The sequence below is a fragment of the Panthera tigris genome, chromosome X (genome assembly GCF_018350195.1).
Source record: "Panthera tigris isolate Pti1 chromosome X, P.tigris_Pti1_mat1.1, whole genome shotgun sequence".
Lineage (NCBI taxonomy): Eukaryota > Metazoa > Chordata > Mammalia > Carnivora > Felidae > Panthera > Panthera tigris.
In genome coordinates this window covers 14825482-14947323 of record NC_056677.1, presented here as the reverse complement: position 1 = coordinate 14947323, position 121842 = coordinate 14825482, and the positions used below count along the sequence as shown (strand labels likewise).

At 41.9% G+C, this 121842-nt stretch overlaps 1 protein-coding gene across 3 annotated transcripts; it reads right to left on the bottom strand.

Annotated features, from left to right (window-relative positions):
- Nucleotides 1–3867: 3867 nt before the first annotated feature.
- On the bottom strand, nt 3868–112755 carry PPEF1 (protein phosphatase with EF-hand domain 1). Of its 3 annotated transcripts, none has more exons than XM_042975071.1 (20): nt 112598–112755; nt 111815–112056; nt 107992–108102; nt 106017–106103; nt 96339–96500; nt 76182–76309; nt 75406–75466; nt 67642–67805; nt 58414–58528; nt 54688–54734; nt 40692–40858; nt 37824–37860; nt 36782–36931; nt 32547–32696; nt 26527–26712; nt 25006–25148; nt 15329–15435; nt 6791–6954; nt 5623–5707; nt 3868–4480 (listed from the first exon to the last, which is right to left on the bottom strand). In XM_042975071.1, the coding sequence occupies exons 5-20, from the start codon at nt 96406–96408 to the stop codon at nt 4272–4274; spliced, it is 1983 nt and encodes a 660-aa protein (XP_042831005.1). In that variant the 5' UTR covers nt 96409–96500; nt 106017–106103; nt 107992–108102; nt 111815–112056; nt 112598–112755; the 3' UTR covers nt 3868–4271. The 3 variants fall into 3 exon arrangements, with proteins under 3 accessions (XP_042831005.1, XP_042831004.1, XP_042831003.1); XM_042975070.1 differs by lacking the exon at nt 107992–108102 and adding an exon at nt 103790–103891; XM_042975069.1 differs by lacking the exon at nt 107992–108102.
- Between the last annotated feature and the right edge of the window lie 9087 nt (nt 112756–121842).

Sequence of the window (121842 nt, the reverse complement as noted above, 5' to 3'; positions counted from 1 at the left end):
TAAAAAGTAACAGAATTATTCCTCAAGCAGTGATACTACCACGGCCCCTAGGCGGAAGCAAACAAAAAACTTCTCTGAAGAATTGTGCCCACATCCCAAATATCATGGAATTTTACACACACACACACACACACACACACACACACACACACACAAACCAAAAACAAAACGCAAACCCTGCTAACGAGATGTCTACGATAAAAAATGGCCGAGCCCAGGAGAGAACAATCCAACCGGATCAAGAGTCTGCACACACAATTATACCCCCATAAACTCGAAATACAGGGAGATAGCCAGAAAGGGATTATAAAAGAAATGCACATAAAATGACTGAGGACTAGAAAGGAAGATAACAAATCCAAATAGAACTAAACCCTATGGAAAAAAAAAAAAAAAAAAAACAAGAGCCAGCAGAATTGAAAGAAATAGGTGAGACCCCTTAATGTATCTTGGAATAAATCTTTTAAAAAAGATTGTAAGAGGGGCGCCTGGGTGGCTCCTTCACAGAAGTCCTACAATGTATACAGAGGACTAAAGGACCCGAGACATTTTGACGAAGAATAAAGATGGGGGAGGGGTCGGGGCTCCTAATGGCAGCTACAAGGACTACTCGAAGCTGGAGCGTTAAAATACGTGAGGTATTTGTGAGCAGACAGACCAGAGACCAACGGATCCTCAGCTTAGAAACGGAGCTTGCTATACGACACAGGTGCATTTCAAACGAGTGGGAAACAATGAACTATTCAAGGGGCGCCCGAGTGACTCAGTTGGTTAAGTGCCAACTCTTGATTTTGGCTCAGGTCATGATCTCGGTTAGGTTGGCCAGGTGGAGCCCCGTGTAGGGCTCTGTGCTGACAGCACGGACCCTGCTTGGGATTTTCTCTCTCTCTCTCTCTCTCTCTCTCTCTCTCTCTCTCTCTCTCTGCCTTCCCCCACCCCGCTCACACACACACTCTCCCTCTAAATAAATCTTAAAAATTATTTTTTTTAAAAAAAGGACGAACTATTCGATAAACGGTGCCTCCACATCACACCCCAAAATCATTTCCAGCGGATGAAAGAGCTTAACGGTCTGGAAAACCACTTTTTTTTTTTTTTTTTGAGAATACAGTCCATTCTGGTTATTTGTAGTATTTGCGTTCTATACAATCGCGGCAACCACTGGCTTCGTGAACACTGAAGCAGCGCTCCCGGGGAAATACAGGGCTCGGTCCCTGCGAGACTTCGGTCACAAGATTTTCGTCAAATGATCAGTAACATAACCTCATTGTACGTGTGTTTCTGTTCACAGACGCCCCATTTCATACACATAGATGATTCATCAACACGGATGAAGGAAGCTTATCTAACGCACCTGTTTTCTCTGAAACACCTGTCTCTCCCCCCCCCCCCCCCCCCCCGCCCCGCCCCGCCAAGGCCTCCTTGCACTTTAGGAGCAACACGAGCAAGAACTTCAGCACTATGTTTGAGGGCCGCTTTCAACGGTGAAATCACCAACACAAAGCACAAAACTACAAAACCGTGGCACTAAATTAGACATTAGTTACCAATCTTGAGGAAAATCAAAGTATATTCTTTCGGTGAAAATTCCAACAAAGGCAAATAATTCGCGACTGGAAGTCCAGGAGAGAAAATGAGAGTTCCAGAAAGAACGCCAAGAAGAAATAACCAAGTGCTATTCAGGAAGCAACAAAAAGAAAGACTCATGCCGGACTGCCTTAAAACCGCTATCCTGGGATCATCCGCGGATTTTCATAGGAGACAACGGGGCAGGGGCTCCAGATACATCAGGTTGCACACATTCGGAGCACTCATTAAGATTCTGTTCTTTTGGAACCACTCTCGGCGCGAAACTTTGTATCAGTCGGAGTTCAACCCGAGGCCGAGCCAGGACGATCCATGTGTGCATGCGTATACATACGACACCACTAGAAGGGGCTTATGCAAATGCGGGAGGTGGTGAAGCGGGCTCCGGAAGCCGCCGTACCTGGTGTCGGAGCTCCGAGTCCACGGGGCGGGCGGGCAGAAGGGGAAGCAGGCTGGAACACACGAGCACAAGCTGGCACTCCACAAGAGCGGACTGAAGACTGAGCCCACGCTTAGTCTCCGCTGTTGGTGATTGATTGGTGATTGGTGACGAGGTCATCCTGCAGAAGCCAGGGCCCTTCGGCCCCGGAGCTAAGACACGCCCGGGCCAGGAATCAAAGAAGCTGACAGAGGATCCAGGGCAACTCAGAGCAAGTGCAGGCCTAGCAGCCCCTCCACACCAACAAAGTGACTCGCGGGTCAGCAACAGCGTGTGGGAGCCACGCCACGACCGCCACTTTCCTTTGCCTTCCCGACCACTCAAGAATCTCCCTGGCCGCCCATCTGAAGCAGAAACACGTGAGACAGGGGAATTCTGAGAAATGTAGTTCAGCCGGCCAAAAGGACACGTGGCAACACCATCCCACTCTTTAACGGTTATGTCTCCTCAGACCCTCTTTTTGTTCTCCGGTTAGCTTTAGTAAATCATAGTTTTCCCTAGAAAACAGCCCATTCACCTATTTTTGAAAAGAGTTATTTGCCGTAGTCCTGTGAAGCATTTTTAGCAATTTCTGGGCGAGCTCCAGTTACATCACTTGGCACTCATTAATCTGGTTACCTTCTTATGTCGTCTTCTAATTTAATTGCATTATCATCGGAGAATGTAGTATCTTGGGTTTTGGTTGCTTGGTATTTGAGAGATGTTTTGTGGTCTAATACATGATCAATTTTTATACATGTCCCATGTGTGCTTGAAAACAATGTGTATTCTCTAAAACTGATTCCAGAGTACACATGCCCATAGTTAGGTGAATTAGGTTGCCCAAAACTCTACACACTACTTTTTTATTTAGATGGTCAATTCCTGGCACAGGCATATTAAAAATCTCTATCAATTTCTCCTACCGGTTATGTCAATTTTCGCATTATAAATGTTAGAGTTCTGTTATTGGATGCATATATGTTTATAATTCTTCTGTCTTCCTGGCGAGCATTCCTCTCAGCATTCAGTAATGACCTTTTTTTACCTCTGATATTTTTTGCCTCAAAGTCTATCCTGTCCAACGTTAGTATAGCTCTGGTTTTAATTATGCCTTTTGTTCCCTTGCCCAGTAGGGATTTCTTTTACTTTCTCGTCAGCTCAGCTATGCATTTAAAAAATATATATATATATATATTTGTTGTATTTTATCCATTATTTCTGGTGCGTCTATCAAGCAAGGTTGCGGGAGATCTAACTTGGCATGTTGACAGATCTTGAAGTTCTCAAAATTAGAAAACAATGAAACACATACTGGCCTTTAAAGGGAAACCTATTATGTTTGATATGCAATCAGAATACCAGAATAAATTGCAAAATGTATGCATAACCAAGGCCCCATCTCACCAATGGGGTCAAACCTTATTAATTGTAGGGCTCAACGTGAATTGTATTCACTTTGTATCTCCAACAGACAAGAAAAAAAAAAAAGTTTTTTCAAACAATCCACTCCCACAGCTTCCCCGAAGAATCTGATATGACCCCCATCCCTCAAGGGTGGTTCCCCCACCATTGAGAATCACCAGTTTATGGTCTCCAAAGAAGACTCAGCTCAAAGGGGTGCCTGGGTGGCTCAGTCAGTTAAGCATCCGACTTAGCTCAGGTCATGATCTCAGGGTTCATGAGTTCAAGCCCCGCATCAGGCTCTGTGCTGACGGCTCAGAACCTGGAGCCTGCTTTAGATTCTGTGTCTCCCTCTCTCTCTCTGCCCTGACCTCACTCACACGCTGTCTCTCTCTCTCAAAAATAAATAAATTTAAAAAAAATTTTTTTTAAATAAAAAAAAGAAGATTCAGTTTAAAGATGGAAATATTTTATTCCATTACTAGTTTGGTATTCCTCCTCCCATCCCTCAGTCATTCACAGATGTTGCACTTTTCTTTGCGGTTCTGTGGGTTCCTTTCAACGTGTTTCCAAACTCCTCTGGTATCTTGGTCAAGGAGGCCAACACTAGGCTCAAACCCAGTTTCTACCTGGCAATGCATGAGTCCTAACACTGGAGCCAAATCCTATCAGCTGACATTTAACCTAGTCTTACCAATTACAGCTTACTGGAGACTCAAATACCCACACTATACATCTGCTCATGGCACGAATGGGGGGCTACTTTTCTCTACAACTGATTATGAATTACAAGGGTTCTGGAAAAGATGGTGTCGGTGATTTGGGCCCCAGGGTTTACAAGCAGAGAAAGCCCTAGCTCTTGTTAAGCAAGGCCGCTACCTGATTTGTTCAACTTATCCAATTTATGCACTACATGGAAAGCCTTTAGGAACTCATTAAAGTCAATGCTTCCATCTTTGTTTAAGTCCATTCTTTCAGCGAGCTCATCAATTTGAAAATCATCAATATGAATGTTGTAGTGACTATTGAAGAGTTTCCACATGGAACGAAATTCTTCCACGGAAATCAGGCCTAAAAGAATATAGAAGAAGGTGTGAGTGTTCGTTTTAAGACCCACTTAATGGTGGAGTGGGGAAGCTATACTGATTGAATGGTCCCAATGAGAAGAAGCTCACTGCCATGCCCGACCATCAGACACTGAAGGAGATGGAAAAGTCAGATTGTAAATATAAGAAACAATGTGTCACTTTCAACTACCAAGTGGTCCTGACATTATTCCAAACCTGGAATGAGTATACACTCAAGGGATGGGGGTACATTATGGACCGTGGGACCCTATGTGGTATAGAAATTACAAGATCTAAAATCTAAGGGAAAAGGACATCAGGGCAGAGGGAGAAGTTACCCTGGCACTCAACAAGAGGACTGCAAACAATGGCTCTGCCATATTTTCTAGGCAATCATTTGCTTTCATATTTTGATTATTGACCTTTTGGTATTCTGTGATCTCTGTGGTTGAGGATTATCTGGTGATTGTTTTAAAGTTTCATAATAAGTATGGGGTGCCTGGGTGGCTCAGTTAAGCACCCGACTTTGGCTCAGGTCATGATCTCGCTGTTCATGAGTTTGAGCCCTGCATCCGGCTCTGTGCTGACAGCTCAGAGCCTGAAGCCTGCTTTGGATTCTGTGTCTCCCTCTCTCTGCCCCTCCCCGCTCACATTCTCTCTCTCTCTCTCTCTCTCTCTCTCTGTCTCTCAAAAATAAATAAAAACATTAAAAAGTAATAATAATAAAGCTTGAAAATAAGTGATCATGCATCAAAGCCAAGCAGAAATGAATTTTCATACCCCTGAGTCCCAAACATAGGATCAGAACTCCAGGAATGATTTTTATTGCCAGGAGTAACTACTATGTTTAAATGGACAGTGAATTATCTTTTCATCTGTGCTGATGATTTCTAAAAGGAGCTATTCTTGTCTAACAGATACAGAGGCCTATATAGGGGCCATATGGTCTTGAATACAGTTGGTGGACAAACTAAAATAGTAATAATCCTAATCATGAGTTTATCATCGCCTCCCCCCCCCACCCCCAGCCCTGAGTTAAATCAACTTTGGATGAAGAATGCAATAGATGAAAATAGAGTTCTGGTTTCTGAGAAACAGATTAGCCCTTGCTTTCTACTGCTACCGAACTAATCAAAGTTCATTTACCTGAGTGGTCAGAATCAATGACATTAAAGATGATTTGCAGGTCAGATCGGTATCTGTACAGAGTTTCAATTAGAGTAGATTGAGCCTGAAATAAAGACGTTCTAAGTGTTAAAACACATAGAATTAATAACGGTCAATTTTAGTACATGTTGCAAATACAAAACGTTCCCACCAATTCAAAGCATGTGATTCAGATAGAAATTCGAGAAGGCAGGCCTTCCTTGGAGTCCCAACCTTCTTTAATCAGAGAAAAGACCATGCTGTTGCGTGCGGAAGCGTGTGCAGTCTGCAGGGCCCTGGCTGATCAAGAAGCAGTGAACAACAGCCAACACGTACTGAGAACACGTGCGCGCGGGCTCCGCCCTGAGACTTTTCTGTGGGCTCTTTCATTCAGTCCTCAACAACGGCCCCAAAGAAAAGAACTATTATTATGTCCATTTTACAGATTAGAAAACAGAGAGGTAAGGTAAGTTTTGCAAGGTTCACGTAGCTAGGGAATGGGATCTGGTCTCAGCTGCCCGAAGCCAAGGCCCATGAGTCTGGTGACCGTGGTAAGCTGCCTCTTGCGTGAAGCCGAAGCCTCTCTTGTGGGGGTATCTTAGTTTCCCACCTGCCTTACTTCTCTCTGCTCTGACCTTCTCATCTCCCCTGCAAACAATCGCCCAGTCTTCCTTCCCATCGGCTCACGTTCAGCCCAGCGTGGTAACTAACTGGCAAAGAGTTGTTAATAAGTACGGGGCGGGGGCGGGCCTTACAACTCTCCCCGGGGTATTCCCATTTTAATAAGAGATTTTTAATTTTACAAACACTTAAGGCATAAGATGTCATGTCAGCAGGTCTATACTCTCGCAGTGTAACAGGGACTCTGTTGAGGAGCTGAAGGGGTGAGTTGTATGAAAGAGTGGGTGTCGTATCTGCCCTGATCTGACATGGATTTTCTCGCAGAAGCTTTTCCTTCTTTTTCCATTTTGCCTATCCTTAGAAAGCACAAATTTCCCGAACAGATCACTAGGTACTTGGGGGAGCCCCCGTGGGCCTTCCCCAAGCCTGCCATGCCCATCCATTAGATGATTCCACACCCAACTTTTCAAGACTGAGTCCCTCTCACGGGTCATCTGAAGGGTGTTGCGCTCCAGCCAGGTTTCAGCTGGGGCTATGTTTCACTTGCCTCTTTCACGGGTTTCTGAATGTGGATATCCTGGAAGCTGGACATGTAGTCAATATCTCCATTTGTGTCTGTGGTGACCAGACGTGAACTCAGGGATCTCCATGGTAAGTTCAGCCCCAAAATGTTCTCCATGGAAAAAGCCCACTGGCTCATAGAAAGTTTTCCTAACAACAACAACAACAACAACAACAACAACAACAAAGCCCATATAATTGGTTGATGATTTGATAAAGAAATGCAACCTACGTGGCAAATTCAGTGAGCAGCCTGGGGTTTTGAGGCCTGGGTGCCTCCTTCTCCCCTTTGTGATTTGTCCCACCAGGCCCCACAGCTCTAAGGGACAAATAAACTAAAGAAAGTCTTGGGTGTTCCACAGATCTTGCCCGTAATGTTATGTGTAAGCAATCAGACATTGGGTGTTCGATCTTTTGTTCCTTTTTCTGATTAGCAAAGGAAGGTGTATTTACAATAGAAGATTTTAAAACACGAAAGGATATAAAGGATAAAAGATTACTTTCATTTTTCATATTTTGGCATGTAATTCACTTCTCATTTTCCAAGGTCCTATCCCTTCATCCCCTGATATTATATGTAGTCTTTCAAAATATAAATATCTTTATTTTTTCTGATTATTAAAGATACGCTCGTTCGAAATGATTTTGAACGAATAGAAAAAATGTTATTACTTCTAGTGCACACAAACACGGATATATACAAATATATCTACATTTTTCCTTTCTCAGAGCCAAATACGCCTTGTAGTCTAGCAAATGTTTTATACACATGTGTCTATGGCAACACACATAGCATATTTATTCTTTTTTTTTTTAATGTTTATTTATTTTTGGGACAGAGAGAGACAGAGCACGAACGGGGGAGGGCCAGAGAAAGAGGGAGACACAGAATCCGAAGCAGGCTCCGGGCTCTGAGCCGTCAGCACAGAGCCCGATGCGGGGCTTGAACTCACGGACCGCGAGATCGTGACCTGAGCCGAAGTCGGACGCTTAACCGACTGAGCCACCCAGGCGCCCCATAGCATATTTATTCTAATCTGAGTTTTTACTTACAATAAATCATGGACATCCATCTATGTTAAGAAACGTAGATCTACATCATTATTTTAATGGCTATTCAACTATTTCATTATCTCCTTAGGATCACTCCTATAAGTGGAATTTACTGGATCAAAGAGGATGCACATTTTTAAGCCTTTTGACATACAATACCAAACTGTTTTCAAGAAAAAAAAATATCCATTTACACTCCCAGAAAACCATTCCCCACATACTTACCTGCCAAAGACACAATTCCTTTTACCTTTTTGGGGGGTGAATTCCTTTGTTTCATCATTTTGAAGGGAGAAAAGGAATTAATGAGGTAGAAAAAATTAAAATTAAAATTAAAAAAATTAAAATTAAAAAATTAAAAACACACACAAAAATTGAAGAAATGATGCTAGATCCTAGGTGTGTTTTGATAGTAGAGAAAAATTAAAGAAAAATATTTTTAACAAAAATTGAAAATAAAATGAGTTTTTTCTCTTCCTGCTGAGTGCCTTGGTTCAGGTTGTGCAGTTGTTGTGTTATCCTCAGATCAGTTTTCTAGGTGTGCAGGATGCTTTAATGTCGGTCTGGCTGTATTTCATGGACGCGAGACCCACAAAAAACCTCCACGCTGTTCCCTCTTTGAACCTTTTTTAAAAGTTATTTTAATTCCAGTTGCCAGACAGTGTAATATTAGTTTCAGGTGTACCTATAGTGACTCAACACTTCTGTACATCCCCCTGTGCTCACCCCAAGTGCACGCCTCATTCCCCATCACCTACTTCACCCATCCCCCAGCCACCTCCCCTCTGGTCACCATCAGCTTGTTCTTTGTAATTAAGAGTCTGTTCTCAATTTGTCTCTTATTTTTTCCCTTCACCTGTTTTGTTTCTTAAATTTCACATATGAGTGAAATCATATGGCATTTCTCTTTCTCTGACCAACTTATTTCGTTTAGCCTAATACTCTAGCTCCATCCATGTCATTGCAAATGGCATGATTTCCTTCTTTTTTCTGGCTGAATAATATTCCATTGTATATATATACACACCACATCTTATGTATCCATTCATTAACTGAGGGACACTTGCATTGCTTCCATAGCTTGGCTATTATAAATAATACTCCCATAGACATAGGGGTGCGTGTATCCCTTTGAATTAGTGTTCTTGTATTCTTTGAGTAAATACCCAGCAGTGTGATTGCTGGAACTTAAGGTATTTCTATTTTTGACTTTTTGAAGAACCTCCATACTGTCTTCCCCATCGGCTGCACCGATTGGCATTCCCACCAACAGTGCAAGAGGGTTCCCCTTTCTCCACATCCTCACCAATACCTGTTGTTACTTGTGTTGTCGATTATAGCCATACTGACAGGTGTGAGGTGATATCTCACTGTGGTTTTGATTTGCATTTCCCTCACGATAAGTGATGATGAACATCTTTTCATGTGTCTGTTGGTCATAATTCTTTTTTCTAAATTAAAGTTCAACACATACGGAAAAACTCACAAAACAAATACAGGGCTCGGTGAATTATCACAAAGAGAATTCCTATGTAACCACCACCAAGGACAAGAAATAAAACATTGCCAAATCCACATGATTTCACTCGTATTTGGAATTTAAAAAACAAAAGAAACAAAAGGGGAAAAAAAGAGAGAAGCAAACCAAGAAACAGACTCTTAACTGTAGAGAACGAACTGATAGTTACCAGAGGGGAGGGGGGCAGGTGGACGGGTGAGACAGGTGATGGGGATTAAGGAGTGATGTATGGACTGTTGCATCACCATATTATACACCTGAAGCTAATATTACACTTTTAACTAACTGGAATTTAAATAAAACCCCAAAGTTAAAAAAAAAAGATTGCCAATATTCCAAAGGCCCCCTTGGGGCCCCTCACAATTACTACCACTTCCCACTTTCCTAAAGAGAGCCACTATCTTGATCTCTAATACTATAATTTGCTTTTTGCCTTTTTTGACCTATATGTAAATGGAATCGTGAAGTATATATTTGGGGGGACATCTGGCTTCTTTTGCTCAACGCGAAGTTCATGAGATTCAGCCATGTTGTTCCATTTAGTTGTAGGTCTTCATTTTCATCAGTGTATAGTATTCCATGGTGTGAATATACACAATTTATATATCCATTCTACTGTTGGTGGATGTTAGGTTATCTCCAGTTTGGGGCTATTACAAACAGTGCTGCTAAGAACATTTCTGTAGGGGCGCCTGGGTGGCTCAGTCGGTTAAGCGGCCGACTTCGGCTCAGGTCATGATCTCGCGGTCCGTGGGTTCGAGCCCCGCGTCGGGCTCTGTGCTGTCAGCACAGAGCCTGGTGCCTGTTTCAGATTCTGTGTCTCCCTCTCTCTGACCTTCCCCTGTTCATGCTCTGTCTCTCCCTGTCTCAAAAATAAATAAAACGTTTAAAAAATTAAAAAAAAAAATTTCTGTAGATGCCCTTTCCGTGCATTGAACCTATAGCTCAATTTGAAGAGAATTCATATCCTGACAACTTCGGCCCTTGCACACAGCAATACCTACCCATTTATTTTCATCCTTTTTAATTTCTCTTAATCATTTAGAAATCTCATACATCAATCGTTCGGTTCCTTTCTCGTCCTGGATTATCTACCCTAAATGGGATCTTTGAAGATTTTCATTACCTAAAAGTTCATTGTTAGCTCTACCAGCCATCAGTTTACTCCTACTCAGCTCAAAGCTACCCTTCTTTGCCCTGTTTTATGACACTGGAACTGAACCCTGTAAATAATTCTCGTTGGGCGCCTGGTATAAGGTCAGTAGAGAGTACAGGAAGGATACTCTAAGACACAGCAGAAGAACCACTTCTGGTATGCTTTCCTTCTTGCTTTTCCAGTAGAGCATGGTTACCAGAGTGTGGGAAATGCATTGGCACCCACTCTCCAGTCAATTTCACTGACACCACAGTGAATGGCTTCCTTGCCAGGAGTGTGTGGGAGGCACAGCGGTACACAGCCCAAAAAGGGTTTTGTTGGTACTCCCGTGGGTGGCCCCATCCACTTCAGTCCGGGCTCAACAGCTTCCAACCAGCTTTGACGTGAGACACTTCAGTGAACTTCCACTGTATCTAGCGGGCCACGGTCATTCCCTCTCCAATTAGGTCTGAATATTAGCCTTGCTTGAGAGCAGGGGATTCTTCCAAGTCTTTTCCTTCCTTGGGTTCACTTTCTTAGCCTTAGAGATAGTAGCTGCACCCTACAATTTCTATTCCTGTATTCTTTAGCATTCTCTTTCAGCCATTTTAGTAATTAAATAGCCTTTTACTAGTTAATAATTCTTTACATTAAATTTCCCAGTTCAAATTATTGCCGTGGTTTCTATCTCCTGAATAGACTCTGACTGATAACCTGATATATGAAAACACAATAAATTTCTCTGTGTTGACCTTGTGTTCTACAACTTGTTAAATTCAATTATTAATTATAATAGTTTTTCTGTGTATTTGGGTTTTTGATATACTCAATCATGTTGTCTATACGTAGTAACATTTTATTTCTTCCTTTGTAATTCTTATCATCTTATTTAACTTGCCTTATTGTAGTAGCTAGCATCCCTAGCACAATGTTGAACAATTTTGAGAACAGACATCTCTATTAGTCTCCTATTGCTGCTGTAACACATTACCACAGACTTAGTGGCTTTAAAGAACGCAAATTTATTCTCTTATAGTTCTGGGGGCTAGGAGTCCAAAATCACTTTTGCTGGTACAAGCGAAAGTGTCAGTGGGGCTGGTTCCTTTGAGAAACTCTGATGGGGGGATTTGTTTTTTACCCCTTTTCAGCTGCTAAAGGCTGCCTATATTCCTTGGCTTGTGGCACCTTCCTGAGTTTTCAAGGAGTATCATTTCAATATCTTCTTCCATTATCACATCACCTTCTCCTCGGACTCTGACTCCTACATCCCTCTCATAAGGACCATTGTGATTATATCAATTCCACTTAGATACTGCATGACAGTCTCCCTAGGTCAAGATCATTATTTTTTTTAAGATTTTATTTGTAAGAATTTCTACACCCAACATGGGGCTCGAACCCACAACTCTGAGATCAACAGTTGTGTGTTCCACTGACTGAGCCAGCCACATGCCCCTCAAGATCAGTATTTTAATCACATCTGCAAAATTCCTTTTGGGATCTAAGGTAACATTGAGAGATTCTGGGGATTAGGATGCAGACACATTGGGGATGGGGAATTATTCAGTATCTTTCTCTTATTCCCAATCTTAGAAGAAAAGGTTTCAACATTACCCCATCAATTATGCTGTTTTCTATAGGCTATGATAGATATCCTTTATAAGATTAAGGAAATTTGCTTCATTTTTAGTTTTCTAAAACCATGAAACCAAGGTAAAATACATCCAATAAATTTTTCTTATTTTGAGAGAACTAAGACTTCTTTAATTTGGTTAAATTGGTGAATTACACTGATTGATTTTTCATTATCAAATCAACCCAGAATTCCTAGTGTTTCTAGAATAAACCAACTTGTTCGTTTTACATTAACCTTTTTCCAATATTTCATTTAGGACTTTTTTCATCTAAATTTATGTCTGAGATTAGCCTTTAATTTTCCTTTTCCATAATGTTTTTACTAGGTTTTGGTATCAAGGTTATGCTGACCTCCTAAAATAATCTTGGAAGTGTTCCTTATGTTTTTATTCTCTGGAAGAGTTTGTGTAAGACTGATTTTATTCTTTTTTTTTTTTTTTTTTAAGTAGGCTTCATGCCCAGCATGGAGCCCGATGCAGGGCTTGAACTCTACAACCCTGAGATCAAGAGTCAGATGCTTAACTAACTGAGTCACTCAGGTGCCTCTAGACTGGTTTTATTCTTTAAAAAATGTTTTTGTAATGTTTATTTGTTTTTGAGAGAGACAGAGTTTGAGCGGGGGAGGGACAGAGAGAGGGAGACACAGAATCTGAAACAGGCTCCAGGCTCTGAGCTGTCAGCACAGAGCCTGACGTTGGGTTCAAACCCACAGACCACGAGATCATGACCTGAGCCAGAGTCGTATGCTTAACCAACTGAGCCACCCAGAAGACCCTAGACTGGTTTCATTCTTAAATGTATATTTTAATGGCTAATGAAGCTATCTGAACCCAGGGCCTTCCTTGTGGAAAGTTTCAAAATTTCAGATCCAGTTTCTTCAACAGTTATAGAATTGTTCAGGCTTTCTATTTCTTTTTGTGTCAGTTTTGGTAAGTGTGTGTGTGTGTGTGTGTGTGTGTGTGTGTGTGTGTGTACATATATATTTTAGGAATTTGTCCATTTAATCTAAAGTATCAATTCACTAGCATAAGAGTTTTCATAATACACCTTATGAGCTTTTTAATATCTGTAAAGTCTGTATATACTAAAATCTCCCCTTTCAGTTCTGGCATTGGTTATTTATGCTTTCTCTATCTCCTTACCAGGGTTTTATCAAATTTTCCAGTTTCTTCAAATAACCTTTTTTTTTTTACTTTGTTGATCATAGTTTCATCTTTCAAAATATATGCATTTTCAATTCTTCTCTAACTTGCATCTTATATGTTGCATTTTCCTTATCATTGAGTTGCAGATTTCTAATTTCCACTGTGATTTCTCCTTTGATCCAAGGGTTATTTAGAAGTGTATTTCTCATTTCCAAGCCCAAGGGGGATTTTCTGGCTACCTTCTGTCATTGAGTTATAGCTCAATTCACTATGACAGAAAATTTATTCTGTATGTTTCCAATACAAAATTTGTTGATATTTGCTTTATGTTCCAGGATATAGTCAGGATATGTTTCATGTGTGCTTGACAAGAATGTGTATTCTGCATTGTTGAGCAGAGTTCTATGTTTGTCTTTTAGGGAAACTCTGCTAATCTTTTTGTCAGTTAATTCTTTCAGTTAAAGGAGTATTATAATCATCCACTATGATGGTAGATTTTTCTACTTCTACTTGTTCTGTCCATTTTTGTTTTACATATTTTTGAGGCTATATTAGTAGGTACATATGCATTTATAATGGATTCAATTGGCAAACAGAATACTTTATCATTATAAAGTGTCCCTTGTTATTTCTAGTAATGTAGATTTCCTTGAAGTCTACTTTGTCTAATATTAATAGAGCTGTTTCAACCTCGGTTTTGTTAGTGTTTTCATGTTATATTTTTTTCTAAATTTTACTTTCAATGTTTTGTATATATTATTCCACTGTCTACTGGCTTCTATTGTGACTGTTGAGAAGTCTGATATCAGTCAAATTGTTTTCCCTTTGTAGCAATGTGTATTTCTCTCTGCTTGCTTTTAGGATATTTTTCTTTGCTGTTGGTATTCTGTGGTTTCTCCACAAGGGTATATAGGTGTGGATTTAATTTTTTTTATCCTATTTGAGAAACACTGTATCTCTCTACCTGTGAATTTGAGTTGCTCATCAATTCTGGAAAAGTCTAGGCCATTATCATGTCAAATACATCCTCTCTTACATTGTTTCCTCCTGGGACCCTGAGTAGATGTATGTTAAACTTTATTTTACTGTCCATTAGTCTTAACCTTTCTAATTCTGTCTTAAGTAGTGTCTAATCTTCTGTTTAACCCATCCAATATGGTTTTTTTAAACAAGTATATTTTTACATCTATTTGGTTCTTCTTCAAATCATTCTTTAAATGCATGTCAGTGATCCACCTTTTATTTCTTTAAACATTTCTTAGTTATTTTTATTTGTATTTGATAATTCCAATATCTGATATCTTTAGAGAATGAAATCTGTCATTGTTTCTGTTGACACTTACTCACGGTAGCTTGTCTCCTTTGTTTCATGATCTTTGGTTATGAACTCATGGTTGATCTTAATCTCTGCATATATTAGTGGCCAAAATTAGGGATGCATCCCTTGAACATGGATTTGCATTTGCTTGCCAAGAGTCAAGGGGCACTACAAAAATAGCCGACCTTAGCCACTTTGAGGGTCCAGGCTTAATGTGGAAGTCTCAGATTCAGCTTATCCATCTTTCTATTATCCTTTGGTCTAGTCTCAGGATTGAGCACAACACCAAAATTAGCATTTGCCCTCAGGACAATCTAGCACTTTGTGCTTGTTTGCTGCTCCAAGCTGGTTTCAAAAAACGTTTCATGAGAGAAAAATGTTTGCTAGATATTTATCTTACTGTGAGGCTGGTAGATGCATTAAAATTCTGTATCCTCTAGAATCTCGCTGTCTCTTAACAGGAGGGCCTTCCAGAGTGTCTAGTCTGAGCCACTACCAGAATAGAAGGGTTGCTGTTGTTTTAAGTTGAAAGAAACGTACTGCAAAGGAGGGATATGGCTTTTTTCAAGCACATAATGGATTATGTTTTATTTTTATCTCTATCTTTCCTTGCTAGTAAAAATAGAGAACTGAAATCTTAAGGAAGCAAAAAAAATGAAAACTGATTTGTACGTAAGCTGGTATGTTAAGAAACGGTAAGCATTACATAATTTTATTACCTGATTTACTGCGGTCTTGAAGTTGGAAAGCATGAATGAGGTCAGTTTTTTGTGCAATTATTCTCTCTCTTAATATCCTGATGGCACTACTTTCAATAGCATTCACCCTATGTTAACAAAACAATTATTAGGCAAAAGATACAGAAATCATCCTGTTCTGTCTTGTTTTAATGTGCTATGTTACCACTTACCAGTTTCTACTTCAAATGAATTGCCTAATTTCACACATGCCATGTTCCTAGGTGGTCAGTGTTGGTATATGTATGCCTGTGTGTGCACGTATTGTGAAATTTTAAAAGGACTACCACTGGTGTTTTCTTTTTGAATTCAAAGATTTACATGAGCAATTAATGTCTGAGCATATCCAAGATACTTTTGAAATACAAGAAAATTAAGAGGGACTTGCTAGAGCAAACTTTAATATTTCCTGTGAAGTTGCTGAAACCTAACAGCAGGTATGGACACAGGAGAAGACAGATACATGAGCAGAACATAATAGAAATTGCATAAACATAGTCAACTATATATGGGAACAATATATATGACAAAGGAGGTATTACAATTCAGTAGAGAAGAGCAATTTTTTTTTAACATGGTGCTAGCATAGTTATCCGTCTGGATGCTAAACCACCTCAGACCATTTACAAAAATAAATTCTAAATAAAGGAGGAACAGAGGAACAAAGTAGCTATGAGTCATATACCCCTCTCCCCAAAAAAGCAAAATGGCAGAGGTAAATCAAACCATATCAATAATAGCATCATATGTGAATAGATTTTTAGATATCAAAAAGCAGAGGCTATGAGACCGGGTTTTTTTTTTTAAAGACCCAACTATGTTTTCTACAGGAGATACTCTTCAGTTTCAAAGATACAAAAGAGCTTGAGAGAACAACAGAAAAGATGTATTATGCAAACATCAACCATAAGAGAGTTAGAATGGCTATACTAACAGAAGACAGAATAGACTTGAAGACAAATCTGTTACTAGAGACACAGAGGAATATTTTATAATGATAAAAGAGTCAATCAGTCAGGAAGATAAAACAATTACAAACATCTATAAACCTAACAACAGAGCCCAAACCTATATGAAGCAAAACCAGACAGAACTGAAGGGAGAAACAGACAATTTAATAATAACAGTTGGAGACTTCAATATTCTACTTTCAATAATAGATAGAACAATGAGGCAGAAAATAAAAAAGGATATAAAAGACTTGAACAGAGGGGCACATGGGTGGCTCAGTTGGCTAAGCATCCGACTCTTGATTTCAGCTCAGGTCATGAGCTCACAGTTTGTGGGATCCAGCCCCATGTGGGGCTCTGTGCTAACAGCATGGAGCCTGCTTGGGATTCTCTCTCTCTCTCTCTCTCTCTCTCTCTCTCTCTCTGCCCCTCCCCTGCTTATACTCTCTCTCTCTCTATCAAAATAAATAAATAAACTTCAAAAAATTAAAAAAAATTTAAAGACTTGAACGGCACTATAAACCAACTAAATTTAACAGATATGTATAAAACACTGCACCCAACAACAGCAGAATATACATCTTTCTAAAGCATATATGGAACATTCTCCATGATAGATCCTCTGCTAGGCCATAATATGTCTCAATACATTTAACATGATCAAAATCAGACAAAGTAGCTTTTCTGACTACAAAAGGAATAAATTAGAGATCAATAACAGAAAGAAATTTGGAGGAATCACAAATATGAGGAAATTAAACAACACCATCCTAAACAACCAATATGTCAAAGAAGAAATCACAAGAGAAATTAGGAAATACTTTAAGATAAAGGAAGATTAAAACACAACATGCCAATGTTGTGACAATGTGAGACACAACTAAACCAGGGCTTAGAGGAAAATTTGTAGCTATAAATGCTGATATTAAAAAAAAAGATCTCAAATCAATAACCTAATCTCCACCTTCAAAAACTAGAAAAAAGAAGAGTAAAAGTAAACCCAAAGCAAGCAGAAGGACGGAAAGAATGAAGAGGAGAGGAAAACTACAGGCATCCGTGTTTTCCTGTGCTTCGCTTGATTGCATTTCACAGGTATTTTTTACATGTGGAAGGTGTGTGGCAGCCCTGTATCGACCAAGTCCATTAGTGACATTTTTCAAATAACATTCACTCACTTCGTGTCTCTGTGTCACAGTTTTCAAACTTTCAAGATTTCAATTTTTTCAAATATTTCAAACTTTCTCATTATTATTGTATTTGTTATGGTGATCTGTGATCAGTGATCTTTGATGTTAGTATTGTAATTTTGCCTTGCGGGGGGTGCCACAAACCATGCTCATATAAGACTTAATTGATAAATATAGTGTGCGTTCTGACTTCTCCACTGACCAGCCATTCTCACATCTCTCTCCCTCTCCTTGACCTTCCCTATTCCCTGAGACACACTGAAATTAGGCCAGTTGAGAACCCTACAATGCCAAGTGTGCAAGTGAAAGGAAGAGTCACGTCTCTCACTTTATTTCTAAAAGTTTATTTATTTATTGTTTTTTTAGTAATCTCCACACCCGTGTGGGGCTCAAACTCACAATCCTGAGATCAAGAGTCGCATGCTCTTACAATTGAGTCAGCCAGGCACCCCTCTTACATTAAACCAAAATCTAGAAATGATTAAGCTTAGTGAGGAAGTCATGGTGAAAGCCAAGACAGGTTGAAAACTAAGCCTTTTGTGCCAAACAGTAAGCCAAGAGGTGAATGCAAAGAAAAATTTTTTGAAAAGAAATTAAAAGTGCTACTCCAATAAACACAAAAGATAAGAAAGCGAAGCATTCTTATTGCTGATATGGAGAAAGTCTGAGTGGTCTGGATAGAAGATCAAACCAGCCAAGGTGCACCTGGGTGCCTCAGTCGGTTAAGTGTCTGACTCTTAAACTAAAAAAACATTTTTTTAACGCCTATTCATCTTTGAGAGACAGAGCATGAGCGGGGAAGGGGCAGAGAGAGGGAGACACAGAATCAGAAGCAGGCTCCAGTCTCTGAGCTGTCAGCACAGAGCCCAACGTGGGGCTCGAACTCACGAACTGCAAGATCATGACCTGAGCCGAAGTCGGACACTCAACTGACTGAGCCACCCAGGCGCCCCTAAAAAAATTTTTTTTAAGTTTACATATTTATTTAGAGAGAGACAGAGATAGCGTGAATGGGCGAGGAGCAGAGAGAGGAGTAGAGAGAGAGGGAGAAGAGAGAAAATCCCAAGCAGGCTCTGCATGGTCAGCACAGAGCCTGAAACAGGGCTTGAAGTCATGAAACCATGAGATCATGACCTGAGCTGAAACCAAGAGTCAGATGCTTAACTGACTGAGCCACCCAGGCACCCCAAGTGTCCAACTCTTGGTCTCAGCTCAGGTCTTGATCTCAGGGTTGTGAGTTCAAACCCTGCATTGGGCTCCACACTGGACATGAAGCCTACTTAAAACAAAAACAAAACAAAACAAAACAAAAAGATAAAACCAGCCACAATATTGTTTTAGTCCAAAGCCTAATCCAGAGCAAAGCCCTAAACCTCTTCAATTCTATGAAGGCTGAGAAAGCTAAAGGAAGCTGTGGAAGAAAAGTTTGAAGCTAGCAGAGGTTGGCTCATGAGGCTTAAGGAAAGAATCTAACTCTATAACATCAAAGTACAAGGTGAAGCAGCAAGTGCTGATGTAGAAGCTATAGCAAGTTATCCAGAAAATCTAGCTAAAATAATCAACGAAGGTGGCTACACTAAACAACAGATTCTCAATGCAGATGAAACAGCCTTCTACTGGAATATGATGTCATCTAGGACTTCCATAGCTGGAGAGGAGAAGTCAATACCTGGCTTCAAAGCTTCTAAAGCCAGGCTGACTCTCTTGGAAGGGGCTAATGCAGCTAGAGACTAAGTTGAAGGCAATGTTTATTTACCATTCTGAAAATCCTAGGGCCCAGAAGAATGATGCTTAATCCACTCTGCCTGTGCTCTATAAATGGAACAACAAAGCCCGGATGACAGCACACCTGTTTAAAACATGGTTTACTGAATATATTAAGCCCATCGTTGAGAACTACTGCTCAGAAAAAAGGATTGCTTTCAAAATACGACCGCTCAGTGACAATGTACCTGGTCACCCAAGAGCTCTGATGGAGATGTACAATGTTGTTTTTGTGGCTGCTAACACAACATTCATTCTGCAGTCCATGGATCAAGGAGAAATTTAGACTTTCAAGTCTTATTATTTAAGAAACACATTTTATAAGGATATAGCTGCCATAGATAGTGATTCCTCTGACTGATCTGGGAAAAGTAAATTGAAAACCTGAAAAGGATTTGCCATTTTGGATGCCAGTAAGAACACCCATGATTCACGGGAAGAGGTCAAATAGCAACATTAACAGGAATCTGGAAGAAGTTGATTCCAAACCTTATGGATGACTTTGAGGGGTTCAAGACTTCAGTGAAGGAAGTAATTGCAGATGTGGTAGAAATAGCAGGAGAACTAGAATTACAAATGGAGACTGAAGATGTGACTGAACTGGTACAATCTCATGATGGCGAGAAACTCCAATTTTGAAAGAAGTTACTATGGATAAAATGCTGTCAAACAGCATCACATGCTAGAGAAACCTTTCATAAAAGGAAGAGCCAATCAATTCAGCAAATTGCATTGTTGTCTTATTTTAAGAAATTCCCACAGCCACCCCAGTCTTCAGCAACCACTACTCTGATCAGTCAGCAGCCATTAACATTGAGACAAGACCCTCCACCAGCAAAAACATCACAACTTGCTGAAAGTTCAAAAGATGGCTAGCAATTTTTTTAGCGGTAGCATATTTTTAAGGTATATACATTGTTTTTCAGACATGCTATTGCACGCATACCAGACTACAGTGTAATGTAGACATAACCTTTATATGCACTGGGAAACCAAAAAAATTCTCCTGACTTGCTTTATTGTTAACATTTGCTTTCTTACGGTGGTCTGAAACTGAACCTGCAATTATTTCTGAGATACGCCTGCAAATGAAAGAGAAAATAGAAAAACAATAGAGAAAATTCACGAAGCCAAAAATTGGTTCTTTGAAAAGATCAACAAAACTGACAAAACTTTGTCTAGACTGGCCAAGAAAAAAAAAGAAGACTCAAATTTCTAAAATCAGGAATGAAAGACGGCTCATCACAACTGACCTCACAGAAATAACAGATTATAAAGGGATATTATAAACAATTGTACACCAGCAAATTAGATAACCCAGATGAAATGGACAGATTCCTACAAGGATACAAACTACCAAAACTAAGAAGAAATAGAAAAATTGAACATACCTGGAACAAATAAAATTGAATAAGTAATCAAACATCTGCCCACAAAGAAAAGCTCAGGGCCAGATGGCTTCACTGGTGAATTCTACCAAACATCTAAAGAAGAATTAATACCAATCGTTCGCAAACCCTTCCAAAAAAATAGAAGAGGTGGGAATACTACCCACCTTTTTATATGAAGCTAGTATTAGCCTGATACCAAAACCAGGCAAAGATCGCAAGAAAACTACATATCACTACAACATCTCTTAAGAATATACATCGAGGGGCATCTGGCTGGCTCAACTGGTAGAGCATGTGACTCTTGATCTCTGGGTTGTGAGTTTGAGCTCCATGTTGGGCATAGAGATTACTTTTAGACTTTTTTTAATTAAAAAAAATGAATATAGATGGAAAATCCTTAACAAAATAATAGCAAACTGCATTCAGCAATATAGAAAAAAGACTATATACCATGAACAAGTGGGATTTATCCCAGGAATGCAAGGTTTGTTTGACATCTGAAATGAATAAATGTAACACACTATATTAATAAAATAAAAAACAAAAACCACATGACCATCTCAATAGATACCAAGTATTTGACAAACTCCAACACTCTTTCATGATAAAAACACTCAACAAATTAGGCATAGAAGAGAACTTCCTCAACCAGATGAGGGACATCTACATAAAACACAGAGCTGATATACTTAGGGTGAAAGACTGAATGTGTCCCTCTTAAGATCAGGAACAAAGCAAGGATATCTGCCCTCACCACTTTTAGTCAACATTAGTTGTCAGCTAAAGCAACCTTGAAAAAGCAAAGCCAAGCTGGAGGCATCACAATTCGAGACCTCAAGTTATAGTACAAAGCTGTAGTAATCAAAACAGTATGGCACTGGCACACAGATCAATAGAACAGAATAGAAAACCCAGAAATAAACCCGCAATTATATGGTCAATTAATCTTTGACAAAGCAGGAAAGAATATGCAATGGGAAAAAAGACAGTCTCTTCAACATATGGTGTTGAGAAAACTGGACAAACTACATGCAGAAGAATGACACTGGACCATTTTCTTACACCATACACAAAATAAATTCAAAATGGATTAAAGACCTAAATGTGAGACCCGAAACCATAAAAATCCTAGAAGAGGGCACAGGCAATAACCTCTCTAGCGTCGGCCACAGTAACTATTTTCTAGACAGGTCCCCTTAGGCAAGGGACACAAAAGCAAAAATAAACTATTGGAACTACATCAAAATAAAAAGCTTCTGCACAGCAAAGGAAACAATCAACAAAACTAAAATGCAACTTACAGAATGGGAGAAGGTATTTGCAAGTGACATATCCAATAAAGGGTCAGTGTCCAAATTATATAAAGAACTTACAAAATGCAATACCCAGGAAACAAATAATCCAATTTAAAAATAGGCTGAAGACATGAGCAGAAATTTTTCCAAAGAAGACATACAGATGGCCAACAGATACAGGAAAAGATGATCATCATCACTTACCATCAGGGAAATGCAAATCAAAACCACAATGAGATACCACCTCACAACTGTCAGAATGGCTAAAATTAATAACACAAGAGACAACAGGTGTTGGTGAGGATGTGGAGAAAGGGGAACCCTCTTGCCCTATTGGTGGGAATGCAAGCTGGTGCAGCCACTCTGGAGAACAGTATGCAGCTTCTTCAAAATGTGAAAAATAGAACTACCCTACGACCCAGCAATTGCACTACTAGGTATTTACCCAAAGAATAAAAAAATACTAATTCAAAGGGATACATCCTAGGTTTATAGCAGCATTATTTACAATAGCCAAGAAATGGAAGCAACCCAAATGTCCATTGACTGATAAATGGATAAAGAAGATGTGGTGTGTGTGCGTGCGTGTGTGTGTGTGTGTGTGTGTGTATTATGTATATATACATATGTATATGTTATATATGTTATGTATGTATATATACATATATGTATGTGTATATATATGAATATTATTCAACCATAAAAAATGAAATTTTGCCATTTTCAATGACATGGATGGAGCTAGAGAGTATAATGCTAAGCAAAATAAGTAAGTCAGAGAAAGACAGATACATGATTTCACTCACATGTGAAATTTAAGAAACAAAACAAACCAGCAAAGAAAAAAAAGAGAGATAAACCAAGAAGCAGACTGTTTACTATAGAGAACAAACTGATAGTTACCAGAGGGGAGGAGGGTTGGGGGGTCATGGGGGAAACAGGTGATAGGGATTAAGGAGTGCACTTGTCCTGATGAGCACAGGGTGCCGTATGGAAGTGTTGAATCACTATATTGTACACCTGAAGCTAATGTAACACTGTATGTTCACTATACTAGAATTAAAAACATAAAAAAAAATTTTTAATAAAGAAAATGTGGTCCATCCACCTAATGGAATATTATTCAGCCATAAAAAGGAATGAAATACTCATGCATGTTACAGCATGAATGAACCTCAAAAACATTGTGTTGAGCAAAAGAAGCCAGTCACAAAAGACCACATACTGTGTGATTCCATTTACATGCAATGTCCAGAATAGGTAAATGCATAGAGACAGAAAGCAGATTACTGGTTGCCTAGAGTTGTTGATGGGGGAGGTGACCGGTGAGTGACTGCTAATGGGTACAAGTGGTCTTTTTAGGCTGGCAAAAATGTTTAAAAACTAGATTATGGTGCTGGTTGCACAACTCTAAAAATACTATCGGTGAGTTGTGTATTTTAAATCGGTCAACTTCATCATATGTGAATTATGTCTCAACAAAGCTGTTAAAATAAATTAGCTTGAGATTAACTTACTAATATAACAATATAATGAAAACTTGCTGTAGAGACATTTTTCTAACAGAGATGAAAATCCAAAAGATATGATGAAATTATATATATAAATGTGATTTCATAGAACTAAAGCAAAACGAAGACACCAACAAAATATATGCAACGTAACCGTAAAAATCCTCTATCCGTCATATGCAAAGAACTCCTAAATATTGATCAGAAAGTGACAAGCAACCCGAGATCAAATGCAGGAACTATATAAATAGGAAATTCAAAGAAGAGAAAAATGCAGTGTCCAAAAACCTAAGATGGGTGAACTCAGCTGTCTAAAAAGTTGCCAATTAAAAGAATGAGATTCACCATTTTGATCCATCGGCTTGGCAAAAAATATCTAAGCCTAATGAGCATGTGGAAAAATTGGTTTGTTGTTTTCATATTGTTGTTACAATTCTTTCGGAGTACCTAGTAAAATTGTAAGCACATAAATCCATAAATATCCCATTGTGAAATGTTATGTAAAAAAAGCCCACTAAAACTTGTGGCCGTACGTATGCATGTATATGTACACACAGAGGAGTGTTATAGCATTGCCTGGAATTGCAAAACCCTGGAAGCAATCTGGATGGCCATCCGTTAAATAAGATTCGGTCACTCCGTAATTATTATGGCACATCTACTAAAAAGAATGAGTTAGGTCTATGTGTACCAACTTGGAGTGATGTTCATGATATCATGATATCATCTTTAGAGAAAAACTCAGTTGTAGAATGTGCAGCGTGATTCTATCTTTGTCAAAAAAAAAAAAAAAGTATGTATGTTGCCGACTGCCTTTCTCCTTCCCCTGGGATCCGTATTTGATGAGGAAAAGGGTTTTTGCTTCTTCTGTTCACTGCTGTATCACTTGTGCCTACAACAGGGTGGGACGTATAGTAGGTGCTCCAAAAACATTTTTTTATTCGATGAATATAAAGGTCTGTTTTTGTGGGAGCAAGAAGAGGCTGTCCATTTCAGTTGCATCTGCAGAAAAGGGTTATCGAGAACGAGCGGGAGAGAGGATTGGCATTCTCTGTATACATCTTTGGCCTCACTCGTTAACAATAAACATACTCGTTTTGTGATGACAGCTTCTTAAAAAGGTATTGTTAAGTGGAGAAAAGGAAGATAAACTATGGATGCCATCACATGGAGAGACACTCAACTCCTGTCATACACACTCTGAGTAGAGAAGAGACCAAGAGGCAAGAGCACACGGGGCTGTTTGGGGACAGAGAAGACTGCAGGGTGCGGGACTGGGTGGATGTGGGGACCGTCTTTTCTTTACATTCGGTTAGAGGCTGTTCGTGCACACTGACTGCTTTACCCATTTACAGAGACATATGGACTGGAAAGGTCTTCTCTTGGTTTCAAATACGAATGCGTTCACCACCGGGTGTCTGGAACGAATTCTATTTTGTTTATGCCCACGAGTAACCAGTAAGTAGTTGCCTTCACTCCCACGGGTGCTCTTAGTCACTCTGGACTGGTCCCACTTGGTCACCAGCACCAGCGCTCAGAGTTCTCCTTAGGGCATACACACCTTTGGTAAAGAGGCCTCAAGCACGTTGTCCTAGTTACTTGGTACTGGAAGAATCGAGGGGCCATACCAAAAGACAGTTTGATGTAAGCGCCTCGATTGCTGCCTTCTTCATAATAATTAGAAGCAGAAAATATAGTAATGACCTGATAAAAGAAACAGAAGACCAGGATCACAGGGAGGTGGTTCTCAAAAGGTCTCTCAATAAAGTCAGAAATAGCTCAATTCCTAAAAAGGCAAACATCAAAGTTCCGGACGCATACAAATGATCCAAGTCTGACAGGATTTTCTGTGCTTCCACTGGAGAGGCAACAGGCTCTTAAACGGGTGTCCCCAGGAATACCGACTTCTAGCCACTCGTCCCCGCAGTGCCTGGCCTTGCAATCCTGTGTACGATTTCAGTTCCGTGTCTGACGATCCCCCTTATCGCTAGGTTTTGGAAATTCTAATGTTCCAAGCGGGGGAAGACTTTGTTTTCCTTCCCTGTGGTATTTGAGCGTTCAAAATAAAACTTGTCTAGTATGAGTCTTTTTCCTTTGCCTAAAGCTGCCTGATTTAGAGCGTTTAGGGGCCCCACAAAACGAGGCATGTAAGGGCAGGGAGAATAGTGGCCAGAATAAGGGTCCAGGACCACCGTGTTGGGAGGGAACGGCCTCCGGGCCCTGGTGGAGGATGGCAGGGTAATACTTGTTGTAGCCGGTCCTGCCCTAACCGGCCTGCTACTTCAGACAGGCCGTTTTCTGTTTTCTTGGCACAAGAAGCCTCACATAATACTTGCCTCAACTATCCCACGGCATTAGTAGGAGCCCGAAAGGAACTAACAGAGGTAAGCAAAGCAAAAGTTTTGAAATAGAAAGGAATGCCACACAAGCTGGTATTCCATTTGATTCACGGCTGTTCTCTACTAGGAAAGGGACATCCCGGGACAACTTGGGACAAGAAACCAGTTCATCAGCCCTCGCCTCTCCCAGCCTCACCACACCCGCACTGAAGGAGCACAACACGCTCCGCTCGAGCGGCTGCAGCTGAACCGGGACCAGGCGAGTGCCTTGCTGGGGCTGGCCCGCTCCGTGAGGAGAAGGGAGGCGACTCTGTGGCTCTGCCCCGCACAGGGAAGGTACAAAAGGCGAAAGGGAGCAAACTGGATTCACTGCGGCCTTTGAGGCGCTCGGTGAGGACAAGCAGACTCTTAACCCCACTGTACTGGAAAGCTGCCTTTCGGTTAGTCAAGAACGAAGCCTTTCTGTGAGGGTCCTTAGAGCTACGGGTCAGGATTTCGATCTCTGGGATTAGGGAAGATGAGGGAAATGAGCCACTATCTCTTAGGGTGAGGCACGGCGAGGCCCCTTCACGCAACCTGTGTGAACCCTATAGTCTCCTGCTTCCGTCTACCAAAGCGTGGCCTTCTGTTTTCGTCCCGGGGAAGACACCTTCCCGGAGGCTTCGAGGTCAGACGCATCCTGGGAAGAAAGACTGCTCGGGGCAAGGATGTCTGTGATGACATCACCAACAGTGTTAGCTCACCTTCCCATCGTGGCAGATTTCATACCCTTCGGGCTTACATTCGTGAGACCTGATGAGCATCTTCAGCTGGTATCTATTAAGAACCTTGGAGGTGATATCTGGTCCAAAATAGCAGCCCCCTCCTCGACTTGTGTTCGGGTAACAGCCTCTTTTGCCTCTGGGATCACTCCACAGAATATCGATGACCTTTGAACAACAAAGCAGGTTAGGCTGCTATTTACAAGTGAGACTCTGTCGTTCTAGACTTCGACTTCTTTGCCAGAAATATTAACCCGAGTTATCCCAAAGTCTAAGTGTTCCTCATTCCTCCTTCAAACTTGTTTTGTACTCCTCTCCTCCATGGATCTTTTCCACGACAACTGCAAGGCCCACAGCCACCGCAATCCCTTTCTGCTTGCTCGTCCCCAACAACCAATGTACCAAGAACAAGAACCAACGCAGCAATACTTAGTAGCCATGGAGAATCGGCCCTTGCCTTTGTCTGTCTGTCTTTAAAAATCTCATCACGATTGTTTCACAAGTGCCGAATCTACCAATTCACGATTCTTACATGAGATGCAAGTTCTCTTAAAAGAACTTCGTTGTCCTACTCCAAAGAGAAAGCAGCTCTCCACAGCAAACACACGCTAGATGGTCTTTTTTGTTTTAATGTTTATTTATTTTTGAGAGAGGAGGGGAGAGAGAGAATCCCAAGCAGGCTCCGTGCTGTCAGTGCAGGGCCCGACTCTGGGCTCAGATCCACAAACCGTGAGAAGGCGACCTGAGCCCAAATCAAGATTCGGACACTTAACCGACTGAGCTACCCAGGTGCCCCCACATTAGATATTCTTAATACGTTCAAAGAGATAATTGGGTCTCCCAGCTGTGGCTCTGGCCCTGGCTTTTGTCCTGTTGAGCAGATAGCATGAGGAAGCCTTCTTCCCCACCACAGATACAGATAAAGAGTTCATCCAAGAATACTTCCCTAAATCATCTCCTTCACTTTTTGGCCCATTCATAAGAACACTCTCAGTTTTAGCAATAAATTCAGCCACCGACTGGTTTCCCCAACGTGTCCTAAATCCGCAGGTATTTTATTAGCATCACATTTCCTTCTGGGGCTGAAAGAGGTAAATGCAGGCTACATGATGCCCAAGACTGAAGATCCAAGTTTCTAAGAATATTTTTCATGGCTCTGATCTACATATAATGTTTCTTTATTTAAACTCCTATAGGAGCTTAAGCAGCAGTGAGAAAAAAAAATAGCTGTGTCACTAAAGCTGTGCAGCCTTGGGAAAACTCTCTGGGTCTCAGTTTCTAGATCTTTTAAAATCAGCAGTTTGGGGGGCGCCTGGGTGGCTCAGTCGGTTAAGCGGCCGACTTCGGCTCAGGTTATGATCTCGCGGTCCGTGAGTTCGAGCCCCACGTCGGGCTCTGTGCTGACAGCTCAGAGCCTGGAGCCTGCTTCGGATTCTGTGTCTCCCTCTCTCTCTGCCCCTCTCCCGTTCATGCTCTGTCTCTCTCTGTCTCAAAAATAAATAAACGTTAAAAAAAAAAAATTAAAATCAGCAGTTTGGGCCAGATGACTTGTAAAGTATCTCCAAGTTCTAACACACTATGATTCTACGAGTCCATGTTTTGTGGGCATGAAGAAACCATGCATCTTAAGTTCTGCAGTTATCCAAGCAGGTCCAAGTGAGGTCTTGACGAGAGGACCAGAAATGGTTGTCCCGGTAAACTTGACTGTACACCCATTCGTAGGTTTGGTATTGAAGGGGGGCTATAGATCAGTGAGGAAAAAGACAGCGAGCTGGAGCGAAGAACGGAACCGGTAGGAGAACTCTGGAATGACGAGCACCTGGTCGGAACTCGTCGAAACCCTCCATCAGGCCAAACCAGACATTTGTGCCAAGTTTTTGAGGACTGATTGAAGTGAGACTTAAAACCACCCGAAGAAGATTCAGACCAAGATTCTCCTCTCTCCCCCTGAATGCCAACGCTGAATGCCAACACTGGCACAATCCTGCCCTTACAAATTAATACACCGGAGCCCCTTTCCTTGGCTGGTGTTTATGTCAAAACCAACACTTGCGTTGTCACATCTGGCTCTTACACCATGAATTCCTGTTTGGGGGTCCCGATTTGGCCTTTAGTGTAATGAAGGCGGAAAAATGGAACACAAGGAACTGTGCTTGTATGAGGAAGGGATTAAGTTGTAAATTCCTACATGAGATGCAAGCCATTTATAGCTAAAATTACCCCTGGGAAACCTCTGAAATTACCCTTAAAGCACACTATACGTGATTTTATATATACAATCCTACACAATAATATGGATGTGTGAACATTTTATAGATGTAATAATATATAATGTGATAAATAACATTTGTGAAAATAAAATTACATATACTTTTCTCCTTTCTGCCATATACATATAGTTAAAATGCACAGAAGTTAAACGTATGCATAACGAACTCTGTTGAACTCAGAGAAACACTGGCCAAGGACTTAGGTCTTCGGCTGGCACCTGTGTCACCTGAGGCAAATCATTTAACCTAGCTGAACTTTAGTTGGTTCATCAATGAAACGAGAAAGACATATCAAGAATTCATTTTTCTTTGACTCAACGTCAAAGGGGGGTATGAGCTTTATAGAACTAAAGTTCTTCAGAATCATCCCTTACCAGGCGTGGGCATTTCTTTTTTCGGTCTAGAATCCATTCACTTGACGAGGTTTACCCAGACTGTGGCTGTAACATAGGCTTGATTCTAAAACTCACGAACAGAAAAAGGACCCTTTGTGGGTGAAGCAGATTCCTCAGAAGAGACCCTCGCTTTCCTTCCAGCAACATCCTCCCCTCTGAAATGCAAGGGCCTTGTGAGTGGTAAGCGCATGAAACAATAGTTATTCGCAATATCCCTTCCTGAAAATGTTCAAACCGAAAATTGGAAAAGCTTTACAGAATGACAGCTCGTATATGATCTGGCCAACAAAAATCTCTTTGTGCCTCGGCCTTCAAACCTCCTAAATCCAAAATGAATCCAGCAAGAAATGTCCTGCGCTTGTCTGCAGCTCTCAGTTATCCAGTTCCCAAAAGCACGCTTTGGGGGAGAGTTAATAGCTGTGGAAGGTATATCTAAATGCCTCTCTTCTAAGACACGAATGCTATAGATTCACCATTCTTTTGCATTTTCCCCTTAGTGACGTATCTTCCTTCCAGCTTGTGAACATCTTTTAAAGGCTGCGCTCAGCCCAAACCCTCCGGCAGCACCTAAATCACTTAAGATGCCTACTCCCTGTGTACCCATTAGCCACACTGGATGAGAAACCGGAGAAGTTCGTCTCCTTCTTGAGACCTGCCCCCATCATTCCGAAGCCATCTTTCCCTTCGGAAAAAGAGCTTGGGCCTTAAAGGCAGACCTGAGATCACATCCTGCTCTATCACTCAGTGACTAGCCAAGTGACAAGCCATCTCACTCTTGGGAGCCTGCACAATGAAGCTGACTACTCCCACCACAACTCTGTCCCCCGCCTCCGGTTCTCCGGATACCCCTAAACTTGTTCTGGTTTTCTTTTTTTTCCATAGAACTTTTCACTTAACATCTTATATAATTTACTTGCTTTACTTACTTAACTCCTCTCCCTAGAATGTAAGCTTCACAAGGTAATACATCTTTGGTCACCGACATTCCCAAAAGCCTACGACAGTGCCTGATACATAGCGGGTGTTCAGTAAATTCTTGTTGAATGAATGAATGAAGACTCACGCAGGAAATAAATAATTGCAACTATTTTTTAAACCTCTCTGGTCTTCTTGTTGCAAGTCTGTCTTAAAGGAAGAGTGCCACGTTTGTCTCTATAGAAGGACTTAGCTATGAGTACGTATCTCTCCCACATCTCAGTGAACATAAAACCCAAATCATAGCACTCTGCCAAGAATTATGCACTTCTGTGAGTATGGCACAAATAAAGAGCCTATGACCTTTATCATAACACGGCTCATAGATATTAAGAAATAAAGTGCGAAATCTGGTTTTATCCGGAAATTTCAACTCTAGCTAACTGAAGTATGCACACCCACTTTGTACCAGCAACTGAAGGAAGAAAATTAAGAGTACAACCGAAATTGTTAAAATATCGGGAATGAGATTCTGGCCAATTTCCCCTGTGTCAACTCTAGTCATGTACATGGAGTCTGTAAGATGCCTCATTCCTAGAGATGGGGTGGTGGGAGGTTCAATTACAGAATAATGACCCCCCACACACACTTCTTAAAGCTCCATCCCTCTATAATTCTAACTCATCTAGGCTTCCAGAAGCCACACTTTTCCTTTTGTGCAACTCCAATCTCTTTGGCATCATCCTTTTTATTTACCACAATCCTAAGAGTGCTTGTAATAATCTTTGGTCTCTGGAATTTGGATTTCAGAATCTAAGGAGGCATCCTTTCCTACCTGCCATAGGTTGCCTCTTGTACTTAACTTGATTTTTTTTTTAATACTTTGAATGCACAAGCCATTAATGAATTCTATTTCTCTCGTACTACCCCTTCTTCCACCCCCTCTCTATCCTCCCACCTCTCTCTTCTCCTCATCATTAGAGGATATTTTACATCAGAAATCACATTTTAGTCTACATTTTGGGAATCAAAGTATACGAGTACAGAGTCAATCAGGGAAAGGGGTAGATGAGAAGAGCCCTCTTAGGGCCTCAAAGATTGTCGTACCCCGCCTCTGCAAAAGCGACCAAGTTTCATGGGATCAGATTGTGGATCTGTTTGTGAGCCCTGGGACATTGTTAAAAACAATAGCACAATCAGCTCAGGGCCTGGAGCCTGCTTCCGATTCTGTGTCTCCCTCCCTCTCTGCTCCTCCCCTGCTCACACTCTGTCTCTCTCTGTCTCTCAAAAATAAGTTAACATTTAAAAAAATTAATTTTTTAAAAATGTTTATTTATTTTTAATAAACGTGGGGCTTGAACCCACGAACCGCGAGGTCATGACCTGAACTGAAGTCGGACGCTCAACTGACTGAGCCACCCCGGCGCCCCTAAACAACTCAATTTTTTAAATGAGCAAAGGATCTGAATGGATATTTCTCTAAAGAAGACATAAAGGTGGCCAATTAGCACATGAAAAGATGCTCAACATCATTAATCACTAGAAAACTGCCAAAAAACCACAACAAATCAAAGCCACAATGAGATTCCACCTCATACCCACTAGGATGGCCACAATCAAAAAGGATAGACAATTTGTTAAGTGAGGATATGAAGAAACTGGAACCTTCATCCATTGGTGATGGAGATGTAAAATGGTGTAGCCACTTGGGAACAGTTTGAAGTTTCTTAAAATGTTCGACTTAGAATTATCTTACGACCATACAATTCCACTCCTAGGTATATACCAAAGAGAAAGGAAAACGTATGTCCACACCAAAACATGTCTGTAATGTTTATAGCAGCATTATTCATAATAGCCAATAAGTGGAAACAACTCAAATGTCTACCCACCGAGGAATGAATAAACAAAATGTTTATTATAGAGTATTATTTAGCAATAGAATATTATTTAGGATATTGCTTAGCAATAAAAAGCAACAAAGTACCGATACATCTTACAACATGGATGAACTTCAAAACACTGGGCTGAGTAAAAAAAAAAAAAAAAAAAAAAAAAATCCAGACACAAAAGATCACCTGTTGTATCGATCTATTTCTAGAACATGTCCAGAACAGATAAATCTATAAAGACCAAAAGTAGATTAGTATGGGATTTCTTTTTCAGGGGATGAAAATGTTCTAAAATTAAATTGTGGTGACAGGTGCACAACACTGTGACTGCATCAAAACCATTGAATTAATATACTTTAAATGAGTGAATTACATCTCAATGAAACTATTAAAAGTATAGTGGCGAATTCCGAAAGAAGAGTATGACCTGCTTATGAAGGTCAGTCACTTTCCTGTGTACATATTGTAAGAGACAACATCATCTATGCCGCATCTTCGTTGCTACTTTGGTGAATACTCTGATTACCTACCTGTTCCCATTCATGCTTTGTTAACTGTTCAGAAAGGGATGTACTCGTTTTGACTTCCCGAGGTAAAACAGTGGCGTTGAATTTCTTTTTCTTCAAGTTGGTGTCAGGGTCTCCATCTAAGGGGGTTGGTGGCATCAGCACAGATTTCATCTGCAAAGCAAATTCCCTCTTTAGTCGAACCCCAGGTTTCGTGTGCTGCACGCAGAAACTTCAATGCGAGCCGCCACTCTGTCTATATCGTTGTGCCTCGACCCAATGAGAGGCACATGATCACCTTTTCCATCTCACCTACCACTTTCATCTCGTGGAGCCACTGATCTCTGTAAAGTGGGCCTGTTACATTCTGTTGGTACATGTTTTAACCAGAGACATGGCCCTTCAGGGAAGGTTTCCCATTCGAGTTTCTAAAAGCCCCCAGAAGCACAGATGTCAGTGCTAGACGTGTCCTGAGGTCTGATCACAGGAAATGCAGGTTGCGAAGGGAAAACTCGTCTCCCTCTGAGCCTTCACCTACACATGGGGCTAAGAGAGAATCAATAGGCTTTAAATTCAGAAATGCCTCTCGAGAGGGTGGCTGCCTTTCACGTTGTTGTTTTTTTCCAGGAGATATGGGAGAAAATACATCTGTGTTCACAAAAGTTCTCCAAAGGGATGGAGAAAGCCATTCAACTTCAATGCCATGTAATTCACAGTCTGACCCTGCCAGCAACTGGTTATGTTCTCTAATCCTAGCAACAAAGGTGATGCATCCTTCGGAAAATAAAATGTCTTTCTGATAGTAAAATGACTATTACAATCCCTTCTGTGTTCCCTTACTTAAACTAAGACTATAATTTTGTACTTGTTTCTTTGTAACACCATACGTTTGTATAAAACAATTGGAAACAACACTTCTGTTAATGGTAGGCACTTTGTCTCTTCTATAAACTAGGGTGTATATGAAATCTTACCTTCAGTTTTTAAAAATAAAATTGAATCTTATTCTAAGATCTTGTCATATTGAGATGGTTGGAAATTCAATCTCAGCTATTATCAGTGAGTCCACAGCCTCCCCTCCCATCTCTCCCCAGAAAATATCCCCAGGTCCTGAGCAGGGCAGAATATTCTGGGAGGCCGCTCTCGACTTGGGTCCATACAACTTCTGATAAGCTCACTGGGCAAGGCCACATGGTCTCTTGTACATGTGGCTTTGATGTTTTCAAGGCTACTTGGGATCAAGATACTTTGCCCCAGCTCCCCGCTAAGGTAGCACACCATCATCTTCTCCTGGGAACCCTACTAGCCATCCCTTCCTACACCCCCTGCCAGGGAGTTTAAAGAATACTAAACCAGAGTTTTATAAAGTCTTCCTTCTCTGTCCCTCTGATCGACACCCTCCAACCCACCCACCTTACAAAATGCCTTTAATGAACCTAGAAGGAGGTTGTCATCAGGTTCCCCCATCCTACCCCACTCTGTTAAAATTATACCACCGCAACAGGTATAAACAAGGAAACAGTGTCATCCCTACACTTAAAGGGTACTAAGGGATGGGAAAGTGGAGGCTGTAAACTAGACTTGAAAATCTACTTTTATATTTCATCTAGTAGAGTTCCAAAGGCTTGCACCTACTACTTTCATCACGGTTCAATTATATTTAATACAAGTATGTGCTTCCAGTTCAACCTCACTCTAGCAGGGGTAGAAGATACATGAAGTACACAAGTCAAATGTCTATGTTTAAAACCAGGCTTATGAGTAGATGGAACGATGATTCTCAAAAAAGGTGAAGTTTGAGGTTTCCTGAGAAAATTCCTGGCCCCAAAACTTCTCCCCAGCATATGTTTTGGTGACTAAAATGCAAACCTCAGGGGCGCCTGGGTGGCTCAGTCAGTTAAACATCCAATTTTTGATTTCAGTTCAAGTCATGATCTCATGGCTGTGGGATCGAGGCCTGCATTGGGCTCTGCGCTAAGAGCCTGCTTGGGATTCTCTTTCTCCCTCTTTCTTTCTCTGCATCGCCCCCCAACACCCCACTAGCATGTGCGCTCTCGCTCTCTCTCTCTCTCTCTCTCTCTCTCTCAAGTGAATAAACTAAAAAAAAGGAAAAGAAAAAGAAAATTCAAACCTCAGTTCCAAGTATCAGGAAAGAGAGGAGAGCGTTGAAGGAGAGAGCTTTGTGTTCAGAGCTTACTCTATGCTGTTTTCTTCATCTGGGTAATTATATTTAATCCTCCTAACAATTCAATATAGTAGGTATTTTTAACTTCCACACACGGGTGCGGAAACTGAGGCTTAGAAAACTTTGGTGCCTTGCCCGGTCACCCAGCCAGGAAGTGATGGAAGCAGGAAATAGAGCTGGCTATGTCTGTGTGATGTCAGAGCCTCACGGAGTTTACTAGGTCAAGGTGGCTCTCACCTTAGGGTCTCCACAGACATAGGAATAGGCATTTCCGGGCCATGCTCTTAATATCTCAGAAAACTCTAGAGAGGGCTGACGGCTCAGACTAACTTCAGGAAAGGCAAAGTTTTCAATCTGATCGATTGGTGGTGGCTGCTTAGCTGCTTAGCGCTGTCGTCCCAGGGCGGGTGACGGTAGAATGTTGCCTTCCTGCCATGTGCTTGCCAATATTTGACTGACAGAAACATCATGTACCCTTGCTCTTGGCTAAAAATCACATCCAGTCGTTATGTTAACACTGACTGTCTCGTGTGGATCAAAATATTTTATTGGGTCGATTATGTGCTGATATCATGAGAAAGATGCCTTAAACGTAGGGTGAAAAACTTATCGCAATTCAAGTAATTCTGAGAGTAAAGGGGGGCACTACTAATAATCACACGAGGACAATAGGGTCAAGGCTGGGTCAGATTCGGGAGGAGGTATGTAAAATCACAACAGAATCAGGAAAGAGGTTATAAAGAAGTTTCTATACGGTTTCGTATGAGGTCTGCTCTGCTTTCGTCTTAAATCTCTTAGGAGATATCTAACAGTGATTGAGTATTTACTACAGCTTAGGGGCTGGAGCTATGTCAGTGAATTAGAGAAGCAGGGGAGGACAGTAAACAAACAGTACCCCAGTTCTTTATTCAATTCTGGTAACTGTTATGAAGGATATGTACAAGGGGCTTGAGAGCATAGACAAGGGGACCCGACCTAGTCTGGACGTCATGGAAGGCTTTCCAGAGGAGGGGTGTGTTTAAGCTGAAATTGAAAGGATGAGAATTAGCAATAATATTATCTTTCATATGTATGTAAAGGTGTGAGGGCTCCAGGAACCCGAGGTGAATTTCTGTCTGTATCAAACTAAACTCCAGCTCTAGACTCCACTTGCCTAGATGGGTGAGAAGTTGACTATCAGTCTTGAGGGGTAAGGGTTCAGGTTTCTCACTAAGACCATAGGATCATCTGGTTCCAGAGCTGCTTCCGGTCCTCATGCTCACGTGGCACCTCCAGTGCCCCTGGTCTGGGGGCTTCGGCCAGGCTCTGGTACAGGAGGAAGATAATTCCAGGCACTCTGTGAGGCCCAGCCAACGGGGCCCTTCACTCAGTGTGGGAGCTTGACAGGCCACACATAGCCTCTTGAAGGTTCCAGACATGTTCTTGCTCTGCTTCTGTTGTACTTAATATGATTACTCAGGTTTAAAATATTCCCCTCGCCAAATACCCTGAGCCATTTGAAAGTACAAGAGAAATCATATCAATTCAGAAATAAATTGCTGTACGATTCCATTTATATGAGGCACCCAGAATAGTCAAAATCAGAGACAGAAATAGAACGGTGGTCACCAGGGGCTGGGGAGAGGGGAGAACGGGGAGCTGTTGTTTAATGGGTATAGAGTTTCGGTTTGGGAAGTTGGAAAGTTCTGGAGATGGATGGTGGGGGTGTCTGCACGACAATGTGAATGTACATTATTAATGTGACTGAATTGTACACTGAAAAATGGTTATGTATATTTTACCACAACATTAATTAGAAATTTTAACTTCTAAAAATCAGGATTTGTCACTTTTAGAAACTATATAAAATGTCAACATTTCTTCATTTTCCACTTTCATCGTGAAGTTAAAATACATATTTTTTCCGGATTTAGAAGTTACCCGTTTGGTTATTTCTCTTGCAATCACAGATTTTCTCAAAATTTGTACTGATCTCTGCAGAGTTACAACTACCAAAACACAAATGAATACAAAACAATAAGTAGAAAGAGGTATAAAACTCTGAGACAAGATTTATGTAAACACTGCTTCTTACTTTGTGTCTTTCTACGTGGTGGAGTAAATTCAAGTCTGTGGACTCTGATATCCCACCATGTATGACCAGGATTTCATTGTCAATGATGGTACCAATTGGGAGCCAGGTATAGACGTCCTCTAAGATTTGTAAGATTTGTTTCCCATGGATCTGTAAGTAAGAGCTTGAGTAAGTTTTGTTTGTCTGATAAGTTCAAGTTTATCACAAAATCAACAGTTATCATGCCATGCAAAGGGAGTCAACATGGAATAACTAACCCATCAGCATGCATTAATCCTGATACTTTTAGGTACTTTGATGGCTTGCTGACTCTGGAGAAGAGACCACCCCTCCCAGGGCTAGCTAATTCCTAGAAATCGGAGATGAACTGTCTTTCATATGCAGGTAGAGTGCCTTTCAACCAAATCAACCAATCCAGACCCCATGCCCCCAACCACCTCCGTTAGAGGGCTTTGGCACTCTAGGCCACTATTCCCGTGCCTTAGTCACCCCACAGCCAGGTATCAGACAACTAAACACGGCCCCTATGCCCCAGAGCCCGCTGAAACTGTTCAAAGCAGCCAATCCTAAACCCTGATCCCTTCCCACAGAAACCAAAATAAAGGCTCTTGCCCACATTTTCCCCTCATTCCTTCTGCCTCCGGACCAACCCTGGTGCTTCCCCACACGGCCCCCCTGGCGCTGGGCCTGCGTTCTAGGGAACTGTGAGTAAAAATCTTCCTTTATGACAGTCATTTCTGTATCTGCATGTTTTCCCACATGGAGGAAAACAAATCCTGGGTACCTTTAAGACAACAGAATATGTTCGTATCTATGCTAAAATTTACACAAAAGTCACAGTGAAAAAGCTCGGTTTAGTCCAGGAAGAAAATTAGTCCTCTACCATGGCCAGCTCTTGCTGCTGTGCTTTTACTGTATTGGCACGGAGCCTGACTAGTTTACTCACCACTCTTCCTAAAGGCACTTTTTTTTTTTAGTTCTATGTATAAAAAGCAGAGAGGATGCAAAAAAAAAAAAAAAAAAAAAAGCATAGGAGTCTTACCTTATATTTACACAAAATTTCTTTTGTGAAGCCATACCTGAAAAAAACAATGGTATTTAAACAAATTAAATGTTGACAACTCCTACTTACGGGAGTCACGCCAAAAAGGGAGCCACTGACATCTCACCATCAGAAGTATCAAGAACTCCAGAAACTAGAGTGTAGTTGAAACTATTACTTACCCAAGTCTTTGCTAGGCACGATGGGAAAGAACAAAAGCAGCCGTCCCTACTCCAAAGGAGCTTATAGTATAGTTGGAGAAAGAAGATAAATTCTCATGAAACAATTACAAGGCAACTTAAGAGATATGTTGTAGGTATAGGATGTGTAGACGCAAGTTCTCAGAGACGTGTGCTATGGCAGCTGGGGAAACTGTGTGGGAGAATGCTTTTCATTGAGATAGAATTTCTCACAGGAAGGGGGGATGAGGGAAGGGACTGAACAGAGACAAAGAAAAGCCTAGAAGATAGTAAGTTGGCTCTTTGTACTCTCTCTGATAGAGTTCAGGTAATGGTATTCAAGATTTTCAAGAAACTGTCAGGAATTTTCATGCCTGAACAGCAGTCACTATGGGAGCTTTAATGATGGAAATCTTTTTTTTATTGCTTTCGTTGCCTCAGGATTATAACATATATTCTTAAGGCCCAACACAGGGAAGTCAGCACACAGCATACTCATTCCAGGTTTCCATGCAAATCCTGTCACGTCAGGCTTCTACAGTGTCATGCTATGTTTTCCGAGAGGAAGTCAGTCCTCACCAAAGACGGCTGTGTTGTGAAATGCAATGGATACCTTGCAATCTTCATTTTTCTTGCCCTCTCTGGAATACCAAATACGGTTGACTACACCATCCTTCTGGGAAGCTTTTCTTCTCTTGGATTCTGTGACAATAAACCCTCTTGCTTTTCCTCGTGCCTTTCTGGGTATTCTAAGTCCTTGGCAAGATTTTCTCTGCCTAGCCTCGAATGCTGGAGTCCCCTCCAATTCTGTCCTAGGTCCTCTTCTCCCCTCACTTTCTCCTGTGGCAATTTCATCCTTGCCTAGAGCTTCGGGTACTATCTATGAGCCACTATTGCAGGACAATGCTGTAGGCCACACTTCATTTCTGAGCCCTGGACACATACACTCAACTGCCTACTCAAAAGCACTTCTAATAACCTTAACCCAGACTGAATTGACCATTCCCTCTCATGCCAACCTTTTCCTCTTATCACGTTCCCAACATCTGTGAACAATGCCACTGTACTTCCCAATTCAAGCCTGGAACCTGGAGGTTACCCTTTATTCTCTCCTCTTTCAAGTCCTCCATATGACGTTACCAAACTTGAAATCATCCTTGTCTAAACTCCTCTTGAATCTGTCTACTTCTTTGCATCTCTATCCCTACAGCCCTAGCCTATGTGAGAGAATCCATCATCTATCTCTTCAACTACTTCCTAAGTGGCCTCCCACGTGCAAATATTTCTTCCTGCTGCATTTTAAAACACAAATTTTAGGATACTCTTCTATGATTTTTTTGCTGTCCTTAGAAAAAAGTCCAAATTCCTTTGCACGATCCAACCATCTCTTATGTCTCCAGTCCTATTAGGGACCGTCCTGTCTCTCAGTCGGTGCTCCTGCCCTCTGAAGTGCTTTCATATCTAAAAAGTCTTGTCTCAAGCTCTGCATAAATTGTCCCCTCGCTGTGGAATACCATTTCTCGTCTACCACCATGGCCCTTTCTGAATTGCTTAATTTATCCTTCAGGTCTCAAGCTAATGCCATACTTCTATGAGAGAACCCTCTGTCACCCCTCAGACAAGTTAGGTCCCCCACTTTACAAACTCATCACATTGGAAAAACCTGTTTAACATAAGCCTTCCCCACTAGGTGGAAACTCTGTGAGGGCAGAGGCCCTGTCTCTTTCATTAACCATTATAGACACTAGATAAATATGATTGGCTAACTGAATAAATGAAGGGCTATGTGGCATGCCCAAATAAAAGTATCGAGCTACATTATATATAATGGACCTCTGATGACAGTCTTGGATTATTTTTCATCATAGTCTCAGCATCTGCTTCCATAAACTGAGAGTCAGAATTGAAACTCTATACTCAAGCCAGGTGCCGGAACTGCCCCAGAGACAAAACTAATCAGTTGCTGAGCTTTCATCAAGGCATCCAAAAGCCTAGGATCAAAAGCATAAGGCATATCACATGTCATGCCTTCTACCGCCCTAGATAGAGCCAACTGGTAAAGGAGGGGTGGAGGAGGAAGAAAGAAGGGAAAGGGGAACATTTATCACCTACGGTGCCTTTCAGCAAAATTTGGGAAACCATTTAACCAATCTTTATTCCTCAAATCTCCAGTGATTCAGAGAGCTGAAATGCTATGTTACAGCTGTTCTCAAATATGTTTGTGAACAACTATGCCAGAAGCAATCACCGTGTCATAAAATATACACATCAGTGAAAAACACAGTACTGGTTTCTGAGACAACATCTGAGGCAAGCCAAAAGAGCAGCAACAGAATGATTTCATCTAAGCCTGCTCAGGGAAACTACCACACTGCCAAAGCTGGCCTAGCACATCCACCCAGGAAACCATTTGGCCTGTGATGGTAGTCATAGGAGGAAGAGAAAGAACATAGCAGAAGGGAGAAGCGGGGACAGAACTGGAAGCAAAGATGGGAAGAGGACTTCAGAGTAATTTATACTCACTCAGTAGAAGACAGAGGTGGTAAATAGAGGTAAGAACTGAGGTCTCCCTTGAGACTCCCCTCATCCCTACTTCTCTACACTCACCTCTAACTCTCTGCAAGGAACTAAACATGGCACGATTTTTCAGAATGGGAAACAACAGAGGAAATCTAAAGGCCTAAGTTACCTCAGATTCATCATAAAATCTTCATGGTTCCCTCTGTTCAAGTGCAGGTCATTGGGGTAGACAAGAAAACTCACAAACAGGATCATTAGGATCTCTATGGAATTTCTTCCTCGATCTACAAAATCCCCATTAAAAATATATGAGTTGCTCCCTGAGGGGAGACCATTCTGTGGAAGGAGGAGAGGGGGAAAAACAAGCAGTTAAAAGAATGTACTTTTAAAGTAAGGCTTTGTACCTAACGTCCCTGTGAATATGGAGAAAAGAGGCTGAGTTAGTTCCTCCACTGGGGAAAATCTGCTACCTTGAGCTAGTTTCACTCTTCCAGGGCAGGCATCTCCTACAAGGGACCTTGGAAGTGACGCATTAGCTTGAGACAGGAAGATTCCAGGCGTGGGGGTGGGGGATGGTGATTGCTCTTTCTACGCACTACCTACTATGAGTTTTCTCTGAAAGGAGCTGATTTTTGTCCTATCGAAAATGGCTACTCCCATCTCTTCCTTCTCCCTTGAAAAGAGAGAAACTTCCACCCAAGGAAGAGCACCGAACCGAGAGCCCAGTCTTTCACTGTAAGAGGCCCTATGTTTCACTTCTTATGGCCTTGAATCCCTCAGTTTGCAAAAAGGGGATGACACTATACCCACCCCCTTCCCCAGATCGAATGAGACAATGGATATGAAAATACTCGGTATGGATATGAAATGGATATGAAAATACTCTTGCTCATGAGCAAGGCTGATAGATCACCAGAACACTCTGATATAATCACGCCGGGTGTTGAGAGCTGGCAGATACTGTGACCGCTCCCCGACCAGGCTTTAATTATTTTGATTATCACTCCTGGACATGAGATAATACTTTTAAACACAGCGTTGGTACAAAAAAGAATGGGGATCAGGACAAAGGTCTGGTCTTTATAATAGTTCAAATGTTCAAAAAATACATGACAAAGAGAAAAATGTAAGTACTTATCTACCCAAATGTACGTCCCCCTTCAGAAAAGTCACCTTCAGGAAATAATGTACATATTCTAGTTACATTAATCTTTTTCCAACTATTTTCAGAGTCCCCTTTTTTAGATTTCAAACTACAAAAGAAATCTTATTACTTTATAGTCACCGTCCGAGGATTTATATACATTTCAAGTTGTTCATATCAATATAATAGAAGTAGTTGAAAAAAATACAAGACAGGTTACAATATATGACTTACAATATAGGATTCCAAAAACCATCATGCAATGTCACATGTTCCGAAGAGAAATGGAAACAAACAAGCAAGCAAGCAATAGTATAGTACCCTGGGCCAGAAATAAGAAGACTTATTTGCTAGTCCAACTTCATTATTTAATCTTTGAGCTACAGTTTCCTCATCTGTAAAATGGGGACGATAACTTCCATGCCTAACCATACAGGGCTACTTTGGAACTCAAATGAGGCTGTGTGTGTACAACTGCAGGAAAACCACAGAGTACCGTACAAATGAAAAGATTCATTTTATTCTGACCTCCACGTTATTTCTAATTTTAAGGTCCCGTTATTTTACATTTTCTAATATACTAATTCACATAACTTTATCACGGTAGGCTTAAACAGTATGAGCCAGCTGCAAAAATATAGGTTCCTGCTTTTCAAAACTCAAAGAAAAATGGAAGGATTCTGCAGCTCTGATACTCTTCCTTCCCCAGCCTTCACCTGGTGGGGATGAGTAAGCCAGAGGAATCTGAGGGCTGTTAGAGGCTATAGGCTCTCTTGGGATTCCAGGCCTGGAGGAGGCTAGAGGAGCAGCAGAGAGCCCTGGCATGGAGGAACTGGGCCTGAGGGGACCTGTGCACCCCTTGATTAAGGGGAGGCCCTGACTCAGAGCATGGGAGGGGGAGCTGGATCTTACTAGAAGAAAGTATAGGGAAGTTCTTCCCTATTTCTGAAGCTAAAAGAAAACTAACACTTGCATTTAGGGATACCTAGGAACATATAGACTTCCTCTCACACTCTTGATGCAGGAGTAGCAACTATTGTGCCTACAACTACAGAGAGGCCTTCTATTCTAAGCAGAGAATAGAAAATGAAAATAACCTAGGGGCGCCTGGGTGGCTCAGTCTGTTGAGCCTCCAGCTTCCGCTCAGGTCATGATCTCACGGTTTGTGAGTTCGAGCCCCACATGGGGCTCTGTGCTGACAGCTCAGAGCCTGGAGCCTGTTTCGGATTCTGTGTCTCCCTCTTTCTCTGCTCCTCCCCCGCTCATGCTCGCTCGCTCTCTCTCTCTCTCTCTCAAAAATAAATAAACATTAAAAAAAATTTTTTAAAGAAAATGAAAATAACCTAGTACTTAAGGGGATCTAGTAACCGGAGAAAAGCAGACCAATCAGATCTGCTAAAGTTCTATCCCCTAATAAGCTAGAATTGTTGAAGGAGACAGAGGACAGTTTTATTTAAAAAAAAAAAAAATAAGAGGACCACAAAATAAAGAACAAAAAGGTTCTCTTAGCATTTAAAATGTGCCATTCAGATTTAAAATATCAATATATTAGAGCTAATTAAAAGAAATAATGATTGGAAAATACATTATTGACCTGAAAGAACAGATGAAAAATCTCTTACACAGATTAAAAAGCAAAATGATGGAAACTGTAAGGAATGAGTAAGAAATTAGAGTTCAGAGCCAAGAGAACTAATATGCCAGTAATAATTCCAGAATCAAGAAAGAGGAACAGATGGAGAAGAGGCAAAAATTACATAAATAAGAGAGGGAGACTTCTATGGTTAAAAAGAGACTTCATCTTGAAGTTTGAAAGAGCTCATGAATCCTATGCACAATTGATGAGGGAAAAATATCCCTATTACCTGGTAAAAATCTTAGAAGCTGCTAGACAAAAAGAGCAAGTTACAAAGGGAAAAGAATCATCCTGGCATTAGACTTCTCACATGCAGCAGTGGGAGGCAGAAGATGATGGAACAAATCTACAAACTAAAGAGAGAAAAGGACTATGAAGCAAGAATTCTATATTGGCCAAGACATCATTAATTTCCTAGGGTGATAGAAAATATTTGCAGATGTGTAAAGGGTCAAATATCAGCAGCAACATCATCGGGGTGGAAGAAAGACATATGTGAGTATGTAGTGATCTAATACCACAAAAACAATGAACATGTATTGATTGTGTGTTATGTGCCATACATAATTTTAGATGCTAGAAACACAGAGGTAAATAATACAAAGTCCCTGCATTCCATGAGCTTGCATTCAGAGAATATAGCACCCACATGCCCCACAGAGGAAAACACTCAAGAAAATATCCTAACCAAATAACAGCACAGTACAAAAAAAAAAAAAAAAGTTCTTAAGCCAGGGAAAGACCCAAGAAGAAAGAATATAGATGTGAACAACAAACCTTTCAATATAAATCAACAGTGATAATGTGGAACTTGCATTTAAGTACTAAGCAAGGATTCTGGAAATAAAAGAGACATACTATGAAGAAAAGCCTAATAATGGTCAAGAACTAAAAATATGGCATGAGCAGTAACCAGAATTTGCAGGGGAGCTCCACAAATCTCATCCCAATGGGGGACATACATGGAAAGTGTGACAATAAATACATTTATCTTGCTGGAGGAGAGGGAGTATAATGGTGAAAGAAGAAAGTTATAGCTATTTGAGAAATATATACACATACATTATTTATCAGAAATGTCAAGAATGGGAAAATAACTACTAATGAATGAAAAGCACAGTAAAAATGTCAAAGAAAACAATAATAAAGAAAACTTTACCAGAACAGCAAAAAGAAAAGGGAGAGGATGAAGCAAAGTGAAGTAAATAGTAAACAAAGAAGAAAATTTTTCAAAAACATCTGCTGTTATACTAAATGTGAATGGGTTAAATTCTTCCATTAAAATATCAAGATTACCAGACTATATTAAAATACAAAACTCTGATATATACAGTTTGAGAGAAAAACACATCAAAAATAGATAAAGGAAGGTTGAAAACAAGGTAAATACAACAAATAGAAAACAAAAATGTAAATATTGATACTAGACAAAGTGAAATTTACGATTAACAGTGCTAATAAACACGGTCACAAAGCAACAATATATAATAGAAGGCACTTATAAAGAAGGTACAATTCATGAACTTGTATTCAATAAACAAAAGAACACATTTTTCCTTCATATATTTAACTATTATAGATGCAAGAAGAAACTGTTTAAAAATACAAACACAGTAAATTATTCAGATTGAATTATTGGTTTAAAATAACGTCTACAGGGGCGCCTGGGTGGCTCAGTCGGTTGGGCGGCCGACTTCGGCTCAGGTCATGATCTCGCGGTCCATGAGTTCAAGCCTTGCGTCGGGCTCTGTGCTGACAGCTCAGAGCCTGGAGCCTGTTTCAGATTCTGTGTCTCCCTCTCTCTGACCCTCCCCCGTTCATGCTCTGTCTTTCTCTGTCTCAAAAAAATAAATAAACGTTAAAAAAAATTTTTAAAAAAATAAAATAAAATAAAATAACGTCTACAAAGTCTTGACACACCCTTTAAAAGATGAAGCCTAACTTCCCTCTTCTTGAATGTGGGTTGGATTTAGTGATTTGCTTCTATGAATTGAAAAAAAGAAAAGAAGCAGGATTGATGGTGTGCAGCTTTGGAGACTAGGCCATAAAAGACACTACAGCTTCCTTCCTGCTGTCTCTTTTGCATCACTCACTCTAGGAAAAGTCAGATGCTATGCCATGAGAACACTCAGATACCCTGTGGAAAGGCACATGTGGCTCTTTTGCCCATAGCCAGTGAGGAGCTGAAAGGCTGTGCCTGCAGCCATGTGAGTTAGCAATCTTGGAAATGGGTCCTTGAGCCCCAGTCAACCTTTCAGATGACTTCAGCTCTAACCAATAGCTTGCCACCGCATGAGAGACCCTAAGCCAGAACCATTCAGCTAAGCTGCACTCAAATTTCTGACCCACAGAAACTGTGCAATACTAAATGTTTATAGTTTTAATGAACTAAGTATTGGGGTAGCTTGCTACACAGCAATACATAACATACACATTTAGACAGATACAGTAGAAACTGAATATGTGGGGAAATTAAATATTTAGGGGTACCTGGGTAGCTCAGTTGGTTAAGCATCAGACTTCGGCTCACATCATGATCTCATGGTTCGTGAGTTCAAGCCCCACGTGGGGCTCTCTGCTGTCAGCTCGGAGCCTGCTTTGGATCCTCTGTCCCCCTTCTCCTTGCCCCTCCCCCCACTCACAGGCGCACTTTCTCTCTCTCAATAAACATTTTTAAAAATTGAATATTTGATCAATGAACTTAATTTAATAAATGGATATATGAAGAACTTTACATCCTACAAATAGAGAGTATAATTAATTCTTCATATGTCTAAGGACACTTTATGACAATTAATCATGTACATGATTTCAAAGAAATCCTGAATAAGTTCAAAATAATAAACATGTCATAGGATATATTCTCATGTCATAATCCAATAAAATTTGAAATAAATAATAAAAATATGATTCCAAGAATTCTAGCTCCTTTAATTAAGACGCTTGGAAATTAAAAAGTGTAGTGTTAATAAGCATTAGATTAAAGAGAAAATTAAAAGCAAACTTACAAGTTCAATCGAAGACTCAATTAAAACTAACATTAGAAAAGATGTGTAACCTTAAATGCCTTCATTATTAAAGACGATGCACATGAAAGACTATTCATCTCAGGAAATTAGAAAAGGAACAATAAAATCAATCAAATAAAGATAAAAGCTAAAATTAATGAAATAGAAAACAAACAAAAAAGAAAAAAATACATAAAGCCAAAGGATGATTCTTTGAAAGACCAATAATATTGATACTCATCATGAGCCTGACAGAGGATGAGTGAAAAAAGAGAGAATTACAAAATATGAAAGATGAAAGAGTAGAAAAAAGACATAAAGACAGAGAAGTAGATAAAAGAAGTACATATATGTAAACAATATGATGCCGACATCTCTGATGTACTTTTACAGTCTAGAGAAATGGAAGATTTCTCTGAAAATAAGAAACTATCAGAAATGATTCAAAAGAAGTAAAAAACTTGAACAGTGCATCTCCTTGTGGCTTTCTAGCAGAGCTGTATCTCCATTTTCTGTTCTTTTTTCTTTTTAATGTTTATTTTTGAAGGACAGAGCAGGAGTGGGGGGGGGGGGGCAGAGAGAGAGGGAGACACAGAATCCGAAGCAGGCTCCAGGCTCTGAGCTGTCAGCACAGAGCCCGACGCGGGGCTCGAACCCATGGACTGGGAGATCATGACCTGAGCCAAAGTGGGACACCCAACTGACTGAGCACCCCAGGCGCCCCAGCTCTATCTCCATTTTCAAGAGCAAATGGTTTTAATGTTATTTAGACCGATGATTCATTCCCATCCTTGAGTGCACACTGAATTCACTTGAGGGATTTTTAAAAGTCCCCGGGTGGGGGCGCCCAGCTGGCTCAGTCAGAGGAGTGTGGGACTCTTGATCTTGGGTTGTGGGTTGGAGCACCATGTTGGGTATAGAGATCAGAGATTACTTAAATAAATAAGACTTTTAAAAAAAGATTTTTTTTTAAGTCCCCAAGTGTCTATCAGAGTCTGAGAGTAGGACTCACGTTCAGTACTTTTTTTTCCAATTCCCTTCGGTGACTACAATGTCAAGTTTGAGAACCAGGGCCTTTAATTATTCCAAACCACAGAAAAAGATGAAAATCTTTTCAATTCACTTCATGAAACCAGCATAACCTTAATACCAAAATATGAGAAAAGCATTTAGTGGTCTAAAATTATATTTATTTATATTTTTAATTTTTTAGTTTTGTTTAGAGAGACCACAAGCACATGTGCACATGCACATGCATGAGTGGGGGAGGGGCAGAGAGAGCGGGAGAGAGAGAATCTTAAGTTCCACGCTCAGTGCAGAGCTCGACGCAGGGCTCGATCCCACGACCCTGGGATCATGACCTGAGCTGAAATCAAGAGTCAGATGCTCACCTGACTGAGCCACCCAGGTGCCCCTAAAATCACATTGATTGTATCTGGATAATAAACATGTTTTCCACTAGGATGACAAACTTTCTTGCATTAGAAACTTCTCATCTCCAGTTAGGCCAAACTTTGTAGGTATTTCACCTCTACTATGAGCAAAGAATAATGAATTCCTTTAGCCAAACCTAATTGTAAGCCCCAAATAGTAATGGTCACCTAGGTCATCCACCTTATACAGCACCGTTGACACCCAGTGAGTTTTAACCTTCTCAAAAAATTACACATGTTGTCAAAAGGCTAAGATTTGTGATAATGAAGTTCCTTCAATAGAATATGTCAGAGTCTCTGAAAGTGACTCTAAAAGGCGTCTTCAATGTATACTGAACTCCTGTACATGTTAAGCCCCTCAGAACAGACACTTCAAAAACGGCAAGGTTTATTTGAAGGTATAAGATCTGTCCTACTGGACAGTATTAGTCCTTCAGTATTAGTCATATTACTTTATACATATGAGTTCAAATACATTTTTGTCTTAGAACAGCAAGGAAATTAGAAAACCGATGCGAAGATGAGGAGCTAAGTGTCCCTGTACGTAAACTCTCTAGGACGTCTGGGCTTCCGACTACTGAGATTTGTCCGGTTTTCCTTCAAAGAAGCAAAAACTGCTGCTGTAACCCATCCTTCACTCAGTTCCAGTAAACCAAACTCTCTGGCTTATTCTGTAGCTAATATACAACAAATCGTCTATGGCATGGAAACGAAGTCGACAAATACAGAAAACCCAGGGCAACTACAAACCCTGAACAGCATTCAGATGACCCGGAGGGGAAACACTAGCAGACCACAGGTAATTAACTGGAATGGAGACAAAGACAAGATGTTTCCCTATATTCTCACCCATTTCCTCCTGAAGCATTTTATAATCAACATCTAGAAGTTGTGCCTTTTTTTTTTTTTTTTTGCTCAAACAATAACCTCTGGACCTCAACTCCACATTATTTTAATTGTTATTTCTTTTGCCAACCCTGTTTTAGAGATCTGTTCTTCTGATTGCAACACACTGCCTTCATCTCAAAAGAAAAGGAATTGACTACTGTGTAGTATGAAGCGTATCAGTGAGAGAGAAAAAAGAAAATATTTAATGACCTTCTCGAGTGGAAAATCATGGGCACGGGGAGTGGAGAATGGTAGGGAAGAGAGAACGAAAAGGAAAACAAGGTGGCATGGACAGCATCAGTGTGACATCCACAGGGTTAAGAGTTAATTCGCTTCTCTCTGTCCATGAACGTCTCTTTTTCAGCTTCAGGAGGTCTCCACTCATAGCATCAATTTAGCAAACTAATTTGCCAATACTTGATCTAAAATTCCGAGCTTTCCATTCAGTGAGGAAAAGTCTTGTAATTTTAGCAAGGCTAATTAAGGCTCTGAATGAAGTATTTCAAATCGGTCACTCTAATTAAGCAAAAGTGGCTGATTAAAATTAACCTTTTCAGAAAATAAAATCTAAAAATAAACCTAACTAATGCTATGTAAATTGCTTCACTTGGTGATATTTGAAGCCATATAATGTTGAGATGCCCTTTTAGCAAAGGTCTGTTACAATGTGGTATCCAGAGGAAAGAATTCTTTTCAAACCCGGATAGGATTGCAGCTGAAAATGTCTAGCTTAGTCTTAAGGTGCTCCATGGCAAAATTTTTAAGGACAACCGAATATGAAAGAAACCCAAATCTCAAAACCAATAATCGAAAGCAATCACTGTATGAATCCCACCGGAGGAGGTGACATTCAAGACAGTCCGTTCAAGGAACTTCAGTAATTTAGTAAGTGCCTAAATCCCAGTCACTAATACATCCCACCCTGAACTGTCCTGTCTTTTCATTAGTTGACCTTCACCACTAAACTGTAAGGTCTCTGGGGCTAAAAACTGCACCGTAATCAGACTACACTGCCAACCCTTAGCAGAGTACTTCATTCATACCCGGTGTTTAATAAATACACGTGAAAGGAATAGACTGCATATTTGTCTTTGTGTCTTCTCAGTTTTTATACAGTGCCTTGAACACTGCAAGGATCAGACAAGAGTTTATTAAATGAATAAATTAGCGGATAGGCTCGCTTTCGTGTAGGATTGGTTATAACGATACAAGTCTTGAACCAAACCAACCACTTGGATGAAAAGAGTGACATAGCAAGGCACCTCAGGGATCCCACACTGTATGGTATGCCTTTGGTTGGCCTTGGGCCAGCCCTGGCCTGCAGCCTACTCACCCTAAACCACATGAAAGAGCCGACAAGGAAGAAATTGCCTAGCAAGACGTCAACTGAAAGATGAATAACAATTTTGCCTTCATTCAAAGCCTGGGGGTTTCCCGGTTTCTCTTTGGGGCTGACTGAGAGGAATCGGAGCATAATATAAACTGTAGTGATTTATAGCTCCAAAAATCTCCAACGGGAGTATTTTGCCAAACTATCCTCTGCGATTCAAGTTCAATCAAAATCTGAACAAAATACATTTGGATAAATCAAATAATCCATAAGTTGCTAATTTTAATAAATTAATTAAACCATAAATTAAACAGGGATCAGTTAAAGCACGGTCACTAGCTGCTTCTAAATAGAAGAGAGAGCGAGCCCGTGGCTTACACTGAGGTGACTCAGTCCTGCGCGCTCCTATGAATGAACCGGAGGAAAGCATCACGCGCAGGGCATTACATGTAACCAGGAATCAAAACCACATTGTTGATGCTGTGAATATTGCAGTGAGCATCGGCCACCATCACCGAAACTCTACCATTGCCTGAAGCAATCGAGAGATTGCTCAGGTCAGAGTTAACACCAGCTGTAATCCCTGCGCAGCCACCCTTGTATCTGAGGCCACCAGGGAAACCCACCCCCCACCTCCCCTTCTCTCGCCTTACTTGTAAGATGTTCTTTCTTGCCTCCTCATCTCTTTCCTGGCGCATTATGCTTCTCTCAACTAATCTTCCTTTATTTTGTTTTCACGTTCTTTCATCCTCCGATACCTAAGACCCCATAGTGATACTCACTCATACCGTAAGCATTGCTGAGATGAATTTTCCAGATCACTGAAGCTTACTCCTTTAAAAACTAAAATGCGTTTTTAAATTACTTTAACCATTTTAACTGAGGGTTTGGAAAGTGTGCCGTCTGTTCTCTTTACTTCTTTTTTTTTTTAATTTTTTTTTAATGTTTATTTATTTTTTTTGAGACAGAGAGAGACAGAGCATGAATGGGGGAGGGTCAGAGAGAGCGGGAGACACAGAATCCGAAACAGGCTCCAGGCTCTGAGCCGTCAGCACAGAGCCCGACGCGGGGCTCGAACTCACGGACCGCGAGATCATGACCTGAGCTGAAGTCGGACGCTTAACCGACTGAGCCACCCAGGCGCCCCTGTTCTCTGTACTTCTTAACAGAGCACACGCCGGAGCCCCTCGACACTTTCTTGACCATGCAGGCTTGTCGATCTAAGCATCCCCTCAGGTCCTGCTGAAAAGGATGGAACTCTCTTCCCTGCATATATTTCCGACCTTGTGCTAACAGTTCTAGATCTCCTGTGCCATTTAAGAGCTCTGCTTTTCATTGTTGTCCTTGTTTCTCACTTCTGCCTTTCCCCTCCCCCTCCCTAATTGGCCGTGGGGTGGGAAGCCACACAGGCCAACTTGGACCAAGAAGGTGTCAGGATGTGAGTGATACATATTCATAGGTCTTTGAGTGAGGGCCCGGGGCCCGTCCGCTCAGGAAAGTTCACTGGCTTTGTGACAGCGACTTCAACAGCTCAGAGACCCTTTTTCCTTCATTGTGGGGCCGGGACCATAGGAGTGTTAAGTAAAGGTAAGTCAAGGACACGGGAGCTCGTCCTCCGGATAGGCCGGGCGGCACCGTCATCTGCATTCGGGTAGAAACACCGTTTCCCCGTAGTAGTCTGTGTGCCTGGTTGCAGACCGTACTCCACCCCTGCGAGCCTACCCTCAGTCCTCATTTAAACTTCGGACAAAAAATGAGACAGAAACAGGGAAAATGCTGACTTTCGCGAGTGACAGCACCCTGTGAAGGAGCTTCCTCAGACACCTCTGTGCGGCTGCCCTTTCATCTCCAAGCCTGCAACTCGGGACGCCCACCAGGCCCTTCTCGACACCGTTAACCACGGCACCTTTTCAAGCGTCTTAGAGTGGAACCTTGCTGTCCTCAGTGGCCCTTCCCTCAGTTTTCCCTCTCAAACCAGGCAATTTCCAGATCCTCGTGTGCATGGTTTATCCCACATTCAAGATGCATTGTGGCTGCTTCTCGCTCACGCTTAATGAGATTCAAATTCATGGCTCCTGCAGGCTTCTGTTTTCCAAACATCCCTCTCACCTCCCTCTACCCAAATCCCTCTCAAGTTAGACCGCCCTACTCTTTTCACTGCTGGGCTCTCAGTCTGCACTTCTGGAACGCTCTCATTGGTTAACTCTCAAAATACTTCTTGCTTTCATGTGAACGCTGTATTTTCACCTTCGGTTCTTTTTATGGTACTTCTTGCCTCCCACCTCCTCCTGTTCAGTCTTTACGTTAGCACTTTCCAGTTTCCTATGTTCCATACCGCTCTGCTGAGAGAATTAAAGAAACCCGTGGCAATTCTCTCCTTTCTCATCTGTCTACGCCAGAGTCCGTGCCCTGATCACACCTTAACATCTTCAACTACCTCTCAAGAAATTTGCCTTTCTAACTGTCTCAGAAGTCCTTTTTCTCTTTTACTTTACTCAACTGTTCTCCCTTTTATATATCTCCCCAAACCTCTAAAAACACGATCGCTAGATTTTCTCTTGTGGTTGTGTCCCATATCCTCCCGCCCCCTCTTCCTTCCTTCGACCGTCACTGTCAGCAATAGCAGGACTGAACCTCCGAACATTTAATATGGTGCCGCGTATGGAGTTAAACGGACCTCATTCCCCAAACTGTGCAACTCCTTGGGGTCCTCTCACGAGTCCACTCTCCCTCCGCTGCCGCGGCGTTCCAATATGGCCCATAGAATCCCCGTTTCATGGCAGATAAACTCTCCTCGGCCTTCAACTCATTCGGGAAGACCGCCCTCTGGAAATCTGGGCCTCCCTTAAGGACGCCGCTGGACTCCTGACTCATGCGGCCCTCTGGAAGGAAAGGACTCATTCCTCCACAGGATGGATACCTCAGGGTCAGGAGCTGGGGAGGGTTCACGTGCTCCTCAGAGGCGCTACAAGACCAACACTTTGCCAGCCTCAGGTAAAAGCCTCTCCTCCTTTCTAGCCCGTGACCTCTGACTGGCCTTCCTTGCCCACTCCTCACCTCACAGTCCTGTGGTCAGCTCATTTAACCCACCTGCTTTCCGTTTCCACATCCTCGACCCCCTCATCTCCAATATTCTCTTTCTCGCACTTCGGCCGGCCGCATTCGGGACTCCACCTTGAACGTGCTCATCCCCTAGGGCTATTCCTCATGTAACTTGCCACCCTTCCTGCTTCCCAAGGCCCTTGCCCCCATCACTCTGCTCCCTCAGAAAGCATGCCAATCCTGTAGTCCACCCATCTGTCCCGGTTGGCTGGCCCATCCTGACTCCTCTTCCTTCCCTGCCCAGCTTGGGTTCTGTCACTGATCTCGGGAATTGCTCTTTAACCGGCACCCTCACCTCCCTACCAGAAAAACTTCGGGTGGACTTCCTGACGCCAACCTAAGTTCCTGGGCAGCTTCCTACTTCCTCTGCTCCCACCGTCCAGCTATCAGGCTCTAGATCCTTGCTTAGGCCTCCTGCAGTCTCAGCTGAATCTTCTCCTAAGAGCAGCTCCATTCATCCACTCCTGGTTTGGCCCTCTCCGTTCCCTTCTAAGCCTCCACTCCAAATGAATGAAATATATATAAAAAAAACAAAACCCTTGCATCTCTATCATAATTCATTACTTTAAAACATGCTTTTGAATATCTGTTATTCTATCCACAAGACAACTTTTGTGGGGTGGCAGCTCAAGGATATTACAGCCCCCCCCCCAAAAAAAAATTGAGTTTCACAGAGGCTACGTGGCTTACTTAAGCTCTCACAGTATCCAAAGAGTAGAAATGATTGGCCTTCATAATAATCAAAATATATTTTCTTTCAACCATCTGAGACACCTATGCTGTGCCCAGTTATTCCACACACTAGTTGTGGGGACTGACACATTGATCAAAAAGAGAGATAAAGGGGAGCGCCTGGGTGGCTCCGTGAGTCAGGCATCCGACTTTTGATTTCAGCTCAGGTCATGACCTCACAGTTCATGAGTTCGAGCCCCATGTCAGGCTCTGTGCTGGTGGTGCGGACTCTGCTTGGGATTCTCTCTCTCCGCCCCCCCCCCCAAATAAATGAACAAACAAAAAGAGAGATAAAGAGATGACGGCGGAGGTCACCTCAAGATCACTTTTCTTCACGCAGCTGTCCCAGAAGCAAATATTCAGGTTTGTTATTGCTGGCTCAGAGAGAGAAATGAATCCGATCGAAGAGATGCAGAGAAATTCCATGCCAGCCAAGCTGCTCTCTGCCCTCTGTGTAGGCCCCACAACCCAACCCCAACAAATGAACAGTAGTCACAGCGCTGGAAAAGCAACTGAGCTCAGCAATGGTGAATCAGTGCGCAAAACGGATTGCTCCTCTCCGCATCCTCTGCCATCTAGACATTTCTGATGTCATAAAGACCACAAACACAATCAGGTGCAAATCGTAATGGATATACACATAATAGTACTATTGAACAAAGACCCAGGTTAATTTTTTTAATGACATTTGTATGAAATACGCGTTAAAAAGCCAAAAGATATCCCTCTACAAATATTTCGGCTTCTTCAATGAAAAAAAAAACAAACAAAAAAAAAAAACGTTACATACATCTGAATCTATCCATATCCCTAATAAAACTAACACTGTTATCTGCCCTGGGACTCTCCTCCCCCAGCAAAAATGCAACCATTTAGCCAAATAATTATTTACCTTATAGAAGATCAAAAGAAGGTCATCCAGTTTCCCATGCAAATCACCTGCAGTGCAAATGAAAAATCACTCTTCAGTAGGAAACAAGAAAACGCCCATTTTGTTACAGAATTTTTAAACAGAAATACTGCTGATATACTCCAAGCATTCTCAGGGCACTGGGGTTTTCCCCATGATGGTATGAATGCAACAATTTGTTTTTATAGCTCTCTTTTTGTCCCCTTTCCTCTGGGAGACAGCATCTGATATTACAATTACCTGTTCACTCCTACCATTTATGCGGCGCTTAGCTCACTCTGTGCCAAGCACTGCATTAAGGGTTTACGTGAATTATCCTGTTCAATCCCCACAACCACTCTATGAGATGGGTATTATTTTCACCATTCCTAGGTTATAAAGGAGGCTCAGAGTAGTTACCCAGTGCAAAATTACCCAGCTACCAAAGATCAGAGCTGGAATTCAAACCCAACTTTACTCAAAACTCAAGCTCTTCGCGATTCTTCTGTATTGTTCATACTGTAATCTCTAGGAGAGCAGCGATAGTATATATCAGTCAGCATTAAATCCCCAATGCCTCTCATAGTATCTGGTGTATAATAGGCACTCAATAAACACATTTCATTGGTAAATGTACAGTTTTTTAAAGCCATGTATTAAAGAATATGCTCGAGCAATAGCATCTAATATTTAAAACTTGTGACTTATGGGGCGCCTGGGGGGCTCAGTTGGTTGAGCGTCCGAGTCTTGATCTTGGCTCAGGTCGTGATCCCAGGGTCATTAGATCGAGCCCCACATCAGGCTCTGTACTGAGCATGGAGCCTAAGATTCTCTCTCTCCCTGTGCCACTCTCTCCCACTTGTGCTCTCTCTCTCTCTCTCTCTCTCAAATTAAAAAAAAAATTGTGAGTTGACATCCTTTTGATGAGACAGTTACAGGAAATAGAAATGAAAGCATGGCTTTATAAAACTCAGCTAACTAAAGGACACCACATGAATATATGCAGATATTAATTAAAAATTAAGAGTGAATACGTGAATATTCAAAAGCCCTATTTGGATAATTACTTCTAGGTAAAAGATCTGTCTTTCATAAGCTCTGATCGTAAATTTTTATTCTTTGCATCCAACTTGATTACCAAATAGAATCTAATATAGAAATACCTTTCCTCAGGTTGCTTAAAATCCTACAACCAAAATTAGCCAAATATATGCAATGGAAGACTCCAATTATGAGAATAATTAAAATCCTGTGTCACCAGCACTTATTTATAAAATGACTATAATATTGAGAGCATATTAATGCTACTGCATACTTAAATCTCACTGCTTTCATATGATCTTATTCCAATTCCAAGGAAATAAAAGTGGAAGGACTTTTTACTTATCAATTAAATATATTTTAAAAATCATTTTATTTTCCTAATTTTCTTTACGGGGACTTGCCCTTCAAAGATTTGAGCAGACAGAATTATCACAGCTGGCATGATAAAAAAATGAACTGGTTTCAGCATATTAGGAATTGAGGCTACAAAAATATTTTTAACTTCTAGTTGGACAGCAATAAATAAAATATGAGGTATCACGGAAAGACAGCCACAGAGAGCAACTTCCACCGCAAAGAAAAACATGAGTGCAGAATTGGTTATCTATATAGCATGACTATAGACTAAAACACCTTCTATATTGCACGTGTATTGAGAACAATGAAGCGTGTTGAGATGTTCGTGTAAATAAATGCATCTGGACACTAAAATAATGGTAAAATTTCATCACACTTTCTCTCCCTTTCCTAGTACCGTCTTCAACAGAAGTTTTTGAAAAGACAGCCCCAGTTTTGAGTTTTGAATGATGACCAAATTTATCTAAGTTCAATAGGGCTCTAAGGACCGAAAATAATAAATCCTATGCTAAGGTGCTCCCTCCAGCAGTGGTGCTACATGGAAAAACGTCTGGAAACAAATGCCCAAGACGTGGAGATCTTTAAGTGAATAAACTGTCCAATCAATCCATTCCCTAGTCTTTGTCTCCTGATGGAAAATGAACCATCAGAGAGATGTGTGATAGGAGATATGGGGCTGCCTCTAACCTGGGATGCAGAGGACCTGATTTTTTATTCTGACTCTGCCACTAACTAGCTGAGTGAGCTTGCGGGTGGTGGGGGAGAGTCCCCACATAGAAATTCAGGGAAGGAGGGGCGCCTGGCTGGCTTGGTCCGTGTAGCATGGGACTCTTGATCTCGGGGTTGTAAGTTTGAGCCCCATGCTGGGTGTAAAGATTCCTTAAAAATAAAATCTTTACAAGAGAAGAAGAAAGAAAGAAAGGAAGAAAGGAAGAAAGAAAGAAGAAGAAAGAAAGAAAGAAAGAAGAAAGAAAGAAGAAAGAAAGAAAGAAAGAAAGAAAGAAGAAAGAAGAAAAAGAAAGAAAGAAAGAAAGAAAGAAAGAAAGAAAGAAAGAAAGAAAGAAAAAGAAATGCAAAGGAAGGCGATACACTTTCCTCTCTGCACCTCAATTTCATCCATAAGAACAAGTGATAGACTAGTCTCAGTAAGAACCATTCAGTTCTTACACTGTGGGATTCCAGGACTCCCTTGCCCTCTAATTAATTTATGTCTTCTAGATCCTTTTACCCAAAGATAAATTTGCAGTGGCAACTGGGGGTATACTGGAAACACGTGGGAGCAGATCTCGTATTCTGTTAAGCTTATTCCATACACTCTGGTAGCATATACAGCCCTGGCCCCACAAGCTTCATGGGTCGGCACGGCTTCCTGAGCTGCGTGGCCTCAGATTCTTAATCTCTGTGAAAAATCAGAGCCGGTGAGGCTTTGAATAAAAGGCGCCCACTGCTGAGACGCATCATCTGTTAGGCAGAGGTGCGTTGGCCTCATCAGGTTCGAACTGCGTCATTAAAGATGCTTCAGAAGCCCGAGTCAGGTCGCTCTCACCACTGTCAGATGCTAGAAATGGAAATGGTTTCCCTCGATTATCAAATCCGCTTCTACCTGACACGGTAAAAGAAACACAGGCTACACTTTGATTTGGAAAATAACAATCACTGCTTTGTAACCTAAAGGCCTAATTAGAAGTTAAGGGAACTGCTGTTCCTTCCACGCACCCCATTCTCAAACAGTTGCAAGCCTGCTGAGCACCAACTGTGTTGAATTTCAATGTGTACTGTTTCTTGAAGCAATATCCTGCCAGGCTGGCCTATATGATAACAAAATCTCCAGCCTTGTTATTTAGAAGAACAAGGAACAGATTTCTAGGACATTCCCACTCTTCTGAAAGCTGCAGAGACCAGTTGGAAAAATCTAAAACAGCAGCCAAGGGCAGAGAAGAGTCGCACCTCCACCCTGCCTGGGGCTTTTCGCCTCCCAGCCTAAGCGGCACATAGTGGCCCACCTAGGAAAAGTAATATGGAACAAAGATAATGAGAGCTAGACGGAGGGCAAGGAAGGCTTATTCCACCCATGGGTGGTTTTCCGTATTAAAATGCTGCCTGCCTTTATAAAGAGCCCTGAGTTCTTTAATTTCTCACATAATTAATTCCTGCCAGCTGGTATGCAAAACAAAGACAAGACGGGGAACAGTATTATCATGATAGATCACTCTATATTAACACTTTTCCCTTAATACAGTCCAATTTACACGGTTTTCGAGTTAAGCAAATGATGTAGAACCAAGGCGCTCCTAAATATTAATTTGGCAGCTCTGCCCTGAAACTTACCACAGATTGTTATCTCTTTGGAAGGAGAGGTTTTTACATGAGTGAAGTTCGGCATTTGCTTCAGGACTTTCTTGGTTTCAAATAGCACCTCTAAGACGTAACGAGCATGAAGTATCTGTGAGGGTGAGGCAGAGGAAAAATATATAATGAACTAGCAAGAAAAGCATGACTACGTAGAAAGCTATAAAGGTGGAGCATATGAGCACATTTTTGGAAGCTATATTGCAGGATAATCTCTAAATTATTCTCAAAAAGGGGCGCCTGGGTGGCTCAGTCGGTTAAGCGTCCGACTTCGGCTCAAGTCATGACCTCGCGGTTCATGAGTTCGAGCCCCGAATCGGGCTCGGCGCTGACAGCTCGGAGCCTGGAGCCTGCTTCAGATTCTGTCTCCCTCCCTCTCTGCCCCTTCCCTGCTCATGCTCTGTCTCTCTCTGTCTCAAAAATAAACATTAAAAAAATTAAAAAAAAATTATTCTCAAAAAGATTATTCTAGCACTGTGTCTGGCATATAATAAGCCCTCACTAGATATCTGCAAATTGAATGAATGAATGGCTCCTAGGACATTTATACTTTCATGGGTTTTTTTAAATGTTTTTATTTATTTTTGAGAGAGAGAGAGAGCGAGAACACGTGCAAGCAGGAGAGGGACAGAGAGAGAGGGGAACAGAGGATCCAAAGAGGGCTCTGAGCTGACACCAGTGAGCCTGATGCGGGGTTTCAAGCCACGAACCACGAGATCATGACCCGAGCTGAAGTCTGATGCTCAACTGACGGAGCCACCCGGACGCCCCTACTTTCATGTTCTTAACTGACATCACCCATTCACAGAACATCTGTGATTATTCTTGGTCCTTAGGGCCCAAGAGAAGTGAAAGGGAAGAAGAAAGAGTCCCTTGCCCCGGGGAAACATGCAGACAAAAATGAATAAATAACAGAGAAGGAGGGAAAGGAGAGAGAAAGGGAGAGAGTGTGTGCAAGATGGGCCGCTTTGCATTTGTTTGGGACATCCTGCCACCTGGGATGGCAACCTGGTGGTGGCGCTGGGTTCCCAGATCTCACAAGGCAGCCAGAGCAGCCCCAAGAAACCCCTGAGCCAAGAATCCCAGGTGTGGCCCAATGTTGGGTACACAGACGTGAGAGTTTACAGAACGGCAAGTGCATTTATATACTAGTCTAAATACAAAACATATTCCAAACCCAAATAAACCATTTGGATTATCTCCTATTATGACTGTTCATCCAATTGCTCTCCTCCAATTACAGTGCTGATGACATCATTGTTTTGGACAGATTTACTCCGCTTTCTCCACTGGGCTTTTTTTTTTTTTTTTTCATATGAAATTTATTGTCAAAGTGGTTTCCATACAACATCCACTGGGCTTTTTTTTGTTTGTTTGTTTTAAATCGAGTATGTTATACTCTCTCTTTTTTTTTAATTATAAAATATTCCAAATACATAATCCCCAAAGTAATATAGCCGATACAAACTGAACAGATGCTAACACCACTTCATGGGAAAGGACTGTTCGTACCGCTTGACATGGGGCTAGCTGAAATTGACATGCGCTGTGAGTACAAAATACACACTGGATTTCAAAGACTTATAAGAAAAAAAAAAAGTAAAATGTCTCCTTAACAACTTTTAACATGAGTACATATTAAAATGATAATAATTCCATATGTTGGATTAAATAAATTTTAAAAATTTTTTTCACTTATTTTACATTTTTAAGTTTATTTTGTAATTTTTTTATTAAAATCTTTTAAAAGCTTTTTTATTTTTGAGAGAGAGAGAGAGAGAGAGAGAGAGCGAGCGCAAGCGTGAGTGAGGCAGGGGCAGACAGAGAGGGAGACACAGAATCCGAAGCAGGCTCCAGGCTCTGAGCTGTCAGCACAGAGCCCGACGTGGAGCTCGAACCCACAAGCTGTGAGATCATGACCTGAGCCGAACTCAGACGCTTAACCGACCGAACCACCCGGGCACCCCTATGAAGTTCATTTTTAAAAATAATCTCTACACCCAGTATGTTTTTACTTTTTTAATGTGACTACTGGAACATTTTAAATTATGTATGTGGCTCACATTATATTTCTCCTGGACAGCACTGGTTTAGATTATTAAAGGCTGAGAGAGGGGTCATATCTACGTATTGTTCGGATACTGCTTTGGATATGGGATTCAGAACAGATGGAATCCTTTATTCCCTTGGAACAATCTGGCTCAGTGTCTTAAAATTTCTATTTGCAGAGCTATTAAAATACTAAAACTATTTTCTAACCCAGATCCCCAAAACATGACTTAACTCTGGACAATTTTGATGATCAAATATATTTTTTAAGGACAGGGATCAGGATTTTAGGCAATGTGAGAATCAGGAGGAAAGAGAAATTCGTCCTGGATGGAGATTAGTGGAGAGACCTATATTTCCTGGCTCTCCAAGACCTAATGAACTGCTATAGATCTTCTCCACAAAAGCATTCGAAATCCATTCAATCCACAACTTGAGTCAAATCTTGAATGTCAACTTTCCTTTAGCCACATTTTAAGGAAATTTTGAGGAACAGGCAAAACACCTTAAACCAATGACTTATTTCAGTTTGCACATTTAGTCTATTGATTCCCAACGTTGCACGTAACTTGCCACTGCAGATTTTCTGGTCTATTTGCAGCGTTAATCAGAGTAAGCGCTGTCTGAAAAGGCAGTTTTGTTTTGTTTTGTTTTGTTTAGTGAAAAAACATTGAGAATATGCTACGACAGAAAGATTCTAATATTAAAATAGTTTTTCTGGGGCCTTTGAAAAAAAAAACACTTTTTTTTTTTTTTTTTTACCTTTTTTATGAGTAGTTTTTTTGTTGTTGTTTGTTTGTTTTAAGTAATCTCAACACCCAACCTGGAACTCAAATTCACAACCCCGAGATCAAGAGTCACACACTCTATGGACTGAGCCAGCCAGGGGCCTCTGGGTCCATTTTCAACTGGCTAACATCACTTGTCTAATATCAGTACTTGCTTACAATGCTGTCTTTCAGTAACATTATGATTGTGTTTACAATTATATACATTGTAAACACAATCATAATGTTACAATATTAAATACTCAAAAGAGTTAACTTACATGTTGGTTTCCACATTTACAAAGATAGAGTAAACAGCAACTTAAAATATTCATATTCTTTTAGAGATATTGAAGTAGGAAAATATTACTTTTAAAGGATATTTATTTTTATGAAATAGTAAGTTTTCAAATGAAAAAAGTTCAATTTTTTAGTTGAAATAAAAAGTTAAATAGTAAAAAGGAGTATAACTGAAAAGCAATTTTCCTTCTTCCATGGGCCAGTCCCTAAAAACAGCCTATGTTAAGAGTGTCTTGAATATCTTTCCAGAACATAGTCTACGTGTTTGCAGGCACATAAAAATTAATATAACCAGATATGAGTAGGCAATATGAATATATGTTATGATATATTCTTTTCTATAAATATATAATCCCTCAAATAAAACGTGGGGTATATTCACACAAAGGAATGTTATTCAACTGAAAATAGGAATAAGAAACTGACGCATGCTAAAACATGGATGTACCTTGAAACCATTTTGCCAAGCGGAAGCCATATACAAAAGGCCACATGTTATATGATTCCATTTGTATGAGATGTCCAGATTAGGCAAATTTGTAGAGACAGAAGGTAAATTAGTGGTTACCAGGGGCTAGGGAGAAGAGGGAATGGGAAGTGACTGCTTGATGGGTACAGGGTTTTGTTTTGGGGTGATGAAATGTTCTGGAACTAGGTGGTGGTAATGGCTGCACAACATGTTGAATAAAAAACTGCTAAATTGCACACTTAAAAATAGTTAAAATGATCTATCTTATGTTATGTGAATTTTATCTTAATTTTTAAAAGTATATATATATTTACAAATGGGAGCACACTGTACTTTACCTTGAAACTTTGATTCTTCCCTTAACAACATAATTTTTTCATTTTTATAAAGTCAGAATTATTGATCTTTTCTGTTATAGATCCTTGGATTTTTGTCACATCTTTTATCTCCTTGAACATATTAAGCATATTTATTTTCAACTCTGAGTCCAATAATGCCATTATCAAAATATTGGTCCTTTTCCATCGTTTGTTGTTTGCCTCCGTTTTCTGTCATGAATCTTGTATCCCCCTATGCCTTGTGGGCATATTTGTATAAAGTTAATATTTGTATAAAGTTCTGGACATTGTACATGAAAACTTGAAGAAATAATTTGAGGCCAACTTTCTTCTAGAGAGGATTTACTTTTTCTTTTGGCAGGTGGCTAGGAACACCAGCTATCTAGGATAATCTCAATTCAACTTGAGGAATTAGATGATTCAAAGTTTTGCTTCAATCCCTATACAATCAGTCTACTTCTAGTTCACCCTTACTCCTGGGGTATGACCGCAGGGTCCTAACCTAAGAAATGAGGGCTTGGGGGTAATGTGAGAGAAACTAATGGAATAGGTAGCTCCCAGGTCCTATCCCTCCATAGAAACACTGAAAACTCAAGCCAAAAAACTGTCAGAATCAACCTTCACAGAACTTTGGTTAACAAAGTGTACAGCAGCCCGACAAATAAAAACGTATCAAAAAGAAGGCAACTTAAAAAAGGCAGTGCAAGCAGGAAGTAAAGGCTAAAACAGGTTTGTAAACAGTTTAGCTAAGGAGTGAAGGAGTGTACCAACACAGAGGCCATCTTGCCTCTCTCTCTCTTTCTCTCTCTCTCTCTCGTTCTATCTCTGGTGCCTGGTGTTCAAGGAAATCTCTGTCAACACAAGCTGAAAACAAAATAAAAGAACACCCCACTCAACAAGAGCAGGCTACACATTTTTTAACAAGAGCACATGGAACATTCTCTAGGATAGACCAGATGTTAGGCCGCAAAACAAGTCTCGATAAATTTAAAAAGATTGGGATCATGTAAAATATCTTCTCTGAACACAATGGAATAAAACTTGAAATCGGTAACAGAAGGAAAACTGAAAAATTCACAAATACGTAGAAATTAAACAACATACTCCTTTTTTAATGTTTATTTATTTCTTTTCGAGAGAGAGAGGGCAGGGGAGGGGCAGAGAGAGAGAATCCCAAGTAGGGCCCATGCTGTCAGCGCAGAGCCTGATACAGGGCTCGGTCTCACAAACCATGAAACTATGACCTGAGCTGAAATCAAGAGTTGGACGCTTAACCAACTGAGCCAGCCAGGTGCCCCTAAACAACATACTCAAACAGTCGATGGGTCAAAGAAGAAATCATAAAGGATATGAGAAACCACTTTGAGATGAACAGAAATGAAAACGCAACACATCAAAATGTATGGGATGGCAGCAAAAGCAATGCTCAGAGAGAAATTTACATTAAAAAAAAGAAAGTTCTCAAATGAAAAGCCTAACTTGACACTAAGGAACTAGAAAAAGAAGAATAAACTAAACCAAAAGCTAGCAGACAAAGAAAATAAGGATTAGAGTTCAGATAAATGAAATAAATAACAGGGAAACAATAGAGAGAATCAACAAAACTCAAAGTTGGTTCTTTGAAAATATCAACAAAATTGACAAACCTTCAGCTGGAACGACAAAGAAAAACAAAGAGAGGAAATGCAAATAACTATAATCAGACATGAAAGTGAGGACGTTACCACCAACCTTAAAGAAACAAAAAGAACGATAGAATATTATGAATAGTTATACACTACCAAATTAGATAAATTAGATGAAATGGACAACTTCCTGGAAACACACAAATTCCCAAAACTGATTCATGAAGAAATAGAAAATCTGAACAGATCTAGGACAAGTAGAGATTGAATCAGTGATCAAACATCCTAGCAAAGAAAAGTCCAAGGGCAGCTTCTCTGGTAAACTCTACTGAACATTTAAAGCTTTAACACCAATCCTTCTTAAACTCTTCCAAAACACTGAGGGAGAAGACACAATTCCTAACTCATTCTAGAAGGCCAATACTATCCTGATATCAAAGCCAGATAAAGACACCACAAGAAACTACATACCAATATCCCTTATGAACAAAATGCAAAAAACCTCAACAAAATAGCAGCAAACAAACCCCAACAAAATTTTAAAAAGAATCATTGACCTTGACCCAGTGGGATTTATTTCAGGAATACAAGGCGGTTCAACACAGACACAAAATTAATCAGTGTAATAACACACATTAATAGAGTGAAGGAAAAAACACATGATCCTTTCAATTGATGCAGACAAGGTATGTGACAACATCTAACAGCTTTTTACGATAAAGCCACTCAGAAAACCAGGAATAGAAGAAAACTTCAACGTGATGAAAGGCATCTATGAAAAACCCACAACTAGCATCAAACTCAATGGTAAAAGACCAAAAGCTTTCCCCCTAAGATCAAGAATAAGACAAGCATGCCTGCCCTCACCACTGCTATTCAACATTGTACTGAAAGTTCTAGCCAGAGCAATTAGGAAAAAAAGAGAGAGAGAGAGAGAGAGAGAGAGAGAAATGGCATCTAAATCAAAAAGGAACAACTAAAGCTATCTCTACTCTCAAATGACACGACCCCGTAGATGGATTATTTCAAAATACACACACACACAAACTACTAGAGCTAATAAATGAATTCAGCAAAGCAAAGTGGCCGAGTAAAAGCTCAACCCACAAAACCAGTTCTCTTTCTATATACCAACAATGAGCAATCCAAAAGGGAATTAAGAAAGCAATACCTTTTCACAACAGTAATCAAAAGAATAAAATACCAAGGAATACATTTAAGGTAGTGAAACACTTGTGCGCTGAAAACTAGAAAACATGGCTGAAAGCAATCAAAGATAACCTAAATAAATGGAAACACATCCTGTGTTTATGAGGTGGAAGACTTAATATTGTCATGATGGTAATACTAACCAACGTGATTCACAGATTCAATGCAGCCCCTACCAAAATCCCAATGAGCTTTCTTTGCAGAAATGGAAACGCCAATCCTCAAGTTCACTGCAAGGGAACCCAAATGCCAAAATCATATTGAAAAAGAACTAAATTGAAAGATTCATAGTTCCTGATTTCAAAACTGACTACAAAGTTACAGAAATCAAGACAATGTGGTAGTGGCATAAGGATAGACACATACACAAATGGAGTCGAATTGGGAGTCCAGACATAAAACAACACATCTAAGGTCTATTAGTTCTCAACGAGGGTATCAAGACCACTCAGTGTGGGGAAGGAACAGACTCTTCAAAAAAAGGTGCTGGGACAAGTGCATGTGCACATGCAGAAAATGAGGTGGGCCCCCTACCTCGTGCCATATACAGAAAGTAACTGAAAATGTTTCATGGACTAAATGTAGAGCTAAAACTATAAAATTCTTAAAAGGAAAGAGAAGGGGTAAATCTTCATGACCTTGGATCTGGCCATGGCTTCTTAGATATAATACCAAAAGCACAAACAACCAAAGAAAAAAATAGATAAATTGGACTTCATCAAATTAGAAACTTTCGTGAATCAAAGGACATTATCAAGAAAGAGAAAAGACAACCTACAGAATGAAACAAAATTTTCAAACCATATATCAGATAAGGGATTTGTATCCAGAATATATAAAGAACTCTAATAACTCCATAATAAAAAGACAAATAACATGATTTTAAAATGGGCAAAAGATATGAACAGACATTCCTCCAAAGAATGTGTGCAAATGTCCAGTAAACAAGAAAAAATGCTAAACATCTTCGGTCATTGGGGAAATGCAAATCAAAACCACAATGAGATACCACTTAACACACAACTAGGATGGCCATAATAGAAATAAAATTAAAAAGAATAAACAAAAGCAAATAACAAGTGTTGGCAAAAAATGTGAAAAAATTGGAACCCTCCCGCGTCACTGGTGGGAAGGTAAAATGGCACAGCCACTGTGGAAAAGAGCGTAGCGATTCCTCAGAAAGTTAAACAGAGTTACCATATGACCAAGCAGTTCTACTCCTAGGCACATATACTCAACAGAACTGAAAACATGTTTATACAAAAACTTGTAAGTGAATACTTATTTTTAATTTTTTCACGTTTATTTTTGAGAGAGAGAGATAGAGACAGGGTGTAAGTGGAGGAGAGGCAGAGAGAGAGGGAGACACAGAATCTGAAGCAGGCTCCAGGCTCCGAGCTGTCAGCACAGAGCCCAACGCGGGGCTCGAACTCACAAACAGTGAGATCGTGACCTGAGCCAAAGTCGGGGCTTAGCCAACTGAGCCACCCAGGCGCCCTGTGAGTGAATGTTACTTCACGAGAGCCAAAAGGTAGAAAAAAATCCCGATGTCCATCAGTGACAAATGAATAAATGAAAGGTGGTATATCCATATAACCGAATATATATATCCACATAATACGCATAGCAATAAAGGAGCAGTTAAACATGCTATGACATGAATGGACATGAATGTACCTTAAAAACATGCTAAGTGAAAAAGCCAGACCCAAGAGGCTACATATTACGCAATTCCATTTGTATGACATGTCTGAGAGAGACAAATCCCCAGAGACAGAAACTAGACTAGCGATTGCCAGGGGTGAAGGAGAAGGGAACGGGAATGGGTATGGCATTTCTTTGTGAGGTGACGAAAATGTTCTGGAATCAGGTATTGGTGAGGGTTGTGCAATTTTGTGAATATACTAACAATCACTGAATTGTACACTTTATTTTTAATCGAAGAATTGTTGACACACAATGTTACATTAGTTTGAGGTGTAGGACCGTGATTCAACAAGTCTACACGTTACCCTGTGCTCACAGTGTAGTTACCATCTGTCACCATACAACACCATTACAACACCATTGACTATATTCCCTAGGCTGTAGCTTTTATCCTCACGACTTACTCCATAACTGAAAGCCTGGATCTCCCAGTCCCTTTCGCCCATTTTGCCCATCCCCTCACCCTTAAACCACTCACCTTAAAATGATGCATTTTATGACATATGAATTACAGCTCAGAAAAAGAAAAAAAGGGAATGCAGTGAGCCTATAGATAGGAGATTTCTGTACATCCGAGGAGACTTCGGTTTAATAGGTGAAGCAAAGCAGAGGATAACTCTCAGTATGAAGCTTTTCCCCAAGAGAACGCATTTCTGCTGCAGTATTTTCATCCGTTCATTCAACGGATGGTCACTGAGCACATGTTATGTACAAGAATCAGGGAGGTATCTGCTTCCACTTGCCTGTTGTTGCTTGAAGGCGTCAACGAGTAAGTCAATATCGGTAAAGGTGAGAGGAAACTGCAGTCGAGGACCGTTATAGGAGTTTGGGACGTCTACAAATGCGACATAGTCCTGTCTATCCTTGTAGTCCTGGATGGTGCTACCAAAAAGTCGAGCAACTATTTCTGGAAAAGGAAAGACATTACCATACTTAAATTCAATCAATACCTTCTTGAATATCGAGCCTGTGTAAGGCACTGTGCTACATGTTATGAATACCAAGATATCTCACATATAACCATGAGGAAGGATCTGTTCTCAGATCATTAGGTATATTCACATGAATCACCCTCCTCCCTTCCTGAGTGGATACTGTATCAAAGCAGTGAGTTGATTGGTGGAGAGGAAAAGGAGAAACACAGGGAAAACTGGTCAGTCGAGGTACTCTGATGCTCTGAAACTACCTCTACCTTTTTTGCCCACTCTTACATCTTGGATTTTTACAAATAGGGCTGAAAACATAACAGTGCGTTGTATTTGATTCAAACATCTGTGCTATTCATGATCTACAGAAAATTAAACTGCAATATTCAGTTTTTCCCGTGAAACACTTCAAACTTTACCTGGCTGTAATCGATTTGTTTCTCTCTTCAGATAGAAACAGATTTTTTTGGTGTGACTTTTTTTCTTCTTGTTAACAAAGCAAATAGAGTTAGATGACGAACCACAGGCAGAAATACCCAAAGGGCCTCTCTTTCAGAGACGCCTTTCTACGTTAACAGATTGTCTGCGCTGCCCCTATCAGTAGGGGCTGAGACTCAGAGTCCCTTTCTTGCTAGACTGCCTGTGAAATAGCCAGCCCAAGTACAGAAATCTGGCCAATTCAGGTGGAGAAAGATGAAAGGGGATACGGTATAGACGGATTGCAAAAGTGACTCCAATTGTCCATCCCAACTCCTAGACTTGCTCTTTTGCACGTGATTTGCAGTTACTCTCACCAAAGTCTATAAGCCTTGCATGCTTCCATGTTCTCTCTTTTGAACCCATGCGACTACCAAAAAGCCCAAGCTAGTCTAATGAAAGCTCCAAGACTATGGGGAGCAAAACGGAGTCACCCCAGTCAAGGCCATCCCAGATCAGTCATTAGCCAGCTGATCTCCGAATACATGAGTGAATTCTAGCCAAGACCTGAGAAAAACCACCAAATCAAGCCTGCCAAGATCAGGAGAAGCACTCAGATAACCTGTAGATTTGTGGGCAAAAAGAAATGTCTCTTAACCTGCCACCGAGCTATTGTGGTTGTTTAACACACAGTATTATTTCCTTAATAGATAACCGCTATAGAAGATGACGATGTACACTTCAACTCATTAGCATTGAATTGCTACCAAGCCCATCAACCAGAAGTTCTGTGCAAGAAGTTTCTATATTTTTGAATAGAGTGGACATGTTTGGAAGGTGTGACGTTAGCTGATGTGAATAGAATACGTTTTTTTTTCCCACGATCCATTTATGCTGAGAGATTACAGTTAAGAACTAAAGTTGAAAACATTTTTCTAAAATAAGTCATATTTGGTAACTTAAACACGCTTACTAAGTTATTGTATACTCCAATACTTCTTTGTTGGTGGTTGATGATGTTTTATAAGAAGTTAAATTTAGGAATAATAATGTCTGTCTTCAGTGTGGCCCAGCACAGGGTATTTTTCTCATTTGGATTTGATTTGAGATTTGAGAATAAATTATTCCATTTTACGTTTGAAAATTAGAAACGCAGAGGAGCTTGGTAAATTCTATCTCAGATTCCACTCTGCAAGCAGTAAAGCCTAAAAACTCCAGTTAACCGTCTTAACGATCGTACCGCTCCATTCTTAGAGAGAAATCTTCCTAACTCTATACACGGAAATATCGGGCTCCTCTTGGGCAAACAACAACAACAAGGAAAAATAAAAAGAGCCCCACCAGCCTCACTAGATTATCTTATAACTGACTTATTGAGTAAACCCAACTGTGTGAAGTACAAGCATGAAACGATTTTCTTTTCCCAATCACTGCCTTCACCTATGCTCTGTCCACTCCCCCTTTCTCATCAGCTGGCACATCAAGCCAATTGCATCAGTTCCAGTCATTAAAATGCAGTCTTGTTTTTTAGGAACAAAATTAAAATATTGCTTTTCTTCTTTAAAATGCACAAAAAAAGCTTGGTCTGGCCCTTCTTTCCATACATTCGTTGACCTCCAATCCTTACAAGTTCCATTTCCCTATGCCAATTCTTAGAAAAAGCTACCCAAAATGAAATATCAGTAAACATCAAATCGTGGCCCTTTTTTTAAAAATCATAATCCTTTTGCTGATTTTTAGCCACATTAAAAAAAATAACATAGATTCTCTTCCTAATATGGTAGCTAAGGAGGATCATAATACGAACACAATCAAAAGCTTCAACAGTTCAAAGGCACGTACTGTGGGCTGTAACTATTATAACTAATAAGAGTAATTTAATGAATGCCAACAATACATGAAGATTTGTGCAACATATAATTTGAATGAATCCTTACCTATTTGATTCACAATTCTGTCAACATGAATCTAAACTAATTAAATATAATGAAATCTTGAATTATAACCAAATGATACCTTTACAAGTTGTTCTAAAGAAAATGCCTCAAAAATACCCCACCACGTATAATCATTTCTTTTTCCCAGTAAAACTCAAAATCTGGACAGGGAAAATTTTAAAGCCCACAATTAAACACACACACACACACACACACACACACACACACACACACACAATTTCTGCCTCTGCCACCCACGTGTCACTTTGAAAACAAGCTCCAAATATGGCTAGGGGGGAAAAAGCACCAATTGAACTGCATTTATAATTATTTCATTCCTCAAATATGAATCCTGATTAAGAGCAGTGACTACTGGATAGAAAGATGCAAAAATAATGTTACTTGTGACCAGTGTGATTAAATATCCATACTCACGAAAGTCAATTGAGAAACTCCCAGAACTGACAGGATCGATACTACAGAGGTTTAAGCCCAGTGGTTTGAACCACAGCTTTACCACTGCTGAGACGCATAACCTCGGGAGGTTACTTCCTAAGCCTCAACATTCCCATCTGACAAAAGGGAACAACAACACTAGCAGTCTCGGTGGTTTGTCATGCAGACTAAATGAAATATTTAAAGCGCTTAAAAGACATGGCACATGGCAAACATTTAACAAATGCCAGCAATAATAATTTCATAAACGTTGTTATTCGATAGGAGCACAGTACAAACAGGTATGAATCAAAGGCTTGTTAAAGACTACCAAGAACCACCGGGGAGACAGAATGGGGAAAATAACCTATTGACCATAACAACAAAAAGTATAAAATAGCTGGGTATGATAGGACGTTTTGGCCGAGCGGGGAAGCAGAAAGAATAGTCAAAACAATACTTGCGCACACTTCATCACACTCCCCGCTTCCATCAAGCTCTAGTTTAAACCTACTGTTACGTACAGCGGCTGCCGCTCTCTACCTGTGCGGTGGACGTGTGAAGTCTCCCCATCAAGTCCTAGGAACTGGTTTGAGCAACTAAGTAGTAGGACGCAGGAATGAATTGCTTCCAGGTCACCTCCCACCCGCGGAACGCCCAGAATGTCTCCGCTAACCCTGTGCCTCAGAGTTCAAACCATTATTCCGGAAATGTGAAGTGATCTTCTGGTCCCTAAATATACCCCACTTAGGGTCACAGCCCTTCTGCCAAACAGGCCTTGGGGGACGTTGTGTGGAGCCATCCCACCAAAGAGGGCCATCAGAAAGCAAGCTACAGTAATGCACAGCACGGTGACCCTAGTCAACAATCCTCTTTTGGGTGCTTGAAAGTTGCTAAGAGTACATTTTTAAAGTTCTTGCCATACACAAAAGAATTGTAACTGTGAGATGAGGGGAGTGTTAACTAACCTTATTGTGGTAATCATTTCATAATATATACATATGTGAAATCACCGCATTGTATACCTTAAATTTATACATTGTTATGTGCCAATTATATTTCAATAAAGCTGGAACATTTTTTAAAGGAAATCAACCTACAGAACTAATCTGTACATCAATTTTTCTGTTATGTCAATAATCAGATCAGTAAGATTCAAGGACTCTATAATAGAGAGATGTATAAGAGAAACGACAGCCTAGAAATATGCCCTATTACACATTTTTTAATGAATACATGATGAAGGAGGTACTATAAACCACGGTGAAAAGGTACATTACCAGAAATATTGTGGGAAAAATTGGTTAACTGCTTGGACATTGTCTTTTTAGCTGTGTTTTTAAATTGTTTTCAACCACTAGGCATCCAAATTTCCTTTTTTAGTTTAATATAAAAAATCCAAAATGTATGAAGTGTTAAAATTTTTAAAAGCCAAACCATAAAAAAATCTAGAAATACAGGCATAGCGATCCACATTTTAAATATTTCAAGGCCCTCTAAGTTTAAAAGTAGGGATGCACAAAGAAAAAGATATTTAGACTTGAAAGGTATTTTAAATAATTAATGGGTAAAAATTTCCTAAACCTGATGGAAAATACCAACCTAGATATCACAGAAGCTCGGCAAACCCCACACAGCGAAAATATAAATGAACCCTCATCAAGACACATTATACTTAAAGCCCTATTCTCCAATGTAACTTAGGTTAGTCTGTTTCTTCACCACCTCCATGAGGTGATTTTGTTACTCGTTTGTAATACGGTGAAATTCATTTGTCACTGTGTGTGTTCTATTTTGGTGCGTTCAAAGGAATGTTACTCCTCCCTCAGTCCTCTACCCAACTCTCCCATTCTTTTTCCCCTATTCCCACCCATCCACTCATCCCCTGTAGGTAAACAATGTCATTAGTTTCTGATTCATCCTATAGGTTTCTCCTGTATTTACTTTTGCACAAACACACACACACACACACACACACACACACACACACACATTGATATCAGGCGAAGACTTCTCAAATACGATGCAGAGAGCACTAACCATAAGGAGGAAAAAAAATTGTACTACATTAAAATCAAGAATGTCTGTTATCATCGAAAGACAGCATTTAAAGATTGGGGAGACAAAAGGCAAAGACTAGGAGAAGATATTTGCAATATGTTTCTCTAACAAAGGTTCATATTCTCGTATTTAGAATCCTTGGATACTCTTCAAAACTGGTAAGAAAAAAAGTGGCTAACCCAATAGAAAGATGGAAGGAGACCTGAACAGGCACTTCACCAAGCAGGATGTTCCTATGGCCAATAAATACACAAAAAGGCACACAATTTCGACGCTCACCAAGGAAACACAAAGCAGAAATGTGATACTACTACATACCTGGCAGAATGGCCAAAATGAAAAGGACAGACAACTCCAAGTGTTGAAGAGAACGGAGAGCAACTGGAACTCTCATCCACTGGTGGCAATATAACTTGGTACAATAATTTTATAAGACGGTTTGTCAGTATCTATTAAAGCTGGACATACGCATGCCCTGTAACCCAAAACTTCCATTCCTGGGTGGCAGTCCATCTTTATCCTGGCCCCCAGTGCATCACCCCTCTTTGTGTGTGCATCCCTTTACTGTAGAATGCCACCGCTTCCCCTGGCAAGAGCCGAAGCTCTCCTAACCCTGTGAATCTGTGGCTGCCCTTGTGACCTGCTGTGACCGATAGAATATGGCAGAACTGATTGTGTGTGAGTTCCAAAGAACAGGCCTTAAAGGCGTCGTAGCCTCTGCCTTTGTCCTCTTGGGATCCAGCTACTGGGTAAAGAATTCCAGGATATCCCACTAGACAGAAAGAATTGAGGTACCTAAGTTCAGAGCCAACACCAAAGTCCCGGCCATGCGAGTAAGCCCACCTAGACCTCCCTACACAGCCCAGCTAGGCTGAGTGAGGCTGAGTGACACCACATGGAACAAAGACATGCCATCCCCACTGAGCCCTGTTCAACTGCGTGATCCATAGAATCACAAGGAGTTAAATGGTTGCTGTTTTTAAGCCACTAAATTTCGGGGTGCTTTGTTATGCAGCAATAGACAACTGAAAATGAGTATACAGCAAGAGAAAATGGTCTGTATGTTCACCAAAAAGGACATGCACAAGAATGTGCATAGCAGTACCATTTAAATTACCCAAACTGCAAGCAACCCAAATGTCCATAAACAACGGAACGGATCAGTGTTGGCATATTCATAAAATGAAGTATTATTCAGCAATGAGAATGACCAAATTGCAACAGCGTGGATGACACTCGCAAATACAATGGTGAGTAAAAGACAGACTCGACACTGTATGCTTCCATTTATGGAGTGAAGTTCAAAACCAGCCAAACCAATCTAGGATATAGAAGACAGGAAAGTCATGAAGGAGGAATTGGGAAGTGACTGGACAGGAGAGAGGCTTCTGTGGCTCTGAAAATGTTTTCTTTCTTCTGGGCGCAGGTTACAAGGGCCTGTTTACTTTGAAAAAATGTACTGAGCCATATACCTGTGATTTGGGTACTTATTTTAACATAGGTTAGACTTCAAGAAAAGTCTACATCAGAAGATTAAAACACTGTCCCCTTCTTTGATAAAAATTTTTAAATATTTTTGAATCACCTGCAGATTTTTTTTTTTTTTACATGCAGATTTTTTAAAAATACAGAGCCCGAGTAAATATCTCCGGGCTGGAACCCAGCCATCTGTGTCTGTGAATCTCGATAAGTGATTCCAGTACACAGACCAGATCCAAAGAGCAGGTCATTAGCAAAAAGAGTGCTGTTTCATTTCACCATCATTATATTTCCTCTCAGAAATATTTTGCCAAAGAACATGAAGCACAAACAACTGTCTCCAAGTTGCAATTATCTGAAAGAAAGAAAATGGCAAAATACCCACTTCCGCCCACTCCCCACTCCTCAGGTTTGGCTATTCTACCATTTAGAAAGCTCCTACGGATCATTAAAGGCTTTAATTAGTTTCATACATATGCGCTCAGCTCAAGGCATGCCATTAAAACACTATTCTTTTGCCGCTTTGAAGGGTGCTCGCTAGATGATTTAAAAGAAGCTCTTCGATGACATATACTTTTAATTAGAACCAAAAAATGACCCAAATTAAAGAAAAGTGAGTCTGTGAGTCTAGCATCTACCTTGAAGAGAACAACAGGCATCTTGATTTGCAGAACAAATGCATGCCCCGGGAATAACCATCATTTTGAAACCATTTTGAACCCATTCTACATTGTCTGTCCCTGAAATGATTTCCTTAGTCATTTCAGAAGGACTAAATAAATGATAAAGAGACAGAGAGACAGACAGCTGGCTGTGCGGCAAAACAGACAACCGTGTTCAAGCCACCATTTCCCCCCAGATTCATTTCACGAGATCCTCAAGAGTGTGTGATCTCTCGGCACAAAAGTTTTTGTGGATAAAAAATAAGATCCTCTTTACTAAGCTACTTTCTGTATATCAAGAGATTGTGGTTCAGAGAAGGTGTTCAGCAAATTAACATTGAGTGAAATCGAATTCAGCTTTTTCAAAGTGAAAAAAAGTAAGTGACCAATTTAGTCAAGTCAACAACAATCAGCGAAAAAAGCCACTTGACCTGATTTCACCAGTTTTGGGGGGGGGGGGTCGCAAAGGTAAGACAGGTGAGCATTGTTTTAATTTCTTAGCGTTCTCCCATCTTCGGAGTTTACATCCCTTGAAGAGGGCAATTCAATATGTAATGACTGCTTTTCAAAAGACTAAACATTGTACTTACCTGGATCTTTCTCATGTATATGTGCATAGTTTTCCAACATGAAGGAAAAGAAGTTGGATAGCTGGACAAAATAAAAATACGTTAGTCAATTGATGACCCCCAAACAGCTACTGTGGCAAATGCTGTCGGTGTTCCAAGCAAGTGCTCTTCACTCTTCTGGAACAGTCATCTCCTAGCTGCCTTAGGTGCTAACAGGTCCCACCTCCACCTGCCTCCCACCTCCCTCCTGGCCCTTGGCTGGTGAGCCGCACCTCCCCCAGAGACACACAGCATATCACAGATCCCCCCTCCTTTTTACTGTTAAAAATGTACTTTTTTTCTGCTAATAAGCATTAACGCTGGATTTATACATCACTTTTGCAAGCTTGAAAAAGGCCTTCCTCACTCATCTATATTTTCTTCTAGAACTCTCACAGGTTTGTTCTTGGGAAATGTCTCCATTTTTTAACTCCTTAAAGTATTTTTTCCTTCATAAAGTGACAACTTTACTATTGGGGCACGTACCCAAGAACAGAATAAGGCCATTTTTCATTAGTTGACTAGACATCTGGCAGCCCTCTTCAAAATGTGGACTTCAGAACTGAAAAACACCATCTTCCTCCCAAATCACACCCTCTCCGAACGGCTAGTTCCAAGGCAGTGTCACTATATCCTCCGTTACAGTTTTCGCCAAGGTTCCTCAGCTTAAAATGGATCCCAACTTTCTTTGTTTTTTCAATTATGAGGGGTAAAGAGAGGCACTTTGCCAAAAGAAGAGACGAGCTTGCAAAACAGACCTGCAATTGGCCTTGTTCGTCGGCGTATTCGATGGACTGGAAGATGGTGAGGGCATAGCGCTGTCTGGCCTTCAGTCGAGTGCTGTAGCCCCGGTACCAGTTCTGGATGACCAATGCAGCTTTGAGCACTGCAGCGCCACAGGATACGAAAATTAGAGAAAACCAGTTACCATGCAGCTGTGGGATTGGGGAAGTAGGTATTCCGGAAAAAAAAAACGAAAAAACAAAAAAAACCCAGTCTGCCTGGATTTCCAGGTTCTAAGAACATAACAACTACAGTGAAATTGACCTTTGGATTTTTGTAAAATGTCCTCAAGTCTCAAATACTCAGAGAACACTGATGGCCTAGCCACTGTCAGTAGAGTTTGGGCGGCAAGAAGGCATGAATCTGAATCCCGGCTCTGCTAATTACTGCCTGTGTGACTTTGAGAAGTCACTAAAACTCTCAAAGCCTCCGTTTCCTCATCTGTAAAATGGGGAAAATAAGAGCACCTACCTCCGGCACTACTTAGGCATATGAAGTCTACATGTGCCCTATGAAGTAGCAATTCCATTCTTCACCACGTACCCCCAAGCAATCCTCACACGGCCCAAGAGGGAGACATACGGGGCGGCGGTGTTTCTTTGTTTGTGACACTAGGGAGTTTGCCACCAATGCAGCCTGGCTGTCCACCGCGAGGAAGGAGAATGTGTAACTCTGGTAGGTGCACACCATGGGCCATCAGGCCACAGCTCGAAGCAATGGATTAATAAGTAAACCCACAGCAACGTGGCTGGGTCTTAAAAACACAGCGCTTCAGTTAGAACGGTTGTTGACAAGTTAAAGACAATGAAATATAACACATCACTTTACATAAATTTAAAATACGTATACACAAACCCAAAATATACATGTCCTAAGAATATATACGAAGGAAAAGACATTAAACAAATAGAGCGGGTATTTACGGGGAAGGGGGGGGTGAATGGGTATGGGGTACACGGATAAAAAGGAGCAAGCAAATTAATTAAGATAAGAAAGGGTCTTGCACAGACCAGGGATGGCAAAGTACAATGAACTGAAAAGTACAATTCGCTCCAGCCTCCGTACCTGAGATTCAATTGATAAGAGATGGATAAATGAACACACCTCCCTCCTTCCCAGAGTTACAATAAGGATGAAAGGAGATCCTACAGGTGAAGAGTTTAGCCCTACGCCTGGTTAATAAATGGCTAAACAAACGGCTACTGCAGGGATAAGCATGGTCTTGTTTGTGGGTTATTCAGGCACACTGACTCCGTTCTGGGGCTCTGAGCCTTGGAACCGTCCTGTAGCTTCATAGCTTTGAAGAAGGCAATCAGGTGAGAGATAATGAGATTTAAAATATAGTCTCTTATGCCTTCCTCAAATTTTAGAGTGAAGAGCAATCAACACCAGCTGGCTTCTTTTATTCATGTTATAATTTTTCCCAGTTAGCACATAAAAATTAAGAGTTGACTATAACAAGAACAATTTGAATTCTAAAAGCAGGATTCTAGCCTCCCGTCCCAGGATCCCTGGCTCAATACTGCTGTGGTATTACTAGTCATCTGAGCGTATTTATTTATGAGTTTCTCCAAGGCTCTCCGGTTCCAGAGACACTCATTTCATTATTCAGCTTCCAGAAGACCCCAGGAAGTAGACATGAGGTCAAGTATCATGATCTCTACAGGGAAAAACCACAGGGAGAAGAGACAGAGTGACTTGTTCAATACGATAAAGCAAACGATTGGGAGGCTGAAAATCTCGAGTGTTCTCACCATATGGAGAGCCCAGGCTCACCTGAAAGGTCTGTTCTACGGGACAGTCACTGTCATGACCAACCAACCCTGACCTCAGGGGCTCTCTCTGTTCATCAAGCCCAGTGGAACTGTCCGGGGCTATTTACTGAGCACTTACTGAGGGTCGGGCAACGGACTCTTTTCCGTGATCCTCACCGCACTGTGAAGCTGAGAGAGACTAGCCAGTAAGTGGAAATGAACAGCAAGGGCTTGAACCCAGGTCTCACTGATCTGTAGCCCATGCTCTTAACCTCCATAGAGCTACTGACCTTTTTCTGTGCCTCAGTTTCTTCATCTGCACAGTGCTGTAGTAGAATAAATGATCACTAGAGTCTCCTCTACTTAGGATTAGCACCACCAATAATAAATAACCATGCTTATCATTTCTATAATTAATAATGGAACAAAGCAGCGACCACATGTTAAGGGTCGACTGTAAGACACTCGGTCCCCACAAGTATCGTCTCTACATTACACGTAAGGAAACTTCGCGTTCAGAGAGGCAAGTATCTTGTTTCAAGTCACTTATCTAGTACAGACTCAGCTCTTCTGAGTCCAAACTCTGGGCTCTCTCCACTATCGCCAGTTACTTCATTCCCTAAACTATTTGCACCTTTCCTTCGTTTGAGTAAGAACTGCCACCATTCCTTGAATGCCTACTATGTGCCTGCCACTAAGCTAGACGTACGTTAACTACCACCTCTACTCCTCCTCCACGAGGGGAAATAGGTGATCCGAGCCCCCTGCCCTATCTCTGCCTTGCTTCTGCCCCATCCATTGCTGGGATCGCACCCCACCCCCCAAGGCGGGAGCTGCCATTTTATTTGATAAGGCACACAGTACTTTCACGGGCTATATTTTACTAGTAGGAGTGGAAGGGAGACAACAATGCTCAGTTCCCCGGCTCCTGCATTTCTTCTTCTGCTCCAAAGGCATTCCCCACCCCCTTCCCGGCTGGAAAATGCACCATCCGGTACCTGAGCCCCTACACCCGGGCATGAATGCCACTTACGAAGCTATCACGTGTCAGCTGTCACCCCACACTCCTCTAGTCCGCTCCCTGATGCTCTGCCAACAGGGGCAGTGGGGGGCGACAGTGAGGCTGGAGGAGGGAACCAGGGACACACTCCTTCCCGTCTGCTTCCCTTTCCTGTTAGTGGAACCTAGCAACGGCTCTCCACCCTGCACCCCCATTCTGCAACCCCCACCCCCAGCAGCTTCTCCTGGTAGCTGCGCTGGATCCAGTCTGCAGTTAGCCAGCACTTGCAAAACCAGCCTCCCAGCAGCCCCTCAGACACACCAGCGCCAGCCAGGCAGCCCCCATTCTCCAAGGTCTGAGTTCCAATGCTGCGGGAACCCTCCTCCAAGCTTCTACATTTTAAGAATTCCAACCTTTCCCTTTCTCTCTCAGCCCTAGAGATGGTAACTTTCCCGTAATTGCTACCTCTGTATACCTTAGGGTTCCTCCAGGAACCTTTCGGTGACCTAGGAACAACTCGACGCCCGATTGACAGTTCTTTAAATTCACCTCTGTCGTCAGATCACTCTATGGTTTCTGCCTCCCGACTAGGCCCGGCCCGATGAGCCGGTGTCACTGGGTGGGAAAAGCAGGCTCAGGTTAGGCCTCAAGCGTCCAACTTCCCGGACGCTCCAGCTCAGGCCCTTCCCAGAATCCCACATCGGGGTTTGAGTACCTCGGCAGCGGCTGATAAAAGGGGCTCTGATTCACATCCCGCTACTGCTCCTTTGGCTTACAGCCCCCCCACCCCCACCCCCAGGGCCCTCTCTGGCGCAGGGAAGGAGACGGGCAGGGCAGGGTTGAATGGACCAACATCCGACCTCGAAAACCTCACCTGATTCCTAAGAACCCACCCGCTCGCGGCACGGCCGCTCTAGCCAGCTGAGGACGCTCTCCTGGAGCAGGAACCCCCAAAACGGCAAAGGTTAGAGCCCAGGTACGAGAGACCCTACCAGAGGGGTTGCCGGCTCCGTACCTCCCCCAACCCTGCGTGCAGAGTTGAAGACCTGTGTCATCCAGTCCTGAACCTGCTGGACAGCCTAGGTCCCCTTCTGGTCCTGCTGCTTCATCATGTGACTGGTGACAGGGCTTGTCTTCCCCGTCACATTAATTCCATGCAGAAAAAAAAAACCCAGAGTTAAAGCTATTGCCATATGTGTCCCAAGGGCCTCCTATTTTCGTTTCTAGAAGGAAGCAACAGTATGGGTTTAACAAGTTACCTGGCCAATTTTCTGTCTCCAGCACAGGTGGATTCTCTATTACCAAGCCACGGTGTTTTGGGTTTGGTTTTCCCGTGGCTTCTTTCCTATAGTGGCCATCATTATCATGGGAGTTTGCGGGAAATTAAATATCCACGTAGGTCAATGAATAAGACAAAAATTCAGAGCATTGGTTTTGTGCCGGACACTGTGCTTGGTGCTTTATGCAGATCATTTCATTTCATTTGATTTAACTCTCCCACCAATCCTACGAAGTGACATTATCCTCATTTTACAGGTAAGGAAACTGAGGCTCAGGAATAACTTGTTTGGGGTCACATCACTTGTCTTTGGGAGAACACAGAGTCAAATCCGGATCTCTGTTATTCCAGAAACTGGGCTTTTAACCATAATGTCGTACAACCCAGGGTGGCACTTGGAATCAGCCATAAAAAAAATGAGACAGTATCTCCTCCCTCCCATACCTTCCCTACCTCACGTTCTCTATGCTCTTCACCTGCTCTATTGTTCTCCGTTCCACGTTTTACCATCTGGCATTCTATATGCTTGTATGGTTATGTGTTTATTGTCTATCTTCCCCTATTAGCTAAGCTACACGAGAACAGGGACTTCATTTTGTTCACTGCTATAACCCCAGCACCTGGGGTAAGGCCTGGCAACGGATATGCGTTGAACAAATGAATGAATACCTTCTAGGGCTCTTAGAACAATAATCTATTAGTAATGTATAATAATGTACTAGTAATGTGTTGCTATAGGTATTAGTAATATACCAATTAATTGAGTGACTAATATAAAACGCTTAGCATATTGCCTGGCACATAGGAAGCACTCAATAAATAGCAGATGCTTTTTTTTTTAAAAGTAAGGTGGGAGGGGCGCCTGGGTGGCTCAGTCGGTTAAGTGTCCGACTTAAGCTCAGGTCATGATGTCGCTGTTTGTGAGTTCGCCCCCCACGTCGGGCTCTGTGCTGACGCTCAAAGCCTGGAACCCACCCTCTCTCTCTCTGCCCCTGCCCTGCTCATGCTTGCTCTCTCTCTCAAAATAAACATTAAAAAAAATTTTTTAAAGTAAGGTGGGAATAACACAATAATCGTCTCTCTCCAGTCTAACAACTTCTAGTGCCCCCCCCCCAATTTCCTAATGATACATAAATTCATTAAAAATTTCACAAACTACTGTGGACAAACAGGCTACCATCCCAGAACCCAAGAGTCAGGAACAAGAAGAACTGTGCCAACCAGGATCCAGAGGGCTCACTCCTTCAGAGAGCACAGTCGTGGCTCAAAGACCGCCTTCTCAGTGAGGCCTTTCCTGACCACTCTTTTCAAAATGGCACCCCGCTGCCCATTGCCCATCTCATTCCTTATTTTCTCACCCTGGCACTTATCACTACCTGCTATAGCACATATGTTACTCATTTGTTAATTGTCTCTCTCCTTCCACTAGAATGTAATCTCCATACGGGCTGGGATGTTAGTCCGCTGGGTTAGCGGCTACATCCCCTGACTCTGGAACAGCCCCTGGAACATGGTAGATGCTCAGTATATACATGCTGAATGGATGAAATTACTCTTCAGTTAAGACTTTCTGTCTTGTGTTTCTCTTCATGCTGACTGGTAGAGTCTTATCTTTGGTTTGTTTTTCAAATGAGAGTTTATTTGACAGACAGTTCTTTAAACCGGAACCTTACATTCAGGACAATAAGGCATTTAAAGACTCTCTGCTTTTGGAAGTCTGCTGACAGAGGCCTCCTGAGGAGGCCCCAGGATGAGCAAATATTTAGTGTAACTTTAAGGGGCCTGACATCCAGTCAGGAAGAAAGAGAGGTGCAAGTGTGATAGAAGTCATTAAAATGAATTCAAATGAACTGGAAAGAGAACGAAGCAACTAGTAGCAAAAGGCTTTGAACAAGGGGGAAACCATCTCTTCCTTCAGCACTTCGAAGCATGATGACACTACAGTCTGGCTTAACTCTGGGACCGCAGTCTTCTTGGTTATTCTTGTTTACAACTATTCCACACCTGCCATCTGCTAGAGTGTGTGACTGTCATAGAGAGACTTCTAACTTCACTGGAGAAACGGCTCAAAGCACATGCCCAGTGGACATGAGATGGTCACAAAGTCTGCTTCTTGGGCAGCAAGCGAGACAAGAACCGTGTGAGGCTCACTCATCCGCGAACTCGGGCATCCCTGCACAGCATTCTTGTCCCTAGAGAGCATTCTTTTTTTTTTTTTCAGATGTTTATTTTTGAGACAGAGAGAGACAGAGTGTGAGCAGGGCAGGGGCAGAGAGAGAGGGAGACACAGAATCCGAAGCAGGCTCCTGGCTCCGAGCTGCCACCAGAGCCCGACGCGGGGTTTGAACTCACACACCGTGAGATCATGACCTGAGCCAAAGTCGGACGCTTAACCGACTGAGCCACCCAGGCACCCCTGGAAGGCATTATTCTTCAGAGGGAAATGAGAGTAAAGCATGAGGCCCAGTCTCCAAATACTGACGGGCACTTTAAACAAAACCATCACTTTCCCTAAATGACAAGAGAGATCATAATTTTATCATTCTCGGAAACCTCTGGCGTTCCGGTCAGAGAAGGGCAAGAATTAGAGGTCTTTTCTTTGACTTTTTATTTACTCATGTGCTCACCCACCCAGCAACCCATCCACATGAGATAATAAAGAATAAATTTTGAATTGGTCATCTGGAGACTTCCATTTTGGTTCTGACTCAAGCAGGTGCCAACTGTGTAACTTTGAACAAATTGTTTAACCTCTCTGGTCCTCAGTCTCTCACGTGAACCGTGAGAACTTGGAATTATGTGATCTCTAAGATCCTCTCCAGTTCTGAAATATTCTAATTCATCCTTCTATTTTTTTTTTTTTTTTTTTTTAGGGCCACAGCTTCAGCCTACCTACTACTGCACATTGCAAAGCTGAAAATAACCATTCAAGGACAAAATAGGGCAGGTACATGTGAACACTCAGCTTAGAAGCTTCTGGACAAAGAAGACAAATTCTAAAGGCTACTAAAACAACAATGACAACAACAAAACAACTGAATTATCCCTATAGAAAAATCCAAGTCAAGTCACTAACATCCTTGGCGTCTGCATCAAGAATTGTGGCAAAGTTTGCTAGCAAGTAGTCTGGGAACATTAAACACTTCACCCATCATTTCTCTTTTAAATTGCCTAGAGTCTGATTACTGTGTATGATCGGTTAAGTGGCTCAAGTGACAGCCAAGAGAAGATGGATAGAGATGGACGGGGAAGAAAGTGAAGACAAGCGTGGGCTTGGAGACAGAGACACATGGGAAGGGGCTAAGGTCCGGAGGTTTCAATGAAGATCAAGAGATCAGAACATGGGACAGTCATAAAGACCACAGAGGCAGAACTGATGCGGGTGGCCACAGGGGCCAGGAAAGGGGAGTGAGCCTCTCAAGTAGAGTGAGGAAGGGGTGCTGGAGTTTAGGAGGTAAAGGAACTGAGACACCAGTGCATTTGGGCTTGTCCATGTTTACAGTGAAGCTACTCAAGATGATGCCAGGACGTGGTTCACGGAGTCTGCAATGGACGGAGAAGGGAGAAGAAGGGAAAACAAGCAAGAGCTAATAAACGGCATTCCCAAAGGGCAGAACCCTAGGCTGCGGCCACCACAGACTTAACAAACACATCTCAGGTTGCACAGGACTGGGATATTATTTGTTTACGTTTATTTGTTCATTTTGAGAGAGAGAGAGAGAGAGAGAGAGAGAGAGAGGGAAAGAGAGAATCCCAAGCAGGCTCTGTGCTGACAGCACCCTGATGCAGGGCTCGATCCCACGAACCATGAGATCATGACCTGAGCCAAAATCAAGAGTCAGACTAACTGACTGAGCCACGCGGGTGCCCCAGGACTGGAATATTCTTAACTTTTTCTCTGAAAGATTTTCAGACATACGGGGAAAGGTCAGAATAGTACAATTGTTAATATTTTGTCACATATGCATTCTCCTACTCTCTCTCTCTTGCTTCTCTCTCCACACATGCCTACCATTTCTTCAGTCTCCTTTATTCTAACACAATTCCTTAACCTTTCTTTCTTTTTAATGACACTGAAATTTTTGAAGAGTACAGGCTAGTTATTTAAAATATCCCTCAGTTTGGATCTGTCTGTTATTTCCTCATGATTAGATTCGGGTTATATATTTTGGCAGGAATAAGTGATGAGTCTTTCTCAAGTATGTTACATCAGAAGGCAGATGACATTAATTTGTCTCATTACTGGTGATATGAACCTAGATTACTTGGTTAAACTGGAGTAAGGTAAAAGGGCCCACCCTTTTAGTGGTGACCACTAAAGGTGACCACCACCTGGCTAAGTGCAAACAGGCTCGTTAGGCGACCCGCCCCCAGGCGCCTGGGTGGCTCAGTGGGTTAGGCATCCGACTCTTGGTTTTGGCTCAGGTCATGATCCCACGGTTGGTGAGTTTGAGCCCCAGCTGGCAACGTGGAGCCTGCTCTGGATTCTCTGTCTCCCTTTCTCTCTGCCTCTCTCTCATGCTCTCTCTCTCTCTCAAAAATAAAATAAACAAAAATCTTTTTTTTTAATTTTTTTTTTATTATTTATTTTTGAGAAACAGAGTGAGACAAAGCATGAGCGGGGGAGGGGCAGAGAGAGAAGGAGACACAGAATCTGAAGCAGGCTCCAGGCTCCGAGCTGTCAGCACAGAGCCCGACACGGGGCTTGAACCCACGAACTGTGAGATCATGACCTGAGCCGAAGTTGGACACTCAACCAACTGAGCCACCCAGGTGCCCCTAAACAAAAATCTTAAAAAAAAAAAAAAAAAAAAGAACTTAAAAAAATATCCATAGGCCCTAGCTGACCAAAGGACTACTTACTACTGAGCACAGGTACCAAAACAAAGGAAAATTCCATGTGTTCCCATACCTCCTCACCCTTCCCTCCTTAGCTACAGCCCCCCACCACTGCCTCCTGGCAGACAGTCTCTCCTTTGCTGCTCCTTGGCAGAATATTCAATAAACTTCATTTGCCTTTGCTCTGCCTCAAGTGACTTCTTTCACCACCAGACCCCACCCGATCGGATGGATCGCCCCACAGCGGCCACGTAAAATTCTCTACCGTAGATGTATTTATTTGCTCCCTCTTTACAATTAATAAACAATTTGCAGGAACATGCTTTAGGACTGTGTATATATTCTGTTCTCCAAAATATCCACAGATAATTTTTGCCCAAATCAATTCTTTCTATGGTAGTTGCAAAAATAGTGATTTTCGAACTCATTCTCTCTACATTTATTAGGATTCAGATTGTTAAATGCCCCATTTAAAGCCTTCTTTTATTCAACAGGGCAATGGAACAACACAAAGATTACACGAAGCCCATCTTATGGAAGTTTTCATAAGAACTGCAATCCTTGGCTACACCATAGTTCAGGAAAATATGAAGCTTTAGCCGTACGATACCGAAATAATAAGCTAAATCAGTAGAACCACGAAAACGACAGTTTACAAGTAACCGCTAGCTCTCTATCATATGAATTTCTGCCAATTTTGTAAAGAATCATTATCAGGAAGATCTCAATTTTTAAAAACTATTATATTTTTAATTATGTAAGAAATTTAGCTATGTAAAAGTGCTACTAGCATTTTAAATTATTGAAAAATTTTCTCATAGGAAATATGTTCTATTCAACAATTCAATCATGACCTCTAATCCTCACTCGGAAAAAAAAAATTAAATGTCTTGACTGCAATTCTGTTTTATGTCTCCCCTGTTATTAATTACTAATCTGAGTTATATTGCCACATTCATTCACCCAAGGTCAAATACGATCAGCATTAAATTTTTGCCTTTTGCAGCTGCTGAAAAGATAAGGCAATATAAAGCCATAATTGTGTAAGAAAAGTGTTCTGATTACAGGAAATAACTGGCAAGTGGGCCTCAGGTAATGCCCTTTCTTATACTCCGTTGAAATATGTCTCTTTGTAACAGGATTTTCTAACAATTAACAGGATCCAACTAAAAGCTGGCTCCTTTGTGAATTGTCTAGTCAAGGCTAGAAGCTGGTAAAAAGCATTTAAATGGGGGAGGTGGGACTTCATCCTCTTCCGGTAATACTTTCTACCCCCCAAGAGCTCATGATTCTAGAGTGGGTCTCTAAATAGTCCGTGGCAGAGTCTCTTAATACTTAACATTTCTAAAAGTAGAGGTGGATTAGTCACACAGCCAATAAACAAAAAATATGAAGATGCATTTAATAGGTGTGAAAAATGAAAAGGATGTTTGGTTTTTGTGTGCCTGTTTCATACAGGCAATAAATGTGTTTGTAGTACCATTCCTATATAAACCTCAAGACCCACACATTATCATATCAAAAAGTGAACAATTAACTAAAAATTATTATTGAAAGGGATCATAGGGGCGCCTGGGTGGCTCAGTCGGTTAAGCGGCCGACTTCGGCTCAGGTCATGATCTGGCGGTCCGTGAGTTCAAGCCCTGCGTCGGGCTCTGTGCTGACAGCTCAGAGCCTGGAGCCCGTTTCAGATTCTGTGTCTCCCTCTCTCTGACCCTCCCCCGTTCATGCTCTGTCTCTCTCTGTCTCAAAAATAAATAAACGTTAAAAAAAAAAAAAAAGAAAGGGATCACTTTCAGATTCTGTGTCTCCCTCTCTCTGACCCTCCCCCGTTCATGCTCTCTCTCTGTCTCAAAAATAAATAAACGTTAAAAAAAAAAAAAAAAAAGAAAAAGAAAGAAAGGGAAAGGGACCACTTTCAGATGCAGAAAGTGGTCTCCTTCCACAAAGAAAAGTACTTGTTTAAAATGATTCCCTAAACTCTGTGCTGACAGCATGAAGCCTACTTGGGATTCCCTCTCTCCGTCTCTCTCTCTGCCCCTCCCCTGTGTGCTCGCTCTCTCTCTCTCTCTCTCAAGATAAATAAATAAACATTAAAAAAAAAAAAAAAGATTCTCTAAGGGGCGCCTGGCTGGCTTAGTCAGTAGAGCAGTAGAGCATGTAACTCTTGATCTCAGGGTCATGAGTTCAAGCCCCATGTTGGGCGTGAAGCCTACCTTACAATAAATAAAATAACATAACATAACATAACATAACATAACATAACATAAAATTCCCTAAGAGAACTTTTATCGTGATGAGCACTGAGTATATAGAATTGTTGAATCGCTATATTGTGCACCTGAAACTAACATAACACTATATGTTAATTATCCTGGGAGTTTAAATTGATTGAATTGGTTAATTAAATAAAATGTAATGATTCCCAACTGATGCCAACAAACCAGGGATATAGTATATGATACAGGCTGAAAATGAAGATTTGGCAGTTTTGACATACTGATGATAATGAAAGCCATGAGAGTAAAGTTACTGAAGGAGAGCATTCGAGTGACAAAGGAAAAGGCCTGAGAGGAACCCAGAGGAATCCTAATATTTAAAAGTTGGGAGAAAGTGGAGCCCTTATAAACAGTTCAGAGACACAAGGACAACCAGGAGAATGGGCCGAAGCCAAGGGCCATGAGTGCAAGAGTGCCGAGTACCGCCAGGAAACCAAGCAAAATAAGAACTGAAAATGGTCCAGTGGGCTTCAAGGGCATTCAAGAACTTGTCAAAATCATTTTCCGTGGGACGGAATGAACCACGAGAAGGTGGGAGACAGCACTGTGAACGTCCCCTTCAGGAACAAGCTCTGAGAGGGAGGAGAGTCAGTGGAGGGAACCAGAGGGAGAGGGAAGGCCTTTCTTCCAAAGGGAAAGGAAAAAAACAGTTACAAAAGGCCATTTTGGACAATGAGGAAATTCTGACTATGAACTCTATGTTCAACAATATTAATCCACCAATGCTACAATTTTTTTCAGTGTGATACAGTATTACAGTTATATAAAAGAAAAACCCTCTTTTTAGGACACTCATGCTAAGTATATAGAGGTTAATATCATAATGTCTACAGTTTTGCTGTCAAATGGAGAAGGCACAGGAGACGGAGAAAGGGAAGGAAGGGAGAGCGGGAGAGAGAAAATGGTAAAGGGTTACAAGCTGGTGAACCCAGCTGACGGGGATGTGGGTGTTCGCTGTGTTAATCTTCCATCTTCTCTCTGTAGGTTTGCAATTTCTAAAGATAAGAAGTTGGGGGTAAAGTAAAACAGAACGACATGAAGGGAAAAAAACGTACCCAAACCCAAAGAAAAGGAGAAAAAGAGGAAAGGCACGCGAGCACGTTAAGAGTGTCAATACGGTAGCAGCTAAGGGAGTAAGCAACAGAAGGGGGAAATGAATACCCCCACCCCTCCACAGGTACCCGCAGCTATAGAGCATATTGATGGTCTTTGGGTGGCAAGAACTTTAAAGAGCATCTCATCTGATGTCCCATTTCACTGAGGAGGAAAATGAGGGACATCCCAGCTCACAGAGATTTCTGCTATACCTCACGATGCCAATAAAGACTGCTTGGTGGCAGTTATAAAAGAAAATCCAACAGTAACAAGAACGGCAAAGGCCCCTCTAGACTTGCAGAAAACTCCTCAGAGATCAACAAAGATAAAGGAAACAATGTCATTGATATTTTTTCCATGAAGGCCCCAAATTTAAATATACAGCATTGCAAAGGACTTAACTTTGGGAATGTGGAGGTGGTAGATACAGGGCTGGGGGTGGAAGGAGGGGATCTCTCAGGCAGCTGTGAATGGCTTGCTCATTAGATTTTTAAACAATAAATAAACCAGACGTTATTCCAAGAACTAAAGAAATATTTGGTTTACTAGTTAGTATTTTTAAACTTTTAAGTAAAAATAAAGAACAAATATTTTTTAAAAGAACAATCTCCATTAGAGAAAATTTCCATTTCTCATAGCTTAAAGCATCCAAGTGCACAGCCAAAAATGCTACATAGCCTTTGTAGGCTCCTCAGCACTTAGGGAAAATGAATAAATGCATTTCTAAGTGGTTTCCAGGGAAGAAATAAAAGAAAATAAATCATCGTGTCCTCAGAGTATTCCATGGGGGAAGAAAAGGCAACAGATTATTAATTCAAAATACATCAATATAAAATTTTAAGGATAAAGCGAAGCTCAGGAGAATGAAATTGCAATGTTTCATTTCCATTTTTTTGATAAATTCCTATTTTACAAGTCAGGGCAGCACATCCAGAGGGGCATGGACTTTGGAATCTGTCAGAGCTGGTCCCAATTCAGGTGAACTAGGACATGACTTTGGACAGTTCTTTCATCCAGGTTCAGTCTCCTCATCTAGAACAGGAAACTAATCAAAGCTTTCTCCAAGAGTTTTGCAGAGAAATAGAAATAACGAAAGTAGTAGGCAATCAATATAAATGACAGCTATGATTGTTCCCTTCCCCGTTGCATATCACAAAAGAAGCGAAAGAATAATAATACAGCATTGATGCTACTTCTCTACATGCAAGGTAGATAGCCCACAAGAAGGGGTAGCCTCGATTTTATATGTGGGTTACTTTTCCTCCAAAATGCCATGATACACTAGGAGGCAGAGTTCTGTATTGAGGCCGAATGACCAAAGTGGGAGGGAAAAGCCCTTCACTCTAGTCAGACCATGAGAAACAGGAAGCAAGCCCTCACCCGGGCTCTGCCACTTACTAGCTATGTGTCTGTCCTTAAGCAAATCACTTTGCCTCGCAAAGCCTTGGTTTCCTTTTTTTACAAATTGAGAACAACCCTTCACAGCCTGTAGAGATCAAATGTATATGAAGGGGCCCATCCAACTATAAGAGCACTATGCAAATAAAAGGTACTTTGTAGGGGTGCCTGGGTGGCTCAGTCGGTTAAGCGGCCAACTTCGGCTCAGGTCATGATCTCGCGGTCCGTGAGTTCGAGCCCCGCGTCGGGCTCTGTGCTGACAGCTCAGAGCCTGGAGCCTGTTTCAGATTCTGTGTCTCCCTCTCTCTGACCCTCCCCCGTTCATGGTCTGTCTCTCTCTGTCTCAAAAATAAATAAATGTTAAAAAAAAAAAAAAGGTACTTTGTAGGAGTAAATTTAATTAAAGTTAGTTTCCAAGAGCCGCGACATTGGAAGGAAACGTAGAAGGGTGTGACGGTTGATGGCAAAAAACCCCACTGTACTCAGAACTCCTTGGGTTCAAACCCCAACTCTGGCAGTGGTTAGTAATCTGACCCCGAAAAGTACTCACTCGCTGAGCGTGAGAGCCTCTTCAAACTACACAAAAAAAGAATAGTAACGCTTGACTCAGGTTTACTGCAAGGATTAAATAAAAAGTATGCAGAATATTGTGAACACTCTCTAGAATATAGTTAGTAATCAGGAAATAATAGCTATCATTTTCTATCAAGAGCTTTCAAAACATTCATAACCCTTAACACAATAAGTTCGTATCTAATCACCTGAATATGGGAATAATCCAAAGTAAGGAAAAACACTACATAAAGAAATTCTTCTAAGTACTGTTTATATTAGTGAAAAAAAGGTCCCATGTTAGAGGAATAATTAAGAATATGATGATTGGGGCACCTGGGTGGCTCAGTTGGTTAAGCGTCTGACTTCGGCTCAGGTCATGATCTCACGGCTCATGATTTCAAGCCTGAATGGGGCTCTGTGCTGACAGCTCAGAGCCTGGAGCCTGCTTTGGATTCTCCGTCTCCCTCTCTCTCTGCCCCTCCCCCGCTCACACTCTGTCTCTCTCTCTCTCTCTTTCTCTCTCTCTCTCAAAAATAAATAAACATTAAAAAAAAGAATATGATGATCTATCCATTAAATGAAATGTTTAGTAATGGTTAAAATGTTTACAAAGCATTTATAACAACTTGAGAGATGTTTATATAACAATTTCTTAGTGCCAAAAGCAAGGCTACAAAAAATTAATGTTTAGGATGATCAAAAACCTACACTATACCAAAAAAAAAAAAAAAACTGGAAAGAAACTATCAAAATGTTAACAGTTGTTGTCTCTGGGTAGTGGAGTGAGGAATATTAATTATTTCCAAATGCTTTTCTATATTTTACAGTATTTCTAAATGAGAAAAACTTTTTATGGATAAATATAAGTAAATACCGTTGCTTCAGTTTTCAGCAGATTTATTATTACAAAGTCAGAATAAACATTGACTAATATATTCAACAAGAGATAATGGAAGAATAAAAAAAACTATAAGGGAATACTTTGACAAGTATATGCTAATAAAGTAAATAGCTTAGATGAAATAGGCAAATTCTTAGGACACAAAATGCTGAAAATGACTCAAGAAGAAATAGAAAATCTGAATAGATCTATAACAAAAGTAAAAGTAATCAAAAAACTACCCACAAAGAAAGGCCCATGTTCAGCTTTATTTATTGATTTATTGATTTATTTATAGAGAGGGAGAGAGAGAGAGAGAGTGCACAAGTGGGGGAGAGAGGCAGAGAGAGGGAGAGAGAGAGAGAGAGAGAAAATCCATGCTGAGCATGGAGCCCAATGTGGGGCTTGATCCCATGACCCTGGGATCATGACCTGAGCTGAAATCAAGAGTTGGATGTTCAACCGACTGAGCCACCCAGGAGCCCCTCTACCAAACAGTTAAAGAATTAATATCAATTCTTCACAAGCTCTTCTAAAAGATGGAAGAGAAGAAGGAATTTCAACTCATTCTATGAGGCTAGTATTACCCTGATAACAAAACCACACAAAGACACCCCAGGGGAAAAAAAACTATAGACCAATACCTTTTATGAATATAGATGCAAAAATCATTAACAAGACACTAGCAAACTGAATCCAGCAACATATAAAAAGTATTATTATACACCGTGACCAAGTGGGATTTATCTCAGGAATGCAAAATTGGTTCAACATCTGAAATTCCATTAATGTATACTGTATCATAGAACAAAGGGCAAAAACTACATGATCGTTTCAATACATGCAGATAAAGCATTTGACAAAATTACACACCACTTCTTAATAAAATAATAAAAGCAATCAATAAACTAGGAATAGGAGTGAACTTCCTCAACCTGATAAAGAGCATCCTGGAGAAAGGCACAGCTACTATCATACTTAAAGGTGAAAGACTGAATGCTTTCCTCTATGATCAGGAACAAGACAAGGATGTGTATTCATGAATTTCTATTCAACAGTAAGAGAGGGTCTAGTCAGGAAAATTATGCAAGAAAATGAAATCAAAGGCATAGAATAGAAAGGAAGAAGTAAAACTATCTCTATTAGCAGATGACACAGTTTGTAAATAGAAAATCCTAAGGAATCAACCAAAGTCTTGGGATACAAGATCAATATACAAAAAGCAATTGTTTTTCTATACACCTGCAATGAACAATCCAAAAATGAAATTAATAAAGCAATTCCATTTTGTAATAGCATTCAAAAGAATAGAGTACTTGGGGTAAATTTAACAAAGGAAGTATAAAATGTAAATTCTGAATGCAAAAAATAGCGTTGAAAGAAATTAAAGACCTAAATAAATGGGAAGACATTCCATGTTCATGGATCAGTAGATGTAACTGTTAAGCTGGCAGTACTCCCCAGATTGATCTACAGATTCAATGCAAGCCCCATCAACATTTCAGATGGCTTCTTTTGAGAAACTGACAAACCGATCCTAAGAGTCATATGGAAGTACAAGGGACCTGGAAAGCCAAAACAATCTTGAAAAAGAAACAAAGGTAAAGGACTCAGAATCCCAATTTCAAAACTTTCTGCAAAAGCTACAATAATCAAGACAGTGTGGTATTGGCATAAGGAGACACATAGATCAATGGAATAGAATTCAGAAACCCTCATATTTACAGTCCATTGATTTTTGATAAGAGTGCCAGGACTATTCAATGGAGAAAGAACAGTCTTTTCAACAAATGGTCGTGGGGTGACTGGATATCCACATGCAAAGAATAAATTTGTACCTCTACCTCATACCATATATGAAAATCAACTCAAAATGTATCAAAAACCTAAATGTAAGAGCTAAAAATATAAAACTCTTAGAAGAAAACATAACCATAAATAATCTTGGCTTTGGCAATGGATTCTTTGTTATGATACCAAAAAACAAGCAACCAAAGAAAAAATAAATTGGACTTTATCAAAATTACAAAACCTTTCTGCTTCAAAGGGTATCATCAAGAAAGTGAGAAGACAGCCCACTAAATGAAAGAAAACATTTGCAAATCTTATACTTGATAAAGAACTTATAACTGGAACATATAAAGAATTCTTACAACAAAACAATATAAAAACAAATGACACAACTAAAAATGGACAAATGATCTGAATAGACATTTTTCCAGAGATCTACAAATGGCGAATGGGGTGCCTGTGTGGCTCAGTCAGTTAAGTGTCCAACTCTTGACTTCAGCTCAGGTCATGATCTCACCGTTGGGCTCTCTCTGTGCTGACCGTGTAGAACCTGCTTGGGATTCTCTTTCTCTCCCTCTCTCTCTGCCCCGCCCCTACTCATGCTCGCTCGCTCTCTCTCTCTCTCTCTCTCAAAATAAATAAACTTAAAAAAAAAAGACATTTTACAAATGGCTAATAAACACATGACAAGATGCTCAATATCATTAGTCATTAGGGAAATGCAAATGAAGACCATAATGAACTACCATTTCATACCCACTAGGATGGGTATAATCAGAAGGACAGACAAGTGTTGCAAAGGATGTGAAAAAATTGGAACCATCATAGGCTGCTGGTGGAAATGCAGAACGATGCAGGCACTTGGGAAAACAGTTTGGAAGTTTCTCAAAATGTTAAACATTGAGCCACCATATGACCCAGCAATTCTGCTCCTAGGTGTATACCCAAGAGCACCGAAAACATCTGTTGACACTGTAACTTGTACACGAATGCTCATAGTAGCATTGTTCATAATATAAAAAAAATAGAAACAACCCAAATGCCCACCAACTGATGAATGGGTGAGTGTGCATATTCCTACAATGGAATACTATTCAACAATTAAAAGGAATGACATTCTGAGTCATGCTACAACATGAACTTTGAAAACATTATGATGAATGAAAGAAGTCAGACAGAAAAGACTCCATATGATCTGGTTACATTTATATGAAATGTCCGGGAAGAGTCTGAATCTATAGAGACGGAAAGGAGATTAGTGATTGCCTAGGGCTGGGGAGGTAGGGTGTAGGGGAGTCACTGCTAATGGTTTGGGGGAAGGATATGAGAATGTTCTAAAATTGATAGTCGCGATGGTTGTACAGCTCTGTGAACATACTAAAAACCGGTGAATTAGACGCTTTAACCTGGTGAGTTGTGTGGCATGTGAATGATATCTCAATAAAACTGCTCTTTTTAAAAAGCAATGCAGGAAAACAGTTTGACATTTCCTCAAAAAGTTACACACAGAATTACCGTAAGACCTGGCAATTTCACTCCTAGGTATATACCCCCAAAGAACTGAGGACAGGGACTCAAACAAGTACACGTACGTTCATGTTCAAAGCAGCACTATTCACAGTAGCCAAAGAGGTGGAAATAACCCAAATGTCCATCCACAAAGGAATGGACACACAAAATGTGGTCTCAACGTACAATGGAATACTATCCAGCCTTAAAAAGGAATGAAGTATGAAAGATGCTACAATCTGGATGCTAAGTGAAAGGGGGCAGAAGGTACATTGTATATGTGACATATCCAGGATAAGTACGTTCACAGAGGCAGAATATAGACGGGTGGTTGTCAGGGGCTGAAAGGAGAGAGAAATTGGGAGAAACTGCTTAATATAAAAGGGGTTTTGCTTTGGAGTGATGGAAATGTTTGCAACTAGAGAGAAGGGCAGTTACACAACTTTGTGACTGTATCCAATGCCACTGAAATGTTCCCTTTAAAATGATTAATTTTATGTTATGTGCATTTCACCTCGGTAATTTATTTAAAAGAAAAACCAATCCAAAAATCTAAAGTAATATTTCCATTTACCTGCAACATTTTAAAAGTTGAGAAGTATTTCAAAAAGAGAGAATTCACTGTTATGAGTTTGGCTTGGCCTTTTTGTTTGTTTAACCTAAGAAATTTGGCGAAATTTAAAGAACTCTATGTAATCCTACATATAAAAAGATAATTACTCGCTTTACTCTCTTATGGTAAATTATGACCATGGAATTAGCTCAGTTGGAGCTTTTGAAAGATTTACAGATTTGAAAGAGTTAGTACATCTCCCTACTGTGGGAGATCGGTTTTGCTAACTCATGGAGCAGAACAGCATTTGATTCCCAAGAGAAAACATCACACGCTAATTAGTAGAGAATACTCTGCATCCTAAACTGTCCATCTTAAGCCTGAGTGAACTTCCAAAAGCAACATGTGGAAGAGGAATTGGGAAAATTATCTATAACCTAGACACCAGAGGAATGGAGCGTGAGAGTGAATAATTCACATAATCTTCCCAGTTTGTTTGTTCTTTAAGTTGCTTGTGGAAACTATGTCTCTTAAACACTCAAGTGAGTTGCAACTTGGTAGGTATGAGAAGCTCAGTATGAAATAAACAAAGGGAATACTTAAGCCTCTAATTATATAGGGGTCTTGGGGGGCATGTCATGTATTTAGAAACAACACCCTTTTGGGGAAGCAGATGATCTTGCATTTCCCAAACTCTACCTGGAATATTCTAAAAACATGGGGGCAAATCTCATGAAGTTCTGTGTTGAATAGCTATAAAAAATAATCCGATCACTGAGTTACAAACTCTAATAAAAAGTCAACGATGCCACTAAACACCACATAGGTATGGATACAGCTATTTATAAGCATATCGAATAAACAGAGGTAAATGCACAGAGACTTTCTTGTTCCCTGCCACAGAGTTTTAAATTGAGATTTTATATTGGTCCATTTTCAGCTGAAATCAAATCAAACATAAACTCTCTCTTAGATAATACTTCACGGCACATCATAAATTCAGAGCTACATCTTCCTAAGTTATGCCAATGTTTAACCTTCGGCTCAAGTGATGGTGCCTTGTGCACCACCACACCGGGCTGGCGGCTGGAGGGGCAAGTGACTCGACGGGGGGAAGGGGAGAGGGCGAATCCGGTGCACTCGGGCTCCCCGTTCATTCACAAAGACAGGCACCCCCACCCCACCCCCGCTGGCACTCACCTTGCTCAGATCTCGTGTCTTTCACAGACGAAGTGCCACAGCCCATGTCTTCTAAATTATGTGTGGTCATGAATTTAACTTCTCATTCCAAAACAGTGTGAAACGTGTGTCCCTTTATGCTGCGAGGAGCCACTCCTAGCTGACCCGCCTCAGTCAGAGATCCTAATGAGGAAGGCACAAGAGGGAGGGAGGGGGAGAGGGAAGCGCCCGTTAACAGCAAGGTATCTAAGGGCTTCTCGGCAGGATTCATTTTATGCTTCTTCTCAACTGCTGTTCATCATGTGATGTGGAAAGTGATCAGACATAATCTAATCCTGGTGCATTTTCCAAAACACAGCAGCCGCACCGGAGCAACCATAGATTGCTTTTCTGCTACACATAAATTATATTCCCCCCCCTCCGCCCCGTCTAGGTCAGATCAAGGTCTATATAAAATAAAGCATCAAAAATGGAAAGAGAAATGGAAATGTAAGAGCGTACAATTTTCTAATTGAAATACGGGGAATGGGATATGAAGGAGCTGATAGAATTTAACTGTTTTAGTTTTAAGTTCATAATTAAATCTATTTGGGTTTTTAAAAACACAGATTGGAGATGATGAGACAAAACAACATATTTAAAAACCTGTGCCAAAATTCAAATCAAAGTGAGTTCCTCAACACTGTTTCTCAGAACCGGTTGGAAAGCTTGTTTTAAAAAAAGAGGCCGAAGGCCTCCCCCCCCCCCCCCCCTGACTAGAGTTCCAGAATCAGGGAGAGTGCCCTTTATGTTTGTTTGTGGGTTTTGTTCTTTCTTTCTCTTTCTTTCTTTTTCTTTCTTTCTTTCTTTCTTTCTTTCTTTCTTTCTTTCTTTCTTTCTTTCTTTCTTTCTTTCTTTCTTTCTTTCTTTCTTTTTAAGGTAGCTCTATGCCCAAGGTGGGGCTTGAACTCAGGACCCCAGAAATCAAGAGTCAAGTGGCAAGCTCTACCTACTGAGCTGGCCAGGTGCCCCTGGGGGGAGTGCCCTTTTGAAACAAGCCAAAACGGATTTTAGTGTCCCTCCTCGTGACTGTTTTGGGTGATGCTGCCTTTATTTTGTATTGCTCCAAACCAGCCTGATCGAATCTATCTGCATTTCTTGATAGGAACAAGGTCAAAAAACAACTGACTTGGGACCCTACCAGGCACATCTATTTTTCCATTAGCAGTATGCTAAAAGCTTGAAAATTTTGACTCAACTAAAGAAAGAGAAAAATGAACAAAATACCTGAATTATGGAAATATCATTAAAACAATAATAACCTTAATAAACAGATATTCTGATCAGAGCACGGCCTAATTCTTTTATGTATTGAAATAGTTAACCCTAGTCAACGTTGGGGTATCTCCAAATTTGACAGGCACTTCTATCCGGTCTTTCTTACCTACATCATGGATAAAAAATGTTAACAAGGTCAGCTCCAAGGGCATTCCACTCCGGCCCGTTCTCCAGGGTCCCTGAAGATCCATTACATTCATACTCTCTGAACATATCTGTTCAGTCAGGTGGTAAATCCACCCATTGCAACTATTATCTTATTTATCTATGAGGCATCCTGGGAAATTTTGCTAAAAATTTTCATGAAATTAAGATATATACTTTGACACCTTGACATTCGGGACTATCCCAGCCCCAGAAGAAGAAAACAGGAGGAGGAAGAGAAGGAGGAGGAGGAAATCAGTTTGGCATGATTTTAAATAACAGAATCATAGAAGTTTAAAACTGGGAGAGACCTCTAAAATTACCTAGAAATTGGGAATGCAAACTGGTTCAGCCACTCCAGAAAACAGTATGGAGGTTCCTCAAAAAATTAAAAATAGAACTACCCTACGACCCAGCAATGGCACTATTAGGCATTTATCCAAGGGATACAGGGATGCTGTTTCGAAGGGGCACATGCACCCCCATGTTTATAGCAGCACTGTTAGCAATAGCCAAAGTATGGAAAGAGCCCAAATGTCCATCGATGGATGAATGGATAAAGATGTGGTATATATATACAATGGAGTATTACTCGGCAATCAAAAAGAATGAAATCTTGCCATTTGCAGCTACGTGGATGGAACTAGAGGGTATTATGCTAAGCGAAATTAGTCCAAGAAAGGCAAAAATCATATGACTTCACTCATATGAGTACTTTAAGAGACAAAACAGACGAACATAAGGGAAGGGAAGCAAAACTCATATAAAAACAGAGAGGGGGACAAAACAGAAGAGACTCTTAAATATGCAGAACAAACAGAGGGTTACCAAGGGGTTGTGGGAGGGGGGAATGGGCTAAAGGGGTAAGGGGCATTAAGGAATCTACTCCTGAAATCATTGTTGCACTATATGCTAACTAACTTGGATGTAAATTTAAAAAAAAATAAACATGGTAAAAAAAAAAAACAAGAAAGAAAAGAAAGCACTCTAAACATTTACTCCTCACAAAAACATTGAGCTAAGTACATTATTATCCATTTACTGATATTCCATGTACCTGAAAAAAAAAAAAAGCCTGACCTATAGTAATAAACAATAAACAAAATTTTAAAGAGAAAAAAAATAAAATAAAATTACCTAGAATTTACACAAAGTGCAAGGAAGTCAAGCGACTTGCCTGATGTCATATAGACACCGTGGTCGTCAAACTCTTGCATATTACCATCGCCTGGGGAGCGTTTAAAACTCCCACTGCGCGGACAGCACCACATTAAATGAGCATCTCTGGGGGTTAAGAAATACTGATGCCTGGGTCCCAGCCCCAGAGGTTCTGATGTAATTGGTACCGGGTGGGATTGGGCATCAAGAGCCTTTTAAACTCCCCAGATGATTCTAATGTGCAGCCAAGTTTGATAGTCTTTAATAGAGACGATGTTTTAGCGAACCCATGACGACACCTGAGGATCATCACATTTTCCTCTGAATGCTTTGACTCCATCTGTTTGGAATAAAATTTTTCCAAAGGTCATGCCAATCTTATAAAGCCGTGGTTTCGGGCGTCTTATTCTTTTCTCCTTTTTGAAACTGGAGTGCTATTTACCCATCACCTGCCTTCTCTCCATACTTAGAAATTTCTTTCAGGTTCTCTGCAGCACCTATGAGAACACATCTACGGGGGCCCTTCATCACCGTTTGAAGTAGTTCATCTCGGCCTGGTGACCTCCTCCATGTGCCTAGGTCAGTGCTCTCCAATGTAAGTATCATAAGACTCGCCAGGGGGAGGTTATTAAAAAATGAAGACTCAAGCTTTACCACCAATACTCAGATTTAAGCAGTCTGGCGGGCCTGGGAATCTGCAATTAAAGTGCAGCCTCCAGAGGCACCTGGGTGGCTCAGCCAGTTAAGCGTCTGACTTCGGCTCAGGGCATCATCTCACAGTTCGTGTGTTCGAGCCCCACATCGGGCTCTGTGCTGACAGCTCAGAGCCTGGGCCTGCTTCGGATTCTGAGTCTCCCTTTCTCTCTGCCCCAACCCTGCTTGCTCTCTCTCTCTCTCTCTCAAAAATGAAATAAACATCAAAAAAAAAAAAATTAAAGTGCAGCTTTCAGGGGACTGTGACACAGGCACTCCCAGGTCTCAGTTTGAGAAACACTGCTCTCCATATCTCCCTTGGGCTTCGCGTCCATCTTTATGGTATTTATTCTACTCCTTTTTGTGAATACATAAGAGTAGGGCATTGAGCAGGCAACACTGATGCAACGATAAGAAGTGAGATATTTCAATCTTGATTTTCTTTTTGCAGAAAAAACATAAAACAGTATCTCTCCAAAGGTATTTGGTTCTCAGCCACCCCTCAGTTCATGACACCACAAACAAAATTCCATGTAAAATTCACTAGAAGCTAAAGAGCACCAGACTCGAGTATGTTTCTGTCAGACTGTAAGATCCCACGGGTATCTTTCTTTCTACGTACTCCTCCTTGAACCTCTGGCACCTACACAGTGCCTTTCACACAGCAGGTGTTTGAGAAATGCTAAATGAATTAATGGAGATTTCTAAGTCAGACTCCTTTAAAAAAATGAATTGCTGAAAGTCATTATTGGTCTGTGATTTGCTGCAGATACATGCTATTCGAATATATAAAAGCCTTTTATTAAACCAGAAAATGGGTAGTACTTAGACATTCCTTTTTAAAGAAGATTTTAAAATCATGATGGAGAAAAAACTGAGGATTGTTCTAGAATTCTTTGGTTATTAGGAAACAACCTGCTGTTCGAATTTTTACCTTATTAAGTAACAATCACTAAGCGAATTATTCTCAAACTGTTTTTCTCCTTCAGGTAACAGGTAAAACAAACAAAAAAGCTCCTTTCAATGCTCACCAAAACAAGAGGTGGCTAAGGCCAGGTGCCACTTTTTACTCCCACACTCTGTCCAAGCTAGACTGCCATCATCCACTTAAAGGCAGAGAGGAAAACAAGTTTTTAAGCAGCGTAGGTACCTTTGAGGACATCTCTAGCTGGCTGTTAAGCTGATAAAAATGATTTGGGGATTTTCCATTATTTGAGAAAAATCTAAGTTTCTTCCATTTCTGGCCCTCTGTCATCACTAGAAAAGCATTTAGTGTGCTAAAGAAGTCTCTGGAGAAATGATTCCCTCGGGCCTGAAAGGGGTCCTCTGGCTCAGGAGGTGGGGAATTTCTGAGGGCTCACAAAGACCCCGGAATGCCATGGTCAGTGACATGTACCACTGAAAAGGTAGATCTCGGCAAAAAAAAAACCAGCTTGAAACCTTCCCAGAGCGGCTGCCCCTACCAATATCTATTCGCCAAAGATGGTTTTAAAGCACAAACATGAAACAGTGACTCATCACTGGCGCTCACTTATAATCTGCGAAAGAAAAGGCTTCTAAGGCTTCTGCTAAAAGGCTTTTACTGTAAGTGGGGGCAGCCAGGGTAACTGAAGGGCAGAACTGTTTGAGATCCGGCTCTCTTCATCCCACTTTTCACTTCCCAAGGTGAAAACACAAGAAAACAACAAGAGATGGCCCTTGGAGCCAACCTAACCTCGGCCATTAAGCACCCTCCAAGAGCTAGCCCGGCCTCCCCAAGTTGTTCTTATCCGTTCTGAACTTTATTGTATTACCAAGCGCATTCTTATTGGACTCCCACATCTCAGCTCAGCCACCTGGGCCTTGATTCTGCCTCTGGCCTTCTAGATTTGAATGGCGTGGTTACCTATGCTCAAAACTCAGCCTTTCTCAGAGATGCAGCCTTTTATGAGAAATTCCTACTCTAGTTCCGGCCCTGCGGAACCCAAACCCGGAAGCCATAGTCATTCAACCGGCACCACACCCCCAAGCCCAAAGTGGGAGTTCAGTTGGCAGGTCTAATTCTTCCCCCGGGTTCATTCTCTCCAGTATTCATCAAAAACAAGCGTTCTGTAGCCTGATGTCTGTGGCCTAAACATAACCAAGGGGCACAGAGTGGGGCAGAGGAGTCCTTGGCAGATGGCCCTAGAGAGGCCCCTTCCAGCCCAACCTGTGCAGTGGAACACTCTAGCGTTTCCTCGTGTCCAGGCTCTCGAATGAATAAGGGGCGGTCTGTGAGCCCAACCTGGTGAGTCTTCCTCGCTCTCATCAGATGAAAGGATAAGAAGAGGGAGCAAACTACACTGACCACCAGAAGGTGTCTGAAGGCATGTGGTACCATATTGACAGGATGGGAAGCAAGGGGCAGCTTGGCCTGGTGCCAGGTTTTCCAAAATATGTCTGTGGGAGAGTAGTTCTCTGTGCTTTAGGATTCCGGGAATAAGACAAAAAAGGCCCCACGGTCAAGTAAGACAGATTTCCTGACTGCAGGATTCCTCACGTCCCAAACAGCCTCGCAGGGGACAGCTTTTGAAGAAAAGCATCTCAAGAGTATATACTGTTCCTAACTGCTTGTTCCTAACTACCTACTGATGGCTCAGTAGAGCCCGGGGCTTAGAAGTCACACAAACTGGCTGGCTCAGTCATAGGAGATGTGACTCTTTTTTTTTTTTAATGTTTATTTATTTATTTTGAAAGAGAGAGAGAGCCTGCGAGCAGGGGAGGGGCAGAGAGAGGGGGAGAGAGAATCTTAAGCAGGCTCCGTACTGTCAGTACAGAGCCCGACACGGGGCTGGATCTCACCAACCATGAGATCATGACCTGAGCGGAAATCCAGAGTCGGATTCTTAACCGACTGAGCCACCCAGGCGCCCTGTGCAGGCGACTCTTAATCTCAGGGTCATGAGTTCAGGCCCCACACCGGATGTGGAGCCTACTTTAAATAAATGAATGAATAAATGAATATTAACTTTTGTAAAAAAAGAAGAGGTCAAACAAACCAGAGTTTAAATTCTCAGCTAGTCATTAATTCCTCTACACCTCGCTTTTCTCATCACAGGAGTAATAATGCCTACCTTACAGGCTTGTACTGAGGAGCTCAGTGGTGGGGGAAAAAACAAAAAAAAAACCAGTTTGAACAAAAAGCAATTCTTCTTAGCTGATGAGTCAGGAGGGGTCACGCACTGGTGGGTGCCCGCCCCGCTAGGAGTGCTGAAACGGGACTGTGTTTGCTCAAATCTCTTCCTTCAGAATGCTTGGTCTGGGACCTCCCAGAGACTAAAACCCTGGGGCGTCTGCTCCTTCTGGGGGTAACTGTAGAGTCATAAGAAATGGCCTTTTTTTCCGCTGAGAGCACAAAGACCCGAAAGCATGCTATGCCGGTAATAATAACAATGTAGCGAAAATCACTACTATTTGCTAAGGACCGCTATTTACCCAGCACAGTGGGTGCTTTCTATTTCTATTATTCCAGTCAATCTTAACAGCAACTTTTAAGGTAGTATCATCACCCCCATATTACAGATGAAGAGCTGAGACGCAGAAATTAAATATTGTACTCCATGGCACAGCTGTGTAGGAGCAGCGCCGAAGACCCATTCTGTGTAATAATTAAAGAACAAAAGTGTCCACGAAAAGGTCGGCTACCCCTTGGTGGCAGATCAAATCCGATCAGTCTATGCAAGCACTAAATCACTCAGGAGAACTCTCGACCATCGCAAGGAATTCTGTTTCCCTTTCTTGCAGAGAGATACAAGAGGCCAAAGGGGCTGGGAAGATTTCTGAACACAAAGTTGTGGAGCGGGGTTCGGGGACTGCCCCCGCGAAGGGGCTGGAAGGGTTTCCCAAAGTATCTCTTCCCTCATTTCTAGTCCTCACCCGAGTGACCGCAGAGTTTTTCCAAATATCGCGCTCATTTGAAATAGGCTGCGACCCTTCCCATTGCAAAGTCAGCTGTACATCCTTTTAAGGTGATGACAGCCGACTGGGAATCCAAATCTTTGAGAAAAATCATTCCGAGAAATTGCAAAGCAACAAAACAAACTGTAAGGAGCGCATGTTTCCTGTCCCGTTGCTACCCAATATATGTTTATAATGTAGACTTCCGCTTGCTCAAAATACCCGAGAACAAACAAACATATTACCTCTTTCTTCCGCTTGGCCAATGCAGAGGTTTTTCCTCACCCTGGGTGTTTCAAGAGAAACAAACACAAGAAAAAACCTTGTCTACGAGGGGGTGCACTGGTCTGAAAGAGAAGAGGTACAATCCCAGCTCTCTCTGGAGCACCCTCCCCCCACCAACACACGCGCACACACACGTGCAAGCACGCATGCATTCACACAATCTGCAACTCACATCTCTGCAGCTCTCTGCAGGGAGAACTCTTGCTGAAATAAATCAAGAAATAAACACACATGCGCACACACGAAGAAATAACTCAAACAGGCCACGGCTGCTTTGCCTTTCAGCCTGGAAGGCGAGCTCGAGTCAGAGATCCCGGAGAGAGGCTGGGTTGGCCCGTGAGCCACAGCCATCTGCCCCAACCCTGCCCCGGGGGAGATAAAGGGAGAACACTCGAGTAATGGGCTGCGGTCACATGACTGCTTCCGAGGGGACCAGGCTCTGTACAGGCAGGACCAGGCCACTGTTTGCATACATAATCTGCATCGATACAAAATACACAATGAATTTTAAAGAAGGGCAGAAAAGCATTCAGTGGCTCTTTAGGATAACTGAGGATGACTTTTAGGCAACATTACCGTAACCCGGGTATGACCGAGAGAGGTGGAAACACTAAACATTCCTCCTTAGGGCTCGAAAAGGCACGGGCTTAAGGGAGCGGCCTTGGCTGCTGTGCTGCAAATGCATTTACATGACAGTTTTATTCCTCTAGCTATTCTATTAGCTGCTTGACGGAGAACCTATCTGTGAAAGAGAGCTTCGCCTCCCTTCATCAGCAGAAAGGAAATTGAAAGTTGACCTGTCATTTTGCTGAGCTCGCTGAGGAGGGGGAGGAGGAAGACCCATTTGAAGAAGCAGGTGCCCATATCAGTACCGGCTGCCACCAGCCACAGTTCTGTCGGCTTTCGAGGCAATGCAGCGGATTCTGGCTCCCAGACTCTCATACTGACGGCAGCTGCACCCACAGCAATTTTCCTCCCAAATTCTGCCTGGCTGGTTACACGGCATATGCTGTTGAGCTTCCCAGCCTTGGGCACTGCAAGCTAGGATTTAAAGGACTCCAGCCAAGATCATATCATAACCCCACCCAAGCTGCTCTTTAGCCAATTCCTCTCTGCGATCGAGAGCCATAGGAGATCCAGTAAAGTGGTTACCTAAGCTTGCTATTTAATCTAATGGAGTCACTTTAAAAATCACTGGAAAGGCAGCTCTGGGCTTCTGCACTCCTATTAGCATATTAAATATTATCAGAGGGCCTCATTATGAGGCAATACAACCCTACAGGTTTCCATGGTAGGGACTCCAAGACTAAGACCTAATGAGGCTGCCATACACAGTATAAATGACAGCGTAATTACCCAGGCTCTCAAAAGATAGTGGACAAAGTCACTCTACGGCCACTGTGTTTCCGGCCAAATGCCTATTCAATCCACGGTGATTAAACGATGGCTGTGTCTAGATACGGTTGTTCAAATGTCACCGCTTCTATGTGAAGCCTTTCCTAAATCACCAAAGGGGAGTTAGGCAGTCTTTTCTTCTGGTTCCACAAGCTCTGTGCGTGCCCACTTACAGAGCTTCCCAAAGTGCGCTACAATTTGTCCTTTTACATGCGAAATCCTGAAAGGGAGGGATCCATGTCATTCCTCTTGGCATTCCCAGCCCCAAATGCCTAAGAGGTACTCACCAGATATTTGTCTAATCGCAGAAAGAGAGGAAAGGAGGGAAAGAACTCGCGGTGTAGGTGGCTATTTTAATGGCCGGCCCCTGGACCATGAATTGCATTGGCTGTAGCCTTTGTGTGATCTGTCTGAAACTCAGAATTTGCTTAAAATGAAGAATTTCACCCTATTTTCCCACTGTACAAAGAATGCCAAAATGGGACTCGGAGCACCACAAAGAATCTTATAGCCAGCCAGCCTCCACTGTTGAACGAATCAGCACTGACATATGTGAACAGTAATGATAATAACGTGTATTGAGCGTGTGTACTAGGTTCTAGGCACTTGTTAATTTGACATGTGTTAATCTTATTTAATCCACACACCATCCTATTATCCCTGTTACGCTTTAGGAACTCTAGCCCGAAGTCAAACAGCAAATGAGTGGCAGAGCTGGGATTTGAACCCAGGCACTTTGATTCTGGAACTCCTGCTTATGATACCCTTACTCTATACTGCCTCGGTCAGCACCTTATGTGTTGGCAAAGTGAAGGTTCCAGCCTCTTCTCAGATGCTCTGTGACTTTCCTCCAGCTGAGCAGGGATGTGTTCTCCCGGCCTGAAAACAGAAAAAATAATCGGCAAAGTAATGCTAACAGTTTTAAACTCACTCGTTAACAGATTTGTACCCCTCACAGTCAAGGGTGATTTCTCTCTCAGTGGGCACATCATCCTATGAAAACAGCCAACAGGAAAGGTGAGGGTTCACTTCCCCCCTAGGAAAAGGTCAACTAAGATGGCCTGTGCTCTTCAAGTCAACACATCGTCATCGAGCCACCCCTACGTGGCAGATACTGTGCTGAAGGATGGAGACGTAAATGGCGAACAAAATGGACATGATCAGGTGAGGCAAACACACAGGTGAATAAGTCATCAAAATAAAATCACAAATTACAATCTTTCTCTCATATCGAAATATAAACGCCAGGCATCTAAAACAGTGCTAGGCACAAAACAGTTCTTTATTACACGAATAAATGAAAGCAAATCAGTATGATAGGATCTCTAGTAGGACAGCTGAGGGGCACAGAGAAAGAGCCCCATCCCCAAGAGGGGGATAGAGGAAGGCTTTCTAAAAGAAGTGATGCTGGAGTGCCTGGCTGGCTCAGTCAGTAGAGTGTGTAACTCTTGATCTCAGGGTTGGGAGTTCAAGCCCCACGTGAGGCATAAAGTTCAGTTTAAACATAAATACATAAAAGTAAAGAAAAATAAAAGAATGATGCCCGGCCCTCAGGCCCTAATGACCCGGCAGTCAACCAAGGAGAAAGGAGGTGAGGGAGAGAAGCGGCAGACAAGAGGGACGCGTATTCTTGCGCATGGGCGTATCTTACAGTACTTAACAAGGATGTGAAATGGGAGAGGGAAAACAAAAATCAGCACGAATGGAGTTCCGAACACGGCCATTAGACTTACAAGTGGGTAGAGAAAAGTGCCCGTCTGCTATGACTGAACAATGGCAGCCTCTCCAGCTCTACAGGCTGGACTCCCCTCTTTCGTGGCTGTCTGTCCTTCCTTCCTCACTTCCCCATTTCCCTACTGGGTTTGCCTTCACCTCCCAAGTAGACGTAGTCTCACATGCTTGGCTCGCGGTCTGCCTCTGAGGGAACCCAAGCCAGGACATTCGTCTAGTCTATGGCGGCAGCAAGCTACAGAAAGAGAGGAACAGAGAGGGCTGATTACCTCACAAGGGAGAGACTGAGCGTTGCAGGCAAGGCTCCCCTACCTCGCAAGCCTCCTGACGTTGGCCACACTGCCATCTTCTACCAAGGAGAAGTAATGCTAATGGGCAGCTCCTCTTACTGGTCATGACACACACTGAGAATATGCTGGACTCGAGACAGAACAGCTGGGTTTGGGAAGAGACTGAGGAAAAAAAAAAAACCAGCCGATGTGTGCAGATCTATCGGGTGGTGAGTACTTAAGGTGTCTGTCCACGCATGGCCCCTGATACAGCAACGCCCGACAGCACTCCTTTGGACGGTAGAAAGCAAAATGCTGGAACTCACATTTTTACCTATTTTTAAACTCCTTTTGAATTTCCTGCCTTCACGTGTGTGTGGCAATGTAGACAATATACGAGTTCGGTAGTATCAGTTACAAATAAGTTAGTATGCCTGTATGAGGCGTCCAGTCTCAAAAAGCTTTTACTGTGACCGGTTCGTGATCAAAAACATTCAAAGAATCTTGATTTCGAGAGCCTACTTCCTTTTAAAGAGCAGGAAGGAACACCAAGCGGTTTCACTTTTCAATAAAGAGAAAGGACTGAGCATATTTCCAGGGATGAATTTTGGGTATTGAAAAGCCACGTTAAGTAGGAGAAAAGAGAGGCCAGATTTGGCACGTCATCAGAAAGTCATTAAAAGAAATTAAAGGTGGGTTACAATTCACTATCCAGGGAAAGAAATTCCTAAAGGTCAGTGCTGGCCAGATGTATCTGTTGGGGTCACCTGGTCAGCAGCCACAATGACAGGCTGGAACAGCTGTCATTATGTGTTGAAGTTTACAAGTTCGGCTTTGAAAAGGCTCCATCTTGGGCACAAAAGTTGACCTTTCCACGGCTGTAATTTAACAAACAGAAGATTAGTAAGTATGAAAATTTAAATTTTGACCACTGCTTAACCTAACCCTAGCTTGGTCTGAGATAGCTTAAGTTGAAAACAAAAAACAGGGGTGCCTGGCTGGCTCAGTTGATGGAACATGCGACTCTTGATCTCGGGGTTGTGAGTTCGAGCCCCATTTTGGGTGTAGAGATTACTTAACAAAATAAAATCTTTAAAAAAACAAAACAAAACAAAAATAAACCTCTTTGAATTGACCCTGAATGTTCAGAAATCAAATCAAAAAGCTTCACGGAGAGTCGTGGTCTGGGCAGAATAAGGACACTCTCCCCACTCGACCTGTCTCTCCTGCAGAAGGAAGCTATAAAAAACCTGGGCAGAATCCACGGAGCAGCTATTTGAGGACTGTGGCAGGCAGACCCAAGATGGCCCCCAATAATCCCCGCCTCCTGGTATTCACGCTCTTGTGTAATCCCTCTCCTTCAGTGTAAAGCTGGATCTAGTGACCGACTTCCAGTCAATAAAATACAGCAAAGGTGTTGGGCCATTGCTTCCGTGACTAGGTTATAAAAGATTGTGACTTTCTGTCTTGCTAGCAGACCCTCTCTATTGCCTTCACAACTTGCCCGCTTTTGAGGAGGTAAGCCGCCACGTTGGAGAGGCCTATGTGGCCGGACTGAAGGAAGTCTCTGACCAAAAGCCAGCAAGGAATGGAGGCCCTCAGTCGGACAGGCCTCAAGGAACTGAATTCTCCCAACAACCACTTGAGTTTGGAGGTGGACCCTTCTCCAGTTGAGCCTTACAACGACTGTGGCCTAGCCGACACCTTGATTACAACAGCTTGTGAGGACCCACGGAAGCCACGCCTGGATTCATAACCCACAGAAGCCGCGAGATCATAAGCGTGCACTTTAAGCTTCTAAAGTTTTCGGTAACTTGTTGCGTAGCAACGAACAAGTAACACGAGGACCCTGAAAAGTCAGCGGCAGAAGGAAGACTGAAGAAGATGATCAGAGTTTGAAGCACCACAAATTGGTACCATTTTTTCCCCCCGTGGTTCCCCTAGACTGGATTTGAGGAGGCAGAAATTCACACCCATTAGGAGAGTTAAAGACAATTTAATAATACCCAGCACTGGTACGGAGGGTGTGGAGCAACGGAGACTCTCACGCTTTGCTGGTGAGAATGCAAAAGGGTACGTTTACTCGGAAAAAGGGTCTGGTAGTTTCTTATGAAGTCGAACACACGCCCGCCTTATGACATCACAAGCCTACCCCCAGGCATTCACTTTAGAGAAATGAAAGCTTACATTCACACGAAAGGCCTGTACCAACAGGCTCATATCGTCCAATACTGAAAACAGCCCAAAGGGCCTTCAGGGGGTGAACGTATACACAAACCGTGGGGCAACTTCACAACTAAAAGGAGATTATCGACACGCACAACCCGGATGAGTCTCAAAGGCGTTACGCTGAGTAAAAGAAGCCGGCTTAAAAGACCACGTACGTTGCTATGACATTCTCAGAAAGTCAAAACCACAGTGATGGAGAACTGCTCCGTGGTTGCCAGCGTTTCTGGGTGCGGGAGGGTGTGAGTACAAAGGGGTGGCAAGAGCCAGTTTGGGGAGGCAGTGTTCCGTATCCTGACTGGGGTGGTGGTTACACTAACCTATCCATGCGTCTGGATTCACAGAACTGTACGGGTCGATTTCACTGTACACGAATTTAAAATTTTTTAAAAAGCCTCAGAGTTGGCTCTGGTCTAGTGCCTTAGGGTCTGCAAGATATTAAAGTCCCCACGGACTGATTTTGCCAAGGGCCTCCCTAAATCACAGCCAGAAGCAGCGTCTTCCTACAACGAACCACGAGCACTAAGGAAAACGCTTGCTCTTCCCTCTGACTTCACTTGTAGCTCTCCACCCAGGGGCAAAACTCGAAAAACAGAGATCCCCGTGAGAAAACATAGCCCATCCATTCTCTATTCGACAGGTACTTCCCGAGCGTGTTCCAGCTACGAGGCAGGGATAAAAAAAATGAATACGTTCTGATCCATTTCCCTTCCAGGTTCACAACTGAATGAGGGACACGGGTCTGTCCACAAATAATTTCAAGACAGGAGGCACAGGTACAGAGATATGCCCACGTACCGCTGGAGTCTAGAAGGATATTAGTTCTGCCAGGGCAAGTGAGGAAAGACTTCACAGAACGTGCAAGATGGGAAAAGGCAGTCCAGGGAACATGGGAGCGCGTTATATTTGAGTAGTGCTTCCTGAGACTAGGGGACAGGGGGTGTGCAAAGCTGAGGATGGGGAGGTAGGTTGGTGCCAATCATAACAAGGAACTCAGGGTTTTACTCATCGGTCAGGGATTACAATTTCGAATGCTTGCATGGGCTGGGGCAGATAATATAAATGAACAATACAACCTAGGTGGAAGTGATGGAACATTCTAGAGAGTTTTTTTGCCTAAATGAAGCAGCTGCTACTTACTGGTAGCTCCCTCTTAGGCTGCCATCCAGAAATCCTGGCCCAGCGCTGCCCGCTGTAATTTTTCGAGAGAAGCTGAACATATTTTTATGTAAAAATCTCCCTATTTTTAAATGTCACAATGGGTCTATTTCTGCAAATTTAAGATGCCATCGATTATCAGGTACATCATTGTTTTATGTACCAATAAGAAAGAAAAAAGCCACCCATCAAACCATGACACCCCATCGATTTTAACACACATTCCAATCTCAGAGGTGCTAAAGTGTGAAAAACATGTACATCTCAGAATCAATGAAATGCAGTGATTCTCATCTTCTCAAAACACTGTACAGACTCCATGGATTCGGTGGGAGGCAGACAGACTGTAAACTCGGTTTAAGTGAAGGGAAGCCTGAGGGTAATCTGATCAGATTCCGGCTTCAGGAAGATCACTCTGAGGGGCCGATGATGATGAACTGGGGAAAAGCCAGCCACAGGAAGACCAAGGAGGAAGCTCCCGCAACACCCCAGGAGATGCTAAGGGCTGGATTAAAGCGGTGGCAGCGGGGATGGAGAGGAGGGGCCAAATGTGAAAGCTATTCCGGGAATAAATCCCACAGGTCCCAGCCTGGGTATAGGAAGTGAGGGAGGCAGAGGCATCAAGAATGATCCCGAGGTTTCGAGTCTGAAATCAGAGATGCATGAATCACTCCTTCAATATTTATTGGGTGTCTACCATACGCCAGGCATGACACTGAGTGCTGGGTAAAATGGTGGACAAGACAGACACGGTCCCTGCCCTCTTGTCACCTAGTCTGGTGGACAATGCCATCAACTGTGGGAGAGTATTAACGGGGACAAGGGCAGGACGCGAAGGGGAGGTGGAGAAAAATAACCAGTTCAATTGTCCCATCGGCAGCAGAAGCCTGGGTTTAGGGCCCAGGAAATAAATCAGGTCTGCAGATTTGCATTAAGAGGTCGTCAGGTTACAGATAACGACTGAAGCAATTAGAGGGGATAAAACAGCCAGGGAGAGCTTGTAGAGAAAGAAGGCAAGACGGGTAAAAGCAGAAGCCCGTTTAAAGGAAATGAGGAGGAGGGGGAGGGAACAAAGGAGACTAAAAAAGGAACGATCTGGAAAGGAAGAGGCCCAGGAGAGAGGGGTATCTGCAAACCAAGGGAGACGGGTATTATCATAGAAGCCAATATACTTTTATCTATCATTACTGAATAGAAGTAATTTACCTTGGCAATGTTCAATTCAGATCCTTCAGAGTTAGGGGTGTCTTGCACGAATGCCAAGTAGGCTTATCAGAACCGCTTCTTATTTAGAGTTGTGATATTTTTAAATATTGCCACAATCTGTTCCTTTAGCTTGTATGTGCTTGTGTTTTGCGTGTATCTCAGTTTGACATCTAGCATGAGTCAATGGCAGAGTAATGGTAATTTCTTACTTCTCCTTATTTTCCTTCTTCAGGAGCTATAATCTGCCATTTGAAGACAAAAATAAAACAAGAATATACATTTATGCAACTCCCTTTCATACCAAAGCGCTGGGAATTGGGCAAAACTGATCTAGGCACACAGCGGAGTCCCCTCGCAAGATCATCGTGAGGCTCGCGGCCCAGAGCTCTGTCACAGGTGAGCCTGTGATGTGGTAAGGTCCTCTGGTCCTCTGGTCCTCTGGAATTGTTCAGAAAGGTCCTTCGTTCCATTGGACAGGAAACAAGGCCCAAAGAGGTTGGGTGGCCTCCCCAACATTACAGTCTTACGATTTGGTGAATATTACTCCTCCTACATCAAGGTGACCCAATTCTACCCTATAAAGATAGCCCCAATATAAATTAAAGTATGTAAATTATATGAAAGTATGTAAAATATATATTAAAGTATGAAAACCTCCATACACAAAACATAAAGCCTACAAGAGTTGGCGAAATAAACAGAGGAAGGAGGTTAACTTTCAGCCACACGTTCCATGCCAACCCAGATTTCATTCGACTCATCTGCTCCATTAAGAGTTCTTACCCTTCTCTCCAAGTCCCGTCAGTTCTACACGGGTTCAAGGAAAACAGACTCCTAGATCTTCACTTTGTTGGCCACTGAATCTTTCAGCCTGACCTGCAGGCTCAGGACACAAGCCATTGTCACACTTAAAGGTCTTACTTAGAATTCCTCAGCCTCATCTGGAATTTTCCAGAGGTAGATTCTAGAATGACTCTTTAATAGGTTGTCCTGGCAACCCCACAATGTCAGATGCAAATATGCCAGTACCTGCCAACAGAACATGAAAAACACAACCTGGATGAGAGGACCACTTCCTGTTTATTGGGAAGACGGCTTCCAGGTTCTTCGAGCTTTCTTTTTGCCACCATTTGCCTCGCTGTCAACCATTTTTGTGCTTATGAACACAGGAAACAAAGAACAGTTGGTTTCCTGGAGGCACGCTGAAACTATTAGCTAAAACAAAGCCTGGGAAAGATCCATGGCTTTCTTTTCAAAACCCTCGCTACTGGGGCGTCTGGGTGGCTTAGCTGGTTGAGCGTCCGACTTCGGCTCAGGTCATGATCTCACGGCCCGTGAGTTCGAGCCCCACGTGGGGCTCTGTGCTGACAGCTCGGAGCCTGGAGCCTGCTTCCGATTCTGTGTCCCCTTCGCTCTCTGCCCCTAACCCACTCGCATTCTGTCTCTGTCTCTCTCAAAAATAAATAAGCATTTAAAAAAATGTAAAAAAAACCCTTGCTACTATTGCCTGAGATGACCAAGTGCTCGTTGTGAAGCCTTTAGAAAAGTTTTTAGGGAATTGTCTTTAAGAGCACTTCTTTTTTTTTTTTTTAATATTGAAAATCTTTTTTATTTTATTTACTTATTTTTTTAAAATATGAAATTTCTTGTCAAATTGGTTTCCATACAACACCCAGTGCTCATCCCGATGGGTGCCCTCCTCCATGCCCATCACCCACTTTTCCCTCCCTCCCACCCCCTCAACCCTCAGTTTATTCTGTTCTTAAGAGTCTCTTATGGTTTGCCTCCCTCCCTCTCTAACTTTTTGTTTCCTTCCCCTCCCCCATGGTCTTCTGTCAAGTTTCTCAGGATCCACATAAGAGTGAAAACATACGGTCTCTGTCTTTCTCTGTAGGACTTATTTCACTTAGCATCACACTCTCCAGTTCTATTCACGTTGCTACAAAAGGCCAGATTTCATTCCTTCTCATTGCCACGTAGTATTCCATTGTGTATATAAACCACAATTCCTTTATCCATTCATCACTTGATGGACATTTAGGCTCTTTCCATAATTCGGCTATTGTTGAAAGTTAAGAGCACTTATTCCTGTCTTGGTATCATTCGTAGACTCATTCAACAAACATTTGTTGAGCACCTATGGTGTGCCAGGCACTGTTCTAAACCCTAGGGATATATCAGTTAGCAGAACTGACAAGTCCCTTCCCTCATGAAGTTTATAGCCTAGTGGGGGAAGTAAACATTAATTGAATAATCATAAAAATAAATGTGAAATTGCAAAGGAGAAGTACATGCATCATGAGAGTGAGTCAGGAGGTCAAGCAAACGCTTATCAGAGAAAGTAAGCTTTGAACTGACATCTAAAAGACAAATACTGATTAATGAGGTAAAGGTGTTGATAGGGGGAAGGAGTCAGGCATACACTTAAGACTAGTGACCTGGACTAAATAACTGAAGTCTATGATTTCGGAACTTTCAAAGGAGAATGTAGAGTTTAATATAGGTAGGTCTTAAGTTTACCAAACCTGAAGTTAGTATTTTCACCAATATTCCAAAGAGTACAAGATCTGTGGGTCTCATCTACAGAAAACCCTTAGACAGTGCTTCTCAAACTTTAATGTGCTTATAAACCATCTGGGATTCTTGTTAAAACACAGGTTCCTGGGCCCAGCCCCTAGAGGTTCTGATTCAACAGATCTGGAGTGGGGCTCATGAATCTGTGTTTCTAATAAGCTCCCAAGTGATAGAGAAGCATATGTTGAGTGGCGCTGTTCTACAACACAGTATGATTTTTGTTTGTTTAAATCTCTATTTCTTTTTCAATCCACTCTTTCAAAACTTTTATTTTTTTTAATATTTATTTTTGAGAGAGAGAGACAGACACAGAGCATGAGCAGGGGAGGGGCAGAGAGAGAGGGAGACACAGAGTCCAAAGCAGGCTCCAGGCTCCGAGCCGTCAGCACAGAGCCTGACTCAGGGCTCAAACCCACGAACCATGAGATCATGACCTGAGCCAAAGTCAGAGGCTTAACGGACTGAGCCACCCAGGCGCCCCAGTCTTTCATAACTTTTAAAGTCAAACTACATCCTACCATGTTCTCATGCTTCTTATGGTCAATTCAGTGGTTATTACCAAAACCACAACCAAAAAAATTGTGATATACAAATAAAACAATGCCATAAGCTAAAGATTTCAAATACTTGGAAAGAATGAGGAAAATAAAAATTAGAAGCAAACTGAGGTACCAGTAATGTGAAATTTCACTGATTGACCCAAGTGAGGCAGATTGTTATTCTTACTTAGTGAGAAGTCCACTTTTCAAAGCAGTTTTAAGGAAATGTCATATAAACTGACCTGATGTAACTCAGGACAGGAAATTTCTATATGTGGCATGGCCCTTGTACTTTAACAGGTACACTTTCATTCTTGAATGCAGCTCTGGATTTTGCATCACAGGAGATGAAAATAACCTTTGCAGAGGCCAAAGGCAGGCCACCCCAAAGCGTGTCACTTTGGCATGCAGATTTCCGGCTAAGAACAATCAAGGCCCAAAAAGACGCAGGAAGCAACTTCGGCCTTCCCTCTAACTGCAGAAAAGAATTTAGATAGAGGACCTGCTCCAGGAAGAGAGCTATTGCCATAGTAACTATAGCATGATATGAACTAGGTATGGTAGACATGAAGGAACCTAGCAAGACCCGTTTGATCAAACGCCTCTCTACGTCCCGTTGCTTCTGAGCGGCCAGCCGACATTGGTTTACCAACATTTTTTTCTTTTTCATCTTCCTGAGAATTGTTTCTCCTTCACTTCGAATTCCCAGACCGCTTACCCCCTTCTCCTTGGTTCAGGATGACATATATCATATACCCTATCGTGCCTGTCTTTGGGATCTCATGGCTGTGTGCATTTTCTGCATGTTGTTATTTTCTCCTGTTAGTCTGTTTCATGTCAATTCAATTCTTAGAACTTTGAGGGGCATAGAAAAAAATTCCCCCCCCCAGTACCTCCCTTTTAGGTGTGTTTCTTACTACCAAATACAATTCCTGCTAATATGTCATGTTCCCACCGGCGTGGCTATGTGAAAAGGACACTATGAAAAACAAGTTGGTGAGAGATCCAAGGTTTCTATGGATTGTTTTCCCTGAGAAGGTTGTGAAATTAATATAGGGCCTAGAGCAAATTATTGCCATTTTTTAAAAAGTAAAAATGAAGTCTTCCATGCATGGAAGAGTAGAAGGATTGGGAAAGGGAACCAGGAGTCAGTTCTTGTTATTTCATAGAAATATCAGCCCTGCCACTTAACAGCTATGTGTGAACTTGGGACAATTACACGACCTCTCTGTGCCTGTTTCTTAGAAAACTGGGATAGTGGGGCACCTGGGTGGCTCAGTCGGTTAAGCGTCCGACTTCGGCTCAGGTCACGATCTCACGGTCCGTGAGTTCGAGCCCCGCGTCGGGCTCTGGGCTGATGGCTCAGAGCCTGGAGCCTGCTTCCGATTCTGTGTCTCCCTCTCTCTCTGCCCCTCCCCCGTTCATGCTCTGTCTCTCTCTGTCTCAAAAATAAAAACGTTAAAAAAAAAAAAAGAAAAAAAAGAAAACTGGGATAGTGATAGTACCACCACACTTGGAATAATGGATTCCAAGGAATAAATGATTTCATATAGACCATGGCAGCCTAGTTAGCTACCTAACCCATATCCATCCTCCCTTTCTTCCTTACCAATAAAATCTCAAGTTTGTTCCAGGTGGCAACGGGCTTAGCCCACAAAATTGGCTAGGTCCCCTTGCAGTTAGGGGTGGTCATGTGGCACAGCTCTGGCCAAGATATAAGCAGAAATCTCCTGGCCGAGGCTCCCAGAGAAGCTGTTTTCCCGATTAAAAAAAAGACAAGACTCGGCTAGCGTGAGCCCTCTCCTCTTTGCCCTTCCCCCACTCCGCCTGGCACCGGGACACGGCGTCTGGAGGAAGGAGCAGCGTCCTGTGAGCATTAAGAAGAGAGCCCCATGCTGGGAATGATAATGCAGAAGGGCTGAAAGATGAGCCTGAGACACAGATGATACCGTGAAGTTGCTTCTTGCCTACCTTCATAGGACATGGGATAGAAAACAACCCCTCTGGGTCAAGTCCTTGCTGTTTCATTTGCCTTCTTACATGCAGCCAAACACATTCTCTAACCAGTATACCTATAAAGCAGTTTGAGTAGTACCTAGCTCATCATTAGTATTCAGTAAGTGCTAGCTGCTGTTTATTATTATTATTATTATTTGCTCAGCATTCTGTTCCTTAACCAGATGGCTAGTAAGTATTCCCCTTGCTTCCTTGTAACAGTACCCCCATTTTCCTTTTTGAAATCAGCCTCTGCCTATTCTCAGCTCTGCGGCTTGCATGGGAGTGACGGCGCCCCCTACTCTAAGTATAGGCCCTGACTGGCTTAAGCAAATGAGCGGGAGCCCACTTCCCAAACACCAGTGATTGTCAAGGGATGGGCCCATAACTCAGGCCCAAGGCGGCGAGCACAGCCCCTTTTCTTGGCAAGACGGAGTGTTTGGCTGGGCCTGTAGCTTAAGACTGTGGTGCTCTGAGCAAGGCTGTCACCATGACAAGAGCCGGTGAGAGGGGCACAAGCGTTATCTGGAAAAGGGCGACCAGAGAAGGGCAGGGAAACATAGGGGGAGCCCTCCATTGTAAATCTCCGCATGAAATGTTACCTGTGGAACTTTCAAGGCAGATTCATTGGAGACCGGTTTTGCTAACTTGGTTTGGATGCAGGCCTCTATCACTTGCAACCACGAGATTCCTTCTGACACTATTAAATGGGTGGGTGGGGGGAGAGGGTGGAGAAAAAGAATAAGGTAACCTAAGGGTGACAGACCTAAAAGAACCTTTCCAAACTCTTGCCTAGGACATCTAGTTAATCAAACCTATGGTCAAACACAATGTAAATCCATAGCCAAATAGTGTTTCCAAAAGAAAAGAACAGCAACGAAATCTACAATTTGCAATTGTGTAAATTCACTCGTATTTCTTTTCCAAAAGAAAAACTCGGCCGGTTGACAGTATCTTACTTTTGTTTTTTGTAAACATGTCCAGGAGAACTCCTTTAAGAACAGATGTGCATCTGGGTTTGAGAATGAACGCTGGACCCAGAGGCTGAAACTGGAAACCTATGACTAATATTGAAGTAATATTCACAGACAGTTGTCATGGCAGCGTGCTCGTTCTGCACAAAATAGAAGCCACTGCATTTCAACAGGATTTAGCACAGGAAAGCTGCCAGCCTGCAGACAGCCTCTAACGGAGTTAAACAACCTACTAATTGGTGTGGGTTTTATTATTACATCAGCTCTCAGACTATACTCTAATTTTACCCCCCCCATATCGCAAATATTTAAAATCACTAATTAAAAACCCATAATATAATTTCTGTTTAACACCGGCATCACTCTTGAAATCTTCCTGCCAGACGATGAGGAACAACTTAGAGGCAAGTCCCATTGTGTGCACTGTTGAATCTCCTTGCAAATCTAAAGGAGACAGTAAGTGTTGGGCAAGTAGAGGGAGTGTAGCCAATTTCATTTCCATCACCAATTGGCGCTGGCTAGATGCCGCTATCAGACATTTCCTTTCAAGTGGGGTTCTGTAGGAGTGGGGAGTGGCCAAATGGTTCTGTGCTCGGTTACAAAGTCCCAGGGGAGTGACTTTAGAAACGAGTGGCATCTCAAGACATAAACGAGGGAGGTAGAGACAAAGTATTTTGAGCTGATCTGTTTCTCTCCTGGGTGGCCATCTCTATCAAATTTAAGCTCACCGGTTGTGACAGTGGGTGATTTGGGAGACTAGAGATAGCTGCTGTTGAGAGGAATACCACACGAGACCATCTTTACTGTTCGAAAGGCTTTTGCACATCGTCCCGCCCGCCCCCCCTTTCCTTCTCCTCTTTTGAGTATCTTCTTTAAGAGAGAAGAGACAGGGTCTATTAAAATCCAATAAGATCCCGAGCTAGGAAAACCACATCAAACCATTATCCTCCATTAACAGCTGGGAACAAATCAGTCCTTGGGGTAAATTAGTGTTCTTCGAACTCCTTGAGATGAGGCCATGTCATACACTTTAAGAAACAAAACAAAACAAAAGAACTCCCACACTACCCAACACTGTGCTCCTAGACGTGTTGCAGCCATGTGATAATAGACAACTTGTATCAAGGGACTGCAACGCGGGGAGTCCTTCAGGACGCCTTCCATTGCAAGTACTAGTAAGCCCAAATCCGGCTGGCCTAAACAAAACCAGGAATGCATTCGTCAAACAACTGAAGAGTCAACAGGTGTACTTAAGGCACGGCTTGGTCGAGGCTTTACAGGACAGCACCCGGTCGGTCTCTTTCTCAGCTCTAATCCCTTGCTCTTGGCCCCATTCTCAGGCTTCAGCAGGCAGCAGATGTCTCTCGTGCTTTGTGGTCACCCACCAACTTCTCCATTCGCCACCTTTGACTCCACTCCCACCTCCTCACAGGAGAAACAAGAAAGTCTCTCTTCTAGCCTCTGCCAGAGACCTCAGCTACGAGGGCAACGCGAGGAGGCAAGGGGTTGCGAAAGCCGTCTTGTGACAACGTTAGTGGCTCAGGGGGCCAGTTTTCAGAGACTTGGTGTCCCGTCACTGGCTCGAGTGTACTCCGTGGGGCAGCAGTGGGTGTCTTTGCCGGTGCAGCCCCACGGTGAGGTCAAGACACTACTCCTGGCAGGGCGCCTGGGTAGCTCGGTTCGATGAGCTTCTGACTCTTGGTTTCGGCTCAGGTCGTGATCCCAGGGTCATGGGACTGAGCCCTGTGTTGTGCTCCATACTGAGCATCAGTCCGCTTAGGATTCTCGCTCTCTGCCCCTCACCCTTCTCCCCCTCCCCCCATTCCACGTGCTCTCTCTCTTAAAAAAAAAAAAAAAAGACAGCATTCCTGGCTTTGGAGTCTCCAAGGCCTTCTTGGAGATCCTGTGAGCTACCAAATATCCTTTAATAAACTCATTTTCTTTTTAAAGTAGCAGGAGTATTGAATCCGCTTAGGTGATGTTACGCTTTGGTAACAATCGACCCCCGAATCTTAGCGGCTCACTCTCCTCCAGGTTTATTTTTCACTCCTATGCCATGGCCAGTGCAGGCTGGCTGCGGTTCCATCTCGTGGGGTCTTCTCTCTCTCTCAGGCCAACCTCCCTCGCAGCGTTGCCGCTCCCACAGCAAAGGGGAAACACTGAAGTAGCAAATCACAAGCTGGCTCTTCACACTTTTACTTGCCAGTGATACACCTCACTTGTGCCCACATTCAACCGGCCAAAGCAAGGCACTCGTCGAGCCCATCCCTGGAGAAACGGCGTAAACCTCGCACATGGGCGAGAGCAGTGAGTACTGTGGACAAGAGGGCCCTGCTCTGCACGCTGAGAGTCCGGCCTGAGGCAACGCACCAGAGGAGGGGCGGCAGAACCTCCAGCCTCTGGATTATCTCATGTTCAAGTCAAGGGCGAACTAGGAAATGTCTCCTGTCACGAGTGTATGCAAAGGCCCCAGGATTAGCTCTGATTGGGAGCAACTGACTTGGCTTGAGTCCTCCCCGGCCCTGAACAGGTTCATTCAGGACATATTTATTGGACACTTACTATGCATTGGGCACCACATAGGCTCTATGGAACATACCAGTGAAGAGAACCAGATCTAGGCCTTCGTGGAATTTTCATTCTAGCAGATGGTGGGGGACAAGCAAATAAAGCAAATAAGTAAATATCTGGGAAATGAGATGGCGATAAGCGTAGCAAAGAAAAATAAAGCGGGAAAGGGGGATACTGAGTTTCCAGTGTGAAGGAGAGAGGAAAAGAGTTAATTCTAAATAGGGCAGTCAGGAAAGGCCTCGCTGAGAAGATATTTGGGCAAATACCTGAGCAAGGTGAGAGAGTTAACAATGGGATGGTGGAGGGAAAGAGCATTCAAAGCTGAGAGAACAGTGGGTTCAAAGGCCCTGAGGCAGGGGCTCCTGGGTGGCTCAGTCGGTTAAGCATCCGACTTCTGGTTAAGCATCCGACTTCTGGTTAAGCATCCGACTTCTGCCCGGGTCATGATCTCACATTTTGTGGGTTTGAGCCCCACGTCGGGCTCTGTGCTGACAGCTCAGAGCCTAGAGCCTGTTTTGGATTCTGTGTCTCCCTCACTCTCTGCCTCTCCCCAGCTCACGCTCTGTCTCTGTCTCAAAAATAAACAAACATTAAAAAAAAAAAAAAAAAAAAAGGCCCTGAGGCAGAGCAACCCCAGCCCAAGCAGGCAAGTGTGGCTGGAGTATAGTAAAAGAAAAGGCAAAGTAACAGGATATATCATCAGAGAGGTAATGGATGGGTGGTCAGATCATGCGGGGCCTTGCAGGCCCCGGCTTTCACTCTAGTTATGGTGAGGAAATATTGGAGGTTTTGAGCAGAGGAGTGACAAGATCCAAGTTGATTTTATTTATTTATTTATTTTAATGTGTATTTATTTTTGAGAGAGAGAGAGAGAGACACAGAGAGACAGAGCATGAGCGGGGGAGGGGCAGAGAGAGAGGGAGACACGGATTCCGAAACAGGCTCCAGGCTCTGAGCTGTCAGCACAGAACCCAACGTGGGGCTCGAACCTACAAACTGAGAGACCATGACCTGAGCCGAAGTTCAACGCTCAACCGACGGAGCCACCCAGGTGCCCCTACTTAGATTTTAAAAGGATCACTCTGGCTACCTCGTAGAGAACAGTCTGTAGGGGGAAAAGGGCAGAAGCTGGGAGACCAGGAGATGAGGTTTTTGGCAATGATCCAGGCAAAATGTGACGATGGCCTTGACCAGTGTGGTAGCAGAGGAGGTACAGAAAGTGATTAAGCATATTCTACATAGATCTTGAAGGTGAAACCAATAGGGTTTGCTAGTAAGCTTAGATCTGGGGAATGAGAAAAAGGAGAGTCAAGTGTGATTCTACGTTTTAGGCCTAAGTAAGTGGCAAGGTGAGGAAGACGGGAGCAGATGTAAA

What these genes read in the sequence shown, in the direction of transcription:
- PPEF1 (XM_042975071.1), bottom strand. Translation starts at nt 96,408, where the DNA reads ATGACCACACATAATTTAGAAGACATGGGCTGTGGCACTTCGTCTGTG. An exon ending in TCAAGACCGCAGTAAATCAG is followed by an intron (nt 6,955 to 15,328) that starts GTAATAAAATTA and finishes TGTTGTTGTTAG; the next exon opens with GAAAACTTTCTATGAGCCAG. An exon ending in TTCAGAAACCCGTGAAAGAG is followed by an intron (nt 5,708 to 6,790) that starts GCAAGTGAAACA and finishes TCTTTATTTCAG; the next exon opens with GCTCAATCTACTCTAATTGA.